Source organism: Vigna umbellata, chromosome 5 (genome assembly GCF_029865625.1).
Source record: "Vigna umbellata cultivar VRB3 chromosome 5, Vumbellata_1.0, whole genome shotgun sequence".
Taxonomy (NCBI): Eukaryota; Viridiplantae; Streptophyta; class Magnoliopsida; order Fabales; family Fabaceae; genus Vigna; species Vigna umbellata.
In genome coordinates this window covers 32,349,712-32,492,113 of record NC_142169.1, presented here as the reverse complement: position 1 = coordinate 32,492,113, position 142,402 = coordinate 32,349,712, and the positions used below count along the sequence as shown (strand labels likewise).

At 32.2% G+C, this 142,402-nt stretch overlaps 14 protein-coding genes, 2 non-coding genes and 1 pseudogene across 24 annotated transcripts; 10 read left to right on the top strand and 7 right to left on the bottom strand.

Moving 5' to 3' along the window:
• Nucleotides 1-892: 892 nt before the first annotated feature.
• On the top strand, nt 893-2,574 carry LOC148198147 (uncharacterized). The gene is made up of 4 exons (XM_088115717.1): nt 893-1,424; nt 1,714-2,135; nt 2,227-2,299; nt 2,333-2,574. Exons 1-4 carry the CDS (start codon nt 893-895, stop codon nt 2,572-2,574), a joined length of 1,269 nt encoding a protein of 422 aa, XP_087971843.1.
• A 2,740-nt stretch (nt 2,575-5,314) lies between these two features.
• ACLA-3 (ATP-citrate lyase A-3) lies at nt 5,315-11,803 on the top strand. Of its 2 annotated transcripts, XM_047325605.2 has the most exons (12): nt 5,319-5,519; nt 5,607-5,783; nt 6,127-6,288; nt 6,427-6,507; nt 6,867-6,918; nt 7,263-7,377; nt 7,490-7,571; nt 10,384-10,479; nt 10,623-10,724; nt 10,859-10,975; nt 11,060-11,176; nt 11,458-11,803. In XM_047325605.2, the coding sequence occupies exons 1-12, from the start codon at nt 5,421-5,423 to the stop codon at nt 11,527-11,529; spliced, it is 1,272 nt and encodes a 423-aa protein (XP_047181561.2). In that variant the 5' UTR covers nt 5,319-5,420; the 3' UTR covers nt 11,530-11,803. The 2 variants fall into 2 exon arrangements, with proteins under 2 accessions (XP_087947587.1, XP_047181561.2); XM_088091461.1 differs by having other exon boundaries at nt 5,315-5,783.
• A 523-nt stretch (nt 11,804-12,326) lies between these two features.
• Nucleotides 12,327-12,400, bottom strand: TRNAI-UAU (transfer RNA isoleucine (anticodon UAU)). The gene has a single exon. It is a non-coding gene; the product is annotated as a tRNA-Ile (tRNA).
• A 1,023-nt stretch (nt 12,401-13,423) lies between these two features.
• On the top strand, nt 13,424-13,496 carry TRNAF-GAA (transfer RNA phenylalanine (anticodon GAA)). The gene has a single exon. It is a non-coding gene; the product is annotated as a tRNA-Phe (tRNA).
• Nucleotides 13,497-14,704: 1,208 nt separating this feature from the next.
• On the bottom strand, nt 14,705-19,448 carry LOC124824966 (putative receptor-like protein kinase At5g18500). Of its 4 annotated transcripts, XM_088091460.1 has the most exons (9): nt 18,825-19,448; nt 17,974-18,667; nt 17,760-17,867; nt 17,068-17,190; nt 16,828-16,998; nt 16,591-16,720; nt 15,574-15,786; nt 15,055-15,200; nt 14,705-14,932 (listed from the first exon to the last, which is right to left on the bottom strand). In XM_088091460.1, the coding sequence occupies exons 2-8, from the start codon at nt 18,645-18,647 to the stop codon at nt 15,084-15,086; spliced, it is 1,536 nt and encodes a 511-aa protein (XP_087947586.1). In that variant the 5' UTR covers nt 18,648-18,667; nt 18,825-19,448; the 3' UTR covers nt 14,705-14,932; nt 15,055-15,083. The 4 variants fall into 4 exon arrangements, with proteins under 4 accessions (XP_087947586.1, XP_087947585.1, XP_047153446.1 ...); XM_088091459.1 differs by having other exon boundaries at nt 14,705-15,200; nt 18,776-19,447; XM_047297490.2 differs by having other exon boundaries at nt 14,705-15,200; nt 18,825-19,447.
• Nucleotides 19,449-26,484: 7,036 nt separating this feature from the next.
• On the top strand, nt 26,485-32,845 carry HASPIN (Protein kinase superfamily protein). Its single transcript, XM_047297487.2, has 14 exons — nt 26,485-26,829; nt 26,915-27,004; nt 27,082-27,172; nt 27,401-27,975; nt 28,898-29,021; nt 29,190-29,299; nt 29,724-29,835; nt 30,204-30,296; nt 30,385-30,446; nt 30,527-30,657; nt 30,741-30,811; nt 30,890-30,942; nt 32,018-32,084; nt 32,418-32,845. Exons 1-14 carry the CDS (start codon nt 26,636-26,638, stop codon nt 32,547-32,549), a joined length of 1,905 nt encoding a protein of 634 aa, XP_047153443.2. The 5' UTR covers nt 26,485-26,635; the 3' UTR covers nt 32,550-32,845.
• A 2,489-nt stretch (nt 32,846-35,334) lies between these two features.
• LOC124824965 (uncharacterized) lies at nt 35,335-38,712 on the top strand. The gene is made up of 4 exons (XM_047297488.2): nt 35,335-35,795; nt 35,896-37,251; nt 37,853-37,901; nt 38,004-38,712. Exons 1-4 carry the CDS (start codon nt 35,735-35,737, stop codon nt 38,140-38,142), a joined length of 1,605 nt encoding a protein of 534 aa, XP_047153444.1. The 5' UTR covers nt 35,335-35,734; the 3' UTR covers nt 38,143-38,712.
• Nucleotides 38,713-42,479: 3,767 nt separating this feature from the next.
• Nucleotides 42,480-47,087, top strand: LOC124824963 (uncharacterized). The gene is made up of 3 exons (XM_047297485.2): nt 42,480-42,908; nt 44,078-45,521; nt 45,617-47,087. The coding sequence occupies exons 1-3, from the start codon at nt 42,647-42,649 to the stop codon at nt 45,801-45,803; spliced, it is 1,893 nt and encodes a 630-aa protein (XP_047153441.1). The 5' UTR covers nt 42,480-42,646; the 3' UTR covers nt 45,804-47,087.
• A 3,704-nt stretch (nt 47,088-50,791) lies between these two features.
• LOC124824959 (putative L-cysteine desulfhydrase, chloroplastic) lies at nt 50,792-53,291 on the bottom strand. Its single transcript, XM_047297479.2, has 2 exons — nt 51,769-53,291; nt 50,792-51,065 (listed from the first exon to the last, which is right to left on the bottom strand). Exon 1 carries the CDS (start codon nt 53,126-53,128, stop codon nt 51,773-51,775), a length of 1,356 nt encoding a protein of 451 aa, XP_047153435.1. The 5' UTR covers nt 53,129-53,291; the 3' UTR covers nt 50,792-51,065; nt 51,769-51,772.
• A 5,609-nt stretch (nt 53,292-58,900) lies between these two features.
• LOC124824957 (aspartic proteinase-like) lies at nt 58,901-63,345 on the top strand. Of its 3 annotated transcripts, none has more exons than XM_088091746.1 (14): nt 58,901-59,059; nt 59,828-60,197; nt 60,275-60,335; nt 60,479-60,573; nt 60,656-60,768; nt 60,879-61,047; nt 61,174-61,213; nt 61,486-61,550; nt 61,627-61,740; nt 61,836-61,900; nt 62,282-62,435; nt 62,535-62,654; nt 62,795-62,883; nt 63,016-63,345. In XM_088091746.1, exons 1-14 carry the CDS (start codon nt 58,935-58,937, stop codon nt 63,098-63,100), a joined length of 1,665 nt encoding a protein of 554 aa, XP_087947872.1. In that variant the 5' UTR covers nt 58,901-58,934; the 3' UTR covers nt 63,101-63,345. The 3 variants fall into 3 exon arrangements, with proteins under 3 accessions (XP_087947872.1, XP_047153431.1, XP_087947873.1); XM_047297475.2 differs by having other exon boundaries at nt 58,920-59,068; XM_088091747.1 differs by lacking the exon at nt 58,901-59,059 and adding an exon at nt 59,143-59,297.
• Nucleotides 63,346-64,187: 842 nt separating this feature from the next.
• LOC124824960 (D111/G-patch domain-containing protein) lies at nt 64,188-67,727 on the bottom strand. 2 transcript variants are annotated; one of them, XM_047297481.2, is made up of 8 exons: nt 67,571-67,727; nt 67,191-67,269; nt 66,504-66,699; nt 65,633-65,787; nt 65,240-65,383; nt 65,034-65,137; nt 64,733-64,886; nt 64,188-64,516 (listed from the first exon to the last, which is right to left on the bottom strand). In XM_047297481.2, the coding sequence occupies exons 2-8, from the start codon at nt 67,260-67,262 to the stop codon at nt 64,424-64,426; spliced, it is 918 nt and encodes a 305-aa protein (XP_047153437.1). In that variant the 5' UTR covers nt 67,263-67,269; nt 67,571-67,727; the 3' UTR covers nt 64,188-64,423. The 2 variants fall into 2 exon arrangements, with proteins under 2 accessions (XP_047153437.1, XP_047153439.1); XM_047297483.2 differs by having other exon boundaries at nt 67,544-67,701.
• Nucleotides 67,728-91,559: 23,832 nt separating this feature from the next.
• On the bottom strand, nt 91,560-92,596 carry LOC124822960 (hydrophobic protein LTI6B-like). Its single transcript, XM_047295070.2, has 3 exons — nt 92,436-92,596; nt 92,215-92,330; nt 91,560-91,772 (listed from the first exon to the last, which is right to left on the bottom strand). The coding sequence occupies exons 1-2, from the start codon at nt 92,523-92,525 to the stop codon at nt 92,247-92,249; spliced, it is 174 nt and encodes a 57-aa protein (XP_047151026.1). The 5' UTR covers nt 92,526-92,596; the 3' UTR covers nt 91,560-91,772; nt 92,215-92,246.
• A 1,328-nt stretch (nt 92,597-93,924) lies between these two features.
• Nucleotides 93,925-96,282, top strand: LOC124822967 (pentatricopeptide repeat-containing protein At3g57430, chloroplastic pseudogene; annotated as a pseudogene).
• A 2,423-nt stretch (nt 96,283-98,705) lies between these two features.
• Nucleotides 98,706-102,449, top strand: LOC124822966 (transcription factor PIF3-like). Of its 2 annotated transcripts, none has more exons than XM_088114755.1 (6): nt 98,706-99,489; nt 99,591-100,650; nt 100,745-100,876; nt 100,974-101,039; nt 101,499-101,564; nt 101,658-102,449. In XM_088114755.1, the coding sequence occupies exons 1-6, from the start codon at nt 99,452-99,454 to the stop codon at nt 102,159-102,161; spliced, it is 1,866 nt and encodes a 621-aa protein (XP_087970881.1). In that variant the 5' UTR covers nt 98,706-99,451; the 3' UTR covers nt 102,162-102,449. The 2 variants fall into 2 exon arrangements, with proteins under 2 accessions (XP_087970881.1, XP_047151031.1); XM_047295075.2 differs by having other exon boundaries at nt 99,437-99,489; nt 100,745-100,846.
• A 13,386-nt stretch (nt 102,450-115,835) lies between these two features.
• On the top strand, nt 115,836-118,170 carry LOC124822962 (transcription factor MYB61-like). The gene is made up of 3 exons (XM_047295071.2): nt 115,836-116,128; nt 116,270-116,399; nt 116,563-118,170. Exons 1-3 carry the CDS (start codon nt 115,996-115,998, stop codon nt 117,617-117,619), a joined length of 1,320 nt encoding a protein of 439 aa, XP_047151027.1. The 5' UTR covers nt 115,836-115,995; the 3' UTR covers nt 117,620-118,170.
• A 5,408-nt stretch (nt 118,171-123,578) lies between these two features.
• Nucleotides 123,579-128,146, bottom strand: LOC124822963 (pectin acetylesterase 12-like). The gene is made up of 12 exons (XM_047295072.2): nt 127,603-128,146; nt 127,090-127,172; nt 126,637-126,766; nt 126,458-126,531; nt 125,713-125,799; nt 125,502-125,626; nt 125,336-125,396; nt 125,016-125,069; nt 124,808-124,885; nt 124,606-124,711; nt 124,360-124,505; nt 123,579-124,043 (listed from the first exon to the last, which is right to left on the bottom strand). Exons 1-12 carry the CDS (start codon nt 127,805-127,807, stop codon nt 123,936-123,938), a joined length of 1,257 nt encoding a protein of 418 aa, XP_047151028.1. The 5' UTR covers nt 127,808-128,146; the 3' UTR covers nt 123,579-123,935.
• A 6,690-nt stretch (nt 128,147-134,836) lies between these two features.
• LOC124822964 (protein NRT1/ PTR FAMILY 4.5-like) lies at nt 134,837-139,114 on the bottom strand. Its single transcript, XM_047295073.2, has 6 exons — nt 138,243-139,114; nt 138,037-138,124; nt 137,718-137,935; nt 137,093-137,515; nt 136,864-136,982; nt 134,837-136,031 (listed from the first exon to the last, which is right to left on the bottom strand). The coding sequence occupies exons 1-6, from the start codon at nt 138,243-138,245 to the stop codon at nt 135,152-135,154; spliced, it is 1,731 nt and encodes a 576-aa protein (XP_047151029.2). The 5' UTR covers nt 138,246-139,114; the 3' UTR covers nt 134,837-135,151.
• Nucleotides 139,115-142,402: the final 3,288 nt, after the last annotated feature.

Sequence of the window (142,402 nt, the reverse complement as noted above, 5' to 3'; positions counted from 1 at the left end):
ATTGATGGACTGGATATGGAACTCAAGTAATTTCTTTCTGCACCTTAGAACATCTTACTGCACCTCCGGAGGTGCATACAGAATCATATGAAATGAGTTTTGGAATAAAATTTTAGAAAAAAATTTCCGAAACTTATAAAATACTTTCTAGAATGAGTTTTACAAAATATCAATACATGAAATATGTTTTGTAAAAAGCTTTTTCGAACACATGAAAAACGTTTTGGTAAAAAATTTCAAAGTTTTTTTTTTACATTTTCTCTCTTATTCTATGTTTGTAGCATTCTTTATATTTATGTATTTTAAAATATTTATTCTAGTCATTATCTTTTAAAAATAGGGTTAAATATGTTTTTAGTCCCTAAACTATTGGCCGTTTCTGATTTTCGTCCCTCTTTCAAAGTAAAGTACGATTTGGTCCTCAATCTTTTCGAAACTTTGTTTTTAGTCCTCGAAAACTAACACCGTTAAATATGTGCTGATGTGTCTAACGTTTCTGTCCACGTGTTCTTGGTTTTTTGCTGACGTGTGTTAAGTCGAACTGATTCCTCTTTAATCTTGAATGAAATTGGTACTCAAAATCAGTTACAATTGGTGTTGGTGTTGTTGTTCTTTGTTTGGGTTTGGTTCGTGGTTCATCTGCGCGTGCATTTTCGTGGTTCATGTGTTGGTTATTTGCGTTTGGTTCGTGAAAGAAAGGGATTTTTTTGTGGTTCGTTGAAGAAGAAAGGCGATTGTGTGTGGTTCGTTGTGCAAGGTAATTTTTTAGTTTAAGTTTAACTTGTTTTCTCTGTGATTCGTTGAACAAGAAAAGCAATTGTGTGTGTAATGGGCATTCCGCTGTGCATTGTCAGTCTAATGTGGGAAGTTTTCATTTGACCTTGTAGGAAAAATGGTTTTTGACGTGTGTTTGTATCATATGGGGAAGTTCATGAAGAACAAGGGTCTACAATATGTGGGAGGAGAGATACATGTTATTAGGGGAATTGATCCCGACATGTGGTCATACTTTGAAGCTGTGGGATTTGTTAGAGAATTCAAGTACTGTGGAGAGTTCAAACTTTGGTGGAAGGGTTCCAAACAAAAGGCAATGAACAACCTCAGACCACTGACAGATGACAGAGAAGCCCTTTTGTTGGCTAACTATGCAGAGGCAAATAAGGAGGAAGTTGAAATCTATGTTCAACATGGCCAACCCAGTCAGGCAGAGGAAATTTGTTTTCTTACATTTGGTGAGGAGGCAGAGGAAGTAAGAGTACAGGAGATGGAGGAAGAGGTTGTTATGGATGAAGAAGATATTGGTGGGGTGGAGGGAAATGTTGAAGTAGAAGACTTGGTAGTAGATGACGAAGAGGGGAATGTTGAGGGAGAAATTGTGGAAGAGCAAGAGGAAGAGGGGAATGTTGAGGGAGATGAAGAAGAAGGTGAAGAAGAACATGAAGAGCAAGATGAAGAAGAAGAAGATGAAGAAGATGAAGAAGAAGATGAAGAGGGCAATGTTCTTGAGGACGAAGGGGTGGAAAATGTTGATGAAAGTGAAGAGGAGAGAATGGCAAATGGTATTGATGGGTTTGGGATGGACAATGTCACGGTAGAGGAAGAGAGAAGAAATATTAATCCAGTTTTGGATAGGTGGAAGAGAATGAAAAACACAAATACAAATGTTAGGAGCACATTTGTAGATAGTGAGGGGGCATTTGTTGTTGATTTAAGTAACTCATGGCTTTACCATGGACAAATTTGTTGTTGATTTAAGTAATCACACATGTACTTGTTACTTGTGGGATTTGGTAGGAATACCATGTAGACATGCGGTTGCTGCCATTCATTACAAATCAGAAAACCCAGAAAATTATGTTCATCCTTACTATAAGAAAGATGCCTATAGAACTTGTTATGCACCAATTATAAGTCCTATCAATGGACAACAACTTTGGCCTACATCTGACTCTCCAAAACTACTACCTCCCATTTACAAAACACCTCCTGGGAGGCCAAAAAAATTAAGAAGACGAGAAGCTGATGAATATGTCAGCCATGGAAAATTGTCAAAGACCAATACTGCTATGAGATGTAGCACTTGCAATGCATATGGACACAATGTAAGGACATGTAAAAAGAGCCAGAAAAGCAAGGTAAATCTTCTTGGTAATGTTATTTACAAGTTGATTTATTACTTTTGTTATCTAACTATCTAACTATCTAACTATCTTACTCCTTTCATAGGACAAAAGGGGGGCTTCTACATCAACACCTGGATCTGCATCAAGAAGGGCTGCATCTGCATCTGCATCAGAAGGTGGAAGGGCTGCATCTGCATCTGCATCAGAAGCTGGAAGGGGGGCATCTGCATCTGCATCACAAGCTGGAAGGGCTGCATCAATTGCTGGAAAGGGGGCATCTGCATCTACACCACAAGCTGGAAGGAGATCGGCCAGAGATGCAGGGGTTGGGGCTGCTTCTACATCACAAGGTGGAGGATCTGCAACTATGCGTCAAGGGGCAAGAAGAGCATCCTCAAGATTGGCTGCACAAATTGTAGGGTCTCAAGGAAGTTGTAATTCAAGGATGTAATTTCAAACAATTTGTAGTGGCTGTAGGGTCTCAAGGAAGTTGTATTTAAAGTAGTGCCTGTAGTGGACCACTTTTTTGTCTTGTAGTGACTGTAACCCTTTAAAGTATGTTGGGACCACTATTTGAACGACTTGTTTATTAATCAATATGGACCACTTTACTTTGGTTTTACTTATGCTGTAACTGGTTAAGCTGCTGTCTGCTATTAGTCCCTCTGCTGTCTGCTTTGCTTTGCTTTGCTTTGCTTTTTTTTATGCTGTAATTGCTTTTAGTGGTTTTAGTCCCTCTGTTGGGACAAGCTACAATTTGGTGGCAGTTTGTGGTTTTAGTCCCTCTGCGCATTTCCCATTCTAAACCACCACTTTTGGTGCTAAAGAGCAACTCATACAGTGATTTTTTCATCTCGAAGCTTTTAGCCTCTGCTGGCAGTTACTACATGTCAAATTTGGTAAAACAAAGTTGCTAAAATCATCACATTAACATTCCAAACTCGTTTCTGCAAAATTCACATTTAAACCCCCAAATTTTTAGCACTTTTTCTGATAAGTTGCAGAATTGGTAGTCAAAGCTGCTAATATTTGCAAACTATATAACACAAATGCACATAACACAACCATCAGGGCACAATTCAACTGAACTTCCACATTTTATTCAATTTAAAACTTGCTTGTACATCCACAACACAACCTATCTAATTACAATTTACCTTCAACACAAACAGAATACAAAACATGGCTGTTAATGCCCATGACAATACAAAAAACACCAACATAATTTTGAAATTTTTTCTCTCTTCCTCTAATTTCTTCTTCAACTTGTCCTTCTTCTTCCTTAGATCCAACACCACATTTTCAATACACACTTCAACTTCTTCACTCTTCCTTTGTAAGCTTCCTTCCATTTCGAAATCTCCTTCATCAACCCATTCAAAGAAGTTACAGCTTGAATTACTCTGCAAATGAAAATAACAAATCACCAATACAATATTCAACACAATAAATAAAGCTTTTATTCTCACTTACTGCCCAATTTCTACATCTATAAAATAGTCTCCCTTTGTTCTTCAATGTAGTTGCCTTCAACAACAACAATCTTTCCCCACAACCACAGTTTTTTGAAGCTAAGTGAGAGGATCCACATGTTTGGGACATTCCAGAACCTATGCTCCTTGGTGTGCAACCTCCTCTATCACCTTTCATTTCCCTTCAAAAGTGATTAACAAACAAACTGAAGTTCGAAACCAAAACCCTTCAACAAAACCCTATATCCCCAAATCCATCCATCATTTTAAACCAAAACAGAGACGAATATGAACTTACGTGCCCAACTCCACCAATGCCCAAGAAGGTGATATCCAAGCTTCAACCTTGACTTCGTCTTTGCTCAAATCCTTCACACAACACTTTGCAGTGAAAGTAATAAACCAAACTTTACCAATGTTGGATTAACTTTGCATTTCAGCTGTAACAACACCTCGACAGAGACGTTAGAACACGTGGACACAGACGTTAGAACACGTGGACAGAGACGTTAGACACATCAGCACATATTTAACGGTGTTAGTTTTCGAGGACTAAAACCAAAGTTTCGAAAAGATTGAGGACCAAATCGTACCTTACTTTGAAAGAGGGACGAAAACCAGAAACGGCCTATAGTTTAGGGACTAAAAACATATTTAACCCTTAAAAATATGGTGAAAGTAGTTTTTAATGTCATTCATGTGTTAGTTGTTAATTAAATCACTAAATAAGACTTATAGGCAGATTGATTGTGTTTATTTTTTATATAATAATATAAACTTGCATTTTAAACAAATATAAGAAATAAAATAAATTTAGATTATGATTTAAATGACAAAATCTATACTCGTGCTTCGAAAGAAGTTTTTAATTCACTAATAGGTAAAAATTAAAAAATGTTAATTGTTTCGGATATGAAATTGAGATGAAAAGTTTATTATTTCATGAGTTATTAAAAATCCAAATATTGATTACTATTCTTTCATTTATATTTGAAAGTTACTTGTAATATTTTGTTGCGTTCGATTTATAAGTCATAATTAGTGTTAAAAGTAATCCATGATTATATTTATGACATGTCTAATCGTCTAGACAATAATTTAACATTGATCAAACATCATTAATATATAATATTTAATTTATAGTTCGTCCTACATGGATCTTCAATAAAAGAAAGTGCATAAAAGTATAACAAAAATTAAACGCTTAATCACAGTGATATGACAACCCTTGACCTAATTTTACTTACTTAAGAAAATAATTGCGCCGTCCACCAACTCCCAAATGATAAATAATGTGTTGAATGGCCACCATTGTGGAGTGCAGAGCGAAGATGACAAAATAGAATCGAGCATGACGATCACGCACGACATGATCATGCTCATCCTTATCTTACACCAATTTTTCAAATGTTTTATTCTTTTCATATTCTTTCCTCAATCAATCTCGTAATTCACATTTTACTCTCTGTCCAGACATTAATAAAAACAGAGAAACACCCAAGGGAAAGTACAATCAGTAAATATGAAATATTTATGACTCAAATTATTGTTTTCACATTTTTTTTACATGTTTTATCATTATATTTTTCAAATTTAATGGGGTAACCTTTTTAATTCTTATATTATTAAAACTAGAAAAATTAAATTTTTTTTTAATTTGAGAGTATACCTTATTATGTCATTTTGGCGTGATTAAAAAAATTGGTAGCGTTGAAAGCAATTACCCATTCGTTCTTCTCTGGCTCCCACAGTGCATAATAAAAGAGCAGAGCACAGAGAACAGAGCACGTACTCTGCATTCCTCATCTGCGTTTGAGATCGTAAGATGGCAAGGAAGAAGATCAGAGAGTATCACTCCAAGAGGCTTCTCAAGGACCACCTCAAACGTCTCGCCTCAATCGACCTCGACATCCTTTCTGCTCAGGTTTCCATAATTCACACGCTGTCTCCTCGTTTTAATTCAATCGATCACTTATTTGACAGGTCTGTTCCGAACTTCGATTCTTCGCAGGTCACACAGTCAACGGACTTCGCTGAATTTACAGACCACCATCCGTGGTTGTCGTCAACAAAGTTGGTCGTGAAACCGGACATGCTCTTCGGGAAGCGCGGAAAGAGTGGCTTAGTGGCTCTCAATTTGGACATAGCTGAAGTCGCTGAGTTCGTCAAAGCACGCCTCGGCGTTGAGGTCATTCCTCAAAATGAAACTATCCATGCTTGCTTTTTTCTGTTCCATTTCAACTATGATTTTTGTTTAATTGTAGTTTTATCCTGTTTCACTTATTTGGCTTTGTTGCCTCCATTTTTTTTTATTCTCCTGCTAAGCTGACACTACACTGCACGTCTGAATTTCTGTTAAATATATATTGGATGTCAAGTTGATAGATGAATTTGTAGGAATCGAAATCTGATAAAAAAATTAGAGGAATTTAATTTGTGAAATGATGGATAAAGGAAGCGAAACAGTGCTATTAAGTTTTAACATTTCGTCTTCCATGCCTGAACTTTTTATTGTATTGAACGTTTGGTAGGTTGAGATGGGAGGTTGCAAGGCGCCTATAACTACTTTCATTGTTGAACCGTTTGTTCCTCATGACCAAGAGTATTATTTGTCCATTGTTTCTGAAAGGCTTGGCTCCACTATCAGCTTCTCCGAATGCGGGGGCATTGATATTGAAGAGAATTGGGATAAGGTGTTATTGACTTATGGTTAAATTAAATTGAATTAGTGTTACTGTTTTACTTGCTTTGTCTAGTATGATGCCGTGTTTGTGCTTCCTTTCTGCAAATGCAACCCTGATAAGATGGGAAGGTTGACTGTTGATTGTCAGGTTAAAACTATATTCCTTCCAACGGAAAAACAGTTGACTCCGGAGGCATGTGCACCGTTGATTGCTACACTTCCCTTGGAGGTCAGTATTTTGCCACTTCCCTTACTTCTATCAGTTTCTTGTGTGTTTGCTTGGGAGTTTACATCATGTTGAGCATTCAAAGAATTCATATAGTCTCCAGAATTGCTCTCGCGCTAACTGTAGTTTAGATTTTGCATTTGGTGAAAAAGTCATACAGACGTGACTGCATGATTTGGATGTGATATGTTTAGTTTCGTTTGGTTCTAACCTCTGCACTATCTCTATTAAGATTTTGAGAGTTTGTTTGAACTTCTCTTTCTTTAAGATAATGCTTGTCTATATTCACTATTTCTTTATTTGTAGAAGTTTTCTTCTCCATTGTGCATCGAACCAATGCTTATTCTAACTCTAACTTACAGATTCGGGGAACAGTAGGTGATTTCATACTGGGCGTGTTTGCTGTCTTCCAAGGTATGGCATAAGCAAGCTTGAAAACTACTTGATCACCTCGTGGTTTTGGAACCTAAAGCAAAATATGAACTCTGGAATGTAGAATTTAGAAAATGCTTTAGAACTTTAACATGTGCTTTTAAGTCGTCCATCTCAACTCACTAACTTGTGCATGACTAGTCGAAATAATAATGAATATCGTTTGGTCTATTTAACTTAAAAGATACGGGGGGAAATTCTAAATACTCAATTTTGTGCAAGATAGAATTCATTTGTATTTACTTCTCATAAAAAAATGCTAACTGTCATCGCTATCCCTATATGCACTAGTCTAACCTTTTTTTGAACTCCCATCTTTTCCATAGATCTGGACTTCAGTTTCCTTGAGATGAATCCATTTACACTGGTGAACGAAAAGCCATATCCTCTGGATATGAGAGGGGAATTGGATGACACTGCTGCATTCAAGAACTTCAACAAGTATAATCCTTTGATATTATGTCAAGAGATGAATATTTAATTTTTAAGTGGAAATTTAGTATCTAGTGCATATAATTAATTGTTTCTAATCTATATATCTTAATGCCTTCAGGTGGGGAGATATAGAGTTTCCATTGCCTTTTGGAAGAGTTCTCAGCCCTAGAGAAAGCTTCATCCATTCATTGGATGATAAGGTATTTTTTTTTTCATTTTAGGTTTAAATAAGTTTTATATCTTTCACATATTACTTTTTGTTTTATTTTAACTAATCAATAAATTACCTTCTTAATTTGAGCATTTATTAAATTATAAAAATTGATTTAAGTATTTGGAATTTTTTATTTATTTGTAATGTTATATTTTATCTTTTAACTAATTTTTTTAAATATTTTAAGATTTTCCTTTAACTCAAGTTGTTTTTTTTATCATAATAACTTGTATATTTATAGTTAGATGAAGTACAAGAGAAATTTCTTTATTTATTTATACATATATAATTTTCTAACATTGATTTAATTAACTTGTGAATAGTAAGAGTAAAAGCACAATCCACTCCTGCAAAATTATTATATTACATTGGGTTGTTTAAGATATACTATCGGTTTTAGAATGAATGTAGATCTAGTTGATGTAATAAATTAAAAATATTACATTTATACTCTCAGTTTTAAAATGGATGTAAATCTAGTTGATGTAATAAATTAAAAATATTTTACATCGGTTATTTATAATCGATTTAATATTTAAAAAAAATCACTCGCCCATGAAGTTATCCATGATGTTGTACCATTTGGAAATGGAAAAAATAGCTTACATCATTAAAGACAATGTTATTTTGCTGTTCGGATTCTACTAAATGATGGCAAAACGCAAGAAAAGGTCAGGAGTTCTTAGAGACACGAAGGTTAGGGCTCACAACACTGGATATGCGGAGGTTAGAGTTTTGTTCCAAGAGCCACCAAATATATAACACGCGCCACCTGCAATGGTGCATCACCAAAGCTCGAGCGAGAACAACAACTGTGTGAGAATTAACGCGAGTGATTACCATTGAAACGGTAAGGCATAAGAGAGGTGGCAGGAAGGAGGTTTATGAGGACAATACTGAGGGACGCGAACCATGATGAGAGGGAGGTTTGTCAAGGAAGTGGTGAGAGATGAGAACGATAGTTTTGAATGGAGGAAAATGGAAAGAGAATGGAAGAAAATGGAAAGAGAATGGAGGAAGAGAGGTTCTCAAAGTGTGAAAATGAAAAGGAGAAAATGAAAAATCAACCATCCTAGTTTGAATTAAAGAGGATAGTACATAAGTTATTTACCATAGTTTCTAGTATTTTTTAAAAGAAAAATATTCTTTAATACACCTAAATTTTTTATATGATGCTATTTTTATTTATTTTTTATTCTTTTTTTTCTTAAAAAATATAAAATTTTACACTTTTTTTATTATTTTATTTTTATATCCTAAAGACAAATGAATATAAGAGTGTATCATGATATCATTCTCTTTTTAAAAAAATAAATAAAGGAGAAAATGAAAAACCATGATTTGAATTAAAATAGATACCACATTGATTATGCAGGATAACCGTTGTAGTATCTTGTTTCTTTTTTAAAACATAACCTTAAGAAAACATATTACATTGGTTATATATATATATATATATATCGTGTATTTAAACAAATGTCACCGTACAAAAAATCACATTATTTCTTCAAGAACTAATATCATAATATATTGTTATATTTCTATTTTACACGAGTGTATCGTACACAATTAAAATCCAAATAACCGTTGTAGTATCTTGTTTCTTTTTTAAAACATAACCTTAAGAAAACATATTACATTGGTTATATATATATATATATATATATATATATATATATATATATATATATATATATATATATATATATATATATATATATATATATATATATTTCGTGTATTTAAACAAATGTCACTGTACAAAAAATCACATTATTTCTTCAAGAACTAATATCATAATATATTGTTATATTTCTATTTTACACGAGTTTATCGTACAAAATTAAAATCCAAATACGATATTTATTGGATATTAAATTGGAAAAAAAATATAATAGTTACTCTAACTTAAGGTTACACATTTGAGACTAAAAACCTATCTTAACATTTATTTTAATATGTAAAATTTCTTTGCCATTGCTTTAAAAGATAATTTATGTTTTAAAAAATTTATGTTCATATAATGTGCTGAAAACAATTTTATCAACTTTTTTTTCTAAATTATTATTATTATTATTATTATTATTATTATTATTATTATTATTATTATTATATATATATATATATATATATATATATATATATATATATATATATATATATATATATATATATATATATATATATATATATATATATATATATATATGCAATAATTTTGTAATAGAGGATTGTTTTACCGCTTTTATGAATTTAAACTTAACTCATTTTTAGAAAAACCATTTTTGGAAAATGAAGAATCTCTTATATATATTATAAATTATACTTGTGAGGAGACTAAATATTGATAGCGTATAAAATTTAGATTCAACAAATGCTTTTAGGATAAAGTCTTATATCATATTAATAAAAAATAAATTTAATTTATGTTCACAAAATCAATTTGTAAAATAAAGATCACTCATTTAATTCACGTTATTGCTAATGGAATCTCTAACCAGCGATAAGTGTGTTTGATATATAACACTTTGCACAGTGAGAACTAGGAAAAATCAATAAATTAAAAGTAGAAAAATGCTATTAAAATTCTCGGCGTCTTCTGTCACCATTCTGATGAAATTGAGAAAATAGTTCCTGATTTCGGGATAAATCTCGCCTCAATAAGTCGTCCATATATTTACAGGTTCACCTTACGGTTATCATGTTCTTACAGTACATTAGTTCATTAAAATTAATTGCAAATTGCAAGTGGAACTTTTCTGTGTAAAGATTCTTAAGTTTTCTTTTTCATATTACAGACAAGTGCGTCGTTGAAATTTACTGTATTGAACCCAAAAGGACGCATCTGGACAATGGTAGCTGGAGGTGGTGCAAGTGTAATTTATGCCGATACTGTAAGCTTCCATGTTTTATGGATTAATTTTAATTCTGGCTAAAATTGTAAATAAAGGACCATCTCCAACATTGATTGATTATTGAATAACTTCTACTTCAGTATGTCATCTAGTGAGTTAATAATATACATGTTGTTTACTAGGTTGGAGATTTAGGCTATGCATCAGAGCTTGGTAACTATGCTGAGTATAGTGGAGCACCAAATGAGGAGGAAGTGCTGCAGTATGCAAGAGTCGTAATTGATGTAAAACTTACATATCCAATTGATATATTCTTTTTCTTTCTTGTGGCTTAAATTTCTCTAATTGATCATATCTAGTGGCTTCATCACTACATCATTCGTGAAGATTGTGCTCACGAGCCATAACTGTGTTGCAGTGTGCTACTGCAGACCCTGATGGCCGTAAGAGAGCCCTACTTATTGGAGGTGGCATAGCAAATTTCACTGATGTTGCTGCCACATTCAGCGGGATTATTCGAGCGCTGAAAGAGAAGGTATGTTAATGTTAGTTGTATCCTTAGTACGCTTCTACTTGTTAACTTGAAAGTTATGAGTTTGTTTCCCTATCACTCCAACAGGAATCAAAGCTTAAAGCAGCGCGAGTCCACATCTTTGTCAGAAGAGGTGGTCCAAACTATCAGACTGGTTTGGCAAAGATGCGTGCATTGGGAGAGGAATTGAGAGTACCAATTCAGGTAAGGAATGAGGATGACAATCTTTATAGGGATCTCGCTTTGAAATGTGATGTAAATTTGCTCACCTGCTAACCACTAGCAAGCTACTTTTAGTTATCACAATCTGGGAGCGATGAGTAGTTACTTAATCTAAATGCTTAGGTTAATCATTGATCAAACTATTATAGACAATGATTTAAATTTTGAAGTTTGCAACTTAGTTCTTTACCTTAAAGCTTAAGACACAGGATTTTAAAGCTAAACAGTTGAAATACAAATTATTTTTTCTGTTGTGGTTCCAGGTTTATGGACCGGAGGCCACAATGACGGGTATCTGCAAACAAGCTATAGATTGCATCATATCCGAAGCTTAACGCCGAAATTTTTGGCTCATGCATCATCTTTCATTTCGGTAACTAACTTGGTGGCGTGTTGATGGATATAAGTCCGTAGTGTGGACCAAGCAAGGACGAATAAGATCCGTGTGGAGAGGATACACGTTGCAAGGAAGCTATTCTTATCTTTTGTCATTGTTAAATCTGGAACTGTTAAATTCCCCAGCAGTGTACGACCAAAATGTAACTTTAGTTGAAGGATTTTTCTTTGAAGTGATGGGTTCAATTCAATGTCTTTTTCCCAATTGGAGCACATGCTCATAAAAATTTACCTAAAAGCAGTATTTTTAATTTACAAGAATAGGACAGATTATTGTAAAAAGTTTAGAATTCGTAGTCCCCTTAATTAAGAAAAATAAAAAATAAAAATAAAGTTTAAAATGTTTTCTGTTGAGATTTAATTTTGCACCGGAAACCGTACTATTACAATAAATAAAAATAAAAATGTGCATGATAAAGTTTTATTGGCATATATAAAGATGTCTCAAGCCGCATTGTCAAGATCCAGTACATCGCAAAATGCTTTTGGGGCATTAATTCATGACATAATGTTAAAATCTCCATTGACTGTGATTTAATGTCAGGTCACATTCATAAACAAAAGAAAAAAGAAAAAAAAAAACATGTAATAACGTTGACAACAAAGCAAGAAGATAAAATGCTTCCGTCCTCGTCACCAGTCCTAGCCGCCACGACTCGGCCAATTTTATGTCTTAAGTAATTACAAAAAATAGATTTATATTAAAAGTTAAGAAGAGAGTTTGAGTTTAAGCCAATGGTTCCGGCGGGGCTCGAACCCGCGACCTTCGGCTCATAAGACCAACGCTCTAACCAACTGAGCTACGGAACCACTATATTTAAATATTTCCATTTACATATTAGAATCTTATAAGAAAGAAAGTAGCTACTAGCTCTAGTTTAGCAGACCTAAATATAATTCTTTTTGTTGATTTTGTTTTCCCTATCTCCATCTCTTTTATGTCACAATTCCATTTTACATGCTCAACAGATATTTTATGAAACGTGAATTGAAGAATAAATTCCATTTACATTCTTTAAAAAATTTGGTATTATTAGCAACAGGAGTGGTCATTCCTATTCGCAGTGCTGTTTCAAATAAAACAGCTCTAAAATAAAGAGAGTATTATAGGAGTGGATATAATATAATGTAACAATACAAATTAAGAAATCAAAGAAAAAAAGCAAAAAAAGTGAAGTGGGTAAGTAAAATTTATTCTTTGTAATAATTGAAGGACTAAATGGATAAAAAGAAAATACGTTATAAGTACCCCAAAAATTTGTATTGTTTTTACCTTCAAAAATCTATGTACGTTTTCTTTTAGATTTTATTATTGTTGTTATTATTAAACGGAAAGTTTTACGTGTTAAAATCATTCACAAAACATATTTTTCATAAATAAATATATGTCATTAACAATCTTATTCTTATAAATATGTAAAAGTTAAGATGTAAATATGAATTATATAATAACTGTGTAAATAAAATATATACATATGCATAAATATTGTTTGGATCTGATTGATGTTCGAAATTAAATTAGAATTCAATTTAATCCAATAGAAAAATAATCCATTTAGATCGAATTTTATTGGATACTGTAAGTTTATAAAGTCCTAAGTATTTTTATATTTAATAATATCAGTTGTACTTTTTTGTCTTTTTCCTCAAAATCACGTATAATTCTTAATCAGAATTAGAGAAATTTGAATCAGAATTTGATCTATTTCAATAAAATATTCATTAAAAAGATTATAAATAAAAATACAAATAAAATACATTAATTACGTATTATGTTTTCTTTATCCTCATTAGATAGTTTTAAAATGTAAAATAAAATTAATATCTCAGGTTGCGGGGATAGCTCAGTTGGGAGAGCGTCAGACTGAAGATCTGAAGGTCGCGTGTTCGATCCACGCTCACCGCATTTTTCTCTCTTTTTTCTTAATTCCGATTGATTGTATTATTTTTCCTTTTAAACGTTACATTACAACACATTTTATATAATTTATTAAATAATAAAAGAATTCCTTGGATATAAACACTTTATTTGGCTTTGTTCGGCCAAATAAATTATATTTAAATAATTGTTTAAGCATCAAATTGTGGGAATAAAATAGCACACGGTATGTCGCATTTTTTATTTTATTTCTAAATTTGGATCAATAATATTTCTTTTTTTCCTTTTGGCAATATCTTGATGCCTACTAATTTTGACAATATTTTTTTTTATATCTCTTGTTTTTTTTTTGGGCAAGGGTAAAATGCTTTTTATTTCTTGAATGTGAAGAATACAGCTTTATGCTTTTAAGATATAACGACAGGGTTTCTTTACTCTTTCTAGAATCAACATTTCTGAGTATTGTTCTTATTCGAGTGGAACTTTACCTTTTCCTGTTTCTGTGGACTAAATAAAAATATCGAATAAAAAGTATTAGCATCCAATATCTTTGAAATTTAGAGTTATTTAAATAATTTTTATAACTGTTAATTATATAAAGAACATTTATTCTCTTAAGTGTAATACTCACTAAAATGTACTATTAAGTTGTTGATCTCAAAGATATTTTCACATCTTTGATCAAGGTCGTGTGAATCTTGTGGATGAAAGTGTGATTGGAGAAAAACACAATTTCTTTTCCATCAATGTTATATTTAGCTAGAAATGACAACGGGTGAAGAGTAATTTTTTGTTAGTCATTTGATCTAGAAAAAATTGTCTCGTTACTTCTTGTATATCTCGTTGAAAAATACCCGAATATTATTTTTATACTAATATGAAACCATGAATATCCACAAATGAATTTTTATTTAAATATTTTCTGTAAATCCTAACAAAATTATTTTAAAATTTACTCTTAAATAAGTTTTTTGTTTATCTAAAAGTATGATTCAAATAACATTACATCATAAAATATTGATGCAGATAAAATAAAATTACCCCTTTTAAAAGAACTCTAATTTTATAAATTTAAATAAAAAAAGTAAACTTATAAAACCAAACTTTAAATAATTCTTCAATTGTAAATGTTTTTCTTACTATTAGTATTACTTTAACAATCTGATCTATAAATCACCAACCATATAAGAAAGACGTATACACAAATATATGTAAACATCCGTTACTCACACATATGCAAGAACATGAAGTTTTGTATCTGTTATAAATTTTAGCATAAATATTCACATACAACATATATTTTTTTATCCCTAAATCACACATTCTAGCAACGGACTATGGAATACAGTTTGCAGAAGAGAAAGAAAGATATAAAGTTCTGTACAGACCCCAACGTTATGGGTTATTATCTCAGAAATAGCATCCACACCTTATCCTACACACAAGCAAAGGGACTCCAAGAACTGATGAATGCATGGAAAAAGAAATATTAAAATGAAAATATGTTGAGCTGTACCATCCAAGAATCAGAAAAGCTATGGAAGAAAATAAAAAAGAAGCTACCACTTCCACTTTGTACACCCACCAAATTCTGAATAAGAAGAATCCATCTTGTCACCCTCTTCTTTCTTCTCTGGAATCCTGAATCTCACTCCTGTCTGTGTCAGAATATTCCTTCTGGGAATCCATTTCTCCACTCCCCCCTCGATTTCTTCTTCGGTGTCTTCGGTCCTGAACATTCACAAAACCATCTCAAATATCCAATATTTTTAAATGATGTGATTTATGCTTTCAAGTTTTTACTCTAAAAACAAGTTAATAGTAAAGTAAAACCCGGTATAAGTTTCTTCATCCAACATAAAGACTGCCCGTAGCTGCTTTTACTTATCAATTATAGAACTAGATTCAAATGTTCAAGGTGCAACATGTAAACATCCATCTAATGTGAATTAAAAAAATAATAAGTAAGTTTTTTGTTGAGTTTTACTATAGATAATCCCAGACTAAAGGGGAAAATGATCAATATTTAATGTATTCATGAAAGTAGAGTGGAGATAGGAGCAGAGTTTGTGGACTTAAATCATGGCAATGGGGAAAAACTAACCTCTCTTGGTAAAGGGTATTCCTCTGACTCCATCATGCGAACGACTTGGCCCATCTTGGGCCTTTTCTCAGAATCTGGATCTACACATCTTAAAGCTGTTAAGAGAGCCCGTTTTAAAGCTCTTGTGGATGGCTTCACCTCAATGTTGGGGTCCACCACTTCTTCTGATCTCCTATTACCAACCATCATCTTCAGCCAATCAACCAGGTTCACCTGAAAGCAATGCAGATAATTGGTACGGCCAAGTTAAAAGCACTTTATCAGAGCCTGTCATGTAGAAATAAGTTATAAACAACACAGAATTCTTGTTAATAATCGAGCAAAGGGTGCTGGATTGAGGAATATTTATAGTCATTCACCCAAACTAATCCTCACAGAAATAATGAAAGTAGAAAAATAGTGTTAATTTTTTTTATCCCAGAGAACAAGTAATGAACATGAAAAAAAAATATTTATCATGAATCAACTAAGGATTTATCCTAAAGTTGTAGTGAAAACAATGAACATGCAAAAAGAATAGTTACTACCATTGTTAAGAATATTAGTTAGTGCTATATGCTTCAAAACCGAAGATTAACTTTAATTCCTATCCTTGTTTTACTTTAACTGTCAAATATCTTTTAAGCATAATGTCCCGGTATAATCCCAAGCCACTGCTTCAAATCCTGCACACAGCTTCTCCACCTGAGCCAAAAGGTCACATGCATCTACCTTTCAACAAACTTCACTAGGTGTGGAGCCTTGTACACTGGGTCACTCTTTAATGTCCCAATTATTTGCTTCTTTCAATGTTGGAGAAAATAATTAGATTTTATAGCTATAACGTATGTTTAGATTAGCCTCATATACACAAGACATCCATACAGATACTTTGCTGCAGCAATTTAGCTGAATGATCCTAACTCACTGCAGGATTTGAACCAGTACACAGGATATTTGGCGAAATGCTGAAAAAACAAGTGCGCACGCATACTGAAAACTAGATTTTGCCCAAGAAAAACAACAAGTTTTACTCACTTCATTTGCTGGTCGACCATAGTCAACTGGGTCTCTTCCAGTAATTCCTTCCAATAGCAAAACACCAAAGCTATAAACATCACTCTTCTCGTTTAGGAGACCAGTATTTGCATATTCAGGAGCCACGTATCTGTGAAATATTTATAGCAATAAAGAAATAAGCATGGTTTTTTATTTTCTCACCAAAATAACAATACTGAGAATGGGAAAGCTTCAGCAAAGCACAAAATCACTGACCCAAAAGTTCCCATAACTCTTGTGGTGACATAACTCTTCCCAGCACCCAATAACTTGGCCAGGCCAAAATCAGAAACCTTGGCATTGAAATCATCATCAATTAATATGTTGCTTGACTTGATATCACGGTGTACCACCTTTGGCTCAATTGCTTCATGCAAATATGCTAGCCTGTTATAAGTAAATTGCTTTATATGAGGACTAAGAAAAGATAGAAGTAAAATAGATGCAGACGCTCACGCTTTGGCTGTGCCCAGCAGAATCTTGATACGTGCTTCCCAGGTAAGGTATCCATGGTGGCGCATTCCTCCATGAAGCCATTGCTCTAAGTTTCCATTATTGACATACTCATAAACCAACATCCTGTGAATGTATCATAACAGGACAAATATGTTTCAGTGAACACAAATCACCCAGTAGCAGATTAATAAACACGCACAATTCATATTATTCCGGAAGAAAAAAAACTGTTTAATTTAGCTAAGCCGGTTATAATGTTATATGCTAGGTTGTCAAACTCAAAAAAGTTCACATAAAATTGAAGAGTTTCCATAAACTTGTAAGACTTTACTCAATATTAAAAACCCAGTAATGACATATATGCATAATATAACACTAAGCACAGCAATATTTCCACATTTTAATTTGATAATATAGAAAAGTAGCAAACCACCATAAGAAAGTGCGATGATACATCAGCACTATTAAGAACAAACTACATAACTGACCTAATCATATATAAACACATCTAAAGTGAAAACAATTAAAAGAGGAGTTGATTTCTTCAAACAATTTGAGCCTTAGAGCTAACTCGTTTTGGTTACTTATAATTGTACAAGTGTAAGAGTGTAAGAGTTAACTTGAGAAATTGACAAGGTTATATGAAATCATTTATATTGAGATGATAATACTGCAATTGATAATTGTGATACCTGTGGGTTCCCTCAACGCAGAACCCCAAAAGGCGAACCAGGTTTTTGTGTCGGACATGGCCAATAGCTTCAACTTCCACTCTAAATTCTTTCTCTGCTTGACCACTGCTAAACCAAAAACCTTAGAGTTGAATTTCAGCCGAACAGAGAAGGAACAAAAGCAAAGCAAGTAAGGTATCTACAATGGACAATTGGACATTGTACTGGAACTCACATGTTATTGAGTATCTTTTTAACTGCCACTGGAGTTCCATTGACCAACTGACCCTTATAAACCACTCCATACCCTCCTTCTCCCAGGACATTTTCTTTGGAAAAACGGTTAGTGGCAAGTTCAAGATCCCTCAAGGTAAACCAGTGACCCCAACCCAAGTGAGAAAATTCTGGAAGGCCAGATAGAGGTGAGGGAGCTGTTATAGGGTGTGAAGAAGATTGCTTGTACACAGTAAACGTGCCAGAGCTACCTTCTTCTCCGGACTGTGAGTGTGAACCGCTTCCATCTTTCTCTATGTAACGAAATGAATCTGAGTGAGTGTTGCTGTTCCCATTCTTCATCTTCCCCACACCTAAATGAACCATGACATTGTCTGATTCCTTGCCACTGGACTTGTCCCGAATTGTAAGAAGTATTCCATCGCGAGGAGCAAATGAATTAGTTGGCACTTGTTCAACCCGCACTTCTTTGATTTCCTTTGACACGGTTGGTATTTGACTAAGGGGAATCCTGTCTTTCTCTTTTCTAGATTTCTTCCTTGACGAAAGGCAAAGTGAGACCACAGAAAGAATGACTATTATTGACAAACCAACTACAATTCCAATTATTTCCCAAACTTTGAGACCGAAAATTGGAGTTTTCTTGGATAATTCAGCATTAAGACCAGACCCCATTTTTCAGAAAGCCTCAATACCTGCAATATGCAACACAAAGACATTATCAATATCAATCAATCAGCACAACAGAACACGTTCATAAAAAAAAAAAAAATTGGAAGGAAAAGGAACCAAGAAACACAGACATGAGATTGGAAATAACTCGAATTAAAGAGATAATAATCACACTCTGACCAGTACTCATTCAGAAGAACAAGTGAGAAGCCTGAAATCCCAGATCTTTGAAATAGCCCCTTCACAAACTAAGAGGCTGAAACAATGGAAGAAACTCAAAAGGGCAGATCTTTGAGACCTCCGAATGTTGGGGTGTGAGCAAAAGCAAGTTTGCCTATATAAGCGAGAATCCTATTCCCATATATATGCGGAAAATGTTAGAGTGAATCTAAGTTGGAGTGGAGCTATCTGAAGAACAGAGAGAAAGGTGGTCGGGTAAGAGGGAGATGAAGGGGAATGTGAGTGATGATAAAGAGGAAGGGGTGGAGTTATCAGTGGTAGGTGATGAGTTTTGGAATAGATGCCTTCCAACGCATGCATATAAACAAACATCCATTTTCTTTTTCTAACATCAAAACTCTCTTATGTAATGCAAGTACGGCACCACAAAAACACTGCTATGCTTCTCCCTCTTTCCATTTCATGAACATCACTCTCTATATGCCTAACTATTTTCATTTCAATCCTTCTTCTTTCATTCCATTTCGTGCTCAGCCATGCTGTGAATTTACCATCCATCAACACCTGTATCTCTCAATCTTTATCTTTTCTTTTCCTATTTTCCTCTTACCCCCTCCTCCATTAATGCCACATTCATGTTTTTTTATCCATATTCTAACAAATATTCAAATTTTAGTTTATGTGGAATCAAATCCCTTTAACTAAACCTACCCAAGATCATATTTTTAATCCATGTTTGAGGAAACCAATACAGAGCCCACCATTTTGCTATTATAAATTTAAGTTACCATTCTCTGTGAGTAAGATATGTTTTACATTCACCATTTAGTTTATCCTTTTGCTTCTCTTAAGAGAAAACTCAGACACCATATTGTATTAAATGCATTGTACATTATTACGACAGAAGAAAGTTATTAATTACCTGTTAGTATTTTTGTTTAGAGAACTAACTACTTATCAGTGCTGGAGTCCATTCCTAATTGCTAAAACTCATGAACGATTTTTATAATAAAATATACGAATGCCTTTTCACTGATTACAATAAGATGAGTATTTATTAACACCTTTAAATGATATTTAACAGTCAGACTGTGGGAAAACAACGAATAAAAAAGAAAGAAAGAAAACAATAATCAAATCAATTAATGAAATTTAACATGGCTATATTAAACGCTAAACATACATACTAGTATTTTTATTTTTTATTTTTTACTTTTATGTGACCAGAATAGTTTTCTCTCAAAGTTGGAGAACACTATACTATCAATTGCAACAAAAAGTTTAATTGAATTACCAGATTTATCGTCATCCATTAACGAATTACCATGTTGGTATAAAAATCAATATTATATATATAAACAGGTGTAAAATTTAATGATAAAAACAATATTTTAATTAAGTCTTATGTGCGTAAGTTTAAAAGTTAATTAAAGTCTCTAAATATTTGAAGTTATTTTTCTGAGATAAATTAAATATTGACATGCATTATATATTCACCATCGCCGTTGTAAACTTTAATAAACATAATATTTATCATATACTGTAAATGATTTACATTAATTAACGATTGAATATAATTATAGCTACATTACTTTATGTAAGAAGATAGCTATTTTTTCGTGAAGATTCTAAGATATACAGTTTCAAAAGTAGTCATAAAAAAGATAATATATTCCCTCACTTCATGATTTTAATAACATTAAATGTTAATTTAATATAATTATAAATTAAATTAATATTGTGAAATAAATGCATGTCTCTATTATGAAGCAATCACTAAATGAATGCACGCCAGTTATCGATGATTGATGATGTTTGTGAACCACAAGATGGACTTACAAAGGAAACACCCAAATTCTCATGTTTTTAAACATAAATTCAATAGTTGATTCTACTCGTAAACATCTTCCTTCTGAATTTAAATTAAAGAGGAAATAAATTGAAAAAAATAATAATTTTTAATTAGTAGTTACTGTTTTGTTATTTTATCAAACATTTTTTTTAATTATTTTGTTTGCTTTATCCCAACGTATGTCAAAGCCGCTCAACATACCGTTAAACTCAGGCCACGATTTTCATTGGGTTTATTTTATTTATTTATAAACACGTTACCATGATTAGCAGATGAAAGAGAAGAGAAGAAACATTATTTGGATTAGGTTTATTATAGGTACTGGAAATTAGAAGATTGTAAATTCTTTCACCATGCTAATGATACGGTCAAATGACCTAAACATCTTAGTCATGCCACCAAACTTAACTTTTTCAGCCACCACCGTAATACATTGTTTAACATTATAAAAAATATTGTTCTAAGAACACATGAAGTGTGAGTAGGATCACATGAACAATTTTTTATCAACAGTTCTTTCTATTCAAGAGAACTATTTAAGTGAATACAGTGTTAAGAAATAATTGAATATAATTATTATAATATCATAAACTCCTACAACTTACTTGTATCATATTTATGACAAGGTAACTTTTTCACCATGATTACACATTATAGAAACTTTTTAACTTTTTTTCTCTGATTGTACATTAGATAGTAAAATGTCACAAAGGTCCTATCCATTACAATTTAATATAAATAGATGATTTTGTTTAGCTAGTTTTTGTTAAATTATTAGGCTAAATATGTTTGTAATTTTTAAATCTTAATACAAAATTGACTTTTTTTAATTTTAAATATTTATACAATTTTTATTTTTATATTTTACTAATTAATGATATAATTTTCTTAATTCAGTAACATTAATTTTTTTACATATTTCGTACGGTCAATTGAGTTAAAAAATGTTAAGCGAGCTCAGATATTAAGTTAAAATATGATTTTACGCATAAAAAGCTTAAAAACCCTTAATGATTATATCCATTAATTCTTAATATTTGATTATATCAAAGTTTGGAATACTGATGAATTTTATTTTCGTATTAAAATTTATGTATTAAAATATATTTAAATTTTAATTATTTAATACATATATATCTATATATTTTCTAAAGTTATATTTAATACATGTATTTTATAATTGTGTTGTTTATGAGAGTTAATTATTTACAAATATGAAAAATTTAAATAAGTTCTATTTATTGTTACAAAATTGGGCAGAAATAGAATGGTGCAAAACATATTAGCGATGATTTTCGAGTCGTTGTCGTGAAGAAAACAAAACAAAAAAAAAAAGTCAATTTAATAAAAGGAATTTTCACATTTAACCTTACCTTTTTCATTTATTGTGCATTTTCATGTGTTTTCAACTATGAATGTTTGATATGTGTGACTGACTCTCATGTTATGACATAATTAATGGTGCATGTAGACTATGGATCTTTTTCATATATACATTTTTTTAATCAAATATACACCATGAAATAATAAGAATTGAATTAAATAATATACTATCATTCATCTAAATTATTATTAAACATGAGGATAAAACGGTAATAGTAAAAATTTATTAATTAAAAATCATTTTACTATCACATCAATTAAATCATTCATAAATTTATGTTTCACATTTTATTTACTTTTTCTTAATTCAAACAATCTTTCTTTACGCTTTCTTTTCCCTTTTTTCATAATTTTTCACTCAGTTAAATTCAATATTTGATCCAAAACAAACATCTTTCTATCATTTTTTTTTCTCTCATTTCAATTTTTTTATACACCATCAAATTCACTTATTGATTTAAACAAGTGGAAACATGAAATCTACTAACTTAAGTTTACTTAAATCATCCATCTCAATACTCTTTTACCTAACCTAAAAAAGAGAAAATAATTATATGATTTATCTTATAAAATTACTTCAAATAAAAAATACAATAAAATGGTGCAAACCATATGGATTTTCAGTCTAAATTCCATTAGAATTTATTTTTAGTTAATAAAATGTATACATTTAATAAATTAAACCAGTAATGATAGTTAACATATTTTAAAAAAATTAAAGTTCTGATGGAAATTTTATGTTGATTTTTATTGGATTTAAATCCTCATCCAATATGCCAATTTGAAGGTAGGTTAGTAGTGTAGTTTATCCGACCTATCCTTACGGAAATATAAATTATCTTCTTATCATGATACAACTTCTACTGATTATAACATTACAAACTAGTTAATATAAAAAACGTTGCTTTACTCTAAAGTTTGAATTATAATTTTATATTATTTTTATTGTTTAAATTGGATTTTGTTAAAGTTAAATAATAATAAAATATAAACAAATTATTCATAGACATAATGCCTGAATTTGTTCTACATAAATCATATATCAAATTTTTTTTATTGATATTAAATTTTACACATATGTGAAAACAATTTTCATTACATCAATTTTATGAAAATAACTATTTTAATTAAAAACTATTAAATAATATAATAGTCAATAAAAGTTATATATTGTAATTTGATTACTCATGTAGTGTGTATGTTAGGATGGGTGTTGATAAAGATTTCGATAAATAATTTTAACAAAAAATAAATAAAATATATTTCTTCATAATCTAAAATTATGTTGTCCATGTGATTTAAAAAACCATATTTAGAGATAATTTAACTTTAGAGTTCGAGAGACCAAAGTGAGAAAGTACAGCAATGATACCAAAACAACAGGAATTGTGAACAAACTTAAGCAAACCAGCTATGAAACAAAACATGATAGAAGTGAAGGTTCCTAGGAACAAAACTGTGTCATTAACTAATTTCATGAGTTTAGTCAGGGAGACAACTTTTAGGTATCACCAACATTGTATTTCTAAAACTAAAATATTTCATTGTAAAATTTTCTAAGATCTGGGTTTTTCAATATCTATACATCAATAAACAAGCAAATTCTAATTAATAAAAAAATTAAATTTTCTATTTAAATCATTTATATCATATTTAATAGTTTAACATCACTTAAAAATTAAAATCTAACATAATTTAAATATTTTATTTTATCTTTCTATATATTTTTAAAATAAAACTGTGATAAACAGGACTTGAAAATAAATAATATTTTAAATATACAATAATTAATCTTAACGATATCATAAAAAGACTTGAAACCGAAATATAAATAAAATATGTTTTTTCTCTTTAAAAAATATATCGTTTTCATATATTATTTTATTACTTAATTTTGAGAAGACAAATAATATTCAAAGAGAAAAACAATAGATTATAAAGTTCGATCAAATGGTCTGTCATTAATTGCTTTAACCTAACTTATCAAATAATTCAAAAATATTCTTTCACTACTTTTCATCTTTTGGTTTGTGGACCAATTCTAACAAACAATACCACACAAAATTCCAAACGTGAAGTAATAAACACTATAATTTAAGATTAGGATGTGTGAGTGCCCAATCTGTTCCAAGTAAATTGATACAATACAAAAGAAGGATAAAAAGAAAAAAAGGTATAGTTTTGAATTAAAATAAAAGAACCTGTCTTTTATGTTTGACTCAATGACTTTAAAATAATGTTTAATCATTGAGTTATTATAATTTGGATTTATGCTTCACTTCAACTTTACAAATTTTACTCGTAATTTGAAAATCAATGATAGTTATAATGAATGCGAGATCTTAGTTTTCTAATAGCACACAAACAATTTTATTTATTTATTTTTTAATCTCGTAAGTACGTGATAACTAATTTGTCACAGTTAGAAGATATTAGAAGTCACACAATTTAAAATGACTTTCCATAAAAAAAAAAAAATAACTCCTCTCACTTGAAATATGAGTCTGGAACATGGCAAAATAATTGATCTTATAATAATCTATAATATATTCTAACATCATGGCTTAAAATACAATTAAATCCTTTAAAATTAGTCTAGAATATGTGATTGTTTGAAAATACACGAAGGTGAAAATAACTATAATTAATACTCAATCTTATATTTACAGAGAGGAATTATGATTTACTGTGTCTTCTTTGTCATAAGTTTTTTTTTAAAGATTAAATATAAATGAAAAATACTTGACTTTCTCGATATATATAGTATTGTAAATATTAGAAATATTTTAGTTCAGAAAAAAATATTGATATAATTTGATACATTTTTGAAATAGATTAGTTTTCACGCGAAAGTTCAGGGGGAAAAAAAATAATGATAGCAAAACCATATGATGAAGAAAGGAAGGAAAGTAGGTTGGGTGGTGTAGATAGTACTTTGAATTGAAAAAGAAACCCTAACAAATTTGATTTGAAATTTATGAACGCTGAATCCGAAGCAAATTGCGCATTGAATTAGTCTTGGCGAAAATCATACCTTGTGGTGGTTATGAGCAAAACACTAGCAACTGATTTAGATTGCGATAACACATTTTTCTTTGGTATACAAACAAACATCTCAAACTGCATAATTGTGGTTATGTTGTTTGTGCTTGGTCGCTTCAGTGATTAAATGACATTAATGATGAATCAAAATGGTCTTGGGTGGTCTCAATTGCTCCACTTAGGAAGGTACCAAGAATTTTGACATGTGTTGTCGAATTATTTAATGTTTGTTAAGCAGACAAAGCATGTCATTGTACACACGAATGCTGAAACATAAGCCTCTCCAGATAACAGCATTATTATGGCATTAGTGCTACTTTATTTAAAGTAGCTGCAATATATATGGTAGGTGATGGTATCTGATTAATTGAGACAGTGAAATTATGCATGTTTGTCTTCATTCGTGATGCAACACGCATTTCTCACAACTTTCTGAAACGCAATTTATTGACGGTGGGCGTGAGAGTGACACAGATGTTAGCATCCTTGTTGCCTTCGTATGCATTATTGATTCAATACTACCATAATCACTAAAACAACACATTAACAACTGTTTTTGCTTCATTTTTTCTTTAATTGCTCAACTTCACATAATTTATATATAAAAAAAAGTGTTTACATATACAGCTAAATTTTAGAATTAAATATATTTTTAATTTTTAATAAAAATTAAAATTAGTTTTTTAATTTTATTATAAATATGTAAATTTTATTATTTCAACCAAATTTTGTTAAACATTTTAAATATATTTTATATTAACATTTAAGTATAAGTTTGACAATTTTTTTAAATATTAATTAAAAAATAAAAATCTTCAAACAAATTTAATAAGATTTAGTTAAAAAAATTAAATTCATACAATTTTAATGATAAAAAATTATATTAGTAATAATTTTTAAAGAAAGATTAATTCTAATTTCACATAAAATTAAGGATCCAAACATATTTAATATTAATTTTTAACTTTAAGTATATAAATCAGAGATGAAATTTGCTTTAGGATTTGACACCAAACTTACAATTTAACAAATAAGTGTGTGATTGGAATATACGTGACTCCATGACTTTGTTGATATATAATAGGTTTTTTGGAATTTCAGATCTGAAAACATAAACTATTTTATTTAAAAATATATAACATTAATATAAATATTAAATTTTAATTTATTAAAATAACATAACATGATAAACAAATGGCATATTATCACCCAACCAGTAAATTATAAGTTTTTTGGTTCACAGTTACAAGAAAAGAAAGCCTCAAACAACAGCAAAGTCGTAGGCATTTATATTGGGCTGGATCAACTAAGGGCCCAATTTCTCCATAGAATTAAGAGTTGAATTACTTTTATTGTTTTCGTGTTATTTTTGTCTACAGTACCAGAAGAAGCATAAAAGAGAAATCAATGCTTGAAAGTTCCCGCCAGGCATAATTTTAAACTGTGAAGCATTGATGGGATGGGAGTTGAATCAAATTGATGAGTGAAGGAATGAAGTGAAGCCAAAGTAGAAGCAGAACAGAAGTACAGAAGCATGAGCACCAATTCCAAAGCAATTAAGGGCTCGGGTTTTCCTCTTCCTCGCTGCCCCTCCTCGATTTCAAATGCATCATCTTCTTCACTTGATCTCTGGTCCCAAATCATCGCCGCCGATTCCCCCCAACCCCAACGAATCGACGTCATTTACCGGAGAAGACACCCTCGCAACCCTCACAATCCTACCAACTCGTACCTCCCTTTTCTTCATTCCGTCAGTATGTTCTTTTTCATTTTCATTTTTTAATTTTTTTTCCTTTTCGGTTCATTTTTTCAGAAACCCTTCCGATCCTCCCCTACCGCGTCCTACTCGGCCGAGTTTGGATCCCAACAAGCGAGTCAGTTGGAATCGTTCGCTTTCCACCAGGTCTGTATTCTCTTCATTAGTTGCTCTCCAATAATCGATCGCTGTTTCGTCTGATTTTCCACTAACGTTTTTGACAGAGGGAGGACTAGTATTGCTGTTGGTGCTTGTATGGTTTACCAGCCTCAGTTGAAGAAGGACAAAAGGAAAGGAAAGCCTGCACTTCCCAAAGTATGTCTTTGTCATTGACTATGTTACTCCATGTCTTGTATTCTGCACATTCTGGAAGATATCAAAATCAATAGCTGGGAGTTAGGTTTGAATTTCTGTTGTGAGAGTTGTCCACATTTAATGCTTTGCAATCCCTCGAACAGGATTACCTTCGAAGGAGAATAATATCTGTGAGGTTTTAGGATATTTTAGTTGTTTGTTTGTTATCTGTGTGTTTGGTATGTATAGGGGAAGCTTGTGCAACCTCCGAACGTTGAGAAGGAGAGGTTATACTTTGAAGAGGTTGATGCTTTTGAGTTGTTGGAGGAAAGCCCCTCACCCAAGAAAAGCACATGGATCACAGGTGATATGACACAAGAGGGACCATTGCCAACTATATGCTCCAGATTAGAAAAATGGTTACACTCCAGAAGGTTGAACTCCTCCTACGGTCCCTCGACCACACTGTCCAAAATACTAGATACTTCATCCACGCGTTTGGAAGGTATTCAAGATATTGATTTTAGTACCTCTGAATTGAGAATATTGGAAACAAATGAGAAAAACAATTCACTACTGCAAACCAGTAAAACCGGAGATAGGAAAACTTCTGTTGGAAGTGACATTCATATGCGCCAAACAAATGAAAAAATGCTGTTTGCTCATAGTGGTGAAGGATGTGAAGATATTAATGCTGCCGTTAAGAAACTTTCTCTGGCATCAACGTCATCTTCGGTTGACAATGACCACATTAGTCCATTTTCCGCTTTATTAGCAACCTGTGGACAGTCTACACCTTCACTGTTACAGGATATCTTTTCTAGGTATTTGATGGTTTCTTATTTTCTTCTAACATGCTATTTTTGTGTATGTTTGATTCACAAAGGTCGGCATAAGTGTGTGCTCTTGAATTTTGAAAGCATTTTAATTTCTACCTGCATCCAAATATTAATTTGTTGTTTGTAGCGCAGTGTTTCTGCTTCTCATGCCACTTACTTATTTGGTTGCTTTTTTGTAAAGTCTTTGTTTTTGGCTTTTGGTATAGGTATTGTTATTTTTAGCTGCGTGCCAATTTTGTCTGCACTTAGTATTGGATTGTGATGTTAACTGGTTATTCTCCCCTTTATGCATATTACGGTGTCGTAATCTCACGTTAGCTGTTAAACCGGAAATAGATGATGTTTTTTCTTCAAGATCACAGGGAACTTACGTTATAAATCTGAATTTGTATATGTTCTCCTGATAGTAAATTTATTGGGCTTGGGAGGATCTAAGGTTCATGGAGCGAGGTTGAAAACTAAGGGGACATTTATCTGCGTTTTTATTTTTATTTTCTGTTTTCACTTTTTGATTACAAAATGTCACATAGTTTTGGATTTGTTTCCTATTTCTAAAGACTCTGTATTGGAAATAGATAAAACAAAAAAGTTGTTTCAGTGTTTTCTGTGCAATTATTTAAGAACAATGTGATATTTTTTGTAACAAAAAAATGAATTAGGGCTTAGGGTTTAGGAGATCAAAATGTCTTTGCTAATATTTTTGGGGCATAATTGGCCCTCTGCATACAAACCCATGGAAGTCAAGTAAGCTTGCATCGAGTCTATACAAGAACTAGTTCTGTAGTTTTTAATTAAAAAATGTCTTTGCTATAGTACAGCCATGACCTTTTGACCAGGATTCCATGGGATTTTTGAATTATGGTTCAGTGTCCTCATGTTCACAAGAATGCAATTTTCTTTTTTCCAGTGTCTCAAAAACTATTGTGAAAGTTGGTGAAGGAACATTTGGAGAAGCCTTCAAGGTTAATAACTATGTCTGTAAAATTGTTCCGTTTGACGGGGACTTCAGAGTGAATGGTGAAATACAAAAGGTAACAGTCGCATATAATTGTATGATATATTTAGATACTATTACTTTTGTTCCAAATAGTTATTTTTCAAATGTAATGGTAACTAAGTTTTCCCTGCTACGATCTGAATATATTTGATGAACATGTTGATAATTAACTTCTTAAATTTGTTGGCTCTATGTACTACAGAGATCTGAAGAATTACTAGAGGAGGTGCTTCTCTGCAAAACTCTCAATTTATTGAGAGGAAAAGAAGGAGCTTCTGATAATTTGTGCAACGCATTTATCGATTGCATAGAGTAAGTATATGACTCAAATAATTTTAAGGCGCTGGAAAAAAAAATTTGCCAGAGAAGAAAATTTGTATTGCCTATTCTTCCACCAAGTTTAAGGTTTTAACTTGCGGTTGAGGTTTCTTTTCGTAAGTTGATGTTGTGGGAAATTACATACAGATAGTCGTGGATAACCTAAAAGTCTTGACATGTAGCTTATATTATGGTCGCATACTCTTTTTAAAACCTCAGTTCTTGCAATACTTTTTGAGTTTACCTCAGGTTTTGTACTTCTTACCATTGTGGCACGGTAGAAAGTAGAAACACTAATTATTAGTAGGGTCATTGCCATCGACAATGGATTGAAGTGACTCTTTTCGAATTTAAATTTCTACTTTTTGCAGCTAAGTACTAGCATCTCATATATGTATGGCCCTATCTTCTGTGATAGATTTAGAGTATGTCAGGGACCTTATGACGCGGAACTAATTCGAGCATGGGAAGATTGGGATCTAAAGCATGGTTCAGAGAATGATCATCCAAAAGAGTTTCCAGAGAAACAGGTCTCCTCTTTAACTTTATCAGTGATCAGTGATGAACGTACGTGTATTTCTTATTTCTAATTTGAGTTAAATATCACAACGATACTTCCAATGATATATTACTGTGAACATAACATGGTGATGAACTTATGAAGCGACTATAATCTTTAGTGAATCAAACCCAGCTAATTTTGTTATAACTCTAATAATTTTTTTTATTAAAAGCTCATATTGGCGAGAACATACAAGTGATGAACGAAGACACATTCTTTGGTTACTACTTAATACACTATATTTACTCATCAAATGAGCAATCCATACTTCCATAAAAATCAAGCTTGGCTATATCTCCCCAACAAGTATTAGATACTAATATTAACTACATTTAGTGTTACGTGGTGTTCGTACAAGAACATGGTGGCAAGGATCTTGAAGGTTTTGCCCTCCTGAATTTTGACGAGGCAAGGGCATTACTGGCTCAGGTATGTTATACGTGTTATGATTTTACCCTCTGCATGCTTGAAGCTTGACGAAGTATTGATTTTTAGGTTAATTTCTGTCAAAATGCAGGTTACGGCTGGGCTTGCTGTGGCTGAGTCTGCGTTTGAATTTGAACACAGAGATCTTCACTGGTGGGTTATCATGCAGTGGCATAAACTATGCTGTCATAGTATTTTCACGATTTCTAATTTATGAATATTCAATTGCGCAGGGGAAATATACTTGTGGGCCGAAGTGACTCCGAAGAGTTGCAGTTCACTCTCGATGGCAGGAAGATGTTAGTCAAAACGTATGGTTTAATAATATCTATTATTGACTTCACTCTATCAAGAATAAACACAGGTGAGCACTCGAAACTTTGGGTTATTATAGATATCGGGTTTTACATTTGTCATTAGTTATGATTAGACGTCTTGTTCGTACAGGTGATAGAATACTGTATTTAGATCTTTCCTCTGATCCTGACCTATTTAAAGGACCGAAAGGGGATAAACAGGTAAGGACTGCTTATTTAAAATGGTAAGTTCTGTTTGTTACATCTGATTAAACTAATGATTCTAAATAACATACACAGTCAGAAACATATAGGAAGATGAAGGAGGTGACTGAAGATTGGTGGGAAGGAAGGTACGATTCTCATAACTCTTTTTATCTACCGTGACAACTTTTTTTTGAAAATAGTTCAGACATGATTCATTATTAAGTTAGTGTATCTTCTTACACGGATTCAAATATTTTCGATCGTTAGATTATGGAAAATCCAGCCTCTAGTTTTAGGCACGACTCCCTCGTTCGTCCCTTTTTATTGATTTATTAAGGCCAATTTTCACCAAACTTGGATAATGAACAATGAGAACTTGAATACTTGATTACGAGTGTCATATGGTGTTTAATATTATTTTTAGTGACGTATGTGACCAGTGAAAGGGATTCAGATCACTTGTTCCGCCACTCCCTTGTCTCTCTAATTAAGAAGCGATGCCTCAAATTCTTATAAAAATAGCAATATTTAGGATACTCTGTTTTGGAATGTCGTGTTTTTTTCCTAGAGAAACAGGAAAAAGGATAGGCAAGGTGACAGATGATTTGATTCCTTGGTCAACTAGACCCATACTAAATCAAAGGAGAAAGGAGACGGAGTATATACTTCCCATATAGCAATCATTGAAGGATGAGCTAAAACTGATCTAGTGGGTTCTTGCTTACATGAAACTGCATGACTTCTTCATTTGTACGAGGCTCTACGACTTGTTATATCCGTAATTTTAAATCTTTTTTCCTATATCCATAATATCCAAAGCTTTTTTTTGCCTAAAAACGTAAAAGAAAAAACCTAAAAAGAGTGATTATATGTAAAATATCTCTTTCTTGTACTCAGGGAAAAGTTATTCAAAATTTCAAACGCGATTCATATCCCTCTTATGTCTTTCTTGTAGCCCGTAAATCCCTCCTGTGACATTTAGGGTATACAACAAAAATACTTAATTATGATTCCACATGTCCACGCCAATAGGATAATTTGATCTGTTGTAAGATTTGTCTGTGGTACACTCTTGACAATAGTCCTGGTATACTAATTCCAATATTCTGTTGTTATTTGTTTGTTGGTACACTCTTGACAATAGTCCTGGTATTGTAGTTCTAATATTGTGTTATTTTGTTTTCTTGACTCTAAAATCTTGTTGCCTTTTCAAATTTACAGTTGTCCTAAAACAAACGTTTTATGGTTGATCTATTTGGTAGACATACTCCTCACGAAGAAATCATTTGTAAGTCTTCTCTCTAGTTTTACCAATTTTGCGTATTTATATTATTTATAAAAGAAATCTTGAATATTTTAAACTTAGTTTTGGATTCACTTTACAAATTGTGCTCTGTAAACTCTACTTTCATATCACTGCATTACTCGATTTCTGGATAGTTTGTTATAATTGTTAAGAAAGTCAATCCTTTTCTTCTCCCTTTCTGAATGTGCTATTCGCATTTGGCTGTGCTACTTTGGTTACTCGGAGTTTAGCGGCACTTATTAATAGTCAGAAACTCTGGTCTTAAATGAATTGATCAATGTTGACCCTGAATATAATGAACTACTGTCATTGCAGGAACGTACCTCGAAGCACGAGAGAGATCTACGCTCCTTTAAGAAACGCCTTGACAAGTATGAATCGTCAAAGGAAGCAATTCTTGATTCCTTCTTCACTGATTTGTTCATTGAGTCTGACGCAAAGGTTTAACAATCTATAGCTCCTTTTCCCTATCTAACATGTCATTTTGTCAAAAACTTTATCCACCTTTTTTGCATCATTGGAAGCAGCTCACTCCATTGTTCAGCGTAATCCGTAAAAGGTGAATTATGTTTTGCTAAGTTAAAGTATTGATGTATAGGCCGAAATCTGATAACAGCATATATGGCTTGAAAACTTCAACAGCAATTTAGGTTAACCGAGAATTTTCTTCTGTAAATATTTCGCAATGATACTAGTACTCTGGTATATTTTTCCGAGTTAATGTTATCACATTTTAATTTTAACGTTTACAATTGACAATATTTTTTCCCCCCAAACTACCAAGCACATGTTAGGATTACAGGGGACAAGGCAAAATTTAGGATTTCAGCGAAATTTAGGTTAATTAAGAAAAAATAACTAAAAAATCTAACCGTTGCAAGGAATAAAACTTTAGAATAAAACGTGTTTTAAGTCTTCATGTCGAATCATAATGAAGGTTAAGGACTCAATCTATCATATAATCATATAAACTATACGAAAAAAAAAGATAACATCACCACTTTTTAAAGTGTAAAGGCTAAAATTAATTTTGATTAAATCATTTGGAAAATCTAATACACATGTTTTATAGGTCCACTGTGTGTAATTGCAGTTTCAATCCTAATTAGGTACGATGCATCTTAATATAGTAATCCTTCAAATTAAGTTTTATGAAGCTCTTATCAACTGTTCATATTCTTTGTTCACGCTTTGACTCCTTAGTCATTCTGTTCTGAATTTTTTTTCTAAAGGTTTTGAGCAGTAAAGATTAATAATAGGGTTCCTTCACATGCAATAACAACATTCAATACGTTTGTTTAAAATTAAAAAAGTTGTTTAGGAAGATTCTGAATACTCATAATAGACTCACGAGCCTTATAAGAATTCATATGATCAAGGAACTTAGAACCTATGTGTCCAAAGTCGTATAATATATGTTCGAACTCACATCATTGTTAATATCCCGTAAAATCCGCAATTTCTGAATAGCGTACAAATTCAACAATTCTTTTTCAATTGCATTAACCCCCAATCTTTGCTCTTTGTTTCATGCCTGTGAGATGAAGCTACTAGCAGAGTGAAAAAACAAAACCCACACCTCTTTTTATGAAACTAAATTTTTTTCCCTGTTTTTTAAGGAAGACACAAAAACAACTTTATAAGCCCATAATCCTTGTAGACTGTTTGTCATGTTGCCCCTCTTCTTCCTACTTTGTGGTTTTGAGCTTCAGAATGGACCCTTTTGACACACTCTTTCTAAGCTTTCGGCCAGAAACCTAGTCAGACACTTGCCCTTGTTAAGTGATAGCAGGCAAAATAGATTATTCCAAATGGCTTGTCCCCACTCATTTTACTTGCTATAGATTGTATCTTAGGGCATTGCCTTTCTTAATTCTCTGCCCAAACTACATATGGCTAACACAACCAATAATCGAAGTACAACCTTTCACTCTTTTTTTCGTAACAACTTTTTAGTCTACTCTTCCTTATTAAATTATTTTCATTTTCAACCATGGCTTTTACACCCAACAAAAACATATCCATCACTTTTTATGCCTTTATTAAGTGTCAATTTATTACTATTGGTAGTGGTTTTTGCTGAGCTGAGATACTATGTCTTTTCTTATATAAATCTTTACCACCATCCACTCAGCTTTATAGATCCTTAGTAGACACTCCAAACCAACGTCGTCGGTGCACATGTTTTCATCCCCAATCTCGTAATATTTGCCATTTTATTATTTTTTTTAATTTGTTATCTTATTTTAAATAAATTACAACAACGAAAATTACCTTACAAAATTAAGAGCTCATTAGAAGTCTAATTGTTATGAAGTAAAGAAACTTGGGACAAAAAAATTATTTTATTATGAAAACTGATATAATTAATTGTTAAAATTATACCTCTTATCTAAAATAACAAAAAAGACAAGACAGACTGAATAACCTTTTAAAATAAAATAATTTATTTATTATATTTGACTGCATATTAAAGATTAGCAACATCAGCTACTTTATTCAACAACTACCGCTATGAACTTGCGCCAATCATTAATCACTAATTCATGACCCTCTCAATAATCCAACGGCTCACCATCATTTATCATACATTAATTAGAATAAAATCAAATAAAATCAAAATTTCTTAACTTTAAGCGTAATAACACAGGAAGAGGACACGTGTCCCATTCCAAGTATTTGTGCTAGCATTTTACGTCCATCTAATAAACATTATTAATCATTAACTGTATACAAACAACGTTACTTTATTTTATAAGTAAATAAAAATAGACGAAGGTTTTTTCTATATTTATCAATATTTAATTACAATTTCATCAGATTAATAAAAATATCTAATAAGAATATATAATTATTAACAATATCCAAGGATAATTAATATTGCTCTATAAATTTATAATCGTGGTTAATTTAGTGGAACAATAATTATATTAATTTATTTTTTAACGTTATTGTTTTTCAATCTGTAAGAATTGAGTAAAAGAAATTTACAACAACTCACACGATATTCAATCAATTAAACTACTTTCCTTGACTCTAACTGTCACTGAAACAAAATAGAGACTGTATTTAAAGAATTATCAGATTTTGAAGTAGATACTACTGTATAGAAGATTCTGTTGCAAAATGCTCTTGATATTTACAAATCTTCATCAATAGAATAGAGACAGTTTATAAATATGAAAAATCAATCGATTCTAACATAATAAACTAGGAAAGCATTTAGTTTTGTTAAATTAAAAAAAGGAGCGTGTAGTTGCAGTGTGAGAAGATCCAGAAGTGGTAGAAGCTGTTGCTGATATTGCTTGCACACAGAAAGGGCTTTGGGAAAGATAAAGAAGCAGCAACTTATGAAAAAGCAAGAGTCTGGTCAGACCCAAACATTTCCCAACCCATCCTTAGTGACAAAGTAACATATTTTCAATATTTTGTAAATGATTATTAGAACTTGGTCGTTTTCTTTTGTTCCAACTTTTCCCCAACCTTTTTGGTTTGGTTTTTGTATCCTCAAACACCTTTCCCGGTCTAAGTTCTGGTTCTTTCCCATGTCTTTTTGTTTTTAAAAGCAACCACTCCTCTCAACATTCTAACACACGCTCATTCTACATTGCTTAACCACTCTCTCTTTCATAATGGCCAAGGAACCTTCTCTATGTCTCTTCTTCCTCTCTTTTCTCGTTCTCCTTTCTTCCGGTGAGTAACCCTTCTGTTCTTCTCGATACATGACATTTTCTTTGCTTTTTCTTTTCGAATCTGAATCAATAACTGGGCTCCATCCTTTTGTACTTTGCAGGAACTGCATCTTCACCCTCTGTTGATTCCTCATTCCTCCACCAAAGCAAGATCTTCAAATCTCAGATTCGGTTTTCTGTTTCTGACTACAAGATTTTGACCACTCTCACTGGCACCAACCTGTCAGTTGATTTCTTCTTAAACGAAAATTTTGTTTCTTCAAAATCATCTCCAGTTGCATGGATGAAAGTTCATCTTTTGAACATTCTTCCCCAAGTGGACATCAGCAGCGTCATTGTTAGATGTGGCAGTGAGTGCTTAGGCCGAGATGAGATGCCTTTGCTCATACCTGTTATGGAATCAATTCATTCGTTTCTCACCAATCTTCAACTGGGGAGGGAAGTAAAAGTCTCCGTGGCATTTCCGCTTTCGTTCTTGGAGAATTTGAATGCACCATATGAAAATGATCTTCTCAAGATTGTTGCGTTTGTAAAGAAAATAGATTCATTTATCATGCTAGAAGACGCCAATGATGGGGAATTGGGAACTGGTCGATCTGTTATTGAAAGAACCACCCTTACTTCTATTTTTCCTTGCAAAGATGTCCCTGTGGTTTTCACAATCAAGAGCCGTGATATTCCCAGTTCAATGGAATTAACTCAGTTTAGAGGGGCAGTATCCAAATATCTTGGAGAAGGATCTCATTTTACTAAAAGGATTGCTGCGTTGTGTGCAGAAGTACAGACAACCAAAGGTTTTGTACTGGGAGATCTCAAAAGAGAAGAGGGAGAAGGGATAATTCCTTTGATCCTAAGAGAAAAGCCAAGCAAAGTCCACATCAGAAGAATTCTTCAAGTCACAAACAACTCACCTACCACAGTTTCCCCCACAAATCCAACCCCACCTGCACCAGTCATCTCACCTCCAGATACACCAACCATCATAACAGTTCCTTCCACCAATCCTGTCACAGTTTCCCCCACTAATCCAGGGGCCACACCTGTGACAGTTCCTTCTACCACACCAGCTTCTCCCTTAGCACCCACAAATCCAGCCAATCCAGGGCCTCAATCAGTTACCAACCCTGCTACGTCATTTCCACCCCCATCAGGAAATGGTCCTGTCACAAATGCCCTTCCTCCTCCTCCAAACACAAATGCTCAAGCCTCGCCTGGGGGCCAGAGTTGGTGTGTGGCAAAGACTGGAGTTTCAGAAGCTACTCTTCAAACAGCATTGGACTATGCTTGTGGAATGCCAAGTGTAGATTGTTCACAAATACAGCAAGGTGGGAGTTGTTACAATCCAAATTCAATACAAAACCATGCTTCTTTTGCCTTCAATAGCTACTACCAGAAGAATCCTGCGTCAACAAGCTGTGACTTTGGAGGCGCTGCAACCATAGTTAACACCAATCCAAGTAAGATCTTTTCGTAGTTCAATAACCTTTTTCAGAGTTTGACTTATATACTGTTACTCTAAAGATTAAATGGTTAATTTATCCCTTACTATTGTCCTCATTTAAAGATGATAATAACTTTTAGTCTCCTTGCAGGCATAAAAGGTTATTTAGTCTTATACTTGTATAAAAGAGAAGTTTTGGTTTCCATTACAGTTATGAGAAAACTGTTTTTGCTGTGTAAATAGATTCCAAGAAAAACCACTACAAAACACACTGTTCTTACAGTATTCTGAGTTAAGTTCTAGATCCTAAAATATAAACAACTTTAAGAAAGAAACGAATAATTTAACCTTTGCTAAAACATCAGTTGACAGATATTCAATGAGAATTTACTTTATTATGGTCAAATCTTATCGGATGTTTGTGTAAAGATGTTATATACTAAAATCATCATTCTGTGTCCCTAAGAGTATTTATGGGAAGAAGTTATTCCTCTAAATAAATCTCAGTGTTTTTAGGATATATCCCTAAGAGTATTTTAGGTTAAAAGAAATGTATGTAAATTAAACTCTTTCATAGTTTGTAATTCACATAATTGACTCTGTTAAATTGTGACCAGGTTCGGGTTCTTGCATTTACCCATCTTCCTCAGGGACAGGCACATCCGGGTAAGTAAAATGAAATGGATTCCTTAGCTACAGAAAATAGTTTCTTTACCACTAAGCCTACAAGATACTAATCATGGTCCTGTATAATGCCATCTTTTGCAGCTCTAATGGCTCACCTTCAGTTTTAGGATCCCAAAGCCCTCCTGATTTAAATACCTCAAATTCAGCTGGTCTGAGGCCTTCTATTAACTTTATGGTTCTGGTGGTATTATCCTTAGCCGGCATAAGACTCACTATATGAGTTTTCCTCAATACACATCGTATTGGAGTTACAATCAGTGTACAGCGCAAACAGCAGCATGACAGTAGAATGAATAGAAGAAGAGAGACTACATGAGGATGACAGGTTGTGGTCTGGTTCAGGTACAAGAGTAGTGCGTAATTTAGTATACATTGGTCAGAGTTTGTGTTGGAAATTCGTTTGCATATAAATGAGGGTTTGTTACTATTTTTCAAAACGATTCACCTGAATATGTCGAGTTAGAATCCAGGTTATTGAACTCATGGGAACAATGTCATGCTATGAAGGAGTCTATTACGAGAGCTTGTGGTGATGTAGAAGATTAATAAAGAGGTGTTACGTTTCATGGTAATCATTTCTGTAAAGCAGAGCAGCAATTATGATATTGGTAGATTGTGAAGGTTTTTTTGGGAAACCACTCTAAAGGGCACTGTAGATGATCATAGTCGACTTCTCATGATTGTATGTGGTAGAGCATGCATGCTTTACTGGTTTTGAATCATCATAAGCAATATTTGTCCATATTCAAAAAGCTCTTGTTCTTAAATGAGTTACTGTTTGTTAAGGTAATGGTTGTGCATTATTGTTGCAGTAGATGGATTTATCTAGTGTTAATCTATTGCAATTATAAAATCAATTTTTAATTAAATGATTCCGAACTGATGAACTAATAAAGACTGAACACAATGAGTCAAAGATGGGTTTAAAGCAGGTTAAAACAACATTCAAGATTTAAGGTATTTTTCACGGTATATGATTCACAAACATTGAATACCATCTCCCAAAAACTTGTTAAGTTGTGCCAAAATTAGAAGTCACGGTGATTGTGAATTTTATATGCAGAAATTTGACTAACTCAATCCCACTCTAACTTGATTCTGATACTATGTTAAAAAGTAGACTTTAAATTTAGGTTAAATATCTTCGGAGGTCCCTGTTTATTGGGCTTTTTCCAGTTAGATCTTCGTCTTATCGGTTTCGCCAATTTAGTCCTTAAAAATGAAAAATTGACTCAATTGGGCTCCTGCAGTTAAATTGGCTTAACAAGGTTAAATTTTTTATGACCTGACATGTTAACGTGGTAAGTTTTTTATACGTGGCACATTCAAGCAAGTTACATGGAATGTATAATTAAAAAATTAAAAAATAAAGTTTCTAATAATTGAAACACAAATTAGGGTTCATCGTCTTCAACCTTAGCGATTGATGCTTAGGGTTCATCACCAAATTAGGGTTTACTAAAATCAAATTGGGTTCGAGATTAAAGACGCAACAAATCACAGATTCATAGAGTTCAAGATTGGAGTGGAGTCCAATGTCTCCCCGGGCCTCTCCTTCGAGATTGGGGGTTTTCTCATGTTTCTGTTTGCGTGAGAGAGATAAACTCGCAATGGGTTTTTGTTTTTGTGTTTTATTATGTCTCTGGGTTTGTAGGTTGATGAATTTGTGAAGAAGGAGACTTACAGATATCTGATTTCCATCTTTTTAGTTTTCTTTGGACATTCTAATGCAGATATTTCTTTTTTATTATGTAAATTGATGGTTAATTTGCCAATGCTCCAAACAAAAAAAACTCTTAGAATCATTTTAGCGAAAGAAGATTTGGCAACCTTCAACTGCTTTCAATGCTTGCCAACCTTCTAGAAGAACGAACCTTGAATCCCTAATTCCTCATCTTTAGATTTAAAACGTTTCAAAATTCACCACCAAACCCTAATTTTAAAATGTTTAATGTTATCAAATTACACGTATAAAGCTCTGTGAATGTCACGTATAAGAAACTGACCACGTCAACGTCCCAGGTCATAAAAAAACTTAACTTCGTTAAGCCAATTTAACGGTAGAGGTCCAATTGAGTCAATTTTTCATTTTTAAGGACTAAATTGATGTAACACGGGATCTAGAAAAAACCCACATAAATAGGGACTTTCAAAGGGGTTTAACCTTAAATTTTACTCAACTCTACAAAATCAACTTGTAAAATAAGATTTACACTCACTTATATATTCTAAATTTCTAATCAATATGAGACTTCCAACATTATTGTTTGTCTTTGTTGTTCATCCTTTATTACCTATCTTTTTATTTCAAATTTGTATTTATAAATTTCAAACTTGTATTTATAAATTTTAGAATAGATTTCGAATTAATAACAGCTTCATTACAGTATGATTAATAATAATTATATTTTGTCATAAATTAATCAATATTAATACTAATTTCTCTACATGTTGATCATTCCATCGGTTGATCATAGTCGCACAATTGCATGAATGCTTTGTAATTATGTTCATTGAATGTTTGACCGCTTAGACTATCCCGTTCATAACTTATCAGACAGTAGTCTTAATCATGTTTCATCTTTTGATTCCTTACAAATTTCGGTTACAAGTGATGCTCAAATGTAACAACACCTCAATTCCTATTTAATTGAGTGGTCTTACTTATATAATCGTGCTTAATTTGGTGGAATGATAATTATATCGACTCTTTTTTTAAAGTAATTGTTTTTTAATCGGCAAGATTTGAATAAAAGAGGTGTTTAGTTTAATTTTCTGTAAAGCAGTTAAGGAATAGGTAGATTATGAAGTTTTTTTCGGAAACCACTCTAAAAGGCTTTCGGAATGGAACCGGTTTCACTATTTCATATTACTAAAAAATTCATCTTCATGTCTAAACTCAACTTAATATTAAATTTTTGTTTTATCTTCATCTTTATTGGATAATGAATATATATTTATATTCATATACATTTCAATATTAATTAATTAATTTTTGTAAAATAACAAAAGTTTTAAATATTCAATATCAAAATAAACATATTTTTTTAATATTAAATATTTAGAAAGTAATTATAATTATATACATTTTAAATTATATTATCATTTATTAAATTTGTAAACATTAATGAAGTCTGTTAATAAAATTTAAAATTATTTTAAAAAAATATAAAAGAAAAAAAAATATTCAAATTATTTCTTTTAAATGTCTCTATTTCCATCTTTTAAATTCTTATGAAACGTACTTTGTTATAAACTAATAAAAATTATAATACACTAATTAAACAAAATCACATGAAAAACAAAAATGAAAATAATGATAATTAAATTTGAACATAAATATTTCATCTTTTCAACTTTAATATACGTTGAAGATGATAAACAAATATTTATGAAAATTATATTATAATAATAATTTTGTTTAGATAACTATTGTGATAAAATTATAATTATAATAATGAGTTAGAAAATAAACATAATTATTTAAAAACGTTAAAATAATATACTACATGATAAAAATAAATAAATTAAAATGTTAAGAAAATATTTGTGTCTTATAAATAATTTGTAAACAATTGAAGAAAATGCATGAAAGAAAATAAATGAATAACTAAGAGTATGATAATTAAAAAAAAAGAAATAGATATTTTAAGTAAAAGATTGTTTGTTAATTATAATTTAAGAGATTTATTTTATTATATTATGATAAGAGATAAAATAGTTTATGAATTATTTAATTTAGAATATTTATTTTATTTTAAATAGATTATGATGATAGACAAAACAATTTGTTACAATATTTATTTTATTTAAAAATGTGAGATAAGATGGTTTATTTAAAAGATTTATTTAAAGTTTTTTTAACAAAGAAAAGGATAAAGCAATTTTGTTAAAAGATTTATTTCATTTAAATATTTCCTAAGACATAAAAGATTTAGCAATATTTTAAAAGGTTTAATGCAATCAAAAAGATATTCTAACAAATAGGATTTTGTGAATAATATATGAATAAAAAATTATAGAAACATATTTTTTAAGAGATAAAATGATTATAGAAGTGGTATAAAGTGTATTAGATAATATATTTAAACTGTTTTTTCAGTTAATATGTTCTTAGAGTCTGACTTTGATATAAATAGGTAATTATAAACACTGAAATCCAAAAGGCTTGGAGTGAAAAGGAAAAGGTGGGTGAAGATGGAAGTAAAAAAGGGTGAGGAAAGAAAGGAAAGAGAGATGAAAGAGTCCACCAACATGACCTTATAATTATAATTTACTATACTTCATCGTTAGCATTGGGGTGGAATAAAACCTTACTTCCTACAACAACACAAAAATATACATTGCCCCACCCATCAAAAAGGAACTTAAAAACCATCTCCATGCCACGTCCTAAAACTTTATTCCCGCCAACCTAAACCACACATCTGGCCTCCACCTCACACCACCCCAATCACATAAACCGGGTTGCCCCGACCCACAACACCGATTTCATCCAAAAGGGGTAAATCTGTCAATTCATGTTACTTTTTTCTTTATTTCTCTCTCCCACCAACCATAAATCCCAAGAATCCTACCCTCACCCCCACCATCTTCTTCATCTAACTCCGTTTCTCCCGTCACTCACAAAAGGAAAGGTCGAAGACGCCGCAACTTACTAACTCTGTCAGTCAGAGTGTTCATCAGGAATTCGAAGATATTAGGGTATTGAAGAGATCGGCGTCATGGGCGGAGATGGAGCGACGGCCAACGCGGAGGCGCAGTACGCCTCTGCAAAGACATCGGTGTGGTGGGACATCGAAAACTGCCATGTGCCCAAGGGTTCGGATCCGCACGCGATCGCGCAGAACATCAGCTCCGCGCTGGTCCGCATGAATTACCGTGGCCCTGTCTCCATCTCCGCCTACGGAGACACCACGCGCATCCCACCCTCAGTACAACACGCGCTCTCCAGCACCGGAATTTCCCTCCACCACGTCCCTGCCGGTCGGTAACTATCCCACCTCTTCAAATTTCGCCTTTACTTGTTTTTAGTCTCTTATAATTAGAAGGTAAGTGCATGAAAGATTTCGTCTTAAAAATCTGATTCATTAATGATAAACCATATATATATATATATATATATATTAACTGACAAGAACATTTTCTTAATCTCTCACAACAACTTCTTTAGAAATTAAGTAACAAACTCAGTGGAATTAAACTGATTTATTCAAAACTAACAAACTCAAACCCCAGATTTTTAGTAACATGATGTAAAAACAGAGTATAATACTGCAAAAGGATCTCGGTAATCCACGCACGAAATCTCAGTAACATTTCCTTCTTTTACCCGCGCGGCTCATGGTTACGAGTTTACATGTTAGTTCTGAGTTCCGAGTATACCGGGGTTTGCGCAACACACCTTGTTAGTTCTGAGTTACTCGGAAGCATCGAGAAGTTCTTGTTGTATCTTGAAAACATTGGAGAAGAATTTGTTGTATCTCGGTAACGCTCTAGAAGTTCCTGTTGGATCCGGTAGCTTAAGCAACATAACGTGTTCTTAAGGGAAGTGATCATCCACTCCTTAGGAACCTATCTTGTTTTGTTCCTGTTCAGCCAGTATTTATGACATCTAGTAACAGCTAGAAACTTATTAAAACATATTAAATATACAACACATTTTGATGCTTGATTTATAACATCTAGTAACAGCTAGAAACTTATTAAAACATATTAAATATACAACACATTTTGATACTTGATTTATAACATCTAGTGACAGCTAGAAACTTATTAAAACATATTAAATATACAACACATTTTGATGCTCGATGTATAGTTATACACACTAGTGAAAACACTTGTGATGTATAATAACTTGGATGTTCTTTCTCCTCACTGTGATGCATCTGAAGGGACTGGCACAGATGGTTATTTGACTACCACAAGAAATTGTACTCGATTGTGACGAATTGTTGGTTCCGGTTTCGTAGTATTCCCCCATGTTACCAGAAATTACAGATAATTGTGGCCCATGCATGGCCACATTTACGAGTTTTCTGTTTTTTTATAAAGTCTATTGTGAATTTTTTTTGCTCTGTATGTACTATGAATCTCGAAACATCTATCTTTTTTATTTTTTTGAAAATTAACGTTGTAATGTTTGTTAATAGGCGTGAAAGACGCAAGTGACAAGAAGATTCTTGTTGACATGCTATTCTGGGCCGTGGATAATCCCGCACCCGCCAATTATTTATTAATTTCGGGTGACCGAGACTTCTCAAATGCTCTCCATCAACTTCGGATGAGGAGATATAATATTCTTCTTGCGCAACCTCAGAAGGCATCAGCACCCTTGGTTGCTGCTGCCAAGAGTGTATGGCTTTGGACTAGCCTCTTAGCTGGAGGACCTCCTCTGTCTAATGGTGAATCGCAACAACTTGGTAGTGGTAGCCTAAGCCATGTTTCATCTTCTGACTCCTTACAAGTTCCAGTTACAAGTACTGCTCAGATGCAGCAACAAGTAGAATCCTATTCAGAAGTTCATGCAGGAAATTCAAAATTTCCAAATGGAGGCAGGGGATTCGATACTAGGTTTCAGGGTAAACCTAATTGGAGAAGCCCGAGTCAATCAAATGCACCCAGAGCCGTGAATCCACCACCATCTGGACTTCAAGATAATCGTAATAATATAAACTCTTATCGACCTGGCAACTTTAATCCAAATGTTCCGTTGAGTGGATCTGCTACAAATTATGTTCATGGCAACACTGATCAGTTATGGAGCAGTAATAGTAATCTACAGGGCAATCATCAAGTTCCTTATTCCCAGCCATTAAGACCAAATAACTTCCCATTGCAGCCTCCTTTTGCGCCTAGTAATTCATATACTCCAAATCCCCATACTTTTGCACCTCCAATGGTGCCACCTAGAACTGGTGGTCCCAATTTCAACTCAGGGCCACAAACCAATGTGCCAGATATTGGTAATCTAAACATTTCGGGATATCCTAATAGTGTTCATAACCCACCTTCTATTCAACAACGGAATGGAGATTTGAAACAAAATCCTAATAGTAGTGCTCCACATGTTTTAAGATCAATTGATGAAAAAAATGGACATGTGGTACGTAACAGTGGCACACAACAATTACGCCAAGGTTATCAACATGGTCCAGAATATCAACCAATGCTACCGGCAGCAATGGGTAATAATAATCCTCCTGGTAGTGGTATGTGGGGTACTCCAGGATGTCCTAAGCCTTCTGAATATGTACAAGGCCTAATAGGGGTTGTTTTACTTGCCTTGAACTCACTGAAAAATGCAAAGATGATGCCAACTGAGGCAAATATAACTGATTGCATCCGTTTTGGAGATCCCAAGCACCGCAACACTGATGTTAAGAAGGCTCTTGAAAGTGCTATTGAGCAGAATATGGTTGTGAAACAGAATTTAGGTGCTTTGCCATTGTATGTTGGTAAGAATGATAAACTATGGAAATGCGTCAATCCTTTAGGTGGTAATCCTAAGCAGCGCTCAAAAGAAACATGGGATCAAATTGAAAAGTTTTTAACAACTCCTGCTGGAAGATCAGCAATAATGGCTACTCTGTGCAAGTAAGCATATTGTGATGTCTCAAAAGCTTGTAAGTTGATTATTATCTTTTCGAGCTTGTCTTAATCATCTTATATGTCTTTGTTTCCATTTATAGGTACGAAGCAGGTATTGTGATTAAGAATATGTGCTTCAAAGATCTTGCTTTGGGTGATGTCCTTCAGATATTGAACATGTTAATTACCCATAAAAAATGGATTGCACATCATCCGTCTGGTTGGCAACCACTTAGCATTGCTCTACCTGAGACAAACCCTGATTCAGGGGTTGTGGCTAGAGTATAACCACATTCTGATTATGGTAATGGAAAGGCACCCAGAGAAAACTCAATGAATATAGTACAAGTCAGTGCTCTAGGAATTTTGATGGCATAATCCTTTCTTTCCCTCTGAATCAAAAAGGTAGGTAGTAATGGTGAACTGAAATACAAAAAGCATCTTCAGTGTTGTTTATGGTTATTGTTAAAGCCTTTAGCTGGTCTTTAAGGTGAAATGAAAGCAGCTTTGGACAATAATTGAAATATACCAAACACTTAAGTTTGGTCTGGTTGTTGAGGTTTCTACGATGGCCTGCTATGCATCGCAATGGATCTATCTTGGAATTAGTGCGACTTCTTTTGTCATGAGCTTCGACGCAACTTTTATCTTCCTACAGATTATTATATTTTGCCTGGAGTTTGCCTTATTTGGCTGAACTCTTCGGATCGTTTTATTGATATATTTTAAGTAGTTTCCGGGATGCTGACCAAGTATCTGTCTTGCACTTCTGCTGGATATTGATGGACCTCTGATCTAGTTAGGTAAACCATCCTCAATACTCTCTTTATCACTTGGAAAGTGATCTATCTACTCAATCAAATTCTTCAGGGTGAACTGTGGAATGCAAGTCCTGAAGCTGTTGTATTGCCTTATTTTGTTCGTTGGTGGTTGCCTGTCTTCTAAATGCTGCAGGAAGTTAAACCACTGTACAGAGAACACTTAATTTGCACAAAATTCAAGGTGACCGCACTCTTAAAATTCTGCATGAAGCTCTTGATTTGTTATCTCAACACCAATACTCAATATGTTTATGATCTGGGAATTTGACTATGAAAATCACGTTACGGAGTACTAAAAATGATTCAAAGATGGTGAAATCAAATGGTAGGGCTTCCTGATGGTGCCTACAGAGTTGTGATATTAACTATACATATGCAGTTAGCTTCTGGATACCTGGCTTAGTGCGCTGAATTGGGTAATGTAGTGGGGGAATTAATCTGGTCTTGCCGCTTCCTATACCTTTTCATGTTATCGGAATTTAAATTTCCAATGTATCATATTGTTTAATCATATGCCTTCAGCTTTGAGTTATATTTTGACTTCTGTTTGTTGAAGATGATCTGGGTGGATGTCCTTATGAATGGAACAGAGTTCAATTTGTGGTTAATCTGATTATACTTTCTTAATCTTTGGAATAGTGTGATTGATGGCCACTGGTGTTGGCTCAGACCGCTTCACATGTGTATATAATAAACAAAGATTTGGATTTGGTGCAGCCAGCAAGCAATGTACCGTTTTATTTTCTTTTAATTCTTGGCTTTTAGATTTCATGTGTGGGTCATTCTGAGAAATTGAATGGACTCGTTAACTGCACTCTGTCAAAATACCACAAATCCTCTAATTAGTGATGCTCCACCTATACTTAAATTCAATCAGAAGTTTGATTTGGCTTGGTTCGATAAATCTTATAAATTAGAAGGGCGTTCGTTATGTTAAGATTTCTTAATTTAAATAAAGATTTGGTTTGATTCAATAAACCTCACTTCGATTTTTTAAAAGTTTTGTAGAACCGAAAGAAAATTTATCCAATTTTACCCCAAAATGTTAAGGGATCGTAAGACGTAAGTATTTATTTATAAGGAAAAACATTAAATGGGTTATTGCCCCATCAAACGTGATATTTAGTAGATTTTTTTTTATATGTGTGGTCCACTTAGTATTTTAAAGTTGTCATTAACGACTTATTTCTGAAGTTATAGACAATTAACGACGAATTTATGAAGTCAGACAACTAATGATTAATTTATGCTCTAAATGTAGTTTTTCTAATAAGTATGATTTTAATTGTGTAGGAATTGGGATTATCGTCACTAAGGTCCAGCTCTATTACAGGAAAGGTTTTACAATTATTAAGTCAATGGTATTCTAAAGCAAAATCATTATTAAAAAAACGGTTTTATGTTATTATTGCGTATTTTAAATTTATACTTGCACCTACATCTACGATTGTATTTTTTCAATCGTTTTTCATAAAAATAAGGACACGTTTGTCCAAGAATTAATTTTGCTATTTCTTACCTTTAAAAATACGTGCAAATTTTAAAATAACTTCTGCAGATATCTTAAGATATGTATATATAATTTCTCTCCTATTAAAATTACCTAAGAAATCAGTCAAGAATAAATATATTTGATAAAAAGAAGCTAAACTATAATAAGTAAATGTAAGATGTTAAACATCAGGCATTCTATTTTGTTTTTAGGAGTTCTAGATTACTGTGTGTTTGTCCAGCTCAGAAAAATGTTTATATCTTTTACTAACAAATACTTAATTTTAGATATTTCATTTGTCCAATAAAATCATTTAGTAAAATTTTAATTTCACAATAAAAAGAGTAAGTATAACTGTTACTCCATATGTTATTACAATTTGTTTACCATACATAATTCATAATGTGACCATTTTATATATATTTTACCATTTTATTTGTATAAATTATTTAAATTTATTACATTATATAATATAGTTTTCATTAATAAATTAATTATTTAATATGTTAAAGTAATTAATTGTATTCGCAAAATTGACCTTAATAATTCTTAAATAAATTGTTTGAATCAGTTGCAGTGTAAGTGGATAATATGCACCATAACCAGAGCAACAAAATTATTTGTATGAGATCACCAACACAAACTCAATTCATAATGATGAAGGCTTCTGCTGTTCATCAGTATCATAATACATGAAACATGAATTCATTACATGTTAGAATAAAATAGCTACATACTCATGTGAGTTTTAGCCTATTTTTTACTCTTCCATTCTAAGTTCTCCACTGCAATCTCAAATCTCGTGTTTGACCTTTCTGAAGCAACATGCAAAGTATCCATGGATATATGGATGCTCAAATATAAGGAAAAAAAAAAGTCCACTGATATTTTTTTCAAACGGATATAGGTAGATCCAATTAAAGTTTAAATAATTAAAACCGTATCAGAATCTCAATTTAGATACCAATAACACAAGTAAATCTCACAAATCTCTCTCTCTCTCTCTCCCTATAAGAAAAAATAAAAACAGAAGCTATCTAAATGAAACCCAAAATCATTATTTTTCTTTGTACTAAATACCCTTTCTTAGTAGAAAAAATATTGATTTTTCCCTTCCAACACCATTTCCCTTCTAAAATTCAAATGTTTACTTTTCGTCCTTCTAAAAATTTTCATACGTATTATCGTTTATGATAGAGTTCATGAACTCTGTTAATAAAAAGAAAAAACTGACTTGACCCAAGTAAATTTGAGTAGCTTCCAGATATCCTTTGGTGTTATAACTTTTTCTCTATTTATAGTATGAGAAACATTGTCCGAATTTTTGTCGGTGGTGTTGAGAAAATGGAAACTGCTTCATCACAACGGGGAGAAAATCTCTAAGGGGAGGACCTGGTGCATCTTCATCAAGGAAGAGCAACAATATATTATGTGATTGTGAATAATGAATATAAAATATAGCAAAATACCATACTAATGGACACAACAAATAGCTAAATACCAATAGATCTCGTTTTATAAAGTAGAATGTAGAAAAACCAATACTTAATCTCATTTTTTTTTATTTTAATATTTTTTATTTTAATTATTCATCTAAAATTATAATTATATATTCACGAATTTCCTTCCCAAATTAGTTCACATGTACGATTTAAAACATTCTTTTCCATTTTTATTATTCTTTCATTTTTCTTTTCAATTAATTTCTTTCCAAACAGTAGATTTACTTGGACGATGCAATGATGTTAAAAATGAGCTCGGGAGAATTCAATGAAACTATATAATCACAGGAGCTTAACCTTTCACAGGGGACAGAAAACTGTTATATTACTTTTGGTACCAATACTTTGAAAAGGAAAACAGATTTTAAATATGATAATACTATTATAACCATTAATAAAGGTAAAATCGGGATACCATTTGGTGAAATTCAACAAATCATTCTTAGACATAAAGTGCATGTGTGATTACCCTCTGATAATGCTAGTATTATAAAATTTTAAAAGTCTAACAAAGAACTAGTTCAATTTACTTCCAATATACGGGCACCCACCTTTTGTGATGTGCAACCAAACACACCAAACGTCCCATGTTCTTATGCACATCATGTGAGCCCTGAAAATCACTATCACCTTTTTACAATCATCTGTTATTGCAATCTTAGAATCCGTTCCCTATAAACCATGAGATATAAGAAATCACCCCTACCAACTCTACCTACAGATGCCACACTCCAAATCATCGTAAATAAAATAACACGAACAGTCAGAATAAACCAACACCTAAAAGATTTAGTTCAAGGAGCCAATCAAATCTCCACCATCCACACAGAATCCGCCCCTACAGTTCATTAAACCATGTTCCCCCATATATGACTAGAAAAACACAACAGAATCCACAGAAACAGAGCACAGTGCTATCACCAAGCCAAACCCATCTTTAACATAAACCACTAATGTTTTAGCTGCAGGATAGATTCATGCCTAAAAGGGTGGGGATGATGACTGCTAATAGGGCTTTTTGTTGCAACAGGGAGTGTTTTACATGTGTATGACATTTTGGGATGGGAAACCTACACAAATGTGGTAGGAAGTTTTATGTCTAGGCAACTTTGGTACTTGGACATGTTTCTGGGAATAAACCTACACAAATGTAGTAATGGGAAAACTTTTAAAATGAAAATGTCATAATATTCAATGGGCGGATATGATTGATAAGAAATCGACCAACTAAGATCTTTCCTGAGAACTAAACATCTTTAAAGGTACTTGAAAATTAAACTATAAGAACAATTAAAGAATTAAAAATTAACCGTACAAGGGTGGTAAATATCGTACTCTCTTGATGAAAAGATTTGTATTAAAAATGTGTGTATGTGTGTGTAAGCGTATTATAATTATTTTCACTTCATTACTTGCACATTTCTTTGGAAGCCAGAAACTAAGTAAAAGCAGTGCAAGATGAATCCTAAAATATCAAACTTAAAGATTATGGAAAAGTTTTATATAGACTCAGGAAGTTTCTTAAATCTTCACAGGATCATGATTATACACAAGGATATTTCCATCGATATCGACATTGAAGCTACTCCTAAGGAATTTTTCACAGCAAAGCTAAAATGAGCAATTACTGTAGCTTCTTAGCAAAACCTGCAGTCTGTGGTACCGAAACCATCACAACTAGTCAAGCTTGCAAGCAGCTTTTATTCGTCAGAAAGACAACAGTGACACCTCTCAACTGCAAATAAAGAACATCACTCCAATAAGAGTAATACCAAATATAACACAACCATAAAAAAACAAACAAAACAATTAAAACAACTAACTAAATTTCTTTGGTTAAACATAAAATGGACTCTTAGCAGTTGCAAAAGCATGTTTTGCCTCAATAACTTTAATAATGTTCTAAAGCCAAAATATACGTTTTAACTTACTAATGGTACCAACAAAAATGAGCACTTGCCGTTACCGAGATTAAAAGTACATAATATATGATATAACAGAGTGGCAACTTTTTTCAGTAATGCTTTATGATTTATTAAGGAAATATTAATTTACCCTTTGATGATTTGAATAAGATGTTGAAATTTTCCAATATTTGTGTAAATCAATGTGAATCAATGATGTTTTCAATCCGGTTATACCAGCACCGCTACTCCTCCAACAAATAAACTATAAACTATAAAGGAACAAACCGCAGTGATGCTGCAATTCTGTAGAAACAAAACTTTTAGACGAGTGGAATAACATTTGCAGTGGATTTCAGTGTCTGCCAGTGTTAACTTCTTGTAATTGTATTTACAATAACATTTTCAAAGGAAGTGGCACCACATTAGGCCACAATCACCAGCTTTACTAGAGTCACATCCAATTGCAAAGTCTGACATTCACACATTTATTGTTAAAAAATGAAGTGCCATTCAAAGGAGGTTAGACCAAACCTCTTCAACCCGAAAGATCAGCACACGTGAACCCATTTTGCATAAGTTGGTTAATCGCATCTCTGAACTTGTAATAGTCATCAACTTTGTTATACACTTGATGAGAAATTCTGGCATACCCAGTAATCACCCCAACTTCCCCCTCTCTTGGGGGCCGATAATATAGCGGAACCTCAACTCCAAAAGCATCCCTCAAATGTGTTCTCAACTCGAGAGCATCAGAATCACTTCCAATCCCCAAACAAACAGGCAAACCAACCATAACCATGCTAGCACACATATGCGCCGGACTCCCGAGCCGAGTACCCCATGCCTTTGCCAACATCTCCCCCATCTCCACAACAGCGTCGTGATTCCTCTTCTTGATCCCCTCAATACCCCCTTCAAACCGGTTAACAAACTCCATCGCAGCAGGAACAACCAACTGTGCACTATAATCCCTGGTCCCAATCCAAGCACTCTCCACAGCCAAGCCATTGCCATACTCATGAGACACCACAGGGTGATGTAAATCAGAACCAGAACCCTTAGGGTTCCTACGAGTATACAAAAACGCAATTGAAGGTGGACAAAAGAACCACTTATGCAAATTGCTAGTGTAAAAATCAGCACCAATTTCCTTCATGTCAACATCAGTGCATCCAATGGAATGAGCAGCGTCAACAAAAACCTGGTCCACCCCTTCCTCCCTGCAAATTTGAATCAACTCCTTGACAGGAATAACCACACACGGCATGGAAGTCACATGATCAATCACCGCTAATCTAACCCTATTTCCGTTACTTTTTCCTCTCTCCAAGGCCTTCCTAAACTCGGAAACGATCTCATCGTTGGAGTTAACAGGGAAAGGGAGGGGAACCTCGACAACATTGCCGCCGGCGCGAGTGACGTACGCTTCCATGGATTTCTTGACGGCACCGTAAGCGTAGTGAAGCATGAGGACGACATCACCTTTCTGGAATCTTCCTTCGCGGAAGTTCCATGCGGTGTGCTGGAGGACGATGGCGGCAGCGGTGGTGGCGTTGTCGACAATGGAGATCTCATCGACGTGGTCGGCGTTGACGAGGTCCTTGATTAGGGTTCGCGATTGGAGGATGCCGGTATTGAGGTCATTGAAGTAGAAGTGGTCGGGCTGGCGGAGGTACCGGAGCTGCCAGCGGTGCTGCGCGGCGATGATGGAGGCGGGGCAGCAACCGAAGCTGCCGTTATTGATGCGCGCGACGGAGGTATCGTGGTGGCCAAATTCGGTTTCGATTTCCGAGGCCGTTATAAAGGATGAGGAGAGTTTGGGTTTTTTGGCTATGCGAGAACCATTGTGGTGGTTGTTTTCGTGGATATGGTTATCGGTGGCGGAAGACATTGGGCTTGCGAATTACGAGAATCGAGAAAATGAAGAGAAGAGCAACGAGAATTTCACCATAAGAGAAGACAGGAGCGAGTGAGTGAGTGAGTGAAAGAGAGAGAAAAAGAGGGAAAGAAAGGTACATTATGGATGAGGCGAACAATGACAAGTGGCTAACCCTGTTTACCTCTCTTCTTCTTCCATTTAACTATCACATTAATTAATTCATTTTTCATAAATGTACTTACTGTAGTTCTCACTACCATTTACAGGAATCACTTTATGATATAGCTAGAAATTGAAAATTACATGAAAAACTGTCTCTGCAAAGAAAGTTTATAAAAATAAAGAGGGAAGTTTTAATACGGCAAGAAACACCAGATAACTTTACCAATGGCCTTAGTTTGTCCTTAGCCAAAAAACTGCAAGAATATATAGAAATCACTTCGTTTGGCTTCAATTAGTCGCAAGAGTTTTACCATTATAGCTTTTACTTGTATGAATAGTTTTGCCTATAACTTCATCAAGTCATTGGAGTTTTTAATGTATGGTTTCTGTCCTTCAACAACAACCTCTCTTATTTCAATAATCACAAATAGATAAGAGTGTCAATGTGTCATGCATGCTTTAAAACATTTTTTTTCAATATAAATCTATCCATGCATGCACATTGATTCTGTCTTTTTTTGTTATTCGAGTAGAGTAACTCGATTAGATTAGGATAATAGTTTTTTTATATTTGAATTCGTAATTCTTTTTATCTAACTTATCGATGTGACATGGTATATTTTAATTGCGGTTTATATATTTTCATTTATTCATAATTTTTAGAATTTTCAAAATAAATTTTATCCTTGGGATAAAAGAAATTTACCCAAATAAACTTCTTATAGATCACGTTAATTAAATTTAGGTTTGATAAAAAAAAATGCTCAAAATTTGCAAAATTGATGTCTAAGTATCATAGTTTTGTTGTTTTTTTAATCTCTGTTTCAATCATTGCAAGTGACGACAAATACGAAATGGTGGTTTCGGCAAACACATGAGACGTTGATTTCTGAAAAAAAAAAAAAAAGTCGCCGACGCTGCCTTTAATATGCTGCCCACTAATCAAATTCTTTCATATATCCTTTTCTTTTTATCATTTCCATTATATTATTATATAAAACATGGAAATAAAATTGATAATAAAAATAGTAATAATAATTAGAATTTAATTTTAAATTAAATAATTTAAAAAAATTATTTCCACTTTTCTTTTAGTAAAAAAAATTATTTCCACTATATTTTAACATAATTATCATATTTTCTTTTCACACTTTTTTTTTTCACTCTATTGAACACATTTTCAAATTTATTTAGTGTTTCTAAATAAATTAGAAAAGAGGAACAAACTCAAAGACTTAAATAATCAGTACAAAACATAATTCAGTTTATTTCATTTTCAAATTGTGAATTGATTCCCATTAATCATTTAACCATTGACAAAGAAAAGAAAGAAAAGAAGAAACAAACTTTAAAAGAGAGAATAATATAAATAGGCAATTATAAAATTGCAAAACTAAAATGTTTTTGTATATATATTTATAAAATCATTTAGACTATATATAGGTTTTAAATTTGGGGCGCTTCCTCGTGCATCTCCATAGGTCAGGTAACAAGATAATTTTATCCTCATATTTTCCCCGCCATCTTATTTCTCCATGCTCACCCTATCTTCTTCTTCTTCTTCCCTGCACCATAGACGTCGATGGGACAAAGTTTTGACCAAATGTTGCAGCACTCTAACCACATTTATTTGGAGAAAAGCTAGATGGCACCAAATCAGGAACACCAAAAAAAAATTGAGCATCAAATGAATCTTAAATGGGATAGGATAGAAGGAGTTCTAGTTGCATATCTCAAAGCCAACAATGGACTCAAATCACTTTAGTGCAATTAGTCTCATCCCAACGGGCTAGTACCCGTTTAAGTTTGACCCAATATTAATTTATCAAAAATAAACTGACTTGGATTGATCTATCAATGAAAAATGAGTTAAATTTTACAATTCAGTATTATATCAAATTTTCACTAAACTGTATGAGATATTAGCTAAATTATATTAAATTTTAGTCAAACTATATTAAACTTTGATGAAACTATATCAAACTTTGATAAAACTATATTAGATGTTAGTCGGATTGTCAAACTGTGTTAATATAAAGTGTCCTAACGCGAGTTTCATCTTTTTTTAGTGAAACTAGACTGTCGAACTAATTCAACATAACTTGAGGACTAATCTGTTAGTCTAGCATGACAGACCGAATTGATCTGAGCTCTCAAATTAATAATTTTGTCCCAACTTATCTTTTTTAATTAGACTGATGGATTGATTTGTTATACTCGTTGTATTTGTCATCTCTACTACAGTTAGATATATATTATTTTGTATTATAGATAAGATTTGAAATGATTTTTCATTTTTATATTATGAATTGTAAAATATAAAATCTAAAATTATTTGAAAGAGATTTTTTATTGTACAATCTATAATGAAAATTAAAAAATATATTTTAAATTATTTAAATTTAAATATAATATTTATATTCTGAAATGTATAATTTAAAATGTATATTTTATTTTATATTCTGAATTAGATAATTGAAAATATTAAATTTATATTATAAAATTTCAAATATATAGGATGCAGGAAAAAAAAACTATGAAGTACATGGACAAACTCTCTGAAATTTGATGAATCCACAAACCCAATTATAACAAGGCTAAACTAAAATAGGAAAAATTGAATTCACATAATTTTTAAAAACAAAAACAAATAAACTCAACTTCAAAAAAAGTTATGAAAAAAACAACATAATACTCTAATTCAATGAACATATTTTCAATTTAACGTCCTAAAAATACAAAATCTCATATAGTTAAGATCAATGGGAAATAATACCTATATAAAATTTTATGAGCAAAACAATAAATACATGCCGAATTATTTAAAAAATAAAAAAATTAAAATAAATACATACATTTAACCTAATTTATTACTACTAAAAAAATATTTTATTACTATTACAAAAAGTTAAAAACTAAAAATAATATAAAAAATTTACTATATAAAAAATTTTTAAATATACAAAACATATACCGTATATATCATCAAATACCAACATTTTATATGTTGCACATAAATTTATGCTGAACCTTTTAGCCTCCACTGCTGATGGCCATGATTATAAAAGTAGACAAATATAGAAAGTATTATAGAAAGTATTGAATTTGTGACTTTCAAATACGACTTATTCATTGTTCTGATTTTATTAAATTTATCCTTTATACCTTACAAATTTTAATTGACAATAGTGAGTTCTATTCACAATTTTTTTAAACATGAAAGTTTACTTTATGCACTGAAAATAAGAGCGGTACATTAAGATAAAAATTCAATGCTTAGTAGTACTTTTAATTTGTAAAGGGACTCTCAAAATAGAAGAGTAGGAGCAAAAAAGAAAAGAAAAATGACATCATAAAACTTGGCTCCAAGAATGGCATTAAAAAATGAAAAATACATGAACGAAAATCTTATACAAAATATTTATGATAAAAATAATACTGTTTAACTTAATCTAACAAATGAAAATAAAAATTAATGTAAACCACCAACTAATTTTCCATGACGATAATAAAATGATGTTATCAGCAATTTGGTGACATGATCAGGTATGTAAAGTTAAAATTTAAAACCCATTAAATTATTAAGCAAAGAGACAAAAAAGTATCCAATAATACATATTAAGTACGACACAAACAAGTGCAAAATTCAGATGACAAATAATTTTTCAAATATTTGATGACTTTGTGTGACTAAATTCATGGAAAGACAGAAAACAGAAACAAACATAGCAGTGTGTGGAGTTACGAAAACAGAAGCAATACAAATATAACATTACCTAACTTCCCGTGATGTGGTGTCTTACGTTAAGTTCACATCATGGTTTTATTGCAAATTGCGATGACAAACATGTATACAAACAAAACATAGCAATGTTCGTGCTGTGTCTCAATTTAATTGTATTACATCGTTGTAATACTTCTAAGTGATTAATGGGAAAACAAAAACAAACCATGTTCAAAGTAAGTGCATAGAATCAAGTGCATCAGTACAAAAACTTGTTTGGGTTTTATGGATTGGGTTTTTGAACGAAAAGCCCATCAAGATGCCCAATAAATAATACAGTCAATGATTGGTAGGTATAATTTATTTTGGCCATGACGATTACAAGGAACACAAGCGAACCACTCAATGTTCTGCTTTTGGATTCAAAATAAAAGACTTATTTTTGGATCATGGAAGGACAAAATCACTTTCTGACGAAATAGAAGGCAAACCAACAAAAAAGAAAATCATGCCATAATGTGAAACTTCTACGAAATTTCCTTACAAAAATATGTCACGATGATAACTATTTTTATAATTTATTTTTAACTACTTTATTACATTTGCTCTTCTTGACATATAGTTTCTTTTTCTAAAAAGATTTTTTATATGTTAGCAAATAGTTATATTTTGACATAGAGTTATACTTTTTATTTTTAAAAGATATTTTAAATGTGATATAAAATACTTTTGAAAAGTAAAAGATGAATAGAGCTAAGTAATTTTATGTGATTATCTAATATTTTTTTCATCAAAATGAGAAGTGATAGGAGACGCTATAAAAGGGCACATTATTCGAATATTAAAAACATGCATGCGTATTTTAATATAGCACTGACATTTTTTTATCAATATTTTTCTTTTTGCGTACCTTGATTGTGAATTTTCTAAACCCTCACACCAACTTCTCCAACTGGATGGATATTTTTTAATCACATTAGTTGACCTAAATTATTTTGGCTCAAATTTATAATACAAAAATATACGGAAAACTTAGGTTGCGTAATGCATGAAAATATAAACTAAATTAGGAACAATGTTTCTTTGAGAAAATTAAATTTATATCCTTGGTTAGCTTAAACATTTAAGGAATATCTCAACATATCTTATTGATTCTTTGTGGAATGAAACACGAAACCTACTCATGAAAAATCATAAATGTTATTGATTGTATGATTGTTATATCTATGTTTTTCTCCAATGAAAGGATAATTATGCTATAGTTATTTTTCTAACAGTGAATCAATAATAATTAAAAGTTCTATCACGATCACACAAACTTCACTCGCAATATGAAATTATGAGTCATGCATTTCCCACGTCATATGCCATAAATAAATAAATAAAATGAAGTTTTATCACCGCAGAAAAAAAGAAGAAGAAACAAAGGCTAATAACTTTTAACTTTGATGTGATGTGGTATAGTGATATTAAATCTCACCAAAGGGGCTGGGCTGTTGTGTGAGCATGAAAACAAAAGCAAAATAATTTATATTGAAAATGTAAATTTGTTAATTTACTAAATAGTTTAAGATATTTAATATTTTCACATCATGTGCAATAAAAAAGTTTCCCATTAAATTACAGAAAGTGTACAATAATTTGTTTCAAAAAATATTTAAAAGGAAGTCAGTGATAAAGTTTAATATAAAAATTTAGTCTACCGAAAAAGTAGTAACTTTTTTTCACTTTTGGAAAAGAATTATGTTTGATTAAAAATAATCAAAACATTTTTTTTTCAGAAATAGACATGTACCAATCTAAACATAAAAAAAAGAAGCATAAATACGACCTGCATTTTTTGGTCTGAAACAGATATTTCTAAAGCATATGATTTTTTTATTATTTGATAATGTTAATTAGGTTGCAGATATAGCAAGTTACTGCTAACTTATGAATGGACATCCATTACATTATTATTTATTCCTTACGACCTTCCACCTTGTGTGTGTGTTTAGAGTTCTTTCATCTGTGGGGGCGCTCATAGCAGCAACATTATCTTCTGCAGTAGCTTTAAGGTACGAAAGGTTTGCTTTTTTTCTTTTTTTATTTCAAATATTTTTGTCATCTTAGTGTGTTCAACCCATTTTCTCCTTTACCTCTTCATCTTGTTTTTGTTTTGGTTTTCAATCTTTAATCTTTGAACGTGATGATGAGTTTAATCCAGTTGACTTCTGTCCTCTACTAACTATCCATCCCAAATTGCCTATTTATTCTCCTTTAGTTTAGATTTTGTGGAATCTGTTCGAATAATTGGTATGTGGGTGTTGGAGATCTGTGTAAAATTGTCTGTAACATTAGCAGAGAGAACTGATTCTGTTTATTATGATTTTTTTCTGTGTGCTTTATGTTTTATGTATTAAATGGGTGGAGAATTATAACTTCCATGGAGGACGCAGAGATAAATCAACTGTAAATAAAGTTAATATCATTTCCTTTCTGCCACGTTGACCAAACATGGAAATAGCTCAATGTTCTTTTTTTTTCAAAAAAAAATGACTTGTTTTAGATGACCATATATTCTACATTGTATGAGAAGCTAAAATTTTTCTTGTGATTATGATGGTAGGAGTAATTACAACTCGAACAGTTACATATCTGTAGAAAAGAGGATTATGTTTTTCTGTTTATTTATCTGATATTGTCTCTGTGGAGAGTATACTACAAGGACTCAGTGTCTCAACTGATTTATTTCATTTATTGTTCCATTCTTACTTGCGTTTTGTGTAAAATTAGGATAGGACTGTATTCAGTTTAACTTACATTCTGATTACCTTTTACGGCAGATTTACCTTGAGCATGGGGCAAAAGCATTTGGTGGTGGCCTTCTGTTTATGGGCTTTAACATGTTCCTCTCTTCCATCTTTCTCCTACGGAATTCTGAAAATTGGTTTGAGGAAGAGACCTCTAGATCTTAATAGTATTCATGCTGCTAGAAAGGCAAGAGAAGGTTTAAGATATGGAAGGCCAATTATGGGTGAACATGATCAGTTTATCGGTAAGGCAAAGGGTGAAGATAGTGTTCCTTTGAAAAATTATTTGGATGCTCAGTATTTTGGTGAGATTGGAATTGGCACACCCCCTCAGACCTTCACTGTTGTGTTTGATACTGGTAGTTCCAACCTTTGGGTTCCATCATCAAAATGCTACTTTTCTGTGAGTTCAACTTAACTTGTATGTTTTTAGAAACATGTACATATAAGGTTATCGTATTGACTAGAATTCTCTCGCAGCTTGCTTGTTATACCCATAATTGGTATAAGCCAAAGAAATCCAGAACATATGTCAAAAATGGTAATTCCTTTTTTTTCATTATTCATGTTGATTAAAGTGGTACTGTGCTAGATGTATGCATTAAATTAAATGATATTCTATACCTTATTGTATGTCATGTAATGTTAGTTTAATCGTCAGTTTGTAACTATCTTGTTGATCAGGAACATCATGTAAAATAAACTATGGATCTGGATCAATATCTGGTTACTTCAGTCAAGATAGTGTTAAAGTTGGCAACGCTGTTGTCAAGCAGCTGGTGAGTACTTTTTTTGTGAGCTTCCACTCAATATATATTTGTAGATAGCTATGCTTACAAATGTTACTACTGTGAACTGTAGGATTTCATTGAAGCTACCCGAGAAGGAAGTCTTTCCTTTCTGTCAGCAAAGTTCGATGGAATACTGGGACTTGGATTTCAGGAGATCTCAGTTGCAAATTCTGTTCCATTATGGTGTGTTTCAATGTTTCTTTTGTTGTTTCATCTGTACCTAATTTCATTATTAGGGCTGTTTCCCTTTTTCGTGCCTTTAACTAACTGACCAGTCCATCATAAAATCACAGGTACAAAATGGTGGACCAAAATCTTATCAGTGAGAAGGTGTTTTCCTTTTGGTTGAATGGGGATCCAAATGCGAAAAAAGGCGGTGAAATAGTTTTCGGTGGTGTTAACCCAAAGCACTTTAAAGGAGACCACACTTATGTTCCAGTTACTGAAAAAGGTTACTGGCAGGTTAGCAAAAACACAATTTATTTTATTAGGAATTCCTTTTAAATACACACACAGACACATATGTATGTATATGTATGTATGTATTCACACCAGAAAATTCTTGAGCATGAAAGTTATCTTTTGCAGATTGAAATTGGAGATTTTTTCATTGGAGGTGCTTCTACAGGTGATTTTATTGTTCCTCAACAATAAAAACTTCTATTTTGGGATTTACTAATGGAGTCATTGAGTGGTTAAAATGCTTTGGAATATGGTATAAGGAATGAATCTAGACTGGATTTTTTACTTCCTAATACTTGAACTTGTTTTCAAGAAATGCAGAGTCAACAAACTATATCTTTACATCAATGTTTGTGAAATGAGATTTTTTTCTCTTATTTGTTGCATGTGCTTTGATTAATGTGTTTCTAATTCTGAAACATATCAATGTTTTTTTAGGTGTTTGTGAGGGTGGCTGTGCTGCTATTGTGGATTCAGGAACATCTTTGCTGGCTGGTCCAACTGTATGTGCTTCTATATTTCTGGAGATTTTCTGCTTATTTATTCTTATTTATAACTTCTGTTGACCGTTAATTTCAGCCTGTTGTAGCTGAAATCAACCATGCTATTGGAGCTGAAGGAGTTCTCAGTGTAGAATGTAAGGAAGTCGTTTCTCAATATGGGGAGATGATATGGGATCTCTTGGTATCAGGGGTAGGTATCGAATTGACATGGTTTTTGGCTTGTGATGTTTTTCCCATTTGCATTTTCACTCTTTGGACCTAAATGAGTTTGATCTTGTTCTGTAGGTGAAACCTGATGACATATGTTCCCAAGTTGGTTTATGTTCCGCCAAAAGGATTCAATCTAAGAGGTCAGAAATGTCTATGGCTCTTTTATATAGATGTCTCTACTTTCTGCTTCCCTTGCACTGTTTTTTCATCATATTTGTGTAATTGCTAGTTAGTTTGGTAATCATTTGAAGAGATTGGATGAATGTTTGATACTTCTTTCTGATTATTAAGGTTAAAAAGTCAGATGTATCAATTCCATGCATTAGCAAATAAGAAAAGACGAGTTGTTTAAAACAACTGTCAGGGAACCTTAATTATATTGCAATTACCAGCTTAATAGTCTATGATTCTATTCTTTTGTCATTGGGAGAGTTTAGGATTTGACCTCACTCATGCTAAAAGCCTTCTATATTTTGGCAGAAACAGATTCCTAAATTAGTTTGAATTCTATTGTTGTGCAGCCCTGGGATTGAAATGGTAACTGAAAAGGAACAGAGTGAGTTGACAGCAAGAGATACTCCCTTATGTTCATCTTGTCAGATGCTTGTTCTTTGGATCCAGAATCAACTAAAACAAAAACAAACTAAGGACAGAGTATTCAACTATGTGAATCAAGTATGCCCTTCACATTATCCCATCCACAAGCTCAAGCAGTGATATATATATGGTTTAGAGTACTGACATGTGGTTAATGTTTGTTTTGATGATTGGAAGCTGTGTGAGAGCTTGCCAAGTCCCTCTGGAGAGTCAGTGATAAGCTGTAACAGTCTTTCCAAGATGCCAAACATTACATTCACAATTGGAGATAAACCTTTTGTCCTTACACCAGAGCAGGTTAGGGTTTGAACATTCCATAAATTAAATTACATTGTGGCTTTGGTGGATATGATTATACTATTATCTATAGATAGATAGATTAAGGGTAGCAATTTAGTTATTCTCTGTGATTCTAAGAATGTTTTTTGTGGTTTCAGTATATTTTGAGAACTGGAGAAGGCATTACAGAAGTATGCCTTAGTGGGTTTATGGCTTTTGATGTTCCTCCTCCACGGGGTCCATTGTGGTATGTTAACTTGTTAAATTATTTATCCATTTAAGATCACATGTGCACAGTAGAATGTACAGAAGAACCATGAATGAAATGTATTATCCATGTAAGGTTTGTTCCTGAATGGTAGTGTATATGTGTACGCAGGATTCTTGGGGATGTTTTCATGAGGGCATATCACACCATCTTTGACTATGGAAATCTCCGAGTTGGGTTTGCTGAAGCTGTGTGATCAGTAATTATGGTTCTGAAAGATATGTTTGCAATCATTTCAGTAGCTTTTCGTGTAATGTAAATAAGTTGTTGTAACATCGCTAGCTGTTGATGGAATCACGGACGCATTTTATCGTTTTAAGACTTAGGAATAAATTTACAGTTGGAAGTATTGGGTCGAATTATGTGCTCTCTATTCCTTTCAAATTAGGAATACTTGTAATGTGCCATACTCATGCCAAACTTAATCACGCTTTCCTACAACCAGTGCCTGTGCAATGTCTCCAAATTTACTTTACTATCACTATAAATTTTCTCGTTTGCTTTTTTATGTTGTGTTTAGACACAGTTTTAAGGTGATTTATTTATTTGCTTTATACGTTTTAAAATGTTTATCAGATTAGAAGTTTAAAAAAGAAATTATACTTTTTTGTTCTTTCACCTTAGGTTCGGTTTTATTTATGTATATGCTTCTCTTCACTCGTTTTTCTTTTGGTCCTAAATCTTTCTCTCTTCATTCCTTTCCTTCTCTTTTCTACCCGTGTTTTTATATTTTTATTAATATAAAAATGTCTATTTATTTTTTGAATTATTAATCATTTGATGTTGAAATTTAGCTTTTAAATATGTATCTAACTTTTCAGGATTTAGATCTTATCTTCATTACCACTGACAGGATATTTTGTCTAAACATCGCCTATTTTAATTTTAACTTTTACTCCCACAAATTTATATATTCATAATAAAAAAGTGGAACAATTAAACTCCCGAGAGAAATTGAATAACGCCTCCGCGCGTGATAGTAAATGCACATGCCTTGTAGCAAAGCACGTCGAACAAATATGCCCACAACCTAAACTTTTTTCAAAGTCATCTTCGTTTCGTCGATAGTTCTGAGAATAGTACATCACTGCATCTAACCAAAAGCTTTGTAATCACAAATTTACAGCCTTCAGCTTCAAGCTATAAAAGGTTGTTTTACTGTTTTATGCCATCAGTAGTAACGACAACATAATTAATTTTCATCTGCAACATATTCGAAACTACACATCCAAGTTGTTGGCCGTGGCCTAAAATCTCATGATTCAAGTATCACTGGAACTATGGAAACTAACATAACTATTGTACCCAAGTAAAAAATATAAAATCCTTACAAACATAATATTGTCACACAGATAAACAGATAAGATTTTTGGTCTACCAAATTATCGTGAAATTACAAATGTTTTCTTCCTCTTCAACTGAGGATGGTGGCAAATGTTTAATAAAAAAACATCTAATGCAAACCAAACCAGATAAAGGCCACAACATACTGATATGCCACTGGATGAGTAATGTTCCTTTATTCTTCATCGCTATCATTACTAAATATAGAGGAGATCGGGGGGGCACTTTGCTTCTTCGCAACATTTTGTTTCTTGGCACCAAAAGTTATCTGTCAGACATTTTCGAAAAGAAAAAGATATTATTAGCATGCAAAAGAAACACTAAATGGATTGTCAGGGTTGAAAGTGTGCAAGACTTGAATTTGAACAAAACATTATCAAGAACTTGACAATGAGATGTATAAAAACTGTAAGCACTCCAAATTTCCAAGTACTAAGGACAATTTTGTTTTTTTTTTCATACCCTAGACACCAGCTGGACATACCTTGGAACCACTGCCTTTAGACGAAAACCCAAATTTCAAAGTATTTCTCTGCTCCTGATCTGTAAGAGCAGTGGCAGTTCTAGATTCGGAGGACACTGTTCCTGATCCAGAATCTTGTTGCAATTGAAGGCGTTGCTGCTTTTGAGCATCAGCACTGATAGACATTAAGGAAACCAAAAAGCAAGATGACACAACAGAAAGTCGATAAAAAATAGAATATTGACCCCCTGGCCACCCACCCATAATAAAAACAAGGGAAGAAAGGGAATAAAAATAAATGGACTTAGGAGCAAATGGATACATTTGAGCAAACTTTGCCATTTCTTTCTCTTGACGCTGTTGTTCTCGCTTTTGCCTATCATCTCGACTACCACCACCATGCATTTCCTTCATTTGTTTGAATCGCTGTAGTTAACAAGGATTTAGTATTACGAGAGAAAAAATGAGCCAATTTGGAAATCAAATTAACAAAAGCAGAGCCAAGTTACTGTTAGTTAAACTGCTTACCTTTCTGTGATTGTGATCATAAGAGCTCAAGTGTGCTTCAAATTCCATAGCTAATTTGTATTGCTTGTTGCAGAGATCACAATAAAACACCTTTCGGATTTCTTTCACTTCAGTTTGAATTTTTTGCTCACGTTCAGCTAACACCTGAATTTTCATAATGTGCACGAAGCAGGCAGAAGAAGCCACCAGGTAATAAAAACTGCAGGAAATTCTCAAGACCTTCCAAACTTGATGGTTCCTTATGACATACCAATCCGGTCAAAAGACATGCATATATGCTATATGCAGCCTTCTGCTATGAGGGGTGCAGGTTTGAGAAAATATAAACATCAACTCGATACTACTATGTGGGTTTTGCACTAAGACCAACTACTAAGGAATGATAAATCATACCTCCCGCTTCTTCACATGTTCTTCTGTCTCTTCCAATTCAACATCAAGTTTTTTTCTCTGGATATTTTCTTCTGCAGTAAAGAAATCATCTTCTTCTTGCTTACCAACTCCAAGTCTTGGATCTCTAATCCCAGATTTAATTGGCTCGGTGATTCCTGCACACATGCCACGTCAATTTGAAAAATAAGATAAAGCCTTTAAAATAAAGGACACACTAAAATCACATCACTTTCAGCTTAAGCATCCCCTCAATCCGGAACATTACATTATAAAATCAATACTTAAAAAAAATGACTCATTTCCAAAATCCTTGTTTGAATCAGAAGCAAGTGCATTCAATAAATTAAGCAATTTAGCCTGAACCAGAGAAAAATACAACTTTTCACCCAGAAGGAAAAATAAAAAGCTTGTGCAAATAGCACTTTGCATAGCATTAACAAGGGTGCTGAAGGTCTTATTAGCAAAGATGTAATTGTATACAAACAGAAAATCAATTTAAATGCTGGAATAAAATAAAAAAAATTACAGCAATCCTTTCTATGCTTAGAACAAATTAGCACTAGGTGTTCATTTATTGAATGACCGAATTAAGCAGCAGTAAAGACCAAAAATCAGAGTTTTGCTTTCATTCCAACCACTCCAGAGGAATAGAGAAGAAAGGGAAAAAATAAACATAAAAGGCATGTCCTAACAACACTATGAAGGAGGTACACTCAGAGGGGTAAGGGGAGACATTCAAGATGAACCAAGGAGAAGGGAAAAATTTTGCAGCACAGCAGAAGCTAAGACAATGGGTAAATGCATTGTACAAATATTCATAAACAGAGTAACAAATTGTTAAAATCAAAGAAAGTAATAATATAGTATAAACCTTGTTCATCCTTCCCAAGACCCTTTCCTTTCCATCCCATCTTTTGGAGAAGCTTAAAGCCAATATTAGATGATGTTAAGTGTGTGTCCAGAGATGCTTGCTCTACGTTGTCCAGATCAACATTTTCTGTTGGCCTGTGGTTGATTGGCAAGCGGAAGTCTTCTGACAAATCCTCAACAAGAGAGTCCTGATATGCCTGAAAAATATTCATCTCAATACACTGGAAATCACAGTAATAGTTGCACATCTAACATGTCTCAAAGACACAATATCATATTCATCGAGTATAAACACAATACACAATGTTTTAAATCCCAGATAACACCCAGCCACAAAAAATGCTTTAGCAGGAAAGTAGATAGCAAGATAGCTGCTATTTTTAAAAATTTTATATACTTTGGTATGCTATATATAAATTCTAAAAAATGATAAAAAAATATTAAAAAGGAATTGATTCATAATTAGCAAAAAAAAAAGAATATTAGTGTCTTGAACAAAACACACAAGTAAATGGCAACAAAAGTTTCGCAGATAGGAATCAGCAATCCTTATCTTCTAAATTCTGGTCTTCATAATTATTTTCACTACAACTACAGAGATAGGTTTAACTTTTCAAAATTTAAATCTCAAAAACCTTAATGTAAGCACGCACACGACTCAATTGAGGAGATGGGGGACATCAATTACCTGTTCCCTTTTAGATTGCCTCCTGTCACGGCCACCTGTATCCAGCCTACCATTAGTCCATCGATAGTCCATTTTGGATCTACACAAGAAACAATAATCACAGGTAAAGACAGTCACAGGGAGAGTGGGTGCACTGTTTACTAAATCAAAGGTGGAAAAATGAGCTGAAAGGAGAAAACACAACATGAACCCACTTAGGAAAAAAATATACTACCTTGTTGAAATTTAACTAAAACAAAACAAGGAAAACTGTTAGGAATTAACATTGTAATCAGATCCAGAAAACCCTGGCTTAAATAATCTAAGAACAAAACCACGATTGGGAAATATTATTGTATAAGAAAGTACAAAACCTTGATGATAGGAAGAAGAGAGTATACCCTGGGGGAAAAAACGTTGCTTGGTTGTCGTCCTGGTTAGATTTCAACGCAGGGTCATGGGCTTGATATATTCAGATTTGATGAGATGAGGGAAAGAAACAGGATCAAGTTGAAAGCAAAAATATAGATATTTTAATATTAAAAGGAAAAAAAATGGAAAAAATAAGAGAGAAAAAGAACACGAATGGTGGATATTTAAGGATTGGACATTGGGCTGGTTACATTCAATTTTGGGCTAAACCTGAAAAGTGTCTCCCTCCACCACCACACCTTTCTCTTTCACCTCCTTTTTACTATTTTGTCTTTTAGTAAAATTTTATTTTAGAGTTATTATTTTTTAATTTTACTCATTCACAACCTATTTTACTAATAATCTATTCTAGTCCCGAGTAAAATGTTTTTCTTTCATTTTAACATTATATTTCTTCCTCTCTTTCTTTCGTCGTTGTGAGATACTACAAGTTGTAAAGGTTGGTGGTTGTGGAAAGAATTATCAAGCAGTCTCCTCTCGTGGTGCAGTGTCGCTCTCGTGGTGCAGTGTCGCTCTCGTGGTGCAGTGCGTGGAGTGGTGCCTTGTATTCGAATAAACCTTGAAATAAAACCCTAAAATAAAAAAACGTAACCTTTAAACGGAGGTGACATCCATCAACGGATGTCAACATCCTTCAATAGATGTCAACATCGGTTTAAGGAAAAACGGATATCGACATCCGTTTTACCTTAAACGGATGTTGACATCCGTTGAAGGATGTCAGCTCCGATGTATACTTCCTCACGCTGGTTGATGCTCTGGACGCTCCTCGACGTTCCTCCACACCACGGCGGCGACACTCCTTCACACCACGACGGAAATGGAAGCTTTCAAACAAAAAAAAAACTGGGAAGAAAAAGGAATGGAAGTGCGGGAGGTGGGGAGGTGAAACGAAAATGGGGAAAGGGGAAGAGAGTTTCGTGGGTGAGTGCTGGAAAAATAAAATTAGGGTTTCAAATTATTTAAAATAGGGTAAAAGTAAAAATCTTTTTAATTTAAGGATATAATTGTATTTAAAATAATGTGGGGAGGTGGAGGAAGTATAGGGTGGTAGTGGAGGGAGCAACACCCAAAGTGTCTTGAGATCCGTTTTCTGTGTTTGGGGCTTGGGCCGATAAAGAAGAGGAAAATGAGAAGAGTGTTACTCCCTCCACCACCACACACACACTGTTCGATACACCTCTCTAACTTTTTTTAATTTTAAAAATACTCTTATTTACTGTTACTTTTTACTTTTTTAACTTTTTCTTTAAACCTTATTTTTTTACTCTCTTATTCACTCGGTTGCACACCATACCCTCACCTCCAGACTCTTACTTTCTCTCTTCCTCTCTTATTCTCTTATTTCTCTTTTCCCAATTTCTCATCTTCCTCTTTTCCCAATTTTCCATCTTCCTCTTTTTCCAATTTACCATTTTCGTCAGGGTTCTCTTCTTCTTTGCTTGGTTCGTGTTGGTGCTTGGTTGGTGGTAGGTTCGTTCTGTTGCTTGATTCATGGTGGCTTCATGGTGCTATGGAGTTTGATGCTTCCTTTGTTGTTATCTCTGATCCATGTTAATGATTCCATATGCGTCTCTGTTATGTGTTAAATAAAGAAGAAGAGAAATATCAAAGGCTCCAATGGATATGGGACATTGAGCCTTTAACAGATCTCGATATCCGTGGGAGGCTTAACGGATGTCCCATATCCGTTGAAGCCTTTTAACGTTTTGGGTGTTTTCCTCCATTGAAGGTCCAACGGATCTCCCATGTTCGTTCAAGCCTTAGCGTTTCATTTTCTTGTGGTTTTTTTTAGATTATTAATTTAATTTTATTTAGGTTGTTAATTTTTGTACATTTTTTTAATTTAATATTTTTTGTAGTATTATTTATTTATAAATGAAGTGTTTGTAAAAAAAACATGGAAAGCTAAACAAATTCTTTTATTATTTTTTACATTTTATTTTATTAATTTATTGATTTGTAAATTAATTTTTAGATACTTTTAAAGTTAAGTAATTATATTGTAATTATAATTATATTTTAAGTAGATTATAATTAAATTAAATTATATTGTAAATTATATTTTTAGATTTATGTATTTATAATTAAATTAATTTTGTTTTATTTAAAGAATTAATTATTATTAATTTAATTAAAGTTAATTGATTTTGTTTTGAATTGTTATATTTTTAAAGAAGAACATGTACATGAAAAAGGAAAAAAAAGAGGAATTTGATTTTCGTGGAAGTAGTGAGATGTGAGGGTTCATTTATATATTGGTGGTGACCATTAATGAAGTGGTTAGAAATTGAAGAAAGTTAAAATCACCACATTATTAAATATTATGAAAGTGCAAAAGAGGAACGAGAAAGCAGAAGAAACACTATGTGGTGATGGAGAAAGTAATTCTGAGATGAGAATGAGAATATGAATAACTACGGAATCATGTTAAAGTTACCGGAATAAACCTACGTTTGGTTAGTGTTGTTTTTGCAAACATTACTGTATTACTTATTTTTTTAAAAATAATATAATTTCTTGTTTCAGTTAAAAACTTGAAAAATTACTTTAACTCAGTATGCTTGTTTAACTTTTTAAAAAGAAATCATAAATTTTCAAAATAAGTTTTTGATAATAGAAAGTTTCACATTAGCTGTAAGATAAGAGACAATTTTATAGATTACATGTATAAAATTCTTTACTTTTTATCTATTTAAGTCTATCTTTTTTTTATGCTGCCATTGTTTCTACAAAACACTGTTTCACTTCTTTTCTTTCATTTTTCACTCTTTCAAATTTACTCTCCCAACTCAAAGCAGGTAATTATCATAATATGTTTAAGTGAATATATCATCTTAATCATCACCATTTAGATTGAAAATTTAAAAGTGTAAGTTTCATATTGAATAAAAATAAAAAAATAAAAACTTATTAATCCATTATTTAAATAGAAAATAGGATCAATCTTTTATATGAATTTAATTGATATTGTATTTATCCGGTGAACCCTAAAAGAAAGCTCGAGTCATGATCTACTCATTTTCAGTTTAGGCAAACATTTTTTGCACATTGATTTGAACAGAGTCTTTACAGATAGTCATAGTATATATTTATTGGTATGATGCTGAGCATGTATCATTTTTTAACACTATAGTATATATTTATTACATGAAACATACTACAAAACAGTATTAATCAAACAAGTGTTAAAGAAACTGGACCACTGATCCGTATTTTGCACGCTAACTTAAGAAACAAGTCATTTTTCTAAATAAATGCAGAAAGCTAAGGGAAAAGGTTGAATATAAGACTGAATATGTTCAGTTTCAGGACAATTTTATATAACTAAAGATAAACTCTTTTAAGGACGCACTAATGTAATGAATATAAAAGATTTGTACTTTACGCATTAATATAATAAAAAGATCATGCCCAGTAATTGTGTGAGGATTATGCAAATCTTGTAGCTGAAATATTAGACACAGGACTGAAATGTTCTTTTGTTCAGCACAATGTTGAAAAGCTTAATTAAAAGTGATTACAGCTAGAAAACATCATCGCATCAAAGACTTAAAATAGCAGTTGTAATGCAAAGAAGGAATATATTAATATTAAAGGGTCTTGTTTAAGTACAAATGGGTATTCCAAACCATGGCCTTGAAAATATCTTAATTAATCAATGGAGATATTTGATAGATTCGCCATGCAAATGATGAAGAAAAGCGAAAAGTTCATTTGGCCACAACTGCAGTACCTTGCTTACTGTTAATCACTGATATTTTTGGGATCAGTACTCTGAATGTTAAAACTTGCAATCGAGGTTTTGGGTTATAGGGCGCCACCACTTTAAAGCGACCAAGTACGTTCTACGGTTCAAGACAAAAACTTAACCTTAACCACAATAGAAAGAATCAACTTTATTTAAAAGCACTTAATTAAGACTCTCCTTTTGTTATAAAAAATTTCAGAAACGCCTGGACCTTACGCTCCTGTATTGTGCATGAACCAATTAAAAAAGCTGTCTACCAACTATTTTTCACTTTCTCAATACAGACCAACGATTATTTATTCTGCAGACTAAAGCTATTGTTGTTGCTAATGTCATGTTATTTACATAAGCAGGTAACTTACTTAAGTAAACGCGTTCACTTTTGAGACAGAAATCTAGCATACGACAGATCAGTCTAGATACTATAGATTTTATAGGTTTTTTGCTTGCAAAGTCTGGTTAAAAAGTGAGCTTTTTGTAATAGCTGTCAATGCATATTTGGTAAATTAAATGACATAACATGCACCACTCACACAAGGACCCAATAGAATGCTTCTTACGAAGAGAGGAAAGGGTAAGTGGAAGATGGAACCCCAGCAATTGTGAAGTTTTCATGATCAAACGGGGAATGGGGCATAGCCAAGACCAACTTTGTTTTTGAGTGAAACCAGCGGACCACAGAAAATGTGCCTTTGCCAAAAGATGGAACCGTGATACATGTTCCATGTCAGCTTTAATTGGACCATGAATATTGATCACAACAGTGGTTTGAATCGGATTCTCCACACCCTTAATCCCAGTTTTAAAAAGTTGCCAACTTGTGCTTATAAATTCAGCTCCTAGCCTCCAACAAGTAACCCAACACCTCAACTCCTACAAGTTTCTTTTCTTCCAACTTGTACTCACCAAAAAGAGCCTCATCAGTGTTTCATAGCTAAAAAACCATAACCATGGCTGGCAGAAACAGGCAACGGAAGTCTTCTTTTCTTTCTGTCTTCAACATTTTCAAATCCGGCAACAAGCAGAGAGGGGGAAGCAGTTACAGCACTTACTATGATGAAGGGCCAAAGGTTTCTGGGACCAAAGTGTGGCCTAGTGATGAGGACAAGGGACGATGGGGGGTGGCTGATCCTGTCATTGACATGAGAGCCACAGCTTACATTGCAAAATACAAGAAGCGCGTTTCAGAATCTGAAATTCATTGTCAAGCTCAGTCACAGTACTAGACAATTTTTTTATATCGTTGTTCTTTTGTTGTATCTGTGTTAAACCTGCATGTCTTTAGTTACTATTGATTAATAAGTTGTGAAGCACAATAAATCATGTTTGATATCAATAATAATCACGATATATTCTATATTTTTTATCTTGCTTCTTCTTTCTCATACCATATTGAAAAAATATCAAGCTCTCAATGGTTAAACTACAATCTGATTTATATTGTTAAATGATAATTATGAGTTTGGGTTATATATAGACATCCTTAATTGCCGTGTAATGTTCTCATTAGTTTGAGGTCATTCTTAGAAGGGTGAAGAGGTGCTATGAGGTAATAATTGAGAATATATTGATTAGCAAGTATTAATATTTCTTCCAGTCCAATATAGGACTAAATTGACAGAAAATATGTATAGTGAATTATGGCGCTTTTTTCATCTTTTGTTTCTCCTTTTTCCAAGCAAACACAGTGACTTGGTTGGTTTGATGTTATATGGACCAATCCACATGGATTCCCTTTCTACTTCAATCATATGACTGAAACTTGGGACCTCATTTCACGCCTACTGTATTTGTCACTAAAGAATACCTTTGATTGTTTGTTTGTTTTGACCGTAATAGAATGGAATCGTTTGTAATCAAACTTTATAAATAGGTGCAGTAAAAAGGGGAAAAATATATCGGTACTATATATCTAACAATGGAATTGACACGGTACTCTTCTCTTAGAAATCAATCTCAACATTATATATAGCACCATAAAGAACATACAATTATTTTCATAACCAAATCACAAAAACACATACATATGAACTTAACTCAAATCAATAACCAATCCGAACATGTAAAGTTACTTCCATTATTCTTGTGCAACAATGACTCAATTTTCATTGAATTCAATTTGAAAGAAGCCAATTTAAGATTCTATAAAAAATAACCTTTCAACAGGAACCGCTAAACTAAGCCGTTTAGCAGCCCAAAGTTACAAAAAATAAAAACCAGGTTTAATAACAAATTTATACAAAAGCAAACTAATTTAAAAATTCAACGCCACAAAACAGATAAAATCAACAAAAATGTTACCTGTAACACTCTAGCATCCCCGTTAATACTAAGAGAATCCAAAATATCTCACTTCCTTAGTGTTAAAGAAGCCATATTTAAATTGTTCACAAAAAATTATTAACAACAGTTATCCAATCATAATTAGACAAACTATCTGTATATCATCTAACATTGTAATAAAAGGCATGTTACTTACTACTATAAATTTCCATGAAAAGTAAAATACACTAAAACAAACCAATATATACAAATGACGTATATTATCTACGGTCGTTTTCATCAATACATATAATTAATTTAATCATATTCACGATGTCTTTAATACTTGTTTCGTTTGAACTAAAAAGTTCACCCATAATAGCACAAAAGATTTTCATCAAATTGTACCTTCACTCCACCTATAGTGAATCCTAAATTTTCATCAAATTGTACCTTTTTCAACTATATTAAAAAAATATATTTCAAACATTTTCTTATGTTTTAAATTTGACAAAAAATTTAAACCTGATGGGAAATCAAATTTAATTAAAATATAGTTTTTCTAGATAAATTAAATTTGTAAATTATTGTAATCTTATTAACTCGAAATTCATTTTATGGTTTGAATTTTGACATATGTCAAAATAACATATAAAGACAATATTTTTATTTTACAATTAATTTGTATAGTTTTCTCATAAAATTTCAGAGTTGATATCTTTACGATATTCAAATTTATTGTAATAGAATTCTGATTATTAATAACATTTTTTTTTGTATTATTCTCTTCAAAAAAACTTTAACTAAAAATAGTACACATATAAGTTGATAGATATGTTGGATGGATTTTTTTTTCTTTTTCTAGAATTTATATAATAACATAAATTAATAAAATCAAAAAGTGATTTTCTCCCTGAACTGGCTATGGACGAACAAATATAAAGATTATACTATAAAATAAAAAAGATTTGCTTTAAAAACTATCGAGACTACATATATGTGCCATAAATTAAAATCAGAAGCAACTTTATGTTATCTCGTTTTGTTGACCATAAAACCGTATCTAAATAAGTATATGTCATCTGTCTAGGTGTGGTTGTTTATTTTTTAAGTATTTCTTTAATTAAAATATATGTTTAAAAAGTATACAAAGTGTTTTCAAACAAAATCCTTCAAATGTTTTTCACAAATAATTTTTTCAGTAAAAAAAATCCTTCATTTGTTTCTTTCTTCTTCTTCTTTTTAAAAAAAGTGATCTTGATGATATGATTATTTTTTTATCAATATAGTGAATGCCAGCTCTTGGAAGGAAATGAGGTTCTTGTGGTTTTTTCTGGGAAAAAAACAGTACCGTACGTTGTCTATGTTTCTTATCAACCTCTTTTTGTGCTTCACTTTCAAACACTCCACTTTCATTTCCTTTCCCTCCTTTATTCTGTTCTCAAAGAGTTACGTATCCACCATCGTTATCAAGTCCTTATTAGGTTAAATCCCAAGTGAAAATTGAGGGCTCAAATTCAGCATCACATGTTAATTAATGAGAAACTACTGTTATTATTCGACGAAGAAATTAGTCGTTTAACAAGATCTTAGCAACAACAACAATCAAGTTTAATGTTCGTTTTTTCTCTTTTTGAATGAAGGGTTGAACGGTGGTAGAAAGGAAATGTAGATTAAGCAAAGTCCAATATTGGTGGTACAGAATTACGTGCATAAAGATAAAGTGAAAAGTTGCAATCAATTATAATAATAAGAATAAGGTGAATCTTCACTTCAGGTGAGGAGAAAGTACAAAAGATGATAGCCTAGCTAGCCAGCATTATTAACAGTACCCTATACCTAGCTAGCTATAACTCCCTCGATACTCTTCACATAAAAGCTTGTTTCGGTCAAGAACGTGACTTGCGGACTATAGCAAATGTGCTATGCCAAAAGTATCGGTACCTTCAAACTGTCGTTTGTTTCCATGCCATGCAATCATCAACGCTGATTGAGTCCTTCGTCTTACCACTCCTTTATCAGATTCTCCAGTATTCATGGCCATTCACCAACCCATTTTACAACGCCACCCTCCTCAACCCACTATAAATTCAGATCATTCAATTCATTATTTAACCATCATTGGCCAAGAAGAGTTAACAACATGGGAGGTAAGTATTCGTTGAGCTTCTTCTTTCTTTTCAACTTGTTCAGAAGAAACAAGAAGACGAAAGGAAGGCAGAGTGATGGGCGTGAGATTGTGCGTGATTGGCCTAGCGATTATGACAAAGGGACTTGGGGTGTCGCTTCACCTAATATTGACAGCAAAGCTCGAATTTTCATTGATAAGCAGAAGAACCGTGTTCACCATCAACCTTGATTTCGCTATCAATGGCTGCATGCATGCTCTGGAAAAAGAATATATGTCACTATTTGTTTATTTCTCTGGATTTTATTATTATGCACTAAGTAATGTTCTTCTTGTATACCAGTGGCAACACTGACATGAAAAAAAAAAACAGTAATTTCTAATTTTAATTATTTCCAACATCAGTACTCTATTTTGTTCATACCTGTCCCTTGATTTAAACAATCAAAATCTTAATAATTTCAAACTGGATCCAGTTGTCAACCTTAATTGGATTTCGTTTTCCAAGTACAAAATATGACACGTTGAACACGGGCATGCATATTTCTAATTCTATCTCACTTCTCACGTGCTTTATGGTGAGTTTTCAAAAGATGCTCTCTTTTTTTTTTCTGCCCGCCTTTATTCCTACTTTTAGTATATACAAGCTTGTTCGTGTTTTTTTAGTTCAGCTTTCTAAGTGAAGGTGAAAAAAAGCGAATAATGGAGGAAGTTATATTCTACCAACTTCATGATATTTGACGATTATTTTTTTATAAGATCACCAATAATTGTATTTTTCTTCTTCTTATAATACATATTGGATAGTGATAAGAGAAATACCTGATTGTTTGATCTTAATAATTTCCCCCTTATGTATGAATTTCATCCAGAGTCTACTAATGCCGACTTTCTCTATGTAATTTAATGGCTGAGCTATTTAATTAAAATTTCTAAAACTTTTTAAGAGATACGAAACCCCATCATGCTTGTTATACTTGACAACTTAATGTTTTCTCATTTAATTAATATTAATATAATGTATATACACTAAAAGCTTACAAATGTTCTAAACAAAAACTTTCTACTTATCAAATTTTGTGGCTGATATTGCTAATACTTGCCTATAGTTTTCAATCAAATAAAGCAAAACTACAAGAATAATTTTTTTAATATAAAATATTTTCAATTTAGTTAATTAAATTTTTAAACTCTCGCATTTAACTCATTTTCTATCCTTAATGTTTTCTTAAAACTCCAATTAATTAAATAAAGATAAGGATTTAAAGGTTGTGAACCAAATAAAGAGACTAATATAGAAAATCTTAATTATAACATTAAACGTTTTTATTAAGTAATACAAATATTAAGAGGTCAAAATGGCACACTAATATTAAAGATATATAAGTAAACAATTTAAACTCAAATTTATTATTAAGACTCGGTTGATAAATTGCATAATTGCCTCATCTTACAAACATGATAATGTACACTACCTTTAGTAACTTTAACAGTTTAATTCTTTTACATATTTTCGTTGCAAAAGTTGAGTTTATAAATTAATAGACATACGGTGTGCTATGGACTCATCCTTTGTTGAGTTACAGAGATAATATTATAATATTACATAATTTATAAATATATTAGGAACCTCGCTAAATTGTATATTGTATTCCTGTGTGTTATTCCGTTAGTTTGGATTAGTTACTTGTTTATTAACATTAGTATACAAACTATTGTAATTTTTGTGTGATATATAAAAAACATTTTACTTTCTAACTTTCATAAAACTCAATAAATTTATTACGCGTTATGATTTTTAATTTGATAATAGTGTAAAATTTTATATCATAAAGTATATATATATATATATATCATATTACATATAAATGAAAAAAAAAACAAATATACTAAATTGATTACCATGATTTCAAAGTTTTGGGACGCAGGTCATAGTAATTAAATCTTTTGAGAGATATTTCTTTTATAAGGCAAAGATAATAGTGTCGTTATGTTGTCGAAACATTGAGCAAGAGTATCCGAACCCTAATGCATAAATGTTGGGAAACAGCGGTATTTGTTCCCTCCTCTGTGAACCCCAAAATAGGCACTGTGCGGAAGCGTAAAAATGAAAGCGTAGGAAAAGAGAAAATTAACACTGGAAATTTTAACGTGGAAAATCCTCTCGGAAAAAACCACGGGACCTAGTCCAGAAAAATATCTCCACTATGAAAGTAGGATTACAGTGTTTCTCTCACTCTCTGAGGATCTCTCAGTGTAAATCTCACCCTCTCGGATGGTATACAAAACTCTCTCACTTTTCACTCACACTCACAATAACAGACTCTCTCTGTATAAATCTCTCACACAACCATCTCTATTTCTCTTACTTCACCGTGACACTTCTCTCACAATGGTATTCTTCTCTGTTGTGTTGTTCCTTTGCTGCTTGGTTTGCCTTCATTTATAATAAATGAGGGAAGAAAGAAAACAAGAAACATACTTTGTGGCTTGGAGCATTTTACGGAAGATATTCAGTGAGTGGGTGGTGCTTTTTGGGTGGTGGCAGACAATGCATATTCATCATGTTTGTTTTATTCAACAAAACTCCCCCATAAAACAAAATGGGTCTTCCATCCCTTCTTGACATCTTGTCTTAGTTGGAAGGTACCATGACACCAGCACCTTGACAACAATCTTCAACCTTCTTGGTTGGTACTGATTTAGTCATCATGTCAGACCAATTCAAGTCTGTATGGATTTTCTCTATCTTCAATTTCTTCTCATCCAGCGCTTCTCGTATCCAGTGATACCGCACGTCGATATGCTTCGAGCGTGAATGGAACATGGGGTTCTTGGTTAGATGGATGGTACTTTGATTATCACAGTTTACCACATAATCATCTTGATTATGTCCTAATTCACTTAGGAAATTCTTCATCCATAGCATCTCTTTAGAGGCTTCAGTCACCGCTACATACTCTGCTTCAGCAGTAGATAATGTCACACATTTCTGTAGTTTTGACTGCCAAGAAACAGCTCCCCCTGCAAAAGTAATCAGATAACCTGATGTTGACTTCCTTGAATCGACATCTCCAGCCATGTCTGAGTCTGAATATCCGATTAGCTTTAGATCTCCATTGCCAAAACACAAGCTTCTTTTGGCAGAACCTCTTAGATACCTTAGTATCCACTTAACAGCTTCCCAATGCTCCTTTCCTGGATTCGACAGGAATCTGCTCACAACTCCTACAGCATAGCCAATATCTGGCCTTGTACAAACCATTGCATACATAAGGCTACCCACGGCAGAAGAGTAGGGTACCTTGCTCATTTCTTCTTTTTCTTCTTCATTCTTTGGACATTGAGACTTGCTGAGTTTGAAATGTCCAGCAATTGGAACACGAGCAGATTTGGCATTGTGCATGTTGAACCTTTTGAGAATCTTCTCAATGTAATCTTCTTGAGATACCCATAGCATTCTTCTAGAACGATCTCTGGAGATTTTCATTCCAAGTATCTTCTTTACTGCACCCAGGTCTTTCATGGCAAAAGACTTGCTCAATGCCTTCTTGAGAGCAGCTATTTTAATTTTGTCCTTCCCTACAATCAACATATCATCAACATACAAGAGAAGTATGATGGACTCACCATTTTCATAATGCTTCACAAACACGCAATGGTCTGCGGAGGTCTTCTTGAAATTATGTTGGATCATGAAGGAATCAAATTTCTTGTACCATTGTCTTGGAGCTTGCTTCAAACCATAGAGGCTTTTCTTCAGACGACACACCAAGTGTTCTTTGCCTGGTTCTTCAAAACCCTCTGGTTGCTTCATGTAAATTTCTTCTTCTAGGTCTCCATGTAAGAATGCTGTCTTGACGTCCAGTTGTTCAATCTCCAGGTCTAGTGTTGCTGCCAGACCGAGAATGGCTCTAATGGATGTCATCTTCACCACTGGTGAAAATATTTCGTCAAAGTCTATTCCTTTCTTCTGGTTGCACCCCTTCACGACAATTCGTGCTTTGTACCTTGGGCTTGGGTTGTTCTCTTCATTCTTGAGCTTGAACACCCATTTGTTCTGCAATGCTCTCCTTTCTTTTGGTAATTCTACCAAATCATAAGTCTGATTTTCCTTTAAGGATTGCATCTCTTCTTCCATGGCTTGCAACCATTTGTCTTTGTCTTCCGTCTCCATTGCTTCTACAAAGCTTTGAGGTTCACCTTCATCAGTAAAATTAACATATTCATCTGAAAAATACCTTCTTGACGGTTGCTTCTGCCTTGTTGATCGTCTCAATTGGGGTTCTTGCGGAGCATCCTCAATTGGTTGATCTTCTTCCGTCAAATTAGGTTGATCTGCTTCTTCAGCCACTTCATCAAGTTGTAACTCTGGTTCGGCTTGATGAGTCTCTCCCCCTAAGTTGTTCATCACAATAGGGCTTTGATCACTTATCAGCTTAAGTGTTGGTTTCTCCACTTTCTTGATGTCTTGGATTGTCTGATCTTCAAAGAACACCACATCTCTGCTTCGAACAATCTTTCTGTTTGCAGGATCCCATAATCTGAAACCAAATTCATCTCTCGGAGAACCAAGGTATATGCACTCTTTCGCCTTAGCATCGAGCTTTGCTCTTTCATCTTTCGGAATGTGAACAGATGCCTTACATCCGAAGACTCTCAAGTTGCGATATGAGGCCTTTTTACCGGACCATACTTCTTCTGGTATCTTACCGTTTAATGGTCTTGAAGGTGATAAGTTGATCAAATCAGCTGCTGTCACCACTGTCTCTCCCCAGAATGACTTGGGAAGTTTTGCGTGAGACAACATGCTTCTGACCTTCTCGGCAATCGTTCTGTTGAATCTTTCAGCTACACCATTCATCTGAGGTGTCTTGGGAGGTACTTTCTCATGTTTGATCCCATGAGTCTTGCAATAGTGCTCGAACGGACCTCTGTACTCTCCACCATTATCACTTCTCAAACATTTCAACTTTCTACCAGTTTCACGTTCAACTGAGGCGTGAAACTCCTTGAAGATTCGTAGAACTTCATCTTTTCTCTTCAATGGATAGACCCACAATTTTCTGGAGTGGTCATCAATGAAGGTAACAAAATATTGAGCACCACCAAGGGACTTTTCAGATGTTGAACAAACATCTGAGTGTACAAGATCCAAAATATGCTCTTTTCTTCTTCCATTTTCAGATCTACGGAAGGACACTCTATGCTGCTTACCTGCTAAGCAGTCTTCACATAATTCAAGTGGTTGTCCTTTTATACTCTGGAGATGATCTTTCGCAAGGATCTCTAATCCTTTCTCGCTCATGTGGCCCAGTCTTTTGTGCCACAACTCCTTACTTTCTTCTTGAGCGACATTTGTCTCTCCTTTGTATATTTTTCCTTGCATGCAGTACAAGGATCCTTCCTTCTTGCCACGAGCAACAATCATGCTTCCTCGGCTAAGTTTCCATTTTCCATCTCCAAACTGGTTGTTCATTCCAGCATCATCTAGCTTACCGACTGAGATAAGGTTTAGACGCATTTCTGGTACATGTCTTACCTCTTTCAGAACAAGTTTGTTTCCATTTTCTGACGTCAAAATCACTTCTCCTATGCCCACAATTTTGCTTGTGACATGATTACCCATCTTCACTGTTCCAAAGTCTCCTTTTTGATAAGATGAGAAGAATCCCTCATGAGGAGTAACATGGAAAGATGCTCCGGTATCTACTATCCAAGTGCAATCATCAAAAACAATATTTAGATAGTTTACCTCAGTGATAAGGAACACATTCTCATCATTTGATATCACCGCTGTTGTGGTCTTTTCCTCCAGCTTCTTTTTGGGATCTACCACATCAGGGTGTACAGTTCCATTCTTCTGATCTCTCTTCAGGAATCTACATTCTTGCTTCTTGTGACCATCTTTTCCACAATAAAAGCATGTCAGACCTTTGGAACGAGACTTGAATCTTCCTCGTGACTTTTCACGTTTTCCTTTGCTTCTGTTTTCACTCCTTCCTCTATTCTCAACAACATTGGCTTCTGAGTGACTACTCGATCCCCTTTCTTTCCTTCTGGATTCTTCATTCAGTAAACTATCTGTGATGTTATCCAGAATGAGTTTTCCATCTGGTGCTGAGTTACTGAGAGTGACCACCAATGTGTCCCAACTCTCCGGTAGAGAACTAAGGAGTAGAAGAGCTTGTAACTCGTCATCAATCTTCATATCCGCCTTCATTAATTGATTCACAATACCTTTGAAGGTGTTGAGGTGCTCGATCATATTCTGGTCGTCAGTGTACTCCAACTTTACGAGTCGTCTGACTAGGTGAGCTTTGTTCCTGGGAGTCTTCTTTTGAATCATTGATTCAAGCTTTGTCCATAACTCATACGCATTGGTATAAGTCGATACATGCTCAAAGAGACTTCTATCGATGTATTTCCGAATCATAGCCACTGTTTTACGATTCAGAATCTCCCAGTCTTTTTCGGTCTTCCCTTCCGGAATTTCCGGATATGTGATCGGCTCATACAAATCCTTGCAGTATAGATGATCTTCCATCATCGGCTTCCAGTAGGAGTAATTATCCGCAGTTAGCTTGAACATGTCTCCTTCCATCTTGAGTTTCACAGGATTCTGACTTTTTCGAACCGGTAGCTCTGATACCACTGTCTGGAAACAGCGGTATTTGTTCCCTCCTCTGTGAACCCCAAAATAGGCACTGTGCGGAAGCGTAAAAATGAAAGCGTAGGAAAAGAGAAAATTAACACTGGAAATTTTAACGTGGAAAATCCTCTCGGAAAAAACCACGGGACCTAGTCCAGAAAAATATCTCCACTATGAAAGTAGGATTACAGTGTTTCTCTCACTCTCTGAGGATCTCTCAGTGTAAATCTCACCCTCTCGGATGGTATACAAAACTCTCTCACTTTTCACTCACACTCACAATAACAGACTCTCTCTGTATAAATCTCTCACACAACCATCTCTATTTCTCTTACTTCACCGTGACACTTCTCTCACAATGGTATTCTTCTCTGTTGTGTTGTTCCTTTGCTGCTTGGTTTGCCTTCATTTATAATAAATGAGGGAAGAAAGAAAACAAGAAACATACTTTGTGGCTTGGAGCATTTTACGGAAGATATTCAGTGAGTGGGTGGTGCTTTTTGGGTGGTGGCAGACAATGCATATTCATCATGTTTGTTTTATTCAACAATAAAAAAGGTAACATTATATGTGTGAATTACCTAAGATTTTGATATTGATATTGAAATTTGAAGAATAAAAGAATGAAAAGAAAAAAGACAATATTGATGTGGTTTTCTCAAGAAAAAACAACTACTATACATATCATGGTATAATTTTTTTTTTCGAAAATAAAAGAATGTTATTTTGAGGGTATATATATATATACGTTTTTAAAAAAAAAATTAGTTTGTCTACTATTTGTACATATTTTTATAAATAATATAGAATAGTACGTAAATTTGAGAAGATAGTTTGTTGGAGAGAAAATTAACGAAGCATATATATATAACTTAAAAAGGTAGGTAAGAATCCGCTTTTTTCCATCAACGTCAGCTTTATGATTTTGATGGCATGAGATATTCCAATTTCCACCAACCCTCGCAAGCAGGTAAAGAAAGAAAGATATGGTAAACTAAACGCACACTGAATTTGGGGAGTGTGTGGAGATGGAGTCCAATTTACTTGCCAAGGGTTTTCGTGGAAACTAATATTCCCTTGTCTTGTCTACATCCATTTTCTTTCTTTGGCAACAAATAATTATAAATATTGTCTTTTGCTTTTGTCAGTCATGGTTTCCTTCTTTCCTTTAATTTCTGGATTCTTAACCAAACCAAAAGGGAAAAAAATAAAATAAAAATGGTGTGAGTTAGTGATGCCAGGCTAAAAGAAAATGGTTCTTTACTACTGTTGTACACCTTTTGTATAACATAACATAATGGTGACCATGGAAATGCAAATAAGGGTTTTACACTCAACCTTTTCAAGATACCTGCTGCAGTTGCATGCAGAAATGTTGTTTTGTAGGTTTCTCATGTCATCATGTGTCTTTTGCAGATTGTTTATAGACCCTTCCCTTCAATTCCATGCTTCCCACACAACTTTTTTTCTTTCTCACATCGACACCTGTATTCATTTACTGTTCATTTTCAAAACATAGAATTTTTGCTTGATGGACGTTTCAGCAACATTAATACTTATATATTTTGAGCATCCAGAATAACTCGGTTTAAATTTATGTACCAATTCCATGGCCTCGAATTATTCATCCCACAATCATTTCAAAAGGATTTTTAATGCAGACTGATAAAGATAAACTTACTCCAAATTAATCCTCTGTTAGGTTACTTTCCCACTGTACCTCTTGATATATATTAACTTTAATCATTCTAATTTACAGACAAGTCTACAAACTTTTTTATCAAACTCGAAAAGTATGTTTGTTTGTTTTTATGTAAATTAAAATTGATTTATAATATACTTTTCTGAAATAGAGATAATTATTGCGCATAAAATTAGAGCATCTGTGCCAAGTAATTTTGGATTAAAAAAAATCTTAAGTAAATTGTTATTCTTAATGAGTTGTGTACTAAATATTGTAGAGAATATGAAATATTATGAAAAGGAAAAAAATGTTTATTTAGTTGTCTCTGAAACAATTTTTTAATGTAGTCACATTGATTGCATGTATGCTAGAAATGGTTTGGATTTTACAAGCTTATGGGAATTATTGATCGAGGAGACCTTGTGTTTAATAGTGATGATAGTCAGACATTTAATTTTAGTATTTCTGACAAGGAAAAACATAATATGCAATTGCAATGAAATTGATTTTTCAACAAAGATCGTCTGATTATTATCTCTCAAATGAGTTGGCATGAATTTCAATTCTTACGCACATGAAATTATTATTTTGAGATTTGTGTTTAACACGTCAATATATATCTTATAGAATTTTCTTTTGGTTTTATTAGCAAATTGATATTGTTTTGATAGGTTTGTATGTTTTTAAATTTACGTTGTAAAAACCCTAAAAGAAACTCTTTTCTTCATCTTTAATTTTGAACTCGAAATGTTTTTGAATTTGGATATCTTTTTTCAAATTAAAAGAACAAGTGCATGGAAAAGATATTCCAAAGCTCAAGTTAAAAATGTGTGTCAGATGATAAATATTATAATAAATGAATATATAATTAAATATTATTGTTATATTATATTTATTAGTTTTTAACTTATTAGTTATGTACTATACATATAATTGTTAGAATTTAGATATAAAGTCAATTTATAAATATAAACCTCAACTTATAAGCGAGTTTTGTGAGCTTGAATTACATTTAAACTTCACTTCTTAATATGGTATCAACTCTATGATTAGAGCCTGTGATTGAGTTAAGCTTTTGCCAATATGACACGATCATACAACTTTAACACCATTAAAAAATTTTAAAAAAATTTATTATGATTTAATTAGAAAATATAAATAAAATAGATAAATATAAAATAAGAATAACTCATAATGATTAAGAATTTATTTTTAATATTTCAAAGAGTGGTGTGTGAAATATAATTCTGAATGAAATAGAAATAATATTGAGAATTTTACGGTCTCTTTCCTTTTTATTTATGTTTTTTTTATTTTATACAAAATTGTAATATCATTTTTCTATTTTCATAAATTTATATAAAAATGAAAAATATTGTTTGATCTGTTAACAGTTAAAAACTAGAAAAAAAAATAAGGAGATACGAAAAGTGAAAACAGAAAAATTAAAATACACACACATAAATAAGAGTAAACGATCCCTTATTTGACTTCATATAAATTCATACATCCAGTACCAGTATCTTTATTGTTTTGATATGTGATAAGAAAATCTTGAACTCAGACAACAAAATTACCCACAACTAAGTATTAATGATATTATATTTATTGGGTACAAAAAAAGTCCTACATCAGATAAAACAAAAGATGATGGTTCAAGCATGGTGACCGGGCTAAGTCGAGTATGTCCCTCCATAATTAGGTGAAGTCCTGACAAGTGGTCAGTGACAGATAATCAGATGAATCATGAAAGATGAAGAGCAAGAGATGTTCACTGTTGTGACCATGGATCGTGAAAGAGGACAAAGAGATGCTTAGTGTTGACCATGGTGTACTCAAGGATAAGAAAAGACTTCCGCTGTAGGAAAGGTGGAGGTAGAGAACCATAGTCCTTTGTTTGAGGGGAGGATGTTGGATCCAAACAAAGTCATACAATAGATAAAACAAGAGATGAACATGTGTTTATATACATATAAGATAACTTCATTGGAAAGAGACCTTTTGGAGTAATATCAAAAGCAAATCCGTGAAAAATTGACCGAAAATAAACAATATCTTACCAGTGTGGAGATCTATGTGTATGTGAGTGTTTGGTCTGTCGACTGAAGTTTCAAACTTGTGAAAAAAATGTAAATTATTAAAGAAATTTGATACTTTTAACACTAATTAATTTATTAGAGTTCATGCAACATAGTCAACATGCTGGAGAATAATCAGCTAATTGAATCTTACCAAATTATAGCTAAAGTCATTTACCCTTTACCCTTTGATGTAAACACACAAATTATTTTTAATCAGAAGTTCAGAACATTCTCTTTTCAACCATTCAAACAATTACTGTTTTACCACATCCAACAAAATAATCAGCTTTCACTTTTTCCTTATGATATTAATCTTCATTTACATCAGAATCATATTCTGACTGCGATCCATAGCATGTTGAACTGAAGCCTACAAAGTGTTCAACTTTAGTTAATCTGAAAACCATCATCTAGTCAAATTGCTTTTCAGTATATTTTGAAATTTTAACTTCTAGAACTAGAAAAGCAATTTACATCCGATTATACATAGATAAAATATGTTTAAGCAAATGTCAACTGAGAGATTAAACTAATGTAGAATATATAAATTAATATAAATTTTATTTTCAAATCAAATCTGTAGATTGATTTAAATTTAAATTTTTTTTTTAATATGGTATCATATATATATATATATATATATATATATATATATATATATATATATATATATATATATATATATATTTATATTTATATGAGAAGGTGTGTTAAAAAATCTACATTGAATAAAAAAAATAAGAAAAAGTTAAAATATATAAGTAAATATACAAATATTAAAATATACAAATATACAAATATACAAATAAGTGTAAAATTTATTTATTAAGAAAACAAAATTGTGACGTGCGTCCATTTCTTATTGAACTCAAATTCGAAGTAATTCACCCATTTTAATATTACCAATATAAACCTTTTTAATCATTAAGATAAATCAATTACGTGGAAAGTTAAAAATATTGTTATTTAATAGTTAAAAATTACAAAGAGTTGTAAAATATAAATCTGTCAAAAATATCTTTCGGAAGCTGGTCTGTTAGTTACCAAAAGATTCAAGTTATGAACCTGAAAATAAAATTAAGTATTAATGAAAAGAAATTGAATAATAGAAAAAAATATCACTTTAAAATATTAAAATAAAATTAGTATCGTGATATGTTATACAAGATTATTCAATTCGTATATAAGATAAGAATTGAAAAAATAATTGTTTTCCGTTATGTGTAAAAATAGTAAAACTCTCATAAAAATAAGTTTTCATAAACACATAAAAAACTTATTTTTTATTGCACCAATGTTGAAAATGATGATACACAACAGAAACTTGTGCATTAGAGCAAGTGGTTTCTTGCTCCATTTCATCATATGGGATGAAAATAAGTTTCCATTATAACTACATTTTCTTCTTTTGAGATATTAGAGCGTGAAGTGACAAAATAAAAAGGAGGGGTGGTAATAGCGTTCTCAAATTTTAAAACAATGCAAGGTACATAGATGGGCCGATTATAAAAGTCGGGGTGTTACTCCCTCCACCACCACTTCTCCATCCACCTCCCCAACCTTCTCTAAAAAAGTTTAATTACAAAAATAACCTTTTTAATTATAAAAAAAACCTTTATTTTATTTTTAATCATATTTATTTACTTTGAATTCAAACCCTATTTTTCTACCCACTCACTTTTCACTCAACCCCATCCGTCTTCTAAAAACTAATACATCAAAACATATAAATTACATTACTAAAATATCTTTAAAATTAATATAAAAAATAAACTAATAAAAATAATTGGAAAATAAACGTATAATCTTTAAACGGATGTGACCATCCGTCAACGGATGTCAACATCCGTTTAAAGATTATACGATTACTTTTTAGGATTTATTACGCATCTCCTTCATGACGAATCTTCCCACACCACTGCATCCTACTACACCGATCTTGCACGTTGATCAATTGCTTCCACCACCACTTACAATCTCGCACACTAACTAATGAAAGTCCACTATACTCTCATACCACAATTAGAATGAGAAGAAGAAGTGTGAAAAAGAAGAAGAAGGACATTAAACAAAAAGAGGAGGAAGAAGAGTTCCAACCGCGTGAAGGATTAGAGTAGGTAGAGGTTAAAAAGGATTAGAGTGGTTAGAGGTTAAAAGATATTAACCCTAAAATTTTATTAAGGGTAAAATAGGAATGAAAAAATAAAGAGAGAGATAAAACATGAATGGGGTGGTGGAAGAAGCAAAGTGTAGTGGTGGAGGAAGCAACACCCTAAAAGTGGAACTACTAGGTCCAGATAATTTTGGGATTAATAAATAGTACGATGTTATTATTGTGGAAGTGAAACCACTTGCCTAATGTAAAATTTTCAATTTACTTGTTTTATGTTACTTTATATCTATGATTTTTTTTAATATAATTTGATTTCATTTAATATTATTTTAAAATATAAAATATCTCTGTTTTGGAATATTACAAACGACTCAAGTTCAAAAGATGAAAGAAAAAAAAATTATTATTGAAAAAGGCAAAGAACTAAAACTAGCTTTATTTAAAAAATAAAGGATATGAAAAATATATTTGGAATACTTTTAACTGAGATTTATGAATGTTAACACAATTAAATTCTAAATATTAATTGATCGATTTAATTGTGATTAAGAGTTTAAATCTTGAATTATAAGATATTATAATTAATTTTTTTATTCAATATTAAAAATTTATATAATAAGTACACTTTGATTGATTTCATCATTACTAAACAATATTAAGTAATATTTTGTTTTAAGATGATATTTAGTAATTTATAACATTTGATATCAATGGATATTTTGTTGGTGAAATGGGTGTTAAAATTTTTACGTTAACTTTTATCATATTGTTATAATATTTATTGATAATTGATTTTTTTTAAATTTATCAGTAAATTAGTTGGTAATAGACTTTTTTAAAATTGTTGACAATTAAATTTTTCAAAATTTATTGACAAATTCATTAATAATTTACTTTTTTAAATTTATTGATAAATTCATTTGTAATTATGTTTTTTAAAATTTTTTAATAATTATATTGATAAATCTATTACTAAATGAACATCATTTTTTTCATTAAATTTGATAATTATAAATTAATTGAAAATAAGTGAGATAAAAAAAGAATATGAAATAGCGATAATCATAAAAGTGATAATGACAACAACGAAAGAAGAGAAAAAATTGAAGATATTGAAATACTTATTTAAACTATATTTATTATTGAATAAATGTGTCTTGTAAGATATTGATACAAGAATATTTAACATAACTGCGATTTTAAAAGGTGACGTTGTAAATATTGATTAATAATTGCATGGTTTGAGAAGTTTCAATGATAAATTGTTTACCCACAACAACATGATATGTTTGAGGAATTTTATTTTATTTCCTTAATATTTTTATTTAGAGTAAATATAGATACTTAAAAACCTATAGTATATTTATCTAATAATATATTAAAAAGAAAGCTTTAATCAGGTCGAATCTTGTGTCCTTGTGTAATGTTGTTGATTAATTTATAAGCGTAGTCTGTCTGCTACATCCTTGGGATTATTTGAAAAATTGTGAGAAAAACGACAACTAATGATTTGAATACAGTGTACTTGAAGTGTTAATGTTTATTATATCATTAATGACATGTTTATGTGACCCCATTTTGAAGAACCTTTATTCTCATATCTCACCTGCCAGATTCGTCAAAATGATACCTTCACTTCTTCAAGATTTCTTAAAGATACACTTTATTATTAAAAATAAATAGAGAGAATTTTAAGTATAAGTTTTTTTTTTTTGTCAATAAACATTATCTGTACAAAATTTTGACGTTAATAAGTAATAAGTAAAGACTGATTTACGCTTCCAGAATGCGACGTTTATTAAAATATTACTAATGTTTTCGGTAATGGTTTTGTCCTTTAAAAGCTTTTCTAAAACAGTAAAATAAATATATAGAAAATTTAATTTTACATGAACAAAATTTAACTCAGAAAAATCGTTTTTACTTAAGAAACTTATACAAACAATGGTTTCGACTCAATTGAATCAATAATAAATACAATGTTAATCACTAGAGGTTTTAGTGCATTACATCAAAATAATTGATTATGTTGTTTTTATTACAGAATCAGGAAATTGACGAATTGGTTGGTTGCATGGATATTCTGTTCAACATTCTTTGACGAACATTTTATAAAATTTATTTCTAACAAAGAGAAAACTTCAACATTTTCCTTTTAATTTATAAATTTTATCACATTTTTTAAAAACTAAATTCATATTGAAAAAATTATAATTATTACAAAAATATATTAATCTTTTAAACTTTTGTTAACAAATCAGTTTTCAGAAGGCAACGCTATTGAATCAATCATAAACAAGCTAGTTTTAAAAAAAAATCAAACCTTTATTAAATATAAAACTGTAAAACTAATTTAATGGTCGAGAGTAAAATTTTTCACAAGATTCAAATTTCAATAGAACTTTTAAAAATTACTTTAATGTCTAAATTCTTTATATGATTAAGAAGTATATATACGTACTTATAAGGATCAATGAAAAACTTTTGCTTTGATAAAGTAATTGAAGTTTAAATGTGTTACGCAATCACCAAATATGATTCCAATACAATACAAAGCAGGTGTCTCGTGGAGAGTTATAATGTTATTATTAATACAGAAAAGTGATAAAAGAATATAATGTCACTTACTGCTCTCTTTGAAACGAAACCTACAAAATATCATATTCTTAAGTGACAAATTGATAATTTCTATGCAGAAGATACACCATGAATCACGTTTTCTATGAGAATAACAGAGTAATTAAGCTTCCTAACTCCCTCTTTTAATTTAATACCCTTTATAAGCATAGTTTAATTATTTTTTTGGTTTTTATTTTATTCTTTATAATGCAAAACTATTATAATTTATATTGGTAATGACTTATATAATCGTGATATATATTTTAAAATATTTTGTACTTTGTCTTTTTCAAAACATTATCAACCACTCCAATAATATATAAGACCCTTTTACTAGCAGTTTGCGTACATTATATGCATAGCCAGTTTAAATCGAATGTAAGTTTTTGCAGAAATCCATTTTTCACGATCCAGCTAATCCATCTCTTAATCCTATTGATTAAGCCATGCTTTCACCAAGATAAACATAAGAAAGCAGTTTCATTGCTTGACGAAAATGAATAAATGAAAAAAGGATTATAAAAAGATAATAACTTAGTTTTATTGATTTAAAAATTAAATAAGAAAAAAAAATCGATTAATGTTTGTCATAGTAATTTCAATCTAACACATCTCTTTTAAATACGAAGAAAATTTAGAGAATACATTAATATATACGAAAGAAGAGGAAGAAGATAACTATTACGAATTGAATTTGATAAGCATGCGTTAAAATTAGAGGACAAAAGGTCCATATTTGGTTCCACATAAGGAAATAACAGTAATGAAAAAACACAACACGGAAACGGAATATCGACACTGATAAACCGAAAACGAAAGCATCACGTGAGTCCACCGAAGATCAAATGATGACGCTCCTCTGAAACTCAATCACTGTCCACCTGCCCACAAAAAACCATTGATTTCAGTTTCTGAGTAGAACAAGGACCACCTCCATCACCAAAATCTAAGAAACGGCACCTCCTCTTTCTTATTATTTCTCCACAAAATTTAACAAAACAAAATGTAATTAAGGCAAAGCAAAGTAAGTGCTACGCTACTACCTAACCACAATTATTCTGCCAGAAAACACCTTCAAATAATCAATTTCAGAAATGGTTATCCTGTTCATGAGATTTTCTTTCCACGCGTTCTATTAAAACGTGAATTTCATTTCTTGGCTGGTTAAATCGCTCTCGAGAGTAAAAAAGAATACATAATAATAATGATTTAGAAACAGAGAGTTGAGCTCATCTGGTATATGCATGGCAGAGTACTGCATAGTTTTACAGATAGTCATACAAGTTGTAAAGAAAAATAGAGGAAGAAGAGGGAAAAGGTTACTTAGAAAAGGTGGATGATGAATATGACGAGTTTCACTTGGTGATGGCATAGACAGCATAGATAATTCCAGGAATGTAGCCGAGAATGGTGAGCAGCAAACAGATCCAGAACTCTAACTGTATATGGAATTTACAAAGCAGAAAGCAATAAAATTAGGTATTAAAAGAAGAAGCAAGAAACGAATAGAAAGAAGAAAAGAGAAAAACAGAGAGTGCATATACCTTGCAGCCATACTTGAGAAAAACTCCAAGAGGAGGGAGGATGATGGAAATGAGGATATCGAAGCAGGTAGCTGTGCTGCCATCGGCCATTTTCTTTTTTTGCTTCCTTCTTCTTTCACAAGGATGATGACCACGACTTCCATGGTGTAGGTGGTGATGTTATTTATACTACAGGAAACACGTTTTAACAACACTTTATTTTCACCACTTCGCATTACATGCAATTTCTTTACTCATCTACAGTTAATTATTACGCGTTTTCAAACGAGTTATTACATAATAAATGCTTATACACGTTATTTATTATATGCATTTATTCTTCTAAGAAAAATATATTATATAATGTTTTTATCACTTGATGTTTTTTTCCCTAATAATGATACTGGAATATTTCAAAGCTATAATATAACCCACAGAAATTTAAACTTCAAAAATGATTTGTGATCACTCATAATAAGAAAAAAACAAACTATGCTCATCAATATAAAATGATTTTACTTTGTCACTTAACAATGATTTTTTGTAATAATTATTTTAAACTGGAAGACTGGCGTATCATTCTTTTTATATACTGTAAAATTGTTTTGCACTGGTATCACTAAACTCAAAATAAGTATATATATACACATTTTAGTTTTATAATAGTGATCTTCCTAGATTTTGCAAAATAGTTTATTGTGTTTTTCTAAATTTAATTCAAATTAATAAACATATCGAAGTTTGAAACTTTATATAACTCATTCAGAGAGATATTATGAGTTAGACATGTATGGACACAGTGATAAACAAATATTTACATATCGAAAGTTAGGACCGCACTGTCATAGTTAAAGTTAGCGAGTTGAATCTGAGAAAGACTTTTATTTTATTTTTTCAAATTAGTGGTAGAAAAATATTGATATATACTGAGGAAAAAAATATGTCAAATGAGAAAAGAAATTACTATATTAATATTTATATAAAGCAAAAGGTGATTTACCAAAAATACATATCCAAATCTTAAATAAAGCATATTGTATTCATGATAAATAAAGATAATCACTCTTTTTTATATATACTAGTACAAAACGAATTTTTATACAGAATATAATTCATCCAATAATCTAATAAATAAGTATAATACTTTCTATACAAATTGAATCTACAACCAGTATAAAAGTAAAGTAGTAGCAATCTGATAATTAAGTAGAATGTCGTGGCATTCCAGTAATTTAACTTTTATAAATTAATTATCAATATAATTTTTTAATACAATCAATAAATTAAAAATAATGACGAGTATGATTTTTAAAGTAACTAAAAACACTTATCATTCACCATTACCAAAACATGACAAAGATTCCCACTTCCTAAAACTATTATTACATGGGTAGTTTTGATATTTTCAAAGATGGGGTGCAGGAAGAAATTGATTTAAGAGTAGTTTGATTTTGAAGGCCTGGCCCAATTTTTTCATTGCATTTGGGTCTCGTTAGCTTCGCAAAACAAGAGTGAGTAACGTTCTATGTGTGATGATTATTATGAAACTTGCTTCGCTGATAAGAAGCAGCAGCAACCAGAATGGTGTTCCAAACTTGCACTGGTTCTCCTCAGTTCCCGACATCAAACTTCACCTGGACAAGGCCGCAAAACTGAAGAACCTTAAACACGCGACGCAAATCCACTCGCAAATTGTAACGACCAATCAGGCGTCCCTCGGCAACATCAACAGCCTCCTCGTGGTGTACGCAAAATGCGGTTCCATCAAGCACGCGGTCCTCTTGTTCGGCACAAGCCCTGGCGCCTCAACCAGCGTGGTCACGTGGACCACACTCATAACCCAACTCTCCCATTTCAACAAACCCTTCCAAGCCCTCACTTCTTTTAACCTGATGCGAACCACCGGCATATACCCCAATCAGTTCACCTTCTCAGCCATCTTACCCGCCTGCGCTCACGCCACGCTCCTTTCACAGGGCCAACAAATCCACGCCTTGCTTCTCAAACACGCCTTCCACACCGACACTTTTGTTGCCACCGCTTTGCTCCATATGTACGCCTCGTGTGGCTCCATGTCCTTGGCGGAGAATGTGTTCGACCAAATGCCCCACCGAAATCTCGTTTCCTGGAACTCCATGATTGTGGGGTTTCTTAAAAACAAAATGTACGGTCGTGCCATTGGGTTTTTTAGAGAGGTTCTTTCTCTTGAACCCGACCAAGTTAGTTTCTCCAGCGTGTTGAGTGCTTGTGCTGGGTTGGTTGAGCTTGGGTTTGGGAAACAAGTTCATGGGAGCATTGTTAAGCGTGGTTTGGTGGGGTTGGTTTACGTGAAGAACTCGCTGGTAGACATGTATTTCAAATGCGGTTTGTTTGAGGATGCAACTAAGCTGTTCTGTGGTGGTGGAGACAGAGATGTTGTGACGTGGAATGTAATGATCACGGGATGTGTTCATAGCCAAAACTTCGAACAAGCTTGCACCTTTTTCCAGGCTATGATAAGGGAAGGCGTGGAACCGGACGAGGCTTCGTACTCATCTCTCCTTCACGCTTCTGCAAGTATTGCTGCACTGGCACAAGGCAGCTTGATCCATTGTCATGTATTAAAAACCGGGCGTATGAAAAATGCGTGTGTTTCGAGTTCTTTGGTAACCATGTACGGCAAGTGTGGAAGTCTGTTTGATGCCTACGGTGTTTTTGGAGAAACTAAGGATTGCAATGTGGTTTGTTGGACTGCTATGATAACAGTTTGCCATCAACATGGTTGCGCAAATGAGGCAATTGAATTGTTTGAAGAGATGCTCAAGGAGGGGATTGTGCCAGAATACATAACTTTTGTTTCCGTGTTGTCGGCTTGCAGCCATACAGGGAAGGTTGATGATGGTTTTAAGTACTTCAATTCCATGGCTAATGTTCATAACATTGAACCGGGGCTTGAGCATTATGCTTGCATGGTTGACTTGCTTGGTCGCGTTGGTCGTTTGGAGGAAGCATGGAGGTTCATTGAATTGATGCCGATCGAGCCTGATTCGTCCGTTTGGGGGGCTTTTCTTGGGGCATGCGGAAAGCATGGCAATGTTGAAATGGGAAGAGAGGTTGCAGAGAGGCTTTTCAAGTTGGAACCGGATAATCCAGGAAACTACGCGCTGCTTGCGAATATCTATACTCGACATGGGATGTTGGATGAAGCTGATGAAGTCAGAAGATTGATGGGGGTCAGTGGGGTGAGGAAAGAGACTGGGTGTAGCTGGATTGATGTTAAGAACAGAACCTTTGTGTTCAATGTGAATGATAGGTCTCATTCAAGGACACGAGAGATTTATGAAATGTTGCAGAAGTTGAAGGAATTGATGAAGAGGAGAGGGTATGTGGCGGAGACCCAGTTTGCAACTAACAGCGTGGAAGGTTCTGAAGAGCAGAGTTTGTGGTGTCACAGTGAGAAATTAGCTCTTGCATTTGGACTTCTGGTCCTCCCACCTGGATCTCCGGTAAGGATAAAGAAGAATTTGAGGACCTGTGGCGATTGTCATACTGTTATGAAGTTTGCTTCAGAGATTTTTCAGAGAGAAATTATTGTGAGAGATATCAATAGGTTTCATCGATTCACAAATGGATCGTGCTCATGTGGGGATTATTGGTGATTGAATTTAAAGCACATGCAACAAAATGAACACGAGTCATGACTACCTAAGAACAAGAAAAAACTAAGATTGATTTACACATGCTTAAACAGTTTATACAATCCGATCAAGGACTGATTTATTTTTGTAATTTTTTTTTTTCTTAACATGTGCTACACCAATACTTTTTTAGTTTCTTATGTATATTAATTTTCTGTATAAATTTAAGAAAAATACCTAACCTATTTATATTCTCAAATTGTACAAAGTTTAAACTCCCAGTTCTCAACTTGTTTAAAAAATTTCCACAAATAAAAAATTTAGAGTTCAAAACACAATACAATTTTCTTGATACGTATGTAACAAGAGAAAATATATTTTGACAGAGTTGTACATTCATTTCACACATTATTTCCACTTCTTATTATAAAAAGGAAAATGATTTTTTGACACTCCTAAATTTTTTATATTTATTTGACATTATCCTTATTTATTTTTTCTCTCTTTTTTTTTTTAAAAAAAATACAGAACTTTATACTTTTTAAACTATTTTACCGTTGTATTCTGTGTTAAATGAATGTAAAAGTGTGTCATAGTATTATTTTACTTAATTAAAATTTTGAGCTTTATAAAAATTATAATAAATGGCATATGCTTCAAAGACATTATTGCTAACAACATGATTTTGCTTTTCTGTGGAAGTGTTCACAAGTATGTATCAAAATAAAGATCCTCCTTTATTATTTTTTGCAGTTGAGACCTTAATAGGAATAACACAGTTCGAGTGCAGAGATTGAAGAAGAAATCGAAAAATTATTACAACAATATATTGGTAGATACCGTTTTTCTGTCTCAAGTGTGAAGGGTCCCTTGCCTTATTGGTATTAATTAAGAAATGCGACATAAAGTTTTATGTATGATACACGAGGAGCGCAATTGATTGTTCGCACCTTTTTCGTACATAAATTAAATGGCGGATACATGTATTTGGCTAAATTATTCTACTTTTAAGTATATTTTTTCATTTTAAAATAATTTCAGTAAAAAAAAGTATTAATTAAAAGTTTCTCGCACCAAAATCGCATATACAAATAAATATAGAAAAGGGCACGACGATCCAAGTTTTACAGGACATCAATAAATACCGTAAAAAATAAACAATACATGAAAATAAAATTTGAAAACTCATAAAAAAATGATAATATTACCATCGTATACTGCACCTTTGGGACTAAATATTTAATTCGTTAAAAAGACACACTTTTTATTTATTTAATTTCAATTCCCATTTTTAAATCAGCATATTACCATTAAAAAAATTGGTGTCCAACGTCTCATATCATCTCCTGACGTGGCATGTGCTCCACAAATTATAGGATGGACCACTAGTACTACTAAATCGCTTTCTCTGTTTTCTCCAGATACCTTTTTTTAACTCCCCAACAAAGGGCCTCAAAAAATAAAATATAATAAATAGATTGAGACATTCAAATTGTGGTAAGTTCATTTTGGAAGGAAAATAAGCTCTTTTTTTAAAAAAAGTAATTTATTTTCTAAAAACATGAATTATTTTATGTTTGGTTAGAGTTATAAAATACAATCGCTAAAGTGTTTGAGTATAATAGTTGTAAGCATGCCATACAACAAATGTCAATACAAAAATTAAGTCTCCAAGTTTAAATAGAAATATCTCAAACCATCAGAGTTATGGTTTAATTTGACTCAACATACAAGTGTTCTCATATTTACAAAATTAAAAAAATATTTTTTTGTGTGAATATTTACAATATATAAATATTTTAATTAGTCATCAACCACGTACCCTTCAAAGAATATATACAGTGATAAAGTAGCAAATAGATGAACGCAACCACCATACAGATGTCCAATTAATTTACTACACGAATCAAGCATATTAGGTTGTGTTGTAACTATATAAGAAAAAAAAAATGTAAAAATGGAAGAGGACGTGACTCACCATGCATCGTTCTTTTCGTTTTATTCCATTCAAGCAAAAATCACGCTCAACACCCAATTACTTTAGTTTTTCCTCAATTTCCATTCTTTAAACTATTAAATCTATAACCATATATTTTTATTTTTAATTATATTTTAAATAAGTTAATATCTTGTCTTTACAACACAATGATAAAGGGAAAAATGAATATAAATTATTTATCTATTAAAAAAATTAACAGTTCCACAATATAATAATATTTTTTGTTATCTTATGAAAAAACTATACTTTATATTACTTCCTTAACATTATTTCTATTAATCAATACAACAAAATCATAATACATATTAAAATAAGAAATCAGAAGAAAAAAAAAACTATTCATATGGTCATATGTTCTCGCTCAGTGATCATCAATCACATACGGCCTTGTGGCAACCAAGGTAGCCGTCTGATCTGAGTGAGTCAGTGGTGAGCGTTACTTGAAGGTAACCGTTGGATTTTGTTTGAGATTGATTGCACAAAATTAAGGGTCCCACACAACCTTAACCACTGGAATCCCATAGTTAAGAAAGAAAGAAACAAAATTACATGGAGATTTTTTTTTTTCTGATATGCATTTAAAATCTCAGTAAAAATAAAATTAAAATATAAAATAAAAAATTACGTAGGTATTAGATGGTAATATAAATTTGAAGAGAGTAAAACATATCACAACCCAAAAGGAAAACTCCAGAATCTATTCCTTTTTCTGTCTGGTGGTACATGTTACATGGTATGCGACATGTGTCTTCGATTCTCAATGCTTTCATCTGCAATTTCCTCAGGCGTTCTGGGTTCCTTCCTATTCTGGAAACTTCTATTAACTGCAAAGGTAGAACTGTTAATGCATAATCATCATCGCTCAAACGCTATTTATTGCATTAAGCAAATTTTGTGGGTCGAAAAATTTTGTTTCTTTTTAAGATACCCTCTTAAGGTTTTACTCCCTGATTTTTCCTTTATTTCAACTCTCAACATTGGACAACTACAAGACCAAATCATTTTGAAGTCTTGAGTTCATTCTTGACTTGGCAAGGTTAATTTGTTTATGATATACGGTTATTTAAGAATTGGTTTGACCCCGATGTTTCTGGCATTAATTTATTTAGCTATGTTGCAGTACTTTCCTTTCTAATATGGAAAAAAAGAAAGATTTTATGTTCCGCAAATAATTATTTATTACTGTTACTTTCTTATCTTTCCCCTTCTGTATTCAAATCAAACACTGTGGTGGGGCTAGCGTCAGGATTCCGTCTGTGGGCTCTGAAAGGTGGTTCGCACTTCACAGTTAGCACTATGCTTTTGTCGGATGCAACAACAATAATGGCTAATTTTATTATAAGAGTGCTTCTTTACATGAGTTCATCATGCCTCTGCATGAGTTATACCGTGTGAATTAAGGAGACTTGATCCCAAAAGAGATGAACAACAACACTTGTGCAGCTGATCAATCTTATACGTAAGTTCAATATCATGTTTTTGTTAATCCCGTTTTGTTTGATCTTTGTTGTGTTTCTGTGACTTGCTTCCTCATTTGTTTTAATCCTACCTTTGTGGCAGATCCAACAATGATTTGTTTGAGCTGGTTTGGGAAAAGGGCCAGATTTCAATGCAGGGTCAATCATTTAGAGCTCGAAAGAGCCCAAATTGTAGAACTTTGCCATCTCATTGCTTACCATCTCGCACTCCTCTAGGAGGATATGCTAAGGATAATAATACTACCATCACAAGGATGGGGAAGTGTGGCAGTTTAGGACCTGAATTGAATGAAATCAAAAGGGTATTCCCTTCGGGTGAAGTGTATTTTGGTGAAGAAGAAGAAGATGAAGACATGGTGATGCCTTGGTTGAATTATGGAATGGATGACTCTTTGCAACATGGATATAGTTCTGAGTTTTTCAATGAACTATGCGGGGTCACCATGAATGAGCCGTCAGCATCAAATGGTTTTTCTTTGTTAGACAGAAGAAATAGTTGTAGTAAGGTATTTAGGGACACTCATAAAAACACTCCATTTGCATCTGTTAGATCCAAGATAGTGGATATAGCTGAAAATAATACAAATAATGTTCCATCTCCCTCAACTGGTTTTTCTGGCTTAAAGATGGAGAAGCAAGGCTCGGTTGCGTGTAGCAATAGTTCCACCATGATGAATTTTTCCCACTTTGCAAAGCCTGTTGCTATTGTCAAAGCTAACCTTGAGAACATTGGTTTGGCATCAAGATCAGGAAGTGTGGGAATAAAGATAAAAGGTGTTGCTGCAACTGTTGCGACAAATCCTGCTCAATCAACAAAAGTTGAATTATTCGGAGAGTGTTCAAAAAAAGCAGGCACACAAAGTCATCAGGTTACGGAGCCAAAACCTCTTGAGCAGGATGGTGCCGTTTCAACAAAGTGTGATCCTTCTTGCAAAGATGTCTGCAGGATTGATGACACTTCAAACCTAGTCGTTGGAGAAAGTGTGAACAAAGGAAAGGAAGCTGTTGAAAAAAATGTAGAGCCATCTGTAGTCTCCTCCTCTGTTTGCTCTGGCAATGGTGCAGAAAGGGGTTCTAAGGATCCAAATCAAAATTTGAAGAGAAAAAGTATAGACACCGACGACTTTGAGAGCCAAAGTGAAGTTAGTTTCTTAGAATTACGATGTTTGTTATGTTAGTATTACTTTGTTATTTGTTTTATGGTGTTCTACTATAGTAACTTTCTTTTCATTTAAGGATGTTGAAGAAGAATCAGTTGGTGTAGAAAAGGAGGTTCCTGCACCACAAATTGGAGCCAAGAGACACCGTTCAGCTGAAGTGCATAATCTATCTGAAAGGGTGTGCAAGACTATTTACTGTTTGTGTTCAGTTAATTAATTTCTTACCAATGTTCCTTATTAAGTGTTTGTTAATTATATTGTTTCTGATGTATATGATAATAAAACTTTGGGCCTTGTTTATGCAGAGAAGAAGAGACAGGATCAATGAGAAGATGCGTGCATTACAAGAACTAGTACCAAATTGCAATAAGGTTGAACTTAACTTTCTCATTTTTGCTTGATACACATAGGAAAGCTTTTTGACACTATACTATGTTTTATCTATCACCATGGATTTTAGCTTTAATTGGATGTGTCATTGTTTGTTTTATTTGATGGAATGGACAATGTTATTATCAAAGCATTGGAGCTTCTTGAAGAGCTATTAAAAAACATAACCTTGAAAGCAAATTTTAAGACAGCCACTATTTTAAGACATATATCTTATGTATCTTGATATTTCCACAATAATTTCAACTGGGTCATTTTGTCTAAAAATAGTTGCTTTGTGTTAATATTGATGATTTGTTGCACATCGTTGAAGTAACTAAGCCTTTTGACTTATAGAAAACCTTTTGATGATTTGTTTTAAACATCACAAAGTTAAGTAAGTTCTTATTTTATACTCGATATCTTGTTTATCATGATTTTTCTGATTTCATGTGTATTAGGCGGATAAAGCTTCGATGTTGGATGAGGCGATAGAGTATCTCAAAACACTTCAACTCCAACTTCAAGTACCCTTTCTTCCATCAATCCTTTGAATTTTAATTGATGAAATCATGTATGATTCATTGAAAGTTTCGATTGTTTCGTATGTTTTTACATAGGTAATGTCAATGGGAACTGGTTTATACATGCCTGCTATGATGTTACCTCCGGGAATACAACACATGCACGCAGCACATATGGGTCCTTTTTCTCCTATAGGTGTTGGCATGCAAATGAGGTTAAGAGTGGGTTGTGGCATGGGCATGATTGATGGCAATGATGAGACTTCTGGATTTCCAATGGCTCATGTGGCCCAAATGCAAGGAGCAAAACTTCCCATTGCACATGCACCTGGTTCCACTGCTTTACATGGAATGCCAAATGGCCAAGTGTTTGGGGTTCTTAGTCAGGGTCACCACATGCCAATGCCACATGCTCCCATATTTTCATTTCCAGGGGAATCCTTTATGGAACCATCAACTTTAGGACTAAATGCCTGTGGAACAGCACTTACGGAAAATGTTGGTTCGGTTTCAGCCTGTAACTTAAAGGATCCAATGCCACATGTGAACTCACAAGATGCACAAAACACTAACATACCAGATGTCAACACAAGATTGTAATATTGTATTTTTTTATCAGCAATTATATATATATATATATATATATATATATATATATATATATATATATAAATTAGTAGAATACTATGGGTGCTCCAACCCATATATATAAAAAATACATACATTAAACAGTACTACAAAACGCCTAATGGAATCTCATTATACCCTTTCAAAATAGTATTATATAGTCTTAAAACTTAGAAGCTGCCTATGTACGTAAGTTACTAAAACAGAGCAGTTACAGTGTCATACAGAGCATTCATAGTTACATCAAGGCTTAATACCCTATTTTGTCCCCAGTTTCGCTCAAAAATGTCAAATTAGTCCATCCTTTAAAAAATGTGTCAATTACGTTCTCGCTTAATAAAATTTGCATCAATAAAATCCCTTCCGTTAAATCCGTACAAAAGGCGTTAATTATTTTTCTCTCTTATTAAGTAACGCCGTTTGTACGGATTTAACGGAAGGGATTTCATTGATGCAAATTTTATTAAGTGAGGACGTAATTGACGCATTTTTTAAAGGATGGACTAATTTGACATTTTCGAGCGAAACTGGGGACAAAATAGGGTATTAAACCTTACATCAAAAACTAAAGTTACATTTGTGTGCTTCATGTAGATCAATCTATTGTATTTGTCATAATTGTTTATAAATTTTTCTCTTCCAATTGTTGCTTCCCTTATGTTCCTTGAAAGGAGCATGTTGTTGCGTGACTATATTTTTTTATTATCTATATGTTATTGCTGGACCATTCATGTTGCATTTCATATTGTTAAATCTGTTTAGGCCATTCTCATCTTGAATTTCCGGCAAAATGACAAACATAACTTCAAACTAAAAGTCTGGTCAGGTTAAAATGCAGAAAAAAGAGATTTACTTCCAATTTCTGGCTTATTGATGGAAAATTGAGGTTATATTTTTATGTGATAGATTGAATGCACTTGGACAAAGAATCCAATTAAAATAAGAAAAAATAATATTATTAATTTTATGTTTTATCCAAACTCAAACATTTAGTTGTGTCAAAATAAATATCTGATTTGCATTTATTTTCCTTTTTCCCTAAACACTATTATTCATATGATTCTGTATATTCTTTATAATTGCAATTCACACACTCTTCCATAACTTATTTTCTTTGCTATTAAGTGTCAAAAAATCAGAAAGATAAAAGTAGTTTTTTAGTTGATTATGATTTATTGTTCTCCTTTATACCAATACACAAGTGAGAAATAAATGTGTATTAGTCTCTTTTTTTAATCCACACAATATACATTATTTAATTGTATTCATTTTCTCTTAAGATTTGTCATTTTTCTCCAAGCAAACATTTGTGCTAAGGGAATTATCTTTACACTCCATGACATTTTGTACAAATTAGAGTTTTCTCTAATAAAAATATTTTGCATTTTTTCATATCTAGATTTGATAATATATTATTGTTTGTTTGTTTGTTGTATTAGGTGTACAAATTTATCTACTTAAGGTAATTTTCACTCCAATCATTATTTTCTCCATGTTACTTTCTATTTCTATTCATCATTCTTTCATTTTCCAAACTATTTTATGTCTTTATTCTTAATCATTGAATTCCCATATAGTCTCAGAAACCTAAGACTTAAAGGATTTTTTTTTTTATCCTGGACCCTAAACCTACTTTCTACTCTATATTTTGGTCAAGGTATCTTCATTTTCCCTCCTCTCCGCATACGTCTCTAAAGTCTTTCCACCATGTTGACCTATTTTAATGTTTACTCTTCCCAATGAGGTCTTTCTAAGATATATATTTTGATTCTAGAATTTCTTTCCAAAAGTCATTTTCTTCCTTACCTAGTCTCCATTTTCATTTGGCTAATAAAGCTTTATCGAACAACTCAATGTCTTTTATGCCAATTTCTCCTTCCATTTTTATTTACATAAATCCTTCCATTTTACTGAAGCTATTTTCCTACCTTCTTTTAGTCATTCCCACAAAAAAGTTTTTTGTAATTTCTTGATAGACTTGCACACTCTTTTTCGAACTTTATAAAAGGAGAAATAGTAAAGTGGTAGAGTTGTGATAATAGATTTTATAAGACATTTTTTCTACAAAGGATAAAGTCCTACTATTCATGTGGACAACTTCTTTTGGACTTTATTAATCATTAGCCACCAAAAGACTTGTTTTGTTAGATTATCCCACAGAACTTCCATAATACTACAATTTAGAATATTAAAGAATATTTGTGTTATTTTCTTGTTTATTCTTAAGATTTCAATGTTACTTTTGTGAAAGTTAACCCTAAATCCTGAAGCCATCTCTAAGCATGCTTTTTATTGTCAAAATATTTTGATTATTCACTTCACACAGAAATAAAGTATCATTTGCAAATTATGGTAAAGTTAACCATGCTTTTATTATCTTCTACTTTTATTCCTATATAAACTTGTAATCTAATTGCTTGATTTGTCATTCCAAAAAAACCTTATGACACTATTCAGAACACGAAAGAAGGATCACATTGTCTCAACCCTCTTATTGGATTAGATTTTTTAGTTGTACTACCATTTACTAACATTGAGATAAAGACTGATAATACTGCTTAATTCAACTTATTCACTACCTACAAAATCTTAACCTTTGCATCATATAACAAAGAAAATCTCAACTTATCGAAATATACACCTTTTCGTAATCTATCTTCCTGTTACCCCTACTTTTCTGTTTTTACTTTACCTCATTAGCTATAAGTATGTTGTCAAACAATCCTCTCCCTTTTCTTGGTTAGAATTAAGGTTGGGTATAACAAAGTTAATTTCCATGATAATTTTTTGAGTCATAGACATGTTGATGTTTGTGTCTATTTGTGTTATGCTAGTGTGAAGCAACAAGAGGTGGGTTTGAGCACTCAACTTTTGTACGAAGTTGTGGTGATGCCACTTTATAAATGACATAGGAACTTTTGTAGTATCACTAAATGCACCTGATACATAATACGTTTTTTTTTTGACATTTTACTTACTTATAAAGTATGGAATGTTATAGTAGAATAACTTAATCATTCACTTTTACTTGTAGTTGCGGACTATGATTTGTGGTGCTTTGATTATGCCAAATAAATTCCTGCTCCCTATCAAATTTATTGGTGCACCCCATAAAAAGCGTGTTCCGGAAAATGAATTCCGGAATGATAGAGTGTAGGGATATAATGTAAAGGCCTAAATTCTATTGCTTTTGAAGTCTGCAAGTTCGATATATAGAATTTCAAAGAGAATGCTGAAGAGTTTTAGGTTTGCTCATCAGAGTTATTATTGTGTCTGCCTTTTTTTTTGGAACTATTTTATTAGACTAATTAAGCAAATATATGGATACAAAACTTTTTTCTGAAAATTCATTTTAGAGTTTTACTCAATCAAAATTATGATTTTTTTTTATATAATTAATAATATGTGTATATTCTAAGCGATGTTAGCATGATAGAGTAACCAAGAAAGTAGTGCCCTGCATACTTAAAATAAGACGTGTTTTTTGGGCCAGTGTGGTAACAAAGGTTAGGATATTAGGGAAAATAAATTCTTTTATTGCTAAGTTTTGAGACTCTTTAATTTAATGTGTAAATAGAATAAGTTCAAGTAAATTATGTGATAAGAAGATTATCATAAATTTGCGAACTATTTTGACATAATCAAACAATTCATTTTGAACTTTAATATGGTCAAATCAATTCAATTTCAATTTAGGTCAATTTGTTGACTTTTTAATTCAAATTAATTCAACTGAGTTTTCAGTCTACTACCGGTGGAGTGGCAATGAAGTAAAAATAAATAAAATTTCAATTTTTTTAATAATTTAATAATATTTGAAATTATTTTATTTTATTCATTTAAAGTACTTTTCAAGATTTCTTAAATTTGATTTTTTTATAATTATTTTATCAAACAAATCATTTCAATATAAAAAATTTTAAATCTTTTAAATAAATGAGGTGCAAGAAAAAAATTATATTTTACCTTTTTAAATTATCTCATCCAAACACAAACATTAGTGTATTTTGGAAAATAAATTCTGAAATAATGAAAAAATTTAATAGATGTAAGAAAAAAATTATAATAACCTACGAAATGGGTGATTTTGCAAGAGCGCCCAACAAATGGTTAATAAAAGAGGGAGAAAGTCGATAGAAAAGTTTGCACGGGCATAAAAAGGAAGTGTAGAAGTGAAACTAGTAGTCACATATAACAAATATGGATATTTGGGCCTAAAAGTTTTTCTTCTAATCATTAAATGGAATTATTTCCTGCACCCCATAATTTTTAAAATGCCTATAATGTGGTTATGAGTATATTATTATTCGCTTTACAATTTAAGTTTCGAATCATACACGATCCTAGATTTTTCGCATTATATAATTTGGAACAAAAATATTTATATTTTATATTTTAAATTATATAATTTAGAATATAAAATTTACGTTCTAGATTATAGAATTTTAAATATAAATTTTATCATATATTTTGGATTATACCATTAAAAATGTAAAATTTACATTACACAACAAAACAATCCGTAACATTATGTTTTGTTGGATATGCTTTGTTCCGCGCATGCTCTGTTACCATCTCTTCTAATTGAAGGATAATTGTGTTGGATAAAATTATATTTTAGAATATATAATTTAGAATGTAATTTTAAATTAAAAATATATATTTTACATTTGAAATATATTTTTTCATTAAGAATAAAATTGTCATTTCAATACACCTATGCTCGTCGCAAGAAAATATGGAGGTGCACGAAGAAGAAGCAGCCTCCATCGAAATATTAAATGTAAGGAATGGAACTAAAAAGCAAGTGATGAACCCATTTGAGAGAATTTGAAGATAAATTTTTTTGTCGTTTATTTGAGTAAATTTGGAGGTAAATGAAAATGAATTTGGAAATAAAATTTGTGAGAATTAGTATAGAATTGTATTGACATGACAAATTAAAAAAATTTATTTTCAAATTCACTCTCATTTACCTCCAAATTCACTCAAATAAATGACAAAAAAATTTATCTTTAAATCCTCTCAAATCCCCTCAAATCCACTCAAAAGAACAAGGTCTAATTGTCCAGCTCTTAATCAAGCTAAGTGATTAAAGAGTTTTGATAAACTTTCACATTTAATAACTATTCAAACGAGTTTTCTTTTAAAGACTTTAATTTGAAAAAAAAATCATAAGTTGAACTTAATTTATATATAAAATTCTTCGATAAGATCTTCTAAAATTTGTATTTTTAATTTAGGATAAAATAGCTATAACTTATAACACATTAATTTTTTTTTACCTAATTTTTTCATCTATAGTCTTTGCTATTCAAATAATTGAATTATGGATCTCTTTGGCTAGGACATAATTCTCTTAAGCAATCATTTTGCGTTATTGTTTTTTTTAAAAAAAAACTATTTATAAAGTATTTGGGTACTCTTTATGTTGATTGATGTTACCTTATTTTATTGTGATGTTCATGTGGAATGACTTTTTTTTTTCTACCGACCAGAATGAAATCTAGACACAGTCATGTGGGAACCATCAATAACAATTCAAAAGTTAACATCTCAGTTTCTTGTAGTAGTATAAAAAGGAAAGAAAAATAACAAGTATTTCCAGGAATTTTAATTTTTAATTGTTATTTCAAGAACTAATTTTTATATATTATTTAATACGTCTAAAATTTTTTCCTACATATTTTAATTGTAAGCCTGATTCTTCGATTTCTAAGATTAAACAAATTTAGTCTATCAGTAATATTATTGAATTACCGATAAAAAAATCATATTATTGAAAGTAACATATACTAAAATTAATTATTATTTTTCTAATAATATCTTACATAGATAAATAATTGAAATTATTATTACTTATGAATGTGTATAATTATTTTTTAAGTAATTAGAAGACAATTACTTAAATTTTAAAATTAAGAACCATTATATCTACAATTAAATTTTTTATATAATATTAAATTTTAAAAGTTGCATAGAAATTTATCATATAATTAAAAGCTGATAATAAAAAAGGAAAACCTTTGTCGAGGAGAAGACAAAGAGGACTTGTTCAACTTGTAGAAATAAAAAACTATGGCTTTTTAGGAGGGAGTGTAGGATTTCCTGTAACGTACTTACAGTATACTTACATAGTCCAGATTAATCCAATGGTGAAAATTTGTGGTACACGGTAGACCAATTATATCCCTTAGTTTAAGAGTGTAGTTGAGAACACTAGATTATCATGTAACTAGTAGGTAAATTAGCATGAAAAACCCGTATTTATCATTTTTTGAGTTGATAACTAATTTATTGAATTACAAGCATTTGGATTACTAATTAATAGTATAACTATATAAATAAAGTTTCGAATTTCTATAAAAAGATGTAATATTATGTGATTGTAGTTCTATAAATTTTAAATAATTAATTACCTGTGTTTTCTTAACCAAAATGTTGTTCAACTAGTTTTACAAATTTTCAATAAAATTTTTCAAATAAAAATTACGAAAAAGAATAAATTTATTAAATTAAAATAACTAAAAAATGAAATAAAATAAACAATAGAAAAAAATAGAGAAATAGAAAATATCAATGATAAACAAAAATAAAATAAAAATTAAAAAATAAATTTTTACATATGGTCAAATTGAGTCAAAAGTTTCAAAAGTTTTCTATTGCTCAAAATAAGTCTATAAAAGATAATTTTTGAAATAAGTGTTAGAGAGACGAATATTAGTTAGAATTTTTTTCTTATATTTTTGTTTTTTATTTTTCAATTTTTGTTTTATTTTCATAAAAAAATTGTGATTTCTTTTTAAGAAAATTGTGAAAGTATTAACTTTCTATTTGGTGAAACTTTTATACAGTATATCTCATAAAAAATTCACTCAAAAATATTTTATTATTTTCAATAAAACATAATGATATTGAATTTTAGGATTTGATTAGTAATTGGAATTATCATAATATTGAAATAGTAGTCATGTTTTATGTTGAATAGATTCTTGAACTATTAGAAACTACTCTAATTGATATATAATTATAAATTATTAATTGAGTTAATTTGAGAATTACTTGGTTGAATTTTTTGTGAAAGAGTTTTTAGTCTTGTGAGTTTTGAGCCTAATTGTGATGGATGGATCACCGTGTGTCATTTATATTTTTCTTGATGACTTGCGCATGTTTTGTTGATACTCTTATATTTAGTTTGATTTGCAATTTAGATAGATATGCATTGTTTGATATGATATGAATGAGACATTTCTTATTTTTAGCTAATTGACCAAATAAGTTTATTTTAATAAAGCCCATTACAAAACTATGAAAAGAAAAAGACTATATTATCTCTTATCTTAGAATGAAAGAAAGAACTAATGAATTGTGTTGGGAATGATTGATGAATAAAACGTGTATGAGTATATCATCCACGAAATAATAAGAAAAAGAAATATAAAACATTGATTACAATTATTTAAAATTTAAATACTTTTTTTGAGTAAAAATATTAAGAAGCATATAGGAGAACGAGAAAACACGCAATTAAATTAAAAATAAAGACAAAAAGTTAAGAAATTATATTCTATTGTGGAAGATATTATTATTGTTATTATTTTAAATGAAAATACATTGTATGTGAAGTAGAAGACAAGGAGTATATAAAAATGAAATGGAAGATGATGATGTATAGCATGGTAGATTGTTACGTAGAGAGGGAAAAGTAAGAATGTAGGAGGTGGAAAGGATGATCGAATTAGATATTGGTGTGTCTAATGTCTGGCACTAGTTTTCTCTTTGAGTTTGATTAGACCCTTGTAATAAAATTGTGTGGAGTATTCCCCAAGTTCCACACACAATTTCTGATTGAGAAGACTCAAGTCCCACACCTAATGCCTATTAGAATCTCAAATAGTTCAAATGGAGGCATAAGCTCTCTCCCAAAATCACAAGCAATCATGTAAATGTAGCAATAAAGTTGACTATCATTTCCCACTACAAAGCAAAAGTGAAAAATGTAATTATGCAACAATGGGGTACAAAGGAACATTTCAACCAGACAAACCCTTTTCATAATTGATGGGGTTAGGGCTTTTCTCATCTCACGCCCTTCTCTTATCTTATTCTTTATTTCATACATCACACTTAATAAACTAATCCCTCTCATTAGTGGGCAACGCCTTCTAGATCTTAACTCAATAATCATTATTAGTTGGATCTTAATCTTCCATAAATGGAAAGCAACGTCAAGAATGAGACACTCATGTTTCTGTCATCATCATCATTATCATCATCGCTTCTTGCTTTGACAAGACTAAAGATAACTAAGTTGCTGTTAACTAAAACACATGAAGTTTTGCATGTGCCTGTGTTTCCAATCACGCTTAATGGGCCAATTTACCGGGTTAATATCGTCTTCTTAGATTCAAACTTTTGTGAACATTACTAGTTTCAGTTATCCAACAAATCAAGGTGGAAACTCGCTGGCCACGAATTCTGTTTCATCATACTTTGTACTACTAATTCTCCTCCTACTCATGGTAATTTCCTAATTACTTAACTAAGCAAAATATCTTCCTGAGGAACAACCTCAAATTCTTCAGCTGCTTAATTTCTAATCATAGTAACACACTTCTTCCTTCTGGAATAATCTCCTTGTTTATTACTGGGCTCTAACTTAAGAAAAGACACTTCACTTTAGGCCTATGCTAAATAATAATAGTTTTGGTGGGAACTTTGACAGAGACCAAATTCTGCAAAGTAAGCTTAACTCGAGAGTGGTTACAACTATTTCTACAGTTTCATGTTGATTATTTTAATCAAATATCTCCCATTAACAAGCTAGTTCAATTATGCCTAGCAACGATGGTTAAGTATCATGAAATTATGAATTCTAACAACTGCTCTTTCTTGTCAATTAGTTGTCTGCTGTGGGATTAGATGTGGAAATGCTGGTTTTTAGTATAATGCTGAGGCATCTTCGATTTTTCAAGGGCAAGTGGATTATGTCTCCTTCTATTTCAAATGCCCATTATGATCATCTAAAAGATCTCTTTATGAAATTTTCTTCTCAAACTTCCCATCAATATCATAACTCGGGCGTTTAAGCATTTCAAATCACACATTTTTCTTTTCTTTGATGACATGGGTTTTAAATGATTAAAATCGTTTGTAGTACTAATTGTCATTACAGCCTCCCACATGATAAGCCAGCCTTTGCAGAACTTCTAGAAATTTTTTATAGAATAATAATTTCCAAAACCAAATTATACTTCTGCTTTATATATGTAGTCAATAAAGAATCCGAAGGCCACAGAGACATTTTTCACTGAACCTGCTACAGTCATATTGAGCCACTGAACCAGCAGATTACAAATTGAAGTGTCATGGTTGCTACCAATTGTCTGCACGGCTTGTATTTTGGTTAGTGTTTGAAAATTCTGGCCATCAATTTCAACATACATTGAGCTTCTCGTGTTTTTATTTCTTAAAAATTGTTAATTATGCCTTCAAATTTTGCATCTGTGAAGTACTCTTAAGTATTTTACCTTATGTGAGTAATTGCTTGGGCCTTGTTAATGTATTGGAGGGCTCGTAGTAAGGACAAGATTTTTGTTGTACAACTTGTTTCAATATTGGTAATCAATGATTTGTGGACAAATTAGAAGAGACTTGAATACAATTTTTCTTTTCTTTAAGGAAAGAGTGTCATACTTATGGCTTATAGTCCTTTATCTCTCATTTATGGCACTATGCATTGGACCTAAATAATAAGCTTAACTTTAGGTATGGCCTACCAAGATTAACATCACATATTCCCGAATTGACGATAATGCCATACAATTCCTTTCTTATGCAGAGCTCTTTGCTGCAGAATAACTAGGGGACCAGTAGCTGCAATTACTGAAAATTCCCAATATGTATATTCAACCATCACAAAGCAATCCCAGCAAAGCAACTTGTGAGACAAATACACAGCAAAGTGTCCAAGTGATTTTGGATTAGATTTGTCTCAACTACTGTCTGCCTCTGATTATCAAAATGCATGGCTCAAGAGAATTTGACATACCTATTGGCTCTTACCTTTGTGTTGTCTGACTAGTAATGGCCAGTTAGTTTTCAAAAAACAAAATGAAAAAGTAAAACATATTCAGATTCCACCAACAGTTCTTCCATACAAGCCTGTTTCTAACAAGAATTAAGGTGCCAACCTAGCTTCTATCCTGGAACCGAATATTTGCCCCTATTGACTGGCTAAACGTTTATATCATAACATAACAAAACAAGTTATCATTATTTAATGTTAAAACAAGACTGCTTCATTTGTCCCATAAACATAGACATCAATTTTGATTTCACGCAAGAAATGAAATAAATAAAAGGGGTGGAAGAAGAATAGGACTAGAAAACATCGGTTCAATTATAAGGCTGACCAACTTCATTTTTGTCACTAATCAAATGGGCCAGTTGATTATTTTGCTGAGAATATCCGAAGGACAACGAGGCCGACATATATTATAGACGTGTTTAGACAGCAAGTGTAATGGAGTGTATAAACATTTTACAATGTTGTGAGTTTGACTTTTTGAAACAGCTCATATGGGAAAAATATAAGATAAGCCTAGAGGTACATGATGAGGTATGGTCGTGGACTATGGAGATTACAAGCATCTTTCCATGGAGGACTTATTGATAATTCAAAATGTCCAATTGGATGGCTGAATTAGGACATGCTTAGGCCGCGGAAGCTCACAACATGTCAGAACAAATAGACACGCAATCGCAGAAAGATATCAAAACTAATATTGCTAATATATAAACTTGTATTGTATCATTGAGAGGTGAAGGAAGATACCCTTACGGGTTTAGAACGTGTTTGTGAAAAAATGAACCACTTCAAGACAAGACACAATTTTGGATTCTTGTGCGCCATGAATAACTTGCAGAGAATATTGTGCAATTTGTGCCATCTCAGAAGGACAAAGGAAAAGTTTAATTTATTATGCGTACAATGTCATGTAATACTTCTATTCCAAGATATCTAATGTAATTATTTTTTTTTTCTTCCAACATAAAAGAAGTAGGTCACCCTTTCAATCTATCTTCAATATACATTACTTTAGACACATGCTGCGACCCTTATTGCTGTTAAGTTTTCCTGTTTCGAAATGATTGAAGCGAATGTCTCTGACTTGATTAATTTACTACTCGATGGCCATGTCCTTTTTTTTCCCTCAACAACTATATCTGATAATTGAAGGCTAATTCTCTTAGTCGAAATTGTTAAAATAGACTTTCTTTCTTTAATAATTAACTGCATAAATTATGTTCGACTTTATTCATTACATGTACCATGGTTAGCACACAGTAACTAGTCCCTGATTTAACTAACAGGTTGTGGTATTATCATTATTTCCTGCTAACTTTTGAATTCTCTAGCAGACAAACTCTGTAGAGTGAAAGGCTTAGTTTAGATAATTACCTTTCAGCAAGAACTCAATGACATAGTGAGGAATCCTCCAATCTCCATCCAAGACACGAATTACAATGCAATTTAAAATTGACTTTTTCTAGCAAAAGTCAGAACGCTGATGGGCTTTTTGGACCTGTGATCTCTCTGCTCCACTTTTTTGATTTGTCCCTATAGAGGGGGAAAGCTATCGTTAGCCACACTTGTTGAACATCTTTTTGCAAACACAATTGTTTTTTAACTGAACCGCAGGTAACTTTTCTGAATGATTTTTTTTTTCTGTACACAAAGCTGAAATTATGAGACTTTACTCAATACAAATCAATTGTGCATTACTTAAACTTTCTAACTTTTTGGTCACTTTTTTTTTGTCTTCCATTCTGTAATATTTTAGAAGTTGAACAATTCTAGATGTATGTTTCCTTAATTTTATTAGGTTAAGGGAATATTTTTTAGTGAAGTATGCATCCTAGAGATGGAATATTGTTTGAGCAGTTGCAGGCTGTAATGATGAGTACATGGTGAGCGGTATAAATACTAACTAGATACGAGACACAGATGCAGACATAGTAACACAGCAAATTTGATGAGTTTACACGTAATGAAGGTGAAGTTTCGTCCGATAGAAAATACAAGCGGTTCTTAAAATATGTTGGTAAACATAAATTAATCAGGTTTAGTGTGTTTATAAAAAATGCAGGCTTGGATAAGCGAATTAAAGGGACAGTTATATTATTGCGATTGTCGCACTTGTATAGAGTTGTTTGTCTCTATTATTAACTATGGTTATGGTACTCTACATAAAACAAGGACGGTTTTAGTATGTTTCCACACAGACGCAGAATTTTGATAAAGATCCAACGTTGAAATTGAAGAAATGGACATTTAATGAAAAAGAGACTTAATTTTCAAAATGCAAAAATGATGAATCATTTGGATAGTTGGTTGAAGTCCAACAATTTCTATGAGAAGAAATGTGACCTTAACTAGCTGGTTTGTCAAAAGTAAAATTGTATTTGTACCCAAATGATGGAACTTTTCCAAAGGATAATGATTTTTGAAAAATGATCCCTAAAAGCTAAAAAGAAGAGAAGGTCAGTTTTGTACCAAAGAGTATCTGGTGGAAAAGTTGGACAAGAAAAGGAAAGGGCTATAGAGTTTTCAAAACTTGAAGTATTATCAGCAATAGGAGCAAGAGAACCTAGAGAAGGTTCTGTTATCGTCAATTTAATGCAGTATGCTTTGTTTGCTTACCTTACCTCTCTCAGCCTTTACTTTTCCACGAGAATTTTGCCCTTCTTAATTCTACTGGTTTATTTGTACTTCATATTACTAATCTTGGACTTGCCTTTGCCTAGGCCATGCCACTCCTCCAAATTCCATTCAAGCTTCTTCCTTTCTTCTCTCTCATCCAAGTCATGTGGGAATGGAGAAATTTCGTCACACTCCACAACTTTCAAACTCACGAGATAACAACTATATGCTCTAAACCAGCATGGTACATATTACATAACATAACCACCAAGGTCGGTTAAAAGTGAAAACCGTCCTAGCTACCATTGTAGCAATTATACCCACCACAATTTCTCACATACCTATCTTTAGGACTACCTTCACTCCCTTACAACCATTATCACTTTTCCCATATTTACACATTTCTCAACTGTTTTTTTCCCTTCATTTCTTATTCACATCCTATTTTCTTTACATCACTCTTTTTTATTAATCAACTAAACAACACACACTTTAACCTATTCTGTCTCATCTTTCTCTATCTTTTACAATATAAAAATGAATTATATAGTATTAATCAATTTCAAACCACAAACTCACCTTGGATAACTACTTCTTCTTGTTGTTGTTGTTGTAAGTAGTAGTTGATTGGGAGTGTAAAACTCTTGGCTGTAAAAGTGCAAAGACTATTTTCTGGTAACAAAAACCTGAATGGCCATGGTGGTGGTGGGACATTCTCATAAATAAGTCAAAGCATATGATCCTCCCTGGTGGGATGTGATCCGTTGGATATAAGAGAGGAGTTGCAGGAGGAGCGTTGGATGAGAGTGTGGGACCGAAACAATTATGTGGAATGTCTCGTGAAGAAAAAAGATGAAGCTAGTTCTGGAAGGTCAGATATATAAATTTCAAAACGACAGTGTCCAATCACCCTTCTTATTATAAGGCTCCTTCTATATATTCGAATCTCTATGCAAGTTGCAAAATTCTTAAGCTCCAACGCTTCCCATTAATTCACATCAAAGCTCCTGTGTCCTTCTTGACGATCCACGTAGGTTCTGACACAAGACTTTTGCCGCTTTTAACAAACATTTCAAATCGCTTAAGGCAGCCATAGTGCACATGGGGAGACACTCTTGCTGCTACAAACAGAAGCTTCGTAAAGGCCTCTGGTCTCCTGAGGAAGACGAGAAGCTTTTGAATTACATCACCAAACATGGCCATGGATGTTGGAGCTCCGTTCCAAAACTGGCTGGTACCACTACTGTGCAACACTTAATCTTTCATCACTTTATCAGTATTGCAGCATGTGCACAACACAAAACTCTTTTAATTAATTAATTAATTATTACCCTTCCTTCTCTCTCTCAAACTTTCTTCTTCCTTTCTATGCCAGGCCTTCAGAGGTGTGGCAAGAGCTGCAGATTAAGGTGGATTAATTACCTTAGGCCAGATTTGAAGAGAGGGGCGTTCTCACAGCAGGAAGAGAACTCCATAATTGAACTTCATGCAGTCCTTGGCAACAGGTACTGTTATTGTGTTCCAACTTGTTGCTATTTTTGGCTTCTCCTCATGTAGATTGTTGCCACTACAAGAATTCTCGGTGGACCGATTTCTGCAGGTTGTCGGTAATACATGTTTTTTGTTTATGGGATTGTATGCGTTTTGAACTTTTGATGGGTGTACCAGGTGGTCGCAGATCGCTGCCCAGTTACCGGGAAGAACTGATAATGAGATAAAGAATCTATGGAATTCCTGTCTGAAGAAGAAGCTTAGGCAAAGAGGCATTGACCCAAACACACACCAACCCCTCTCTGAGGTTGAGAATGACAAGGACAAGCCTCTCACGGCTGACAGAAGCAATCAGAAAGCCTCCAATGAGGTGAGTGTTGTTGAGCCACCAAAACAAAAGCCCATAACTTGTACTACTTCCATGCCAATGGATAGATATCCCCTTGAAGTTTCTGCTACCTCAAAGATCAGCAGTGGTGGCAACAACAGCAGCAGCACCCTAGACAGGTTTGGCACTTGTCATGACAACAACAGCTCCATGGCTAGTTCTGATATGATGGGAATGGGATATTTCCCTTTCCAGCACCTGAACTATGGACCAAACATGGGACTCACTACTGCAAATCCCAACAACACGCCACTTTGTTTCATTCCTGGTTCCACATCTTCCCAGATGATGTCAGAGCTGAATTCCACCATGCTCCATTCTGTGTTCTCAACACATGTAAAGCCCACTGTCAGCCTCCAGTCTAATAACAACAACCCATCTTCCATATTTTCTGACGGGGTTCAGAACTGGGAAGGAAGTGCCTTCAGCAATAACAACAACAACAACAATGCAAGCAAAAGCAATGGGAGCAGTAGCTGCAGCATCCAATTACAAAGCAGCACTAACTTCCTTGATCATGGCACAATAACATGGGGGCTGCAGGCAGAATCTGCTACCAAGACAGATAATAAAGATGCTAATTCTTCTCATGTGGTACCCTTGCAATCAGAAGCAGAAGACATCAAATGGTCCGAGTATCTGAACAACACCCCTTTTTACCTGGGAAGCACAGTGCAGCAGCATCAAACCACTCACTCTCTCTACAGTGACGAGGTGAAGCCAGAAACAGCCTTCATAGCAGACGAATCAAGTACCAGTTGGCACCACAGCCAGCACTTTCAACCCTCGGATATATATAGCAAAGATCTCCAGAGATTTTCAGTAGCCTTTGGACAATCCCTGTAGCCTGCAGGCAATGACTGTACTTAACACGTGGAAACCTCAACCAAAGAGTGGAGCAAGATGCCGACATTTCCAATGTGAAGTAGGTCAGAAATTTGTCGTGAGTTCTGACCGCAGGTGTGTGCTGTAAATTTTTCTTTTGATATTGTAAATGTGTCCGATTTATACCAAAAAAGAAACACCTCAGCAATCAGCATTATGTTACAGTATAACTAATATTTGTGATTGATTCAAGCTTCTTCTTCTTCTTCCATCACTTTGTTCATTAAACACAGAATAAGGCTTGTTCCATACAGATCTCGATTCCTTATACAGTATTCATATGGATCTACATACAATTTATGATAAAAGTGAGCATTATTTTTCTGAAGTAAGTTTTTTTGTTTTGTTGCTATATTGTGTAATAGTTACCATTAAGGTGATGGAGCGTGCGTATGACACAATATAGTTTGAAATCTAGTATGATGATCTTTTGTGTGTCCGTGATTTGCTACTACACAGTCAGCTTTTCACTTGATCCTTTTCCAATTGAGAATCCAGTGAAGTTATTTTCTTTTGTGTCGTGGTACCGTTTTTTCTTTAATGGGTGTCTATCACTGTCTCATACAGATAAAAGAGTGTTTACACTTATTGGACAAACCTTAGCTCCATTCCCTTTCACCTTAACGAGTGAAGATAAGAAAATTATAGACTACTACTCTACTCTTCCCTTCACCTACGTCTTTCTAATCTACGCAATCCAAAACTGTTAGACGGTTTTAATTCCCAACTCAACACTGTAGTCTCTGCAACGTACAAAAATCAAAATAACCCAAATTTATGGCACCACACCGACTAATTCACTTTAATAAAGGGCCATCCCAACTTCTTTAACGCCTTCTTTCTTTCTAATGTTGTGTTACTGTCTTGTTTCCCATTATCAAAGATCATATTATTATGTTTTTAATTATTTATTTTCACTATTTTTTATAAATTTTATTTTCAATTTTTTAATAATAATATTATTATGTTTGTAATTATTTATTTTTATTTGATAACATTTTCTTTAAATATATCATACCTATAACCGTATTCAAATTTTTACAAATTTTCATCTCAAATTACACTATTTTTTCTCAAATTTTAATAATTTTTTATCATCATTTTTAAATCTATTATTAAATTCATTCTCCAAAATCCATCTCCTTAAAACAAAAATTTTATTATAAAGAAGCGGGGCAACTAAAAAGTAAAACAACATAATGAAATAATGCTACACATTTTACTTAAATTTGCATGTTCCATGTAACTTCCTCAGTTTTCACCATCGTTTTAATCATATACATGTACTTTTTAAATTTTACATTTAACTATATGTTTATATTAATGTATTATAACCTAACTTAGGTCTTATATTGCAGGTTTTGATTGACATGGAGTTGAAATTAGGGATTGTGTTAAAATTTTGCATGAGATAAGAACAATGATAAAACATTCATGAAATGTTTCACCATTATTTATTGTGAACCAAATTAATTAAGCAAGATAGTTTATATCTCAACACAGTTTGGTTGATATATAGGTCAATCCGTTGCAGCACTGCCCTGTGCTTTTGCATAAAATAAAAGAAAGGAAAATTTTATTATAATAAATATTATTTTAATTTAATTATTTTTAAAATGAAACAGTACAATACTATATTAATAGAACTTTAATATCATGATACACATTTTATAAATATTATATAGCTCTTAATTTAAAAATTAAATTACATTCTTTCTTTCAATGTTTTACCTCAATTTTTTTTTAAATTAATAGCTTGAAATTAATGGAGAAAATTCAACCCCTTCCGTCCAAGTTGATTTTTTTTTTAATTTATAAATTGAAAATAATAAAAAAAAGAGACACAACTCTCGTTGGATCTTGTTTGCTTGCATTGTATAACATTTTTTTATGTCTCAGATAGATAAATACTTTCTTTAAGTTTACTGTAAGAATACTGTTTACAAATTTTAGCTTTCAATTGTTAAACTATGTTTCTATTTTAATTACACTGAAATCAAAATCAAAAGTAAACTCTTTTGATTAGTTTAGAAGACACACTATTTATCTTAATTCAAAAGTATTTTTTTTCTAAAATACTTTTCGTTTAAACTTTATATCAGAGGAGTGAATAAAAAAGAGTTATTGAAAAATGTATTCATAATTTGGAGAGTGTTCGAGAAATAATATTATTAAATAAAATGAAATTCCATCTATTAAGAGAACTGTCGTTTACTTTGATACACTTTGCTTAATTTGTACTGGAGATAAGTATTCGTTGGAATAGTATTTTTTTCTTAAAAATATTGAATAGAGTTATATATTAAAGATTTGAAACTTAAAATGAGTTGAATATGAAAAGATATTTATTGCATGATAGAAAAAGTACCAATCTGAAGTTGTGACGATAGAATTCTGCATGAATGGGTCCCACAGCTCATGACACTGAAATAGGTTTCCTTGTTGTTTAGTCTGAGTGACATTAGAAATGACAGCCACACACAAAAATTAATATTATTAATAACATCTTACGAGAATAAATAACTCTCAATCCTCACCGCAGAATTTCCAAACAAATTTAGCGCACGAGTTATATGCACCCAGCGTCTTCCAACCCGTTCATTATGGATTGATTAGGAAGTAATTCCATTTAATTCGTTTATTAACGGGATAAAAAATTTGAATTTACTTTAATTTATTATAAATTAATTAATTAAACAGATTAATTCACTTATTCATTTAATTATGCACCGTTTAAACTAAAAAAAGTGATGAAAACGTTTACATTTTAGATTTAGAGTTAATTATAATGTTAAATAAATATCATTAATAAAATAAACAATTATCAAATAATAAATTATAAATTTTTGATATTTAATTTAATTTGAAAGTAAAATTTTAATATTTATAAATGTATGGATATATTTTAAATTTTAAATATTTTTTTAATATGATATTCTTTTATTAAAATTTGTCAATAAATTATATATATCATAAAAACAATCATTGAAATTATTTATGTAATTTTTAAAATGTTTAATATATTGATTTTATTTATTCGAAGTTAAAATAGAAGTTTTATAAAAAAAATCATCTATCATGAATCATATTAATTCATCTAAATTAATCCGGAAGTAAATCATAAGTTGATAATTAAATTATTAAATATAAAAACTAAAATATTAAATAAAATAAAATTTAATTCGAATCCAATCCGGACTTAACAATCTTTAATTTCACCTAATAAAAAAATAAAATAAATTTAATTTATTAAATTACACGTATAAACCCTTGGTAAGAACGTATATGGTTATTAAACAAACTCAAAAGTAGCAGATATTGATCATTATCACTAACATACTTTTCATAAAATGGTAAGACTATTTCCTTTAATCGGATATCATCTCAATTAATGAACAAGTTATTTAGTATATTTTGATTCTAAATACCCAATGTCACACGATGCCACTTTAATAGATATTGATTATGACTAAATACTTGAATCATTAATGGTTAACTAATAAAGAATCTATTAAACTTATAATTGTTTTTAGTTATATGTATAATTATGACAACTGATTTAAGCCCTTATTTAATGTCATTTACTAAATGAAGAAACGCGTTTATTAATCAATAACCAATACATAAATTATTATTAATTAACAACCAGAGTTTAAACTTTGTATGAAGATAATCTTGCATCATAAAATAGAGATTTATCTCAAATGACCACACTACACTCTGTGTTTTTGTGGTACAATAGAAAGTTTCATAAAATTGCATTCAACACCTTATTTCCTTCCTACTTTCTGTGTTGCATTGCATAACCTACTTTTCTCATATTGAATTGAATTAAATTATTTTAAATTATAATAAACTATTACAGTAATTTAGCTTTTAAATATTAAACTATTATATACCAGTACTTAAATTTAACAAGAACATAACTTATTGTTGAAAAAACACGTTTTCAAATAGGATAGAATTTTAGTAATAACTTACAAACTAATATAATTTTTTTGTAAGATCAAATTAAACTCAATTTCTTTTTTTACCTAAAATCACTCGTTAATGTATGCAATTTGATTCAACTATTTAAAATTGCAATTTATGTGATCCACTTAAATTATTGTATATTTCAATTTAAGCTTCTTACATCATCCAATCAGAGAGGTATGCAGAAAGACGAATATTTAAAAAAATTGAAGTTTTATTATTGATAGATAAGGACAAATTCTAGAGTCATAGTTACAAATATTAAAGCCACCCCCTTCACATTCTTAAATTAAATTATTTGAAAAATGGTCCTTATATTGTCCATGTGCACGCACAAATTCAATAACTGGTCTTGGTCTTTAAATAATCTCTGGCTTGTTCGTTGTTTAATTTATGGACATTTAAGATTCCATGTTTAGAATCTTGAACCATGTGAAACAAATTATTGGCTTTATTTTCTATGACCCTACAATCATCACTGTCCAAGAACACAACAAAAATCTCGGGTAGGATAATCAGATAATGGCAAACCAATCTCATGTTTGATCTTCCATAATAAACTAATTTATATTGTTGCTAAACAAACCTCACAAAGTTGCTTCGAAACACACGGTTCTGATAAAAAAAATAATAAAATAATTTTTAATTACAAGTAAGGGTGAAAATATATCTGTATCATGTTTCATAAACAAAAGTTTTCATTTTTAATTATTGTCTTCAAGACGATCTACATTTAATAGAAAAGTAACCAATAGACAATTTGTTGATTATGACAAAGATGAATAAAATGATTTGGATAATGATTGAACTAATAAGGACGGTGTTGATTATTAAATAACCTTGTCGGAAGATTTGATCCGGGAGAAAGGTTAATTTATGTCAGTTTTTAGGCAATGGTAACAATCTAAGGCTCAAGTTTAACGTATTGCACTATGAATAGGAGCCACTGTTAAGGACTATGTTAATGTCGGATTCTAATTAAAAATTAGCGACTTTAAACCCACGTTTTAAACAGAATGTTCTCTATAAAATCTTAAGCATCACCAACTTTATATTGCATATCATAACAAAAATCATATGCAAAGTCATCCAGGTAAGTTTGATACGGTGGGTTGAATCCTTCTCAATGAAAATCATATTCTTGAAATGGTTAGCTACAAATTGATTAATTTTAAGTACAATCCAGTCTATTAATGAAATAATACAGAATAGCAAATCATAATGAAATGAAAAAAAATTAATGAAGTCAAAACTATAAAATCATACAACATTAATATTATTATAAAGTTACAACAGAACATAAAAAATTGTGTAAAATAATACTAGTTCTGGTTGAATTTTAAAATATGAACTTAATCATTTGAACCAATCAAATTTAGTTAGAGTTAATCAGATCAAGTAATGTGAGACTCATCCACCCCTTCATATGTATGACTTCTACGCAGTACATGGCTAAGTGTAGTTAAAGCATTGAATGTTTCAATTTTTTTTTGTCCAAACAGTTTGGAAATTAGTAAGTGATTGGGTTGGGCAACTGCAACATAAGCAACTTTGGGCCTTACCCAGCCCAATACAGTGCGCCCACTCTCAGCTTTTGTGGGCTTTTTAAAATTCTTCAAACTCCCTACACGCTATCATTACGGAATTCAGTTTCCAGAACACATTAAAATAAATCCGATCTTTTTTTCTGTAGATAATCAATCACCCCATTTTTATTACGGAAACAATTTTCCGGAAACTTTTGATCGGGTGCACCAAGAAATTTGATAAGGTGTAAGAAGTCCTTGCTATTCTTCAATTTAAGATAATGTTTCGAGTGATTCATTCTCACGTATGATTGTTTCGTTTTTTACTTTATTTTTTAGCAAGGGCAGGGGGCTAATAACAATTTAAATTCAGATAAATTCATCCTTTTCTTTTTTTTTTTTCTAATTTCTTCTACAGCAATAGTACGGCGTAAAGTACTTAAATGAGTGTTACCTTTTGTAATGAAGTTTTGTCACATACACAATCATGAATCAAATTCCTAAGACAGTTCAAAACACAGAAATCTACTGCCTAAGTGTGACAAACTTTGTTGGTACACGTTCTTTTTCATTGTAAGCTAGAAGGGAACTAAACTATAACATTTGGTTATTGCTGCACCTTGGCATTCCCAACATGGTAATGGTCGATAGATTAAATTTGCATTTTTCAGCTTCCTTTTTTTTTTTTATTGTTTTCCATAATTTAATTGAATGACATAATCCTCCATTTATGAGAAGTAGCGCAGAAATGAATGAGATGATGGATGAACTTTGGCTCATCTGAAAATCAGATGATGGCACGTATTATCACAAGGGTAAGGACAATCAATAACCTTAACACCTGCTCGATCGAAATACCAATCTCCAACAGCCAGAGCAATAGCCTGCACAAGCACATTGATCAATATCTAGAACATAATTTAACTAAGTTATATTATATTAATAGCAATAGCTAGCAATCACTATTATGTAGCAGCATATTTAAAAACCATCTATAACTTCCTATGTTGTTTGTTTCTACAGGTGAATCAATGTTGTTTAGTGAACGTCATAGCATGCAGTATTAATATGCATGGTTTATATTGGTCGTCCTATTTTCTTTGAGCAGTCCAGTGGCTACAGATCACATTACGAAAACAAACGCATGTCAACATGTCAGACTGACACGTACATCGCATTAGTCCAAAGTGTCAGACTCACCTTGTTCCTAATAACAGGAGAATTGTCAGCAAACCATGTATCCTGTCTCTCAGTTTGGCAGTGAGAAAAACACGAGTTAATAAACAAGCCATTCTGGTTTGCTCTTGCGAAGTCTTTGATAACATTCAGCATGTGATTCCTGAATCCTGTACCAAAGAGATAATGAAATATCTCAATCACTTGAATAACATATTAAAGGCCTTCCTCCACTTAATCAATGCTATTGCTCTACATCATATTTATTACCTTGCAGATATTGGATTTGCGGTGCAGTACATTTAGCATGATTTAATCTACAGTTACGCCAATAGCCATGCGGATCTGCAGATGGAGGAGCTAAACTGGACTGGATCTGATGATAAGCATGGATAGGTATTTATCAACAACGGCTAATTTAATGATCCAGAATTTATGATTTATTACCAGATGATAAAGTGACACAATTTACCTGCCATGAATCATAAGCAGCATTAAGAATGAATAGCGGGGTCTTAACACTGGCAATCAAGTTTTGAGGAAAGAAGCACTGAAAATGGAGTAGAAAACAAGTAAGTGAAAGTTCAATGAAGAGCAAGAAACAATGATGCATTCCTTTTCTGCATATTCGTTTAAATGAAACTGATATTCCTAAATGTTTGGTACAAGGCAATGAATACCGAGATGGGATCAAGGTGATTAGTACAAATTTGAGGCAGATTCTTCTGCGCTCCCTGCAATGATTAAACAAATATTTATCAGCATCCCTTGAAGCTTATACCCATGTAAATGACCAAGTTTTCAAACCATACAAACTGTTGCAATTAAAATTGGTTTCAGAATACAGTTTAACTGCTCATAACATGATTTCATACTATATTCAACGCTGGCTTTTGGTTTTATAGCTGTTGTTGAAACACATACTATAAGTCAAATTTTCAAGACAACCATGAAATAATTGAATATGGAAGTAGTTTCTTAACAAATCGTACTGTCTTACCTGCAATCCTACAACACCACTGTATAAGTTCCTCAGTGTATGGCCGCCAGATACGTCAATCCTATAATTACAAGGGAACAACAATTGGACAGTAAAATAAGAACGAAAATTCTATGATATGGTGGAAATTGCGTGAAAGCATGAAGTAGTACAGCTTGCCACATACGCATCAAGAAACAACCCAGCATCGCTTAGACATTTGACTCTGGTGGTCATTGGAAAGAGACCACGAAATTCATCACAATGAATAATAGTAGCTAAGCCACCTGCGGAGCATCCCGAAAGAAGAGCCTGAAGCAAAATTAAATGCACATTACACGACAAGAAATATTACTGACATAGTATTATATATATCCATGCATATTAGTTTCTATAACCTGATCGGCAAAACGCATTCCCTTTGACATCAAATCTTCCATAGCAGCTGTCCAAATACGTTGTCCTCTGAATTGCAGTTCAGCAGTCTATTTTGACAAACAATTTATGAAAGTAAATACAGTTTGAATATTTCTCAACTAATTGATCATCAAGTGAATTCAAGTAGCACACGTCCACAGTGATATTTCTTCTTTCAAGTAGCACACTTCCACAAGTGAAAACACAGCTAAACTTAAAGATTTCAGAAGAAGGAAAAAACAAACACTTAAGAAGATTGGAACGAAAATCACTATGTTGTCTCTTGGTACAATAAATTCATAAGGTGGATGTATTTTGTCTTCATTTCAACCTGTTTTGTATTTTCAATTTTCCCATTTTACACTTACTCAACCAAACAAGCCCATATAATATAGAATCTGTATGTTGCAAAACTAGTCCTCTGTGTGCGTTTAAACCTTTTCCTTTGTACTTCGTGTTGGATTTACTTTTGTTTGACTAACTGTGAAAGAGTCTTGCACTAGCATTAAACCATATGGTACCAAGAGTTTAAAAGTTGTTAAAATCTTCCACTGCAAATTTAAAATGCAAATTGACAGTAACTTTCTCAAATTGTACTCATTAAAGTGAACAGTTCAGAATGCTATTCCACATATTATACTAAACTTTTAAGGTAACAGCTTCTATTATTTCATCTTCTTGCAACCAAAATATTAATTTTAGGAACATCAGAATATCAAACTCTACCTCATCTTCACTGTCCCCAGCAAATGAGGCACCATCACAATAACGAAGCTTTACTCTATTCCAGTTGAAAAAATCTACGAACATGAGGAACAATAACATAAACAAAACGGCTGATGCATATAACAAGGAAAAGAAAAGAGAAGAATTTGATCATCTCAGATTTTTCAACTGAAAAGAACCTGGATTTTCTTCAGCCTTATTACTCAATATTCCAGTAAAATATATCTCTTTTTCCATGAAATCTGATGATCCACGCCGGGTTTTCTTGCGATAAACACATGTTCTAATATTATTACACCATCCACCACCCTGCCACACAATTTTCACTTCAACATCACTATAAACCGTTACAGCCTATCAAGCTGAGAAGTAAGTTGATCAGTACACAATGCTTTAAAAAGAATCTCAATGACATTTAGAGATCCAAAAACATTTTTGTTTCTATGCATGTCATATAACAAAAACCGGATACCAACAACTCATTCACTACAATTTACAAATGCTTTCCAAGTGTGAAAATGAAACACATATCAACCTTTTGCAATGCATGTTTTACGAGGTAAAAACTACCTCAGAAAAATAAAATGAATCAAAACAAAACAATTGAAAAGGCCAAGTGATAGTAATAATACCTCTAAATTAATAAGCCAGCTATTTGCTCCTGATCCATATCCCCGGTGCAAATGATAACCGGGTAATGTTCCATCCAAGCAAACTGTCAAAGCCAAAGAAAGGAATTACATTTAACCAAATTAAAGCCAAAACATTCTTAATTATGGTTAAAAACTGCTGTTCAATGCCAAATATTCCTTAAATATATTGCAGTTCCTGCATGTGGAAACATTCATATTTTACTTGGTTAAAATTAATTGAGACACGCTAGGCTAATTAATGCTGCGGAGAGACAGCTGCAAGGACTTAGTACTTGAAAAGTTCAGAATCAAAACTTGTAAGAAAAAATTTTTAAAAATGAAAGAGAAAACAGAACAATTTCAATCAGACAAAGTACATTCCAAGTAACATCATAATATTAAAAAATGAGAGGTGGCAACAGCAGTTATACTCCAGACTGAGTCATAGGCTAATTCATTTGCTTATAAAATGAAAAATAAATAAAATAACAAAGGTTGGAACTAGATGATTACCTGCTCCTTTAGCAGCAGCATTTTGGACAAGGGTGAGTCCTACCAGCAGAAGATTACTCCCGGCGTAGGATAAGGAAGCTTCATGAGCCTCTAATAAAGACAACTCTGTTTCATTGAATTGATGTTCATAATAACCTTCGAACCCATCAACCCAGCTGCTGAAAACTAGTGCTATAGCAATGGCAGTCCAGAAAACTCTCGCCATGGGCAAACAGCACTTGGTGAGTTGGTAAAAACACTGTGCTTTGTTAGGCTAATGAAGCAAACAATAATGCACACCCAAATCAGACATTACCAACAGATGAAAAGCCATTTTTGTTGAAAAATGTTTTCTCTACTCTAAAATTTCGGAGCTAATCAAGGAAGAATTACTAAGGTGGTAATAACTAACAAGAGAGATAAAGAAAATGAAGGAAGGAAGAAAAGGAATCAGATTTATACACACAACACTACGTTTGGAATCGTATAAAGTTCACGCTTGCTAGATAAACATCTTGAGTACACCGTTTCTGTCACGGACTCTCTTTCTACTTTTTCTTTTTTCTACATTAATTTTGATGCTCTGCTCGATGAAGTTATGTGATCAAAAGTTTGTACTGGTACCGAATCAAAATTAGAACTTTCGTTTAATCTTTACTCAATTTAGTTAAATTCGTGTAAATTCAAACTAAGAATTCTGTTTCAAAAAAGGATTCCCAATTATTATAATCACATTGTACAAAAGAAGAAATGTCAAAAGTAAATTATGGGTTTGGTTCTAATGTTGTTATGCATTTTGGTCTGTGTAACAAAAGAAATAAAGAAAAGTGCAGTGTGATTTAATGAGAACACGAGAAACCGCTATAAGCGGTAGTTATGTGAAGTATTGAGTAGTTCTTCTTTTCTTGTCTTGTGACCACTTTTATTATTTTATACCTTTTTTTTAACTAATTAAGATTTTCTTCCATTTTGCTTTTGTTCATGATGTTCTTGCAAGAGAAGAAAATGAAAAAATATATTTTGATTTGACACATTATTTTTTATTTTTTAATTATAAAAATCATGTTAAATAAATATAAGATATTTATGTCCGGATAAAACAGAAAAGTTTTGAGTCTTTCATTATGCATGGCGCTAAAGTAAAAGATATATAATTTAAAACAGTATAACATGCATAACCAAACACGTGCATTCCAAAAATAAATCGCACTGTAACAATACATAATGAAATGGAAGTATAATTTTTTTACGTTATCAACATATTTAAATTAAATTCACAATGTAACAAAGTTATCTTGAAATCTTTTCTTTTCAACCTTGTGGATCTGCATGTCCATAATTATCAAAAATCGTCTTTCCATACAACACTTACTGTTTCAACCTCATTCTAAAATGATGAAACAAAAATATAAAAGTATAGAAGGTGCGATGATAGCACATGCTCATCAGCATCTTTATTACAAACACATGCTGCAAAGTTTTGTTATTTTTATTATTCAAAATAAAATTAATTTATCATGGGTGATAATTAGGGATGGCAATGGGTCGGGTCGGGCACGGATAGTGCCTACCCGTAACCCGACTCGACAAAAAAAAAATTCCATCCGCTATCCGACCTGCTACCCGCACAGATACCCGCTTAAAAAATATCCGCGAGTATTTTAAAACCCGCGGATACCCGTGAATATCCGCGGATACCCGGAAATATTAAAAAATATATATTTTAATAAATTATTAAAATAAAATTTAAATAGAATTACAAAAAATATATAAAATACAATATAAATTAAATTAAATATAAATTTAAATTCAATTTTAATTAAATTTAACCTTGTAAAATATAAATTAATGTTAATTTTAATTAAATTTAACTTAATAAAATATAAATTAATTTTTTTTTTATTTTTTGCTGGTAGAGGGTATCCGCGGGTACGGATATATAATACCTGCACCCGACCCGTTTATAAACGGGTATTAAAATATCCGCTACCCGCAAGTTGCGGATAGTAAATATCTGCGAGTATCAACTATCCGTTGCAAATTTTATCCGTTGATATCCGCGGATACGGATTTTTTTGCCATCCCTAGTGATAATAGACAAACATCCTATATTCAAGACACACCTATTCCACACCAATCAATTATATTTTTATTTTAAAATATAGAATAATTTAAGAAGAATCACCTATAAAATTAAAAGTATTATTTTTCTATTAGGTGTGTTACAGGTTAAGAAAATGTAAGGATATTCATGTAAAAAATTTCATTATCAATCTACATAATACATGAATGCATTCCGAACATTTACATTCAAAAAGGAAGTGATTGTGGTTTATTTATTTGAAGATACAAATAAACTATCAATAACCAGAAAAAGAAAAACTACATACGTAAAACTAAATGACTTCCCAACCCCATTAATATCCCTTTTATTAAATTTTTGTACAAAGTTTTGTTATTGATATAAAATAAAAAAGTATTACGATATAAAATAAAAAAAGTATAAAATTTTGTTATTAAATTTATAATTTTTTTAACAAATATCCAATAATATATAATAAAATTTCTTATGTAATATTGATCTGGATAAAAAATATCGTTAATAGTGTTAATCTGGATATAAAAACATCAATTCACCGGTCAAATTAGATCTTCCTTTTGGTGAAGTGTTTATGTAATGATGATGGAGCACAGTAGAGTATGACGTGTGAGATGGAACATTATTAGATATTATAATGCTTAATTTAAAGAGATAATTAAGCAAAATGTCAATATAAAAGTTATTGAAAAACAATAAACAGCAGTTAGCAATTTTGGTAAGTTGGCATCCTCGATGGAACGAATAAAGTGAATGAAACCTTTTAATGAAATATAAATTAATGAAATATTTATTGAGTTATTGTTAATACAGAAGATGTGTATCTTTATCAAAAACTCAAGAATTAACCACTTAAAAAAAACTTGATATCCCATCTCAACTCAAATACATTTTATTGAACTTATTTATCCTTATCACATATGCATAAATATAATAAAAAAAATTATTTATTTACATTCCAACATTAAGATTAGATAATGTATGCTAACAATAGGTAAAATATAGTAGGAACAATTGTAAAATATGATTTGGTAGCTTAGCTTTATTATTAGTTTTAAAGATCATAAAGCAATTGTTTCAAAATGGTGCAAACCAGTTTACATTTTGATGACTCCCACCCAAAGAAACTTCCAAATTTAGTTTGTGTTACGAGATACTTTAGCAATAGTTTGGAACAACATAGTAAGCAAATAAACAGTGAGAATTAGATATGGTAGCCAGTTCAGAGCTACCGACAACATAAAAATTTGAAAAATGACTCTGGAATTCAGTGAATGGGTCCATTTTTATCACTTTTCTAACTAGAGGCAAAGTCCAGTTAAGAAAGTAAAGAATATAGAAAGAAACTGGGAAGTTGTTTTTTTTAGATACCAAAGTTTTGGTGGGTGGGACGAAATATGCGTTTCTATTGAATTTGCATTTCCCACACACCTGATGAAGAGGTTGTGCACCCATTGCGTGTACGCAATTTTATCTCTATTCCGTTTCATTTGTGCCCACCAGCTATTTGTTGTGTGGTGCTCTACGCCTAAACTTCATATCTACTCAACTCATTTACACACTTCTCCAAGCTTAATTAATTCCATTCATTAGTGTTCACCCACAGAAACCATGTGCTCCTATCATCTTCTCCACCCACTCAACTTGTTCCTCTTTTCATTCTGTTTCAAATTCTATTCAACCTGACCTAATCCATCAATCACATTTCGGCTATATTTATATAAAAGTTCATACAATGTTTTTCCAAATTTAAATGTATTCAAGTGTATTCTTTTTCTTTAGTTAGCATTGTCTTGTAACTTTCAAAGAATTTGTTTTTTCTAAATTTGCATTATGGGATGATTGATTCCGTCTTATGATAGTTTTCAACCCATTAACAAGATTGGTCATATATTTTATATATATAATATTTATAATATCCTTCTTAATACTTCATTTAGGTAGCTATTTAAGTGAAGTAAGTAAAAATAAGTTATCCGGATTTAAATATTTTATTTAAAATGTAAACAGAAAAAAATGTATATATGTATATAAATAAAAGTAGTAAAGAGATATTAACATCATTGAAATTTTCAATGTATATAAGATTATTTGTGATGACAAGCAACAGACACATATATGGATTAATGTGGTGAAGCACAGTTCATCTTCCCAATCATGATTTCTTCACATGACCCGCAATCACATGCGAGATGCAAATTTGGCACAGACACACATAGCTACATCTCACAGGTAGATAACAATGTCTCATGATTTTACTTTATTTTTACAGTTATGAAAAAAATAGAAAATTTAATAATATATGATAAGTTATGTGAGTTGTTAAAGAGAAAAAGGAAAGAACATATCGCAAAAAATAGGTGTTAGACATAAATAATTGAGTAGACACTAATTAAGGCATCTATGTGAACAACACCATCAGGGTTGAGAAAAAGGTTAGCTAAAGCAAAAAGGCACAAACAGAAGAAAAAATGGAGAATGATCTTAGTCTCTCTGCCCAATGTTATAAAGTGCATAAACTCAACCTTTAGTTTCTTATTTCTTCATCTCCAGCTACACATGACATATTTTAGTTTATAATATAATAATAATATTTATTACTATTATTATTCTGAGTGGCTTACAGCACCAAAGAGCTGAATTGAGCCTGGATCTGGAACTCTTCTGGCAAAAGGTAATAGAAACATCAACATCCTCTTCTTTCTAAATATTTTTTACTTAAATTTTTTTTATTGGTAACCTATTTCTATTAGGTAGTTACGGTAATGGAGAATGGACTGTGTTATATATATTACTATTACAAACGTTTTGCGTTTATTTTCAAAATTAATAACTTCTTTACATTTTATTTTATTAGTATTATTATTATAAAGATAATAATGAATATGTATTTAAATAATTTTTTTTTCTTTTTTCTTTTTCAATCAGATTATCTTTATTTTTAACTTTTTCTCTATTTTTTTTATCTAAATAATATATTTTTCATTTAATTTTTTTCTTCTACTTCCTGTATTTTTTATGGTTTGTTGATGATATAATTTTTTATAGTCGATATAGGATTTTAATATTAATTGACAGTAAAAAAGATTTTGATTTAGATTAAAGATACGAAGGTGTGGGGTCTTGAGAAGCCATGAAAGGAGAAAATCAATGTGCAGCAGCAGAAAGAACATCTGATACCATCATAGAGTTTCTACTCAGTAAGAAAGAGAGAAACAAAAGGAAATAGTAGTTTTTCATTGAACAGAGAAAAGTGCAAATACAAGCGAAAGGAGCAGTATATAAAGAGAAGGAGTAAAGCAAACAACACATATGTTATCAGATGTTACACCAGCATGCAATTAAAAGTAACATGGGAAATTTTAAATAAAAAAACATGTTAACAAAAATACTAGCAAATGTTTAAAACAAAAATAAAGAAATAAGTGACATTAAATGTCTTATTTATTTTCCTACCCCACCATCATTAGATTATTTGACTTAGTTCATAAACAAAAATATTTTATATATGTTTTGTTAATTATACATTTTTTATCTTTCAAAGTATAAACTATTGAACAAGTTTCATTTTTGTTTAGTATTAAATGTTTATTATTTTAATTTTAAATAAGAAAGAATGTATTTAATTAAAAAAATATCACTTATATAAAAATAAATTAATATAAAACATCTTATAAATCTCAAAACTGCGGTGAAAATTTATTTATTTAATATTTTTATTGTAATTAAAAAATGACGATAAAAAATCATTTAAAGTGTTCAACATATGAAAACTCAAAAGAAATTATATTATACTTTGTTTTATAGTTAAGATTATCTAATCTAGTGGGTTCAAAGTGCACATGAATAATTATTCTATATTTCTTTATCAGTGCTTAAATCCTATAAATAAAAAAATATGAAGACACAAAAAAAAAACAATCATGATATATAGTCGAAAGATTTATATTCCTACAAGAGACAGATGCCTAAAATAAATTGCACATGATGTTTAAGTAGTGTATGTTTTGGGTTACATATATAGGATGATACGCAGCAGCAATAATGAATGGTATAGGGTAGAATCTGATTTGAATGGTCCTTTGGGTCATCATCCAAATCTTGGATACCTAATTTTAAACAAATTGTCAATGGAATTTCCTTCACTTTTTCTTTTTAAACCTTTTCTGATGGAATCATTTGTCACTTCGCCATCCATCACCAAATATCTATTTTCATTTTCCCTTTTTTTTCATCTGCACCCCTGCACTGCAAATATACTGAAGAAAAAAAAATATGAAAAATACACTATTGTTTATCTAATCTTACCACCTCAATTAAATCTCTTCAAGTCTTCAACAAAATTTTATGTGTAAGAAGAAAATGTCTAAAAAGTCAAAGACTTAGTTTTACAAAATATATTTTCTTATGATCAGTCTTTACATGATAACATGATCAAGTATTAAATTTATCAGTTTGATTGTTCAAACTCCATTAAATTTGGTTGAAATGAGACAAAAAATAAAATAAAGTCTAACCTATATAAAAAAAGAAAAGTAATCTATCATCCACATAACAATAAGGATTCTTATTTATCTTATAAGAAGTGGTGATATGTCACTTTGATTATCAAAATAATATAACGTTGTCCATCTTTAAGTTAGTTTGTCTTTACAATAGATCATGATGAAATTAGAGATGCTAGTGTAAGGTGCCAAAAGTATAATTCTTAAGATTATACGAAGATGTCTTCTTCCTAAATCTCTTTCTAAACACTTTCCTCCTATGATTTATGTTACTCATCTTCTCTTTAGATTCTACTATATTTTATACTTGTCTCTTTGAAATTCTGTGTATATTAGTTCGCTTATGATAAAATAAATTCATGTTCATTCCAAGAACAAGAAACTTGAATCTGGAATGTTATCAAAATCTAACCAATCAACAAAGGGGAAGTATAGATTATATAAATCATAGGGGGAAAGCAAGAGAGAAACCTCACATGCAATTTAATGAAGAATATATGTAGAATGTTCTTAAACTATTTTGTTTTAATAATAGTTAAATAAATATCTTATTTACCCTTTCAATTAATGGTAGCTTAAAACTGAAGGATTAAGGTTTTTGGTTTTTATTTAGTCGACCACTCACCACACACAAAAAAGTTATTACAGATCATAAATATAATTTCATCTTTGTTTCTTTTATAAGACTAAGTATTAAACTAACATCGCTTAATGGCCATTAGGCTATAACAAAACCAGGTGAATGAGCTTAAATGGAAAAAGAAACAAGTTAAAAAAGAAAACCTTTGAAAGTCTGGACACAGTTCCAGAGGCAACAAAAAGAAATCAAGCATACAAGCAAACATAGCACAATAGAGATTTCAAGCACTAGTTAACTACTTCCACATCCCAAGCTCAGTACATCATAGCAGCCTCTTATACATGCTTATTCTATTGAATATCCACTGATAATCCTTTTTGCTTCCTTTCATTCTCTATCACTGCCGTAATCTTCTTTTCTCTCAACCCTTTTGAGAGGCATTTCACCCAAAGCCTTAAAACCTGGACCGGAGTCTTCACATTTGTACTTGTATTTTGAGGCCCAATAGAGGTAGTTAAAAAAGTTAAGGCAACTGAGGGTGGCTAGGAACCAATAGAACAAGTTAAGGTTGTTTTGGTTCAAGTCGAAGCCATGCAACCACCCTTGTTTGCTTGGAGTGATCCTTTTGGTGACAGCATTGATGACATTGACAAAGACTGTGCTCAAGAAGTAACCAAGAGCTGTAGACAACCACGTGAAAGAGGTTGAAAGTGATTTCATGTTAGCAGGTGATTCCCTGTAAAAGAATTCCAATAATCCCACAAGGGTGAACATATCCGCAATGCCAAATATACCATACTGAAATGAAAGCCAAAATAGGCTTATAGGCCTAGAAGGGTCTTTCCTTCCTTGGTCCCTTCTTTTCACTTCCACAACCCCAGCCACTGCCATTGATATTGCTGAGAGTACCAACCCCACCCCTACCCTTTGGAGCTGTGTTATGCCTGAAGGGTGGTGAGTGATTTTTCTTGCAATTGGCACAAAAAATAATTCATACAATGGAACTAGGACACTTATGAAGACAAGGGGGATAACGGGAATGGATGGTGCAGGCACTGTGAGGGACCCAAGTTTCAGGTTCATTATATTCCCTTGTTGAACTGAGAATGTTTGAAGCTGTGCCATACAAGTGTTCAGTATAATGGTACTGGCTACTATCGGTAACATTCTTGTTAGGATCTTCACCTCTTCAACTTGTGTCACTGTGCACACTTTCCATGCTTCGGGTTTTGAGTTTTCTTGGATAATTGCCGCTTTGTCTAGAAACCTGCGTAATTGAACAAACCACAACTTTTCAACATGCATGAATGTGAAAAAAGGGGATAGGAGACATTTGTATGCCTAAACCCAAATCTTGTCATCAATTATTTTTCAATTATTGTACATAGGAAGGCTATGATTTAAGCAACCGAATAATAATTAAATATCAACAAAAGAAGAAATCATTGATGTTGGCTCGATTGATGAGCCTAAAGTTTTTCAATTTTAGGGGTAAAAAGATATACAATCAGAAATCGGGTTAGTAGGACACGGATGGTTAAAAAAAGTTAGATTTAATTCAGACTTCTAAAGTGGAATCTGAACCTCTGATCCCAATGAAAACTATTGATTTATAATTGTTTAAAGTTTAAAATTCAAATTCTTTCATCAGGCAGGTTGGCGTGGACAGAGAACCAAATTTCCTACTCAGAGACAAAAATAAAAATCACAGTTATCCACTGAGGTGAATGATAATATTTCAGAAAAAAAAAAAAAAAAAACTAACTGAGTGATTGCATTCAGTACTGTTCTTTAAAGGCCTATTCCTTAGTTATGTCAGAATACTTTTATTTTGTGTTGTGCAATTTACACACGGCATGGATTTTTTTCCCTTATATAATGATTCATTCCCCCATATCTCTGCCGTTCCTTGACGTGTAGAGGTTATAGTGGGACCATGGTGCTTGGCGTTACCTACTCCGAGGTACATGAAAAAGAATCCTAACATACCAATTTGCTGGACCCTGTTTAGTTTAATAGTCTTGTCATTTGGAAGAAATTATTAGCCTTTATTCTGTGTATGCCTGTTGTTAAGTATGAATTTGAGCAGGGAAAGTCACCTCATTTGGTTGGTGTGGGCAATCTTTTCTGTTGTAGCATCTTTATCACTGATTTCATATAGTTCTCCATGTGACTCCGGCAGTGACAACTTTCGGTTCTTAAAAGCCACAACAATAACCTGTAGGTAACAAATAAAATGGTTTTTCAACATTATAAAAATGAACATGTAAGCTGGTTTAGTGGTTTAGTACTTATGATGAAGGAAAAGCCAAATAGAGAGATGCAGACCTGAGCAATTCTCAAAGTGGGGCTGTCTCCTGGAGTTTTGATGCGGTAGAATGGCTTACCAAGAGCAAGGGTCACAAACCCAACAGAGGAAGCAATGGTTATTATGAAAAAACCCCAATGCCATGCTTTTTGGGTGCTAACCCACACAACACCAGTGACTCCTGTTATTGCTCCCACTGTTGAACTCAGCAAAAGCCAGTTGAAAAAACTGGCAAGGGCTTTTGCCTCAGTTGGATCCTTCTCATCAAATTGGTCAGCACCAAATGCAGTCATGGATCCTCTCACCCCTCCCATTCCCAATGCCAACAAGCACAGTGATGTGTAAAACATCCCTGCTATGCCACCCTTGACGCAGCTTGATTTGCCACAGGCTTCAGGGTGTAAATGACTTGAAGCAGCCTGAACTGTGAGCATTGCCAAAGCCTACATGTGTGAACCCAGATACGGTATAAGCTTGGTTTGATACCTTTTGAGAAATAATGTTTTTTCTTCTTCAGAAACTTTATCAAAAGGTTGAAAGTAAGTAATTATTTTGTTCAAGTAACATTGGTTTCTATGTTGGGCAGGTCCTTGGGATTTGGGATTTGGGATTTTTCAAAGATATTATTTATTGTTCATCACTTACCAGAACCTCCAGTGATCCGAAAAGCAAGCATGTGATGAATCTGTTCAAGTAAGTATCTGAGATGAAGCCTCCAACGAGGGAAAGCAAGTAGGTTGAACCCATAAAGTTTGTGAGGGTGTTGGCTGAGCTGGCCAGATCAAAGTGCATCACTCCATAAAAGTATAGGACTATGCTCACCATGTTTGCCACAAAACCCATGTTGTCCAATGCTGACAAGACTACAATGAACAAGGGAAAGGGGGTGAAAAAAGCTTAATATATATCTTGCAATCAAATCATACAACAGAGTTTAGTGTCTTCTCCTTTTGCTTTTGCATACCAAAAATGAACATGGAAGCCATGAATCCTCCTTTGCTTCTCTTCCATTGGTTGAGGGGCCTTTGTTCTTCTTTGGCATCATGGTCAGCCTGTATGAAAAGATTTGAAACTCATTAATCAACAATACACACAGGGAGAGAAGATAAAGGTGAGATAAGGAGGATTGAGTATAACAGAAAGAATGAGTGACCAGTCCTTGTGGCTTACCATTCTAGAGATTTTGGAGAAAGTGTGTTTTAGACAGGAATGGAGTGTTCAGGGGAAATGGTGTTTATGAACATATAGCCGAAAAAGGAAGCTTTCGAGAAAAAGATAGAGCTCAGACAAAGATGGTAAAGAGAGAACAACTTTGAGCACAAAATGCACAAGAGGGCCTAGTTTATAATTTCCATGACCTTAAATTGATTCCCTGTATCCTTCACTAATTGTCCTCCATGCTACTCATCATGCTCTCTGTCCCTCCTTTTTCAAGGCCTCTTAGCTCACTAGTTTGGCATTTTCAAATCCAAAACAGAAAAGAAAGATTTGGGTAGTATTCTTGACAGGGTATCCCTCAACACTCACTGATTAGGAGGCACAACTGGCTTAAGGCTGTTAATTGTGGATGCTTAATCAATCAATTATCTTAATCAACCCAACATGCTTGCCCCACTCCACTCCATCTATCTGCTTGTCTTCGTTGAACAATCCATTGCTAGCATTTATCTACTTCCAGAGCCAGAAGCTTTCATGGGTCAAATTGAAAGGAAAAGACTGCTTTACGAAATTGCGTAGACTTTTCTCTCTTTGATTACATAGCATTATTTGATTTAGTGGTCATATCACACTTCAAATTCATTAACTGTTTATTAACCATAAAGCAGCACCATACTCTCATCACGTGATTTCCTCATGATTTTGCTCTTAATTATGTCATAAGAATAACCTTGACATATGTGTTAACATATTATACTGCATCATTAATGAGAACTGGTAATGGTTTGGATTCGAACTTGGGTGAATGCGTAAAATGTGGACTCTTAACATTTTGGTTGTTAAATTAAAGCTGCAGCGGCAGCAGCAACTTTGTGTCAAAGCTAGGATAATTAATTGATATTCTGATACGTATGAGAGGACTAAGGTTGAAATTGAAACTTGTCCTTTTGGTTAAGCAGCTTTGTCAGACAGAAAAAAGGATATCAATTATTTATTTCTGTGGAAAAAAACCACATATTGCCCAAAAATTTGTATTTGTACGAACTACGAAGAAACACATAAAGCTTCACGGCCAAAGCTGACCTTCCAGTTCCATCCCCCAGGACAGTAAAAAATTGAGAAATGACACGAAAAACCGAAATCCTAAGTCAAATATTCAAAGTTTCAAACTATGGGTCACATGGTACAGCTCATATGGTGTCCTCAATGTCCTTTAGAGCTCCATTGTTTGATAAAAGTCCATGACTGTCACTTTCCCTCTCTTATCATGCACATCACTGAAACTCGAGAGCTTTTCCTTTAGCTTTGCTTTGTGAATCTCATTCCACTAATAAAATCCATCTTACATTTGAACTGTCTCTTTCACAATAGCAGTCTAACTTCTAGTATCTCAATCATGCTAAATCTTTTTGTTCGAAAATCACTGTCAACTGAAATCACTTTTTTCAGTGTTCCCTCATCCTGTTTGATTGGTGGGTGAAGCAAAGATGGGTTAGAACGAACTGGTTTTGCTATCATAGTTTCACCTTACAATTCAATCGCTTTGAAAGTTAAAATTTAAAAGTAAAAAACCTGTCTGTGTACATGTTAGATGATGCATGGTAGTTCTGCTTCCCAGTCCAGCCAGAGCCAGCTAGTCCCACAGAAACGAAGACATCATAGTAAATGAGCCCATCAACATCATCTGCATTGTAGCTGCTTGTCAAAAGAAAATGCGCCTGATAATTGTCCAAATCATGTTCATTACATTCGAGGGACATATCAAAACACCTGATGCTATCAATGTCCTGTTCTAAAGATGTAGAATATATAAAACAGATATTTATACAATTAAAATAACCCTCCATCTTTCCAAGTTCAAAATTCAAAATTCAGAGCTCAGAATGAAGCAAGAATCCTACTTTTATTTACAATCTGCAATCTCAACGAGACTAAAAGCATTAGTTCCAGCAAATTATGAAACTTTAAAATACACAAAAGGCTATAGCTGACCAAAATGAATATGGGAAATTGGAACCCAATTTTCAAATGGACCACATCACACTTTCTAAAGGATAAGGTTTTGTTTTCAAAAACTAATCCTTAGAGTAACAGTTGTGTTTCATTTCAACATAAAAAGGAAGTTTTTTTTTTTTTTCACATGGTTTGATTTGATTAACAAGAGAAATAGAGAAGAAAAAATTAGTGGGAGACTTGCCAAAAATACTTCTCTCATTTGACAACAAAGGAAAACTGAAAAGAAAAATTGGACAGAAATATACTTTGAACTTTATCATTTTTTCTACCTTAATATAAATTAAAAGGGAAATATACCTTTATTAGAAAAGCTAATTTTCATGATTGGAGAGAAAGTTAAAGTTTTTCAAAAGATAAAAAGATATATCAGTTAATAGCTTTCAAAAAGTACCTTTCTTAAATAATTTTCTTTTAATAACAGAAAAGAAATATTAGGAATGTAGTCAATTAATTTATAATTACCTGAACTAAAATGGCTACTTACTAGTGTAAACTTGGAACAAAAGAAAAATGATTAGCCAGCTATGAAGTAGGAAGCAAGTGAATTACTGAGAGTGGTGATGAGAAGGAGCTATAAACAGAAGAAACAAACCAAAAGAAACCATTTTATTGAGATGGTGGGTACTAATCAACAACCACTACTAATAGAAGTTGCTGATGCCACTTTAAAATTTTTTGGATCTATCAATTTCAATCAAAATCATGGATCCCTTTGTCGTGGATGTGAGTTTATGTTCATGATTGGACTTTTACTCAGAAACTCTGGTATAGAAATAGCCCTTCTTAATTCATAAATGTTCTTTTTTCAGAAAAGCTTGATTTATTAAAAACCCCACCTTCCATTCCTTCACATTTGCTTTTTGAACATCACCCCATTCTTAGCACTTTCCCCACAACACAAACTTGTTCATGCTTTTCCAAAGTGCATGCTTCATCACATCTCTTACCATCTTCTGGGTTTCTTGCTGTCCCTCCACCTCCTTTTCCAATCTGTTATCCCCACAAAACAAATTCTACTGCTCTTTCAAAACATTCATACACTGTCTACCACTTGTTTGATGCTTCTATTATTAGTTATTAGTTGTGCTTGTGCCTAATACATAGTACAAACACTATGTTTTCTGGTATTTATGACACATTGTTTTTATTTCTTTCTGCTTGTCTTTCACTTGTTAAATCATTAAGTGTAATTTTTGAACATGACAAATTAACAAGACAATGTGTGTTATGTATAAAAGGTTCGACTCTAACATTGAAATCATAATTGTAAAATTATTAAGTCTTTTACAAATTCAGGAAAGTAATTCTTTCTGAGAAAATTCCATTAATTCTTGTGATTTCATTTTAACCTAGCCTAACACTTTTTAGTTTAAAATAAATTTTCGTATCATTTTAGAATTTGAATGATTCCAATTTATAAAATCAACTTTTTATTTGTTTAGACACGTATGGCCATATGACCATGTAGAGAGATCGACTCACTGAACAAGATGTGGTCAGTACTATCATATGTTAGGTCACTGAGATAAATAAATGTTATTAGCTGACAGGACGGTCATGAAAGAATGAGAGACCGAACACATCCGTCAACAACAACTACTGCTAAACATCGCTTTTAAACAAAGTTACTGATAAGAAATACTTAATGGATAGTGGACCATAATTGGGCCATGATTAAGATTTCATTAATCACAAGCTCATTTCAAAACTTATAAATAGAGGTGAAAGGTAAAAAGGTAGGTGATTGCATTTATTGTAAATTTAACATTTTACTATGACTCTCGATTGGATTAATCACTCACTTTAACGTGTTAGAGTACCTTTTACAGGTATACCAGACAATTTGGTTCAGAACTTTCTAAGCTAACTTGAAGTAAAGTGTGAAAAAGAGTATTGTGGAGATTCTAGATCCTATACCAGAATCATACTATATTTTAAATTATTTTTAGTTAATGTGAAACTGAATTTTTTCTCACGTAGCAGTGAAATATTAAAGATGATAATTTCTTATGAAATTGAATAGTTTAGTGATTGAAGTATTAAACTCTAAATGTTTGGATTGTGTTTAAATAATGAATATGAACTTTAGATTTTAAAGTAGACAGAATGGTTTTGACAAAAGACACGTGAATTTGTTCCATTGTGTTTAATTGATA

Excerpts from the sequence above, each read along its gene's own strand:
- LOC148198147 (XM_088115717.1), top strand. The coding sequence starts at position 893 with ATGGTTTTTGACGTGTGTTTGTATCATATGGGGAAGTTCATGAAGAAC. Across the intron at positions 2,136-2,226 it reads AAAAGAGCCAGAAAAGCAAG|GACAAAAGGGGGGCTTCTAC; the intron begins GTAAATCTTCTT and ends CTCCTTTCATAG. Across the intron at positions 2,300-2,332 it reads ATCTGCATCTGCATCAGAAG|CTGGAAGGGGGGCATCTGCA; the intron begins GTGGAAGGGCTG and ends CTGCATCAGAAG.
- ACLA-3 (XM_088091461.1), top strand. The coding sequence starts at position 5,421 with ATGGCAAGGAAGAAGATCAGAGAGTATCACTCCAAGAGGCTTCTCAAG. Across the intron at positions 7,378-7,489 it reads GCATTCAAGAACTTCAACAA|GTGGGGAGATATAGAGTTTC; the intron begins GTATAATCCTTT and ends TAATGCCTTCAG. Across the intron at positions 11,177-11,457 it reads AATTGAGAGTACCAATTCAG|GTTTATGGACCGGAGGCCAC; the intron begins GTAAGGAATGAG and ends TTGTGGTTCCAG.
- LOC124824966 (XM_088091460.1), bottom strand. The coding sequence starts at position 18,647 with ATGGGGTCTGGTCTTAATGCTGAATTATCCAAGAAAACTCCAATTTTC. Across the intron at positions 17,191-17,759 it reads TGCGTTGAGGGAACCCACAG|GATGTTGGTTTATGAGTATG; the intron begins GTATCACAATTA and ends ATACATTCACAG. Across the intron at positions 15,787-16,590 it reads ATGGTCGACCAGCAAATGAA|GTGAACCTGGTTGATTGGCT; the intron begins GTGAGTAAAACT and ends CATTGCTTTCAG.
- HASPIN (XM_047297487.2), top strand. The coding sequence starts at position 26,636 with ATGAGCACCAATTCCAAAGCAATTAAGGGCTCGGGTTTTCCTCTTCCT. Across the intron at positions 27,976-28,897 it reads TTACAGGATATCTTTTCTAG|TGTCTCAAAAACTATTGTGA; the intron begins GTATTTGATGGT and ends TCTTTTTTCCAG. Across the intron at positions 30,812-30,889 it reads GACCGAAAGGGGATAAACAG|TCAGAAACATATAGGAAGAT; the intron begins GTAAGGACTGCT and ends TAACATACACAG.
- LOC124824965 (XM_047297488.2), top strand. The coding sequence starts at position 35,735 with ATGGCCAAGGAACCTTCTCTATGTCTCTTCTTCCTCTCTTTTCTCGTT. Across the intron at positions 35,796-35,895 it reads TCTCGTTCTCCTTTCTTCCG|GAACTGCATCTTCACCCTCT; the intron begins GTGAGTAACCCT and ends TGTACTTTGCAG. Across the intron at positions 37,902-38,003 it reads TCAGGGACAGGCACATCCGG|CTCTAATGGCTCACCTTCAG; the intron begins GTAAGTAAAATG and ends CATCTTTTGCAG.
- LOC124824963 (XM_047297485.2), top strand. The coding sequence starts at position 42,647 with ATGGGCGGAGATGGAGCGACGGCCAACGCGGAGGCGCAGTACGCCTCT. Across the intron at positions 42,909-44,077 it reads CCTCCACCACGTCCCTGCCG|GCGTGAAAGACGCAAGTGAC; the intron begins GTCGGTAACTAT and ends GTTTGTTAATAG. Across the intron at positions 45,522-45,616 it reads ATAATGGCTACTCTGTGCAA|GTACGAAGCAGGTATTGTGA; the intron begins GTAAGCATATTG and ends TTCCATTTATAG.
- LOC124824959 (XM_047297479.2), bottom strand. The coding sequence starts at position 53,128 with ATGTCTTCCGCCACCGATAACCATATCCACGAAAACAACCACCACAAT.
- LOC124824957 (XM_047297475.2), top strand. The coding sequence starts at position 58,935 with ATGAATGGACATCCATTACATTATTATTTATTCCTTACGACCTTCCAC. Across the intron at positions 60,574-60,655 it reads ACGCTGTTGTCAAGCAGCTG|GATTTCATTGAAGCTACCCG; the intron begins GTGAGTACTTTT and ends TGTGAACTGTAG. Across the intron at positions 61,214-61,485 it reads CATTGGAGGTGCTTCTACAG|GTGTTTGTGAGGGTGGCTGT; the intron begins GTGATTTTATTG and ends ATGTTTTTTTAG.
- LOC124824960 (XM_047297481.2), bottom strand. The coding sequence starts at position 67,262 with ATGGACTATCGATGGACTAATGGTAGGCTGGATACAGGTGGCCGTGAC. Across the intron at positions 65,138-65,239 it reads ATGATCACAATCACAGAAAG|CGATTCAAACAAATGAAGGA; the intron begins GTAAGCAGTTTA and ends TGTTAACTACAG. Across the intron at positions 64,887-65,033 it reads ATGGCAAAGTTTGCTCAAAT|TGCTGATGCTCAAAAGCAGC; the intron begins GTATCCATTTGC and ends AATGTCTATCAG.
- LOC124822960 (XM_047295070.2), bottom strand. The coding sequence starts at position 92,525 with ATGGCCGATGGCAGCACAGCTACCTGCTTCGATATCCTCATTTCCATC. Across the intron at positions 92,331-92,435 it reads TTCTCAAGTATGGCTGCAAG|TTAGAGTTCTGGATCTGTTT; the intron begins GTATATGCACTC and ends TTCCATATACAG.
- LOC124822966 (XM_088114755.1), top strand. The coding sequence starts at position 99,452 with ATGAACAACAACACTTGTGCAGCTGATCAATCTTATAC. Across the intron at positions 100,651-100,744 it reads ACTTTGAGAGCCAAAGTGAA|GATGTTGAAGAAGAATCAGT; the intron begins GTTAGTTTCTTA and ends TTTTCATTTAAG. Across the intron at positions 100,877-100,973 it reads CTATTTACTGTTTGTGTTCA|AGAAGAAGAGACAGGATCAA; the intron begins GTTAATTAATTT and ends TTGTTTATGCAG.
- LOC124822962 (XM_047295071.2), top strand. The coding sequence starts at position 115,996 with ATGGGGAGACACTCTTGCTGCTACAAACAGAAGCTTCGTAAAGGCCTC. Across the intron at positions 116,129-116,269 it reads CTCCGTTCCAAAACTGGCTG|GCCTTCAGAGGTGTGGCAAG; the intron begins GTACCACTACTG and ends TTTCTATGCCAG. Across the intron at positions 116,400-116,562 it reads CATGCAGTCCTTGGCAACAG|GTGGTCGCAGATCGCTGCCC; the intron begins GTACTGTTATTG and ends TGGGTGTACCAG.
- LOC124822963 (XM_047295072.2), bottom strand. The coding sequence starts at position 127,807 with ATGGCGAGAGTTTTCTGGACTGCCATTGCTATAGCACTAGTTTTCAGC. Across the intron at positions 125,800-126,457 it reads CTGGGGACAGTGAAGATGAG|ACTGCTGAACTGCAATTCAG; the intron begins GTAGAGTTTGAT and ends TTGTCAAAATAG. Across the intron at positions 125,627-125,712 it reads GAATGCGTTTTGCCGATCAG|GCTCTTCTTTCGGGATGCTC; the intron begins GTTATAGAAACT and ends ATTTTGCTTCAG.
- LOC124822964 (XM_047295073.2), bottom strand. Across the intron at positions 136,983-137,092 it reads CCACTTTGAGAATTGCTCAG|GTTATTGTTGTGGCTTTTAA; the intron begins GTCTGCATCTCT and ends TGTTACCTACAG. Across the intron at positions 136,032-136,863 it reads GCCCACACCAACCAAATGAG|GTTTCTAGACAAAGCGGCAA; the intron begins GTGACTTTCCCT and ends TCAATTACGCAG.